At 42.6% G+C, this 144179-nt stretch overlaps 6 protein-coding genes across 7 annotated transcripts; 4 read left to right on the top strand and 2 right to left on the bottom strand.

Annotated features, from left to right (window-relative positions):
* Positions 1 to 68604: 68604 nt before the first annotated feature.
* LOC120724555 (paraneoplastic antigen Ma2 homolog) lies at positions 68605 to 72689 on the bottom strand. Its single transcript, XM_040016807.1, has 2 exons — positions 72210 to 72689; positions 68605 to 71976 (listed from the first exon to the last, which is right to left on the bottom strand). The coding sequence occupies exon 2, from the start codon at positions 71054 to 71056 to the stop codon at positions 69206 to 69208; it is 1851 nt and encodes a 616-aa protein (XP_039872741.1). The 5' UTR covers positions 71057 to 71976; positions 72210 to 72689; the 3' UTR covers positions 68605 to 69205.
* Positions 72690 to 93095: 20406 nt separating this feature from the next.
* LOC120724553 lies at positions 93096 to 100698 on the top strand. 2 transcript variants are annotated; one of them, XM_040016804.1, is made up of 5 exons: positions 93096 to 93197; positions 93390 to 93676; positions 97156 to 97422; positions 97504 to 97656; positions 97738 to 100698. In XM_040016804.1, the coding sequence occupies exons 2-5, from the start codon at positions 93403 to 93405 to the stop codon at positions 97914 to 97916; spliced, it is 873 nt and encodes a 290-aa protein (XP_039872738.1). In that variant the 5' UTR covers positions 93096 to 93197; positions 93390 to 93402; the 3' UTR covers positions 97917 to 100698. The 2 variants fall into 2 exon arrangements, with proteins under 2 accessions (XP_039872738.1, XP_039872739.1); XM_040016805.1 differs by lacking the exon at positions 93096 to 93197 and adding an exon at positions 95889 to 96123 and having other exon boundaries at positions 93570 to 93676.
* On the top strand, positions 100628 to 111835 carry gart (phosphoribosylglycinamide formyltransferase). The gene is made up of 23 exons (XM_040016802.1): positions 100628 to 100737; positions 100898 to 100991; positions 102470 to 102619; positions 103206 to 103301; positions 103380 to 103554; positions 104198 to 104309; positions 106314 to 106382; positions 106520 to 106645; positions 106747 to 106834; positions 106914 to 106999; positions 107087 to 107255; positions 107614 to 107845; positions 108155 to 108249; positions 108592 to 108701; positions 108804 to 109002; positions 109097 to 109348; positions 109430 to 109582; positions 109748 to 109951; positions 110036 to 110194; positions 110605 to 110735; positions 110985 to 111126; positions 111214 to 111329; positions 111436 to 111835. The coding sequence occupies exons 3-23, from the start codon at positions 102475 to 102477 to the stop codon at positions 111628 to 111630; spliced, it is 3054 nt and encodes a 1017-aa protein (XP_039872736.1). The 5' UTR covers positions 100628 to 100737; positions 100898 to 100991; positions 102470 to 102474; the 3' UTR covers positions 111631 to 111835.
* Positions 111748 to 113552, bottom strand: n6amt1 (N-6 adenine-specific DNA methyltransferase 1). Its single transcript, XM_040016806.1, has 6 exons — positions 113195 to 113552; positions 113026 to 113112; positions 112836 to 112926; positions 112682 to 112765; positions 112467 to 112608; positions 111748 to 112384 (listed from the first exon to the last, which is right to left on the bottom strand). The coding sequence occupies exons 1-6, from the start codon at positions 113329 to 113331 to the stop codon at positions 112275 to 112277; spliced, it is 651 nt and encodes a 216-aa protein (XP_039872740.1). The 5' UTR covers positions 113332 to 113552; the 3' UTR covers positions 111748 to 112274.
* A 15192-nt stretch (positions 113553 to 128744) lies between these two features.
* LOC120724559 (trace amine-associated receptor 13c-like) lies at positions 128745 to 130622 on the top strand. The gene has a single exon (XM_040016812.1). The coding sequence runs from the start codon at positions 128803 to 128805 to the stop codon at positions 129778 to 129780; it is 978 nt and encodes a 325-aa protein (XP_039872746.1). The 5' UTR covers positions 128745 to 128802; the 3' UTR covers positions 129781 to 130622.
* Positions 130623 to 140303: 9681 nt separating this feature from the next.
* On the top strand, positions 140304 to 141749 carry LOC120724558 (trace amine-associated receptor 13c-like). The gene has a single exon (XM_040016811.1). It carries the CDS (start codon positions 140646 to 140648, stop codon positions 141624 to 141626), a length of 981 nt encoding a protein of 326 aa, XP_039872745.1. The 5' UTR covers positions 140304 to 140645; the 3' UTR covers positions 141627 to 141749.
* Positions 141750 to 144179: the final 2430 nt, after the last annotated feature.

Genomic DNA, 144179 nt, shown 5'->3' with positions numbered 1-144179 from the left:
GTATTTAAAAATAACTTTAAAACTCTGCAAAATTCCAGTTTGGTCTTTTATATTTGGTAGTATGGTTTCGTCTTGGGAATGGAATCATACTACAGCTGGAAGTGGAGAACAGAACCATAGAGATCAGTGACATTAGATATTATGGTGATTAATTCAGCCACAGGAGACTTATGGGAGATGTGGGAAAGGGTTGCAAAGATGCGCAGCTACTGTAGGATTTATATACCAACTTGATGTGTCGCATGGTATTAGCTGAGCTGTGGTTGGTATTGAGATCAGCAGATCTGCTGGGATTGTGAGTTTACATTAGTGACCTTCCGTAATTTATCAGAGCATTCTTCTATCAGAAAAATCACAAGGACTTTAACATGTTAAGCATCTTGGCTGCACAGCAAAGATAAATATGCACATTAAAAGATGGCACACATTCAACAACAAAAACTTGCATTATGTGGTAATTAATTGATGAGAGTACTTCAGCTTGTAGTGGGTTTTTCATCCACTTATCCTTTCCACTGAATTGTATGCCTCTATGTCTTTATTCTATACTGTTATTGTTGGACATAGTAGGATCTAATGACAATACAAGGGTACAAAGATGGCCCTGAACAGCTAGAAACAAGACTGTTCGCACCAAGTAAAATACCGCCTCAATATACCACCATGCCCTCAAAGTAACCTACCAACCCCTCTGTGACCTGCTCCTCCCCACAGCTTTGACGGCCACTTTACTCGCACCATGAAACATGTCCAATGAAAGGTTAAAAGGAGAGGGCAGGAAGATTGACAGACTGTGTCTGTAAGAGAGGAAAGAGGAGGAACTGAAAATGTTTCGTCGTGTGTTTGTTTGTGCAGTGCGGTGGTTATCGTTTCAGAGGAAGCTCGCCGTGAGCCCAGTTTCCCACTGGTTCAGAGAGTCTGTGTCATGACCCTGTCTTTGTTGTCTCCTTCAGTGTGAGCTCATGCTCGACCCATCTGCTGTTCAGTCATGTTAGATCATTTTTATCTATCATCCACTTCTTTCTTTCTACCTGCTTTTCTGTGTTGTAGTCCTGCCTATTGCCTCTCATGCATCTGGAGCATAGTGGGTTTCAACATGCTGTGTTGTTTATTAAGACTGCTGAGTTATGTAATGAATAAGTCATTCACTACATATAATTTAATGCATTTGTTCTGTCTCTCATTTCTTGCAGGTTTTCTGAAAACTCAAATTCTTATTGTCTTTTCTTATTGACTTACTGATAATTTAATTAATTCCACACAATGATTACCTCCCCCCAAATAAACCAGAAATCTACTGTAAACAAAATCTGCTTATTACACTTTTAATGGCTACTTGTAACTCCTTTTTAAATTCCCCAGTTGAGTTTTCCGCGGCTCCCGGGACCAATATTTGGAAAAAAGAGAAACAGCTATGATTAATAAAAGTTATATCTGGTTGTCAGGAAAGCTTACACTAAGGCTTCAGTCAAAAAGGCCAGAGACCTGTTGGCAACCATTAGGCAACCACTGGTTGTAGGGGAAGAGTGTGTATTCTGTGAGAAATTAAGTGCTACAGCCTCAAGTCATTGGGTGAACATGTAAAGTATCTCACAAAAGTGAGTACACCCCTCACATTTTTGTAAATATTTTATTGTATCTTTTCATGGGACAACACTGAACCTATGACACTGTGATAGAATGTAAAGTAGTCAGTGTACAGCTTGTATAACAGTGTAAATTTGCTGTCACCTCAAAATAACTCAACATACAGCCATTAATGTCTAAACTGCTGGCAACAAAAGTGAGTACACCCGTAGGTGAAAATGTCCAAACTGTGCCCAAAGTGTCAATAATTTGTGTGGCAACCATTATTTTCCAACACAACCTTAACTCTGTTGGTTCACTAGAGTTTCACAGGGTGTCACTGCGATCCTCTTCCACTCCTTCAAGATGACATCATGCAGCTGGCAGATGTTAGAGACCTTGCGCTCCTCCGCCTTCCATTTGAGGATGCCCCACAGATGCTCAATAGGGTTCAAGTCTGGAGACATGCTTGGCCAGTCAAGTACCTTTATCCTCAGTTTATTTAGGAAGGCACAGGTCTTTTTGGAGGTGTACTTCAAAGTGTCATATCTTCAATGTTGTCTCGTGAAAAGATATAACAAAATATTTACAAAATTGTGAGGGGTGTACTCACTTTTGTGAGATACTGTATATTCTGAGAAGAGAAAGGCCTGTAAATCCTGTTCCTGGTGTGACTGCATGTGAATATATATTTATCTCTGTGAACCATCACTCTTTTTCAAGTTTTGTTACAGCTTAGAGAGTAAATGGTGGGAATTTGCAGACAGAGCAGTATTTTCCATGCTATCTCAGGGTGACCCCAGTGGCCAAAGCAGTCCAAAGGAGGTTTTTGGTGTAGCAACCTCTAAACAACGGATTTCACCATAAAATAACAAACAGCTTGTTCTTGACAGCTTATATCAGCCTAACAAGCCTCTTCTGTGTAAAACATAACAGTAGCAAATGTAAACATTGTTATACTAAATGTTTAACAGTGATTTTGTTGGCTGAGGTTTGTAGTTTGAATATACCCATATGGAACAGATATATATAAATCTTATAAAGTTTGTATCTGTCTTGTGTGAAACTTGTATGAAAAGCATATAAGAGTGAAAACAGATATAAGATCCCTTGAAAAATTATATAATGAAACTTGTATGTTTTGGATACTTACTAAAACAATGTATGAAAGTAATGAGAAAGTGGCCACTTTCATGAGTAAATCATGTAAGCCTTATATGATTTACTCATGAAAGTGGCCACTTTCATGAGTAATCACATATAAGTTCTTACTATTTCTTTTCCATATGGGTACACTTGCTAATAATATATCAGTTTGCAGCTTGCACACATCAGTTTTTTGTTGCCAGTATGAGTGAAGTGCTTGCACTCTCTAGCCCCGGAATCTTTTGCAATTAACTTGGCAGCAGCTCTGTGACGTTCTGTTTTTTCCTGTCTCGTTTCCCCTTATCTAATGATTGAGAATGAGTTTGAGTTGGGTGTCTGTCTGCTGTCCACTGATGAAGCTGCAGCCGCTGCTTGTCTAATTAGGAACATTCAAAGAAATCCTCAAAGACAGCGCTAAATGGGTCCAGAGTTAATAACGGCAGACTTATTTTGATAATGATAGCAAGTAACTTTGACGAGAGTTTGAGATAGTCACATTTTCAGTTATGCAAATCTCATCAGCATTGAAGTCATTAGGCTGCACTGGTAGAGGAGCAGCTTTTCAGAAACAGTCAGCTGCACAGCTTCCGGTTTAAAGAATTTTGTATTTATTAGCATATCCTTAGATAAGTGATGTTTGCAAGTAAAAAAAAAAAATTTATATTCACTATATCACACTTTATTCAGTTTTTATTAAGTAAAGCAAATCAACATTTCTCAACATTAAACTTTGTCAGCCATGATCTGAGGGCACACAATGTTCCCTCAGGTGTCATTTGTTAAAAGCCTATGGAGCCTATAGAGCCTCTCATAGGGTGAGAGGTGGAGTACACCCTGGACAGATCACCCCTCCGTCTGCTGAGAGAACCTTGATCAAGTGTAGCAGTACACGCATCTCTAAGAACTTCAGTTGATTTTATATACTTTTTTGAGCTTATTAGCTAGTCTCTGCTACTACTTTGATATTCACTGACCTGTTAGTTAAATATGCAACAACTGTACTTCCCACAAACAGATGTTTTTTTATGACTGTTTAATAACTGCATTTGAAATTCCCCAACTACTTATGTAGTAGAAGGTGAAGTACTGTGACCACAACTTTGTTTACATTTGCACCATGAACACATCGCAGGGATGGTGTGGGTGTAAGAGTGCGATGGGATGCCATTATTTTATTATTATTTTATTCCACTGTCACTGGAAGTAATACCAGGCTGCAGGACACAAAAAATAAATTAATTCGACAATAATATACATTTACCTCCCTATGAGATTTAATTGGTCATTGACTGAAAGTGCTGGAAAGCATTTCCAGGTAGTTCACTTTAACTCCAGGTCATAGTATAAAGCTTGGAAAGGCTGGGCGAGTTAATAAGGCAAGAAACCAAAGCACAGAAGTAAATCAATAGCTGAAAGGTAGAAGAACAACAAGAAAAAGATCAGATTGTAGAAGTCTGTGTGCCTAAGGAAGACTTTCAGACAATACATCCTAGTATTCATTTACTTTAATAGAATCCATCCACAGTAATGCTCACACTGCCTCATCTAAAAAATAAAAATCAGCATAAATTGCCTTTTTGTCTTTGGAAACATTAATGGTTGTTTCATTATTTTTCCAAAAGTACACTCGAATATAAAATCAAAGCAAGCAAAACAACAAAGGCTTTTGCAAAACTATATTACATAACTCTCTTCAAGATAATGACAAAATACTTTTCCGTTGTGCTGCGGGTGAAACGCAATTTTAAGAGAAAGCGGTTTATGTAAAAATCCTTTGATTTAATTTTCTCTGACTATTGTCTCACATGACGAATGGTGCTGTCTTTGCTTCTTGAACTCTCCTTTGTGACAAGTTTTCTTTTCTCCCCGAAGCCCTGAAACATCCGTAATTACATTTCCCCATCTGTCTCCTCACACAATCCCCCATACATCACCATCAAAACAATTCCATTAACTCCCACTGCGTTAACTAAAGTGAGGGGGGGGGGAGAGAGTAGGGCGCATTCATAAACAAATAAGAGATGATGCCATTGAGTTGTGTGGAGGAAATGTTAGATGAGGTTAATCCCTTGAATCCATTTGCTCAGAGATGTTTTGAAAGAGATGCTAGCGTAGAAAGGGAAGAACAATCCACAGGCTGTGTTTCAACCTCTGCTCCCTCCTCCTTATTTGTCTGTCTTTGTCTCTATGCCCCTGGCGCCAGTGAAATTCCCCCCACAAGATGGCGAGTTGTAAAGCAACAACCACAAGGGAAGTAATTACGGTGAGCTTAAAGCGCGGATGTGTTCAAATGAGGAGGAAAAAATAAGTTGATTGAACAACAGACCTAATAATGACCAAATTGTTCCAGACACTGATGGGAATCTCTTGACAAATTACTGTTAGGGTTTGTAAGCGGGCAGAGACACTCGCACACAAGTATACACATACAAAGTAAACAAGCTAAACCCATTGACGAGAAGAGCATCAATCCCTTGCAGATGCACTGAAATGTGAAAATTGGAATGAAAAAAATAACCTTTCTTTTAGATTTCCTCATTTTTTTGTTTTGCTTTCCACAATATTTGCATCTAGTTTTATTGCATCATTAGTTTGTCACCTACTTTAAAGAAATAGCTGCACATTTTTGAATAATGCGCATTGCAGTATTAGTCACTTTGTTAGGGGAACCTGTTCAATTGCTTGTTAATGAAAATATCTAATCAACCAATCACAAGGCAGTAGCACAATGCATTTAGGCATGTAAACACAGTAAAGGCAAACTACATTGTTGTTGAAACCAGATTAATAAATAGATAATATTTTAAATAAAGTACCAAATCACAATATCACTTATCAAGGTGTTTTTTTTTTTTTTGTAAGGTAAAGGCCCCACAATAATAGAGAGAATCACTTGGCCTCCACAGTCACCAGATCTTAATCAAATAGAGCTTTTGGTATGTGGTTTGCGGGAAACAGTTGAATAATTAAAGGGAGACACATATATCACCTAAACCATGTATGTATGTACCTAGTAACCACCTATCACAATGGGAAAATGTGTATTCTGCATTCCACATGTTTCCAGTTGGCATAAACCTCCATGTGATTGTTTGGCTAGCATACTGCAGCAGTTGTAGCTTAAATGTAAGTGGCAGACCTGACTAGTGAACTGTGAAAAGAGCAACACAAATCAGAAATGAAGAAGAATCTTTAAAGTAAAAATTGAGCATTTTGATAAAAGGACTGGATTTTATATATCAGTTTTTTTTCTCTCTACTTGAGCACTCAAAGTGCTTTATAAAACATGTCTCTTTCACCCATTAAAACATGCACTTATTTCCAGTGTTGGGAAGGTTACTTTTACTACCATTTCACTACAGATTACAGAATACGCGGCGCCATCCTTAACCAAGATGGCGCCGCGTATGGATGCCCTGGTGCTTCAGTGCATTACTTTTGTTTTGCTTTTGTGCATTTCTTCTGTGTTTGGGCACTCCTCTGGATACTCTTACACCAGAGAAGAGCTCCTTAACTACAGGACTACAACGCCTGTGGATTTATTTCCAATATTTGTCGCATCTGCGGCAGATTTACTGCTGACTCTGACCAGGAAAGTGAGACGCCGAAAGAGAGGGAAGCGAGCCGGCGCACTCGTGCGTTTGAGGAGACGCGGACTGCGTACTGCTCTTCCTGGGATCTTCCTTTCTAATGTACGCTCACTCGGGAATAAGATTGACGAACTGGCCCTGATGAGAAGCATGAACAGAGACTTTGCCTCCTCCTGTGTCTTATGTTTTACGGAGTCGTGGCTCAGTGAGAACATCCCAGACTGCGCGCTCAAGCTGGAGGGCTTCCATCTGCTGCGCGCGGACCGGCAGGCCGCTCTCTCCGGTAAGTCCAAAGGTGGAGGTGTCTGCTTCTACATCAATAGTGGCTGGTGCACAGATGTGACAGTGATTGCTCAGCACTGCTCTTCCTCTCTGGAATATCTTTTTATCCACTGCAAACCGTTTTATTCTCCGCGGGAGTTTGCTTCATTCATCCTGGCCGCTGTTTACATCCCGCCAGACGCAGATGCGCAGGCAGCTCAGAGCGCACTCGCGGAGCAGATTCTCCACATGGAGCGGACATTCCCGGACTCTCTCATCATTGCTCTTGGGGACTTTAACAAAGCCAATCTGAGCCATGAGCTTCCCAAATACAAGCAGTATATTAAATGCCCGACCAGAGAGGAGAGGACATTAGACCACTGTTACAGCACGATCAGCGGGGCCTATCGCGCGGTGCCCCGCGCTTCACTCGGACTTTCTGACCACGTCATGATCCACCTAATCCCCGCGTACAGACAGAGGCTGAAGCTCTCCAAACCTGTCGTGAGGACTAAAAAACTGTGGAGCAACGAGGCTGTGGAGGAGCTTCGCACGTGTTTGGAGACCACAGACTGGGACACAATGAAGGCTGCTTCTAACAGCTTGGACGAGTTTACGGACACTGTCACCTCCTATATCCACTTCTGTGAGGACAGCATTGTGCCATCACGCACCAGGGTGAGTTATAACAATGACAAACCCTGGTTTACTCCTAAACTCAAAAAGCTGTGGCTGGAAAAGAGAAAGGCGTTCAGAAGCGGAGACAGGGACTGCTACAGAGAGGCCAAGTACAAGTTCACTAAAGAAGTGGACATTGCTAAACATCAGCACTCTGAGAAGATGCAGCAGCAGATCTCAGAGAATGACTCGGCCTCTGTGTGGAAAGGTTTTAGGAATATCACCAACTACAAGCCTAAAACCCCCCACTCCACTGATGACTTGCTCTTGGCCAACACCCTTAACGACTTCTACTGCCGTTTTGACGAGCCATCAGGCAGCCTTCACACCTCCAACGGCCCCAACAATAGAGGCACTTTGGACACTAATTCCCCCACCTCTCCCCCCTCCATAGAGCCATCACCACCTTCAAACTGTTCACCTACAACACCTCCCTCCTCACCCCACACAAAAGAGGATTTCACACCACCTCCTCCCACCACAACTCTTCATATTCATGAAGCAGATGTGAGGAAGCAGTTTAAGAGTCTGAATGCTCGAAAAGCTCCCGGCCCAGATGGTGTGTCTCCTGCCACCCTCAGACACTGTGCAAACGAGCTGGCCCCAGTGTTTTCTGGCATTTTCAACTCCTCACTGCAGGCATGTCATGTGCCTGCCTGCTTCAAGTCCTCTACCATAATCCCTGTCCCCAAGAAACCTAGGATCACTGGACTAAATGACTACAGACCCGTGGCTCTGACATCTGTGGTCATGAAGTCATTTGAGCGCCTAGTTCTCTCCCATCTCAAGACCCTCACGGCCCCCCTCCTGGACCCCCTGCAGTTTGCATATAGAGCCAACAGGTCTGTAGACAACGCCATCAACATGGCCCTACACTTCATCCTGCAGCATCTGGACTCCCCAGGAACCTACGCCAGGATCCTGTTTGTGGACTTCAGCTCTGCCTTCAACACCATCCTTCCAGACCATCTCCGAGGCAAGCTTTCCAGATGAATGTGCCTGATCCCATCTGCCGGTGGATCACTGACTTCCTGACGGACAGGAAGCAGCATGTGAGGCTGGGAAAGAATGTCTCGGACTCCCGGACCATCAGCACCGGCTCCCCTCAGGGCTGTGTTCTTTCTCCTCTGCTCTTCTCCCTGTACACCAACTGCTGCACCTCCACCCACCAGTCTGTCAAGCTAATCAAGTTTGCAGATGACACCACCGTTATTGGGCTCATCTCGGACGGAGATGAGTCTGCCTATAGGAGGGAGGTTGAACGTCTGGTGTCCTGGTGCAGCCACAACAACCTGGTGCTGAATGCCCAGAAGACAGTGGAGATTATTGTGGACTTCAGGAAGCACACTCCCCCCCATCATCCTGACTGACACCCCCATCACCTCTGTGGACTCATTCCGCTTCCTGGGTACCACCATCACCCAGGACCTGAAGTGGGAGCCCACCATCACCTCCGTCATCAAGAAAGCCCAGCAGAGGATGTACTTCCTGAGGCAGCTGAAGAAATTCAACCTGCCAACACGGACGATGATGCAGTTCTACACTGCAATCATCGAGTCCATCCTCACCTCCTCCATCACCGTGTGGTACGCTGGAGCCACTATCAGGGACAAACAGAGACTGCAGCGTGTTGTGCGCTCTGCTGAGAAGGTGATTGGCTGCAGACTCCCATCTTTGCAGGACCTGTACACCTCCAGGACATTGCGGCGTGCAGCTCGGATCTCAGCTGACCCTTCTCACCCTGGACACAGTCTGTTTGACCTGCTACCCTCAGGCAGGAGGCTCCGGTCCATTCGCACCAGAACCTCTCGCCATAATAACAGTTTCTTCCCCTCTGCTGTTGGACACATGAACAATAACCATATGACTGTCCCCGCCACTAACACATGACCCTACGCTGTGTCACTGCATCATTCCATGTTTGGCACTGATCACCACCTGCACTCATGTATATATCTATCTACGTAGCACTCTTAATTCTTATTCTCATGTATATATCTCATGTATATCTCATGCACATATCTTTCTACGTAGCACTTTTAATTCTTATTCCTACTTTTATTTTTTCATGTCTATTTAAGTGCTATTTATGACACTATGTTTGCACTGAAGCACCGCAGCAATTTCCTAATGTTGTAAACCTGCTCAACATTTGGCAATAAACCCCTTTCTGATTCTGATTCAGAATACATGCCCCAAAATGTATTTTGTAATGTATTCTGTTACATTACTCAGTGAGAGTAACGTATTCTGAATACTTTGGATTACTTAACCCTTTAAGACCTACCATAAAACCAAGTCCGCCAGAGCTTATCTTTATATTTTTACATGCTGTAGTGCCATTTTTGGGAATTCATTTTTGGGATTTCAAGTTGCTATACATCAATACAACCATTATAGTCCAAATTTTAAAAATATGTATGCATTAAGTCAATAACTACATAAATTGCAAAAAAGTGCAATAAACAACAAAAAAATTGAAATTTGTTTGTTTTGGGTTTTTTTTTACATATATTTCTAGTTAGAGAAATTTAAGAGGTTTATCCCTCAAAACTGTAAATACAAAAAAGTTGCAGAAAATAGTTTCCAACAGCAGGAAATTTATTTTGAGTGTCTTCATAGTTTTATCTATCGATACACCAATTTTTATATACTGCAGGAAAAATGAAAATAAATATTATAATGCAAATTTGCAAAAAAAAAAAAAAAACCAGCATGTGCATCAAAATAAACTATTTCCAGCAGTGCAATCTGAGTTCTAAGCATCCCAGAAACAATACAGAAAAGCATGAAGTCAAACCTGACTTTTAAAAACACCGGTATAGGCTTATAAGGCCCCAAAGGTAAAAAACTACATTTTCCGAGAAAATGACGTCACTTACGATTTCGGGCAGGTAATGGCGGACATATGATAGTTCACGCTGATGTCTATTCCAATGTAGGAAGTGTTATGAACAGCTGATCAGATTGTCAAAGCGTGTTTCTGGAATATTATGCTTTTGTTGCTGCAACTGCTTTTTGTGCAGTTTTTGCAAAGCTATATGTGGAAGGAAACCGTGACTTAGGACAAGCTGATGGCATAACATGTAAGTACAACTCCACCGTTTTCATATGCAAAAAAAATTATTGCCCTAGCTTACCTGGTTCCGGTTCTACAGGGACTTAAAAGTAGTTACGCAAAACCAAGCGTCCCACTCCGACCGGTTTTAAAGGGTTAATATATTATCATGCTTTTTACAACTACATGAATGTACTATGGCTGTGTGATTTATTACTATTACTGAAGGTTACTCGCCATACCAATACCAACCAGATTCTTTTAAATCTTAATATAAAATGAGTAACAGTAGGTGGACATTAGGTAAGGCTGCACTTTTAGCAGCAATCTCATATAGAAAACTATTCCGCATGTATATAAAACAGGTCTGCTGCTCCAAACCGTAGTAAAGGGACCTCTGGCTAATACGTCGGGTTCCGTGTCGGGCTCGTAGCTGAAAACTAGCTTTACTTTGTTATCTGGGTCAACTTTGCTAGCGAGAGACAGAGAGAGGCGTTGAACGGCTGCTTCAACTGAACTTATTGTTTTGGAGGAAAACATGAGCACAGTGTACAGTCGAGTCTTAATAGCTTACTTACAACTGGACTACACTGCCCATGAGGCTACATTCTTTAGGGCAATGTCTTTAAAACTCTCCCTACTGCCTTCATATTAAATAATTTTTTGAACAATAATTTAAAAAAAATATTTCTTCACGTCATTATGTGGGCCGCAAATAGAGCTGACATGTGCCGCAAGATTGAGACACAGGCATTAGAGCCTCTTAATGCGTGTTTTGTTTGGGTTTCAACCGGCGTGGAATTACCAAAATTAGAGAGGGGACAGACTAACATATGAAACAGGAAAAGACCACCGTGTAATCCCTTTATTTCAACAAAGTAACTGTATTCTGAATACCACCTTTTTAAACTGTAATGGAATACAGTTACTCATATTTTGTATTTTAAATACGTAACGGCGGTACATGTATTCCGTTACTCCCCAACACTGCTTATTTCTACACCAAATGGCTATGTATGAAACGCACATTCATAAATATTCACATTCTGATGAACACAACAAAGAGCTTAGGGTTCAGTATACCGTCAGGATACCGTCAGGGGGCTGCCACCCAGCATTTTCTGTTTATTTTGTATTTTTGATTTCTCAGGTTATATTGAGTTCCTGTGTTGTTGTTATTAGTTAGGATTCAGTTGAGTTTTTGTCTAGTTTGTGTTTCACCTGTGTCTCCTTGTTTATGAGTCTTTTTCTGTTTGTCATGTGTTATCTCCTCGTCTATGTAGGTTCCCCTTGTGTCTCTTTCCTGTGTCCCTCTCCCTCTCTTGCTCCCTTTCTCTGACTTTTGTGTCAAGCTTCGAGTCCCAGTTCATGTCCACGATTCCGGTTTTATTTTGAAAGTCTTGTGTTTCCATGTTCAGTGTGTTTAGTTTTGCTTCCCCTGTGGCATCTTGTTTCTACTTCCCTCATTACCCTTCTGTGTATTTAAGTCTTCTGTCTTCCTCTGTTCAGTGTTGGTGTGTCTGTTTTTCTCCCTCCATGTCATGTTAGGTTTTTAGGTATTGTTTATGCTTAAAGGTTTTTTTTAAATGTTGTTTCTTGTATTCACCTGCTCAGAATCATGTTCATATGTCTTTGTCACAGTTTTCATAGTTTCCCAGTTTGCTGTGACTACCACACACCAAGGCCTGTGCTGCTAGAAAAAGCTCATCTGCATTACATCAGGTGCTGTGTTGTTTAAGCCCTTTACACCACAGTGGTGCATGTGCTAGCACAGAAGCCCTCTGCTAGCAAGCCACCATGACCTGAGCTTCTGGCTGGAGCATTACTTGCCATCCTAGGTCTGTGCAGCCTATTTAATTCAACATCAACAATCATTGTGTGTTTTGGATAATGACTTTTTAATAACTTTACTTTGCTTATTGGCTGTGGGGGACTTTGGGACACTAAATTTTTCTAAGATGAGCACATTTAACAGTGTCCTCATTCTGCGAGACATGGTCCCCAGATCTACATGCGTCACTGCTGCTGTACATCCTGTGCAATTTCCAATGTATTTGGAACAGGACATGAATTTATCATTTACACCTTTTCACTTTTATCATTTACACTTACACATTTACTTTGTACGATTACAAAATTAGTTATGAAAAATTCTGCTTTGTTTCAATATTTCACAAGTCAAAATCAGTAAGTAATGTTACAAAGCAGAGACTTCTGATTGTCTTACTACTGCTCTTATCGGGTAATGTGAAACTTAACCCAGCCCTGAGCTGCAATGTAGTCAGACACCATCTGAATTTAAATCCTCACCTGGGCTGAAGATAGTTCATCTTAATGTGCGCAGTTTGTTACCTAAGATGGATATGATCAAGATTTGGGTTCAGTCAACAGATGCAGATATTGTCCTCATTTCTGAAACTTGGTTGTCTAAATATATATCTGATGAACATATTAGCATGGCTGGATGCAATATCTATCGTACCGATAGGCTTAAGAAAGGTGGTGGTGTTGCTGCTTATGTTAAGTCAAAATTTGATACTACAATAGTTCTATCAGAATCCATTTGCAAACAATTGGAATTTTTGGCTCTGAATGTGAATATTACAAAGGATCTTTGCATAACAGTTGCCTGTTGCTATCGACCTCCTTCTGCCTCCACAGAAGCTCTGCGTTCTTTAAACCTTTTGTTGTCCAGACAAAATTATGGTGAGCTTGTTTTAGCTGGTGACTTTAACTGGGATTGGCTCAAACCTGTTTCAGATGATTTTAAATCTTTTTGTGACTCTATCAATCTTACCCAGCTGGTCAGTTTACCCACTCGGCCAAATCTCAAAAGCCCTGAAAAGTCTATTTTGATTGACTTGATTTTGACAAAGCCTCCTGCCTGAGGGGAGCAGGTCAAACAGACTGTATCCAGAGTGAGAAGGGTCAGCTGAGATCCGAGCTGCACGCCCCAGTGTCCTGGAGGTGTACAGGTCCTGCAGAGATGGGAGTCTGCAGCCAATCACCTTCTCAGCAGAGCGCACAACACGCTGCAGTCTCTGTTTGTCCCTGATAGTGGCTCCAGTGTACCACACAGTGATGGAGGAGGTGAGGATGGACTCGATGATTGCAGTGTAGAATTGCATCATCGTCCGTGTTGGCAGGTTGAATTTCTTCAGCTGCCTCAGGAAGTACATCCTCTGCTGGGCTTTCTTGATGACAGAGGTGATGGTGGGCTCCCACTTCAGGTCCTGGGTGATGGTGGTACCCAGGAAGCGGAATGAGTCCACAGAGGTGATGGGGGTGTCAGTCAGGATGATGGGGGGGAGTGGAGCTGTGTGCTTCCTGAAGTCCACAATAATCTCCACTGTCTTCTGGGCATTCAGCACCAGGTTGTTGTGGCTGCACCAGGACACCAGACGTTCAACCTCCCTCCTGTAGGCAGACTCATCCCCGTCCGAGATGAGTCCAATAACGGTGGTGTCATCTGCAAACTTGATTAGCTTGACAGACTGGTGGGTGGAGGTGCAGCAGTTAGTATACAGGGAGAAGAGCAGGGGAGAAAGAACACAGCCCTGAGGGGAGCCGGTGCTGATGGTCCGGGAGTCCGAGACATTCTTTCCCAGCCTCACATGCTGCTTCCTGTCCGTCAGGAAGTCAGTGATCCACCGGCAGATGGGATCAGGCACATTCATCTGGGAAAGCTTGCCTCGGAGAGGCAGAGCTGAAGTCCACAAACAGGATCCTGGCGTAGGTTCCTGGGGAGTCCAGATGCTGCAGGATGAAGTGTAGGGCCATGTTGATGGCGTCATCTACAGACCTGTTGGCTCTGTATGCAAACTGCAGGGGGTCCAGGAGGGGGGCCGTGAGGGTCTTGAGATAGGAGAGAACCAGGCGCTCAAAAGACTTCATGACCACAGATGTCAGAGCCACGGGTCTGTAGTCATTTAGTCCAGTGATCCTAGGTTTCTTGGGGACAGGGATTATGGTAGAGGACTTGAAGCAGGCAGGCACATGACATGCCTGCAGTGAGGAGTTGAAAATGCCAGAAAACACTGGGGCCAGCTCGTTTGCACAGTGTCTGAGGGTGGCAGGAGACACACCGTCTGGGCCGGGAGCTTTTCGAGCATTCAGACTCTTAAACTGCTTCCTCACACCTTCTTCATGAATATGAAGAGTTGTGGGGGGAGGAGGTGGTGTGAAATCCTCTTTTGTGTGGGGTGAGGAGGGAGGTGTTGTAGGTGAAGTGTTTGAAGGTGGTGATGGCTCTATGGAGGGGGGAGAGGTGGGGGAATGAGTGTCCAAAGTGTCTCTATTGTTGGGGCCGTTGGAGGTGTGAAGGCTGCCTGATGGCTCGTCAAAACGGCAGTAAAAGTCGTTAAGGGTGTTGGCCAAGAGCAAGTCATCAGTGGAGTGGGGGGTTTTAGGCTTGTAGTTGGTGATATTCCTAAAACCTTTCCACACAGAGGCCGAGTCATTCTCTGAGATCTGCTGCTGCATCTTCTCAGAGTGCTGATGTTTAGCAACGTCCACTTCTTTAGTGAACCTGTACTTGGCCTCTCTGTAGCAGTCCCTGTCTCCGCTTCTGAACGCCTTTCTCTTTTCCAGCCACAGCTTTTTGAGTTTAGGAGTAAACCAGGGTTTGTCATTGTTATAACTCACCCTGGTGCGTGATGGCACAATGCTGTCCTCACAGAAGTGGATATAGGAGGTGACAGTGTCCGTAAACTCGTCCAAGCTGTTAGAAGCAGCCTTCATTGTGTCCCAGTCTGTGGTCTCCAAACACGTGCGAAGCTCCTCCACAGCCTCGTTGCTCCACAGTTTTTTGGTCCTCACGACAGGTTTGGAGAGATTCATGAGCGTAACCTGGCTTGGGCCAAAACTAGGAAAACAGGCTATCCCACTGATTGGCTTCTTTTCAGACAACTAAGAAACAAATGTACTTCCTCTATTACTGTAAGAAAGCTAAATCAGAATATTATCTGTCTGTCACCACTGAGAACCTAAATAATCCACAGAAGTTCTGGAAAATCATTAAGTCTCTTTCAGCAAGTAAAAGCTCCCATGCTCTACCCACCTATGTTTTTAAGGATTCTGTTCCTGTTTATGATAGGAAGGAGATTATGAATTGCTTTAACAAGCACTTTATATCTTCTGGCTCTTTCTTTGACTCTCTGAACCCAGTCTCTGTAAAATCTGGCACAAACCTTCCGGTGTACACTGGTCAGCCATTTAACTTTCTTCCTTTCTCTGTGCAGGAGGTCTGTAAAGCTCTTAAAGTGTTAGATCCTAGAAAATCTCCAGGGCCAGACTTACTAGATCGTTACTTCATGAAACTGGCAGCTGATTTTGTGGCAGAGCCTCTCACAACACTTTTCAACCTCACACTGGATACTAGAGATGGCACGATACCACTTTTTTATGTCCGATACCGATACCAATATCATAAATTTGGATATCTGCCGATACCGATATGAATCCGATATAGTGTGTTTTAATCAACAAAACTGTTTTTTTAAATATCTTGCTGCATTTTGTATAAGTTCATACTCAAGTTTAAAACAACAACTACACTAAAGCTATTCTGTTATACCTGTATGTAAAAAAAAATATTTCATAGTTCAGCAATACTGATCAATCTAATAAACTCAAACCTACACCATCCTCCCTATTCTGGTATTTTAAAAAGTACTTAGCGTAAATATTAAGCAACCTAACTAATAGGGTTCCAACTCCCAGCAACAACAAAAATAAATAAATAAAAAATAGGGAACCACCCCTCACGCTCCACCTCATGATGCTTAATCGACGTAATCAACCTTAATTTGATGCAGTGTGAAAAAAAATGCACAGAAATCAATTATTTTTCAATATATTAAAATATTAAATAGATTCAACATCTTTCTTCAACAAAATTGCAGACTGCACAGATGGTACCTTCCCAAAGGAAAAAGTACTATAGCTTACTTATATATTAAACTTAATAGTTACTATATACAGTAATGGACTTCTATTCATTTTACATCAAATTAAAACTTTGGGTGTCAGATAATTATTTATTAAAAGCTAGACATTTTAAATGAGATTAAGAAAGAAAAGTATGTCTTTGTGCCCCCTTTTCCCTTATCATGCCCTATTGGTGTCAGCCGGTGATCAGCTGTGATCAGCTGATCACAGGGCCGGGGTTAAAAGAGAGACGCCACCCACCTGTTCGCCGCTCAGACATCATTCTCTTCGTGTCAGGAGCTCCGAAACCCTGCCGACGTCAGTCTCCGCCTGATTCAGCAACCGTGAGTGTTTTTCCCTTCAATCCTTTTTCTCTTCCCGGCTCCGCTCGCTCTCTGTCTGTAATGACAGTTCCGAAGCCACGCTTCGTGCACCGATCATTACTAGAATAACTGCGTGTCTGCTCCAAACCCACCGCTAGCCGTAGCCGCGCTTGGGTCTAGTCAGCACGCTACACAGGCACGCCGAGCTACTGTGCGTAGCTCGCCCCACCGTGACAGGATGTCTGAGCCCGCTATAGACCCAGCGGAATTCGAACGGCTGAAAGCCGAAGTTCTATATCTTCGCGGTGTGGTAGATCAGATGTGCACAAAAGTGGAGTCCCTCACCGAAACTGTCCTCCAACTTTCCACTTCCGTCACCTCACTGCAACGTCAGTCGGCGCCGGTGAGCGCGGAACCCCGGATCGGACTACCAGACAAGTGGAACGGAGTTGATGGCCGGCCTGATGGTTTGCTTGCCACTTTAGACATGCTGTTCAAGTGTCAGCCCACTAAATACACCACCGCCCGTGCAAAGGTCGCACTGCTAACCTCTCTCTTGTCTGGCCAGGCTCAGAAATGGGCCGCGGCTCTCTACTACAATAAATCGGCAGCTTGCAATGACTATGCCCTGTTTGTGGAGGAATTAAAAAAAACGTTTGTTCCCCCCAGCAGCGAAGTGGAAGTGGAGTCACAGCTGCTTCATCTACGCCAGGGCAGCCGACCCGTCTGTCACTTTGCCTCTCAATTCCGCACCCTGGCCGCTAAGCTACAGTGGGGAGACGCTTCTCTGCGCTCTATTTTTCTGGAGGGACTGGCTGACTACATCCGAGACGAGATGACCGGCCGTGAGGCCCCTAAAACCCTGGATGAGGCCGTGGACCTCGCGCTGAAGATTGACCAACGGGTGATGTCGCGGCCTCGCCATACCCCTCGGGCCTTCAAACCCTTCCAGCCTCAGAGGACCACGTCCTCGCGACCTCCTCCCCCCTCTGATGTAGCCACGGCTAGCCCGAGCGGCACATCCAGTGAGGAGCCCATGCAGCTGGGTGGGCTCCCCAAAGAGGAGAAAGAGAGACGCTGGCGTGAGGGCCTCTGCGCCTACTGTGGATCAGCTCGCCACCGTCATCCCCAGTGCCCGCTACGGCCGGGAAACGACGACGCCAGGTAGACTGCGGGGGTGTCCCACCTGGCCCTTCCCACTCCTCTGACCCCTCTCGTTTTCTGTTACCGGTAACGTTTCACCTGAAACACCAACGGCTCTCATCTGAAGCCCTCCTGGACACCGGAGCCGCTGAGAACTTCATCGATCAAACACTGGCCTCCCAGCTTCGCATTCCATTGACTTCCGTCGACTGATTCCTCCCGGTGACCTCAGTAGACGGGCGACCACTCCAACCCTACCCGATCCAGTTCCAGACCCAGCCAGTCCGCATGTCTGTCGGGGATCATCAGGAGGAGATCCGGTTTTTAGTAGTCTCGGCCACTTCCTCTCCTCTCATCCTCGGATACCCCTGGTTCCGTCAACATGACCCCCACGTCTCCTGGTCTTCCTGCCAGATCCTGGACTGGGGTCCCCAGTGTTCACGCTGCTGCCTTCTCTTCCGGACTGGAAAGGACTCAAAGTCAGAAGAGGCGTCACCCCCGGAGCCCATTGATCTGGATAAGATCCCTCCGGCTTACCATGACCTATCTGAGGTCTTCAGTAAGAGGCGAGCCTCTGCTCTCCCTCCTCGTCGCTCCTACGACATGGCCATCGAGCTCCTCCCGGGAGCGGTCCCCCCTCGTGGTCGCCTGTTCCCGCTGTCACCCGCAGAGAACAAAGCCATGGAGGAGTACGTCGCTGAGGCTCTCCAACAGGGCTTCATTCGCCCTTCTACCTCCCCTGCAGCTGCCACTTTGTTGTCAAGAAGAAAGACGGCGGGCTTCGCCCCTGTATAGACTACCGGGGCTTGAATAAAATCACTGTTAAGAACCGTCATCCTCTTCCTCTGCTATCCACCGCACTCGATTCCCTCTCCCAGGCCTGCATCTTCACCAAACTAGACCTACGCAGCGCCTACAATTTGGTGCGGGTTAGGGAAGGGGACGAATGGAAGACGGCCTTCATCACCCCTAACGGACACTGGGAGTATCTGGTGATGCCCTTCGGCCTCTGCAACAGCCCTGCTGTCTTCCAACATCTGATCAATGACGTCTTGCGGGACATGCTGGGCCGGTGGGTGTTTGCCTATCTGGATGACATCTTGATCTACTCCCGCACCGAAGTGGACCATATTCGCCATGTGCGGGCCGTGCTGAGCAGGCTGCTCGAGTACCAGCTGTTCTGCAAACTGGAGAAGTGTGCCTTCCATCAGCGGTCCACCACCTTCCTGGGCTTCACCATCTCCTCCAATGGCCTGACCATGGACCCGCAAAAGGTCCAAGCCGTGACCCAGTGGCCTCAGCCCTCCAGCCTTAAGCAGCTACAGAGCTTCCTGGGCTTTGCCAATTTCTATCGGCGCTTTATCCGCAATTTCAGCACCATTGTCGCCCCACTGACATCCCTCACCAAACCAGCTAACCTGCCCAAGCCCTTCTGCCTCCCCCCTGGTGCGAAACAGGCATTCCGAGACCTCATCCGCCGGTTTGCTACGGCTCCCGTCCTGCTCCACCCTGATCCTGCCGGAGATTTTGTGGTGGAGGTGGATGCCTCCAATGTTGGCGCTGGCGCCGTCCTCTCTCAACACGGCCCGGATGGGAAACTTCACCCATGCTGCTATTTCTCGAGGAAATTCTCTGACACGCAGCGACGGTACGGTGTCGGCGAACGGGAACTCCTGGCCATCAAGTGGGCCTTGGAAGAGTGGCGGCATTGGCTCCTGGGAGCGAAAGAACCGTTTCTGATCTGGACTGATCACCAGAACCTGATCCATATTCGTTCTGCCAAGCAGCTCAACCCAAGGCAGGCCCGTTGGGCCTTATTCTTCGAACCTTACAACTTCCACCTCGCCTACCGCCCAGGCTCCAAGAACACCAAGGCAGACGCTCTCTCCAGGCAGTTCGCCCAGGACGGCCTCACGTCAGACCCTGGACCTATCCTACCGTCTCATTGTTTCGCTGCCCCCCTTCGGTGGCCCTTGGAGTACTCTATCCGGGATGCCCTGACCGCCGAACCGCCTCCGCCTGACAACCCAGCTGGGAGGCTCTATGTACCATCCCGGTGCCGTCAGGAGGCCTTGCTCTGGGCTCACTCCTCCCCGCTCTCTGGTCACCCAGGGCCCGACAGGACCCTCCAGCTCCTCCGTCGTGCCTTCTGGTGGCCCTCCATGACTCAGGGACGTCCATGACTTCGTTTCCGCCTGTGACACCTGTGCTCGGGCCAAGTCCTCCACCCAGCCGCCCGCTGGCGACCTTCGCCCTCTCCCTGTGCCGAGACGTCCCTGGTCCCATGTCGGTCTTGACTTTGTTACCGGCCTCCCATCTGTGGACGGTCTTGACACCATCCTCACCTTTGTGGACCGGTTTTCTAACGCGGTGCACCTGGTCGCCCTGGCCGGCCTCCCCTCCGCCAAACGGACGGCCGAGCTCCTCCTGGACCATGTCGTCCGGCTTCACGGATTCCCCAAGGACATAGTCTCCGATCGGGGGCCCCAGTTCACAATCGGCCCCCCTGGCTAAACTTTGCTAGATCCGCCCCTGCACAGTTACCAGCGTCAGCTACGTAGAAAAAGATCCTCGAGTAGAAAGTAATATTAAATAAATTCTAACAACAGCTTATCAAGCTTAAACATGCTGCTGTTGTTTATCCGCTGGTTTCCTCTTTCTGGTGCAAAGTGGGCCAAAAACAAACAAGAGAGACGGACTCGCACAGAAAAGCCGATCAGCTGATCATTAAGCAGTTTCATGATTGAAGTAGCAGCAAGAAGAGGCAGTCGCTCCATATATCGTTTGTTAAGCTTAACGCAGGAATGCTTTACAAACATTCAGAGATGGACTTACACACTTGCTTTACTTCTCTCGGGGATAACTTTGGCGGAGATGAAATGCCGGGTTGCTAGCGAAGCTCCACATGCTATCCAGACCACCGACAGGTCCTGCATGCCACAGCCGCTCTATCACGTGATGCATACTGCTCCGACGTGCCAACGTTCTGAGGCGAGTTACGGCATGTTGCAAGTTTTGTGAGGTGCTTTCGTGATATTTAATGGATCGGATTACATTTTTTATTTTTCTCCGATATCCGATCCAGTAATTTAGGTCAGTATCGGACCGATACTGATACGTAATATCGGATCGGTCCATCTCTACTGGATACAAATGAAATTTCCTCAGTATGGAAATCAGCTTTTGCTGTTCCTCTATTAAAAGGGGCGACTCAGCAGTGTTAACTAAGCTAAAGGAGTTTTTACACACCAATGCCATTTTATCTGAATATCAATCAGGCTTTAGGAAGAATCACAGTACTATAACAGCTGCAATGAGAGTGGTAAATGATATTACTATTGCACTTGATTATTGTATTTTAATTATAAAACTTAGACTCTTCCAGTCAGGACTCTCTGAGAGAGCAGTGGCATGGTTCTCAAACTACCTCAGTAATAGGTCTCAGTGCATAAAATCTGATGGTCTATGTTCTGACTTTGTTACAGTGCACAACGGAGTGCCACAGGGTTCTGTATTAGGTCCCCTTCTATTTATCATTTACATAAACAGTTTTGGTCTAAATGTGCCAGATGCAAACTTGCACTTCTATGCTGATGATACAGTTATTTACAGCTGTGGTTCAACTCTTGTCCAAGCCATTGACTCCTTGCAGAAAGCCTTTTTTGCTGTCCAGCACTCATTACTTCAGCTTAAACGTGTTCTCAATGCAGACAAAACAAAGCTGATGTTGTTTTCTAAATCAAGGAAATGGGCCCAAAACAATCCCATCAGTAACCACTCTACAAGGTAATAAAATAGTTGGTTCACACCTATAAATATATGGGAATCTTAATTGATGACTCGCTCACCTTCAAACCACATGTAGAGAATCTTGTGAAAAATCTGAAGTTCAAACTGAGATTTTATTTTCAAAATAAGTTTTTTCTCTTTTAATACAAAGAAGCAGCTTGCTGTTGCTGGAACATTTTTACCTGTGCAGGATTATGGAGATATTCTATATACGAATGCTTCTGCTCACTGTCTTCGAATGGTTGATACTGTGTATCATGCTTCTCTGAGGTTCATCACTAACCGTAAATCTCAGACTCACCACTGTGAGTTATACTCTCAGGTAGGCAGTTTTATATATAAGGCAATACTTGGGTTGCTGCCTTCTTATATATGTTCCCTGCTCGCAATGAAACATGCTGGTCAGTATTCTCTTCGTCCGTATGGTTACTTGTTGCTTTCTGTTCCATTTGCCCGAACTGAATTTGGTAAAAGAGCTTTTGTCCATTTAGCACCCTTGGCTTGGAACAAACTGCAGAACGAATGGAAAATGACGGAATTCATTTCATGAAGTGCTTTTAAATCTGAACTACGAATCCTTGAGGCCAAGTCCATAACATGCAACTGTTTAGTGATGTGTCGGTCGCGAACGAAATGGCTCTTAGAGCCGACTCTTTGAAGTGAACGACTCGATCCGGCTCCTTATTGGGAGCAGTGTTGTTTTTGTTTTTTCTTTCTCTCACCCTCTCTCTCGCACTTTTTTCCACTTCACTCCGCACACGAGCCTTGTGCTTGCGCTGGGAAGAGGGGGGAGGGGCGGTAGTTACATTCGCAATAGCACAGGAACAGAGCAGGAGGGAAAGAGAGAGAGAAAGAGAGCCAGGGACAACAACGTAACATTAGAAAGGTATAGTAATGGTCCACAACTATTTTCAGTTGCGGATGATAAAGGATTCAGAAAGTTTATTCATGCAGGTCCATATGACAGAGAATGTGCATCTTCTTTTTGTTTTGCATATTTTAATTTATATTTAATTGTGTTGTGCTTTGCAGTGTTTTGTGTTGTTTCACTCTAAATTTGCTTAAAAGGAAAAAGCTGAATTTAAATAGTTAAACGTTGAAATGTAAATAGTTGGGGTTTTTTGTATTATATGATTTATTTATTACATTTTATGTGGAGTGAATAAATAAAAGTATACTTACGGTTGCCCCTAGAGACAAAAAGCATACAAACTCAGAAGCAGGTACAAACTCCAAAACACTGTCACGATGCTAGGGGCAATGTTGGCCTTTTGTTACCTAGTGGCTACACAAGCCAAGAAGTACCAACGATCGGATTTGGTGTGTGATAGTAACAGGTAAATGAAAAAAAAAAATTTCTTTTTAAATTATTTGAATATATAATTTAAAAGGGCACCACGGTGGCACGGTGGTTAGCACTGTTGCCGCACAGCAAGAAGGTCCTGAGTTCAATTCCAACATCAGGCCGGGGTCTTTCTGTGTGGAGTTTGCACGTTCTCCCCGTGTTTGCGTGGGTTCTCTCCGGGTACTCCGGCTTCCTCCCACCGTCCAAAGACATGCAGCGTGTGGGGATAGGTTAATTGGATAATCCAAATTGCCACTAGGTGTGAATGTGCGAGTGAATGTGAGTGTGAATGGTTGTCTGTCCCTATGTGTTAGCCCTGCGACAGACTGGCGACCTGTCCAGGGTGTACCCCGCCTTTCGCCCTATGACAGCTGGGATAGGCTCCAGCGCCCCCCCGCGACCCTGAAAAGGATAAGCGAAGCGAATGGATGGATGGATATATGAGTGCTTGTGTATAAATACACAAACAATACACCTATGCTTTCAATTGTGTAATTTAAGTGATCTAGGGTAGCTCTGTTTTGGAAGGTCAGATAACGCTAGAAATGTGTTTGTACGTGCTTTGTCTCTAGGGGCCACCGTATATATTTGTATGTAAACATATAAATAAAACCACTTGTTTGTTTGTTTTTTGGTTTTTCTTTTTGTTTTTTTTTAACATTAGTAATTTTTTTTGTGCATAATTTCATATTGTTTTGATAATTAATTAAAGCAACAAAACAACCTGAAGAGCCCTTTGGGAGCCGAAAGAGCCGGTTCTCCAAAAAGAACCGGAATTCCCATCACTACAACTGTTTTTCAATTAGATTGATTGTCATTTAAACTGATTTTTTAAATTTGAATTTTACTGAATTTTTTTTTCTTTATTTTGTCATTTATTTTTCCGTGTGTTGTTGCTGCCTGTGTTTAATTGAGTAATTTCTATAATGGTGAGACACTTGCTGCTGCCTATCTTGGCCAGGTCTCCCTTGAAAAAGCGGTTTTTAATCTCAATGGGATCTTCCTGGTTAATTAAAGGTTAAATAAAAAAATAAAAAAACCCAAAAACAACTTGATTTGTATTCCATGTTTTTCGGCCAAATAAACGGCTTGCTTTTTGTTACACCTTAGTTTTTGTCTCTTCCGTGTCTACTTTTGGGTCTCCACCACAAACACACTGGCTGTCACAGATACTTTGGGATGCAGACTGGAGCGACTAGGATTGAAACCACCAACTTTCTGACTAGTAGATGACCTGCTCGACCTCCAGACCTACAGCCTGGAAACATGTACGCTTTAGTACTAAGACACAACTGTTGTTTTGTTTTGGGGTTTTTTGCTGTTGTTGTTTGCTTGTTTTTTTGTTTGTGTTTTGTTTGTGGTGTTTGTTGTTTTTTAAGAAAACCCTTTTGGAAATGGAGAAGGTTTGCTTTTCTGAGCTTGAAAAAGCTATACTGCCACCGGGCTAGTAGTTAGCATGTATTTGTAGACGAACGTGAAAAATTGCAGTGACAAAGTGCTAACAACCAAAGTGAAAACGTTTCTGGTGCAGCACCTTTTTTGCAACAATTTCACCCAGGGACAGCTAATAACCACATAAGCTAATAGATGCAAACATGTTTTTATAGCACCTGTTAGTCCTATCACATCCAATATGGTGGACAAGCAATGGGTGCATGGTGGTAAATGAGAAACCTTATTAATTCTGATCTCTGTAAGTTACCGAGGTAGTTTGAGCATAGATGTTATAAAAGATGGATGCAGCTATCACAACAGAACACCTTGATTCTTGTAGTCTAGCTCTGAATTCTTGACATGAGCTAGTATCTTTGTGTTTTGAAACTGGATGTGACAATGAGGAACAGATATGACTGTGAAACCACACAATTGCTACCGACTTGCTATGTGCATTCTTCTGTGCTATATGATTAGTAGCTGAATAGCTTAGCTTAATAAAACTAAACACATCAGGAAATGGCTGTCTTAGCTTTGTCCAACTACAAATGTCTGTTTGAAAATGACTAATTCAGCTGATCTTTTTTCTCTCCATCCATTCAGCATAATTAGTGTATTCTTAGAGAGAGCAGAGCTGGCAAGAATTTGTGTTATGTGCACAAGCTAGCTGCATCTTTTGAATGTATTTTATATTTAAGCTCTTGCCAATGAGTTACCAATTCTGGTAAAATTCTTAAAGCACCAGTTTAATATCGCCATATCTTACTGTTTGTTGACATTTCCACAGTGGTCAGATTAGTTTGGCAGAGCTGAAGAGGAGAACGTTGCAAAAGAATCAGAAAACCTAAGTCACAGAATGTTTTGAATTATTTAGAGGAAAGACTGAAGCCTAAATCATCAACATTTAGGATTAACATGGATTGTCATTGTTGTACATCATACATCTCTTTAAGAAGGGAGAGAAAGAAATTCTGCACTGTATTAGAATAGAATAAATCTTCTCTGCTTATTCTTTTAATAGTTTCACTTAAATTTGACTTTAGATAAGACTCCCGATTGTGACACCTAATGTGCCATAAAAATATTAGCAAAGCAGAAAGGTCCTTGCATATCTGTCCAGGTGTCATTAATTCATGCAGATTATATTTCACCTCACCTGCAAGAATGATAAAGAAACAGTCATTTTCACAGGAGACATTTTGACTTGTCACCTTGGAAAAGCAAAGGTGTTATGAAGAACATTAACACTTCCTTTGTTCTATTCAAGGGTCTCTGCAGGTCCTGATTGTGTGACAATAAGCCAGTGTGAACTGTTAAACTAAATGGAGTTCAGCGAACATTAGTTTAATTCTGTCACACCTGTGATTTTCCATCTGTGGTATGTCAACATGTCTTCAGTGTAAAAGGCCTAAATGTCCCATGTTAATGAGAAAAAGGATGTTCTGGGTAAGTACATATACACCTATGCACTTATGAGAAGTGGTCTAATTAACCTTAGAGAATAAAATCACCTGTGTGGGTGGCTCCTAGGTAGTGTTGGTCAAGTTACTTGAAAAAAGTAATCCCGTTACTTTACTGATTACTTATTTTCAAAAGTAATTAATTACTTAGTTACTTAGTTACTTTTTAAAAACACGATTTACAACCTGAAGAGGTGATAAAGCGATAGATCTTTCAGCCCAATTCTACTTTTTCTACATAATCCATCATACAAAATGTAATCAAATGGAAAAGTCTCTTTTTTTAACTTGTTTTATCAGTTTTAATCTTTTAACTTTATGCATCAAGCAAAAATTTAATTATATGCAACATTCTCTGACTTGAATAAATTAGTTTAACATTTAAACCTATTTTCTACACATTCCAGCACATAAAATAAAATATTTTTTGTGTTTACACTCACTCTTTCAAATAGATGCAAGTAAAACACAGCAGAAAATAAATAAAGTCAAACACTCAGCGGTCCTGTTGCTCTATTTTCACCTGTAAAGCAGGACTGAGGTAGGCGGAGGTTTACCCTGGTGCAGGTGTGCCGCAGTCAGTTGACGAATCCGCGAGTTTCTCTGTGAATTTCCCATTACGTTGTTGCGCACTCGGTGCTTGCTTGGAAGTTTAGGGGGGTTTTTTCGCTGTAAAAAGTTTTCTTCCCACGCACGATGGACGCTAATGTTTTTGTCACTTTTTATGGAATCAAACTCAAAGTAAGGTCAGTACTTCCACGCTTTAAACGCTGCACGCTCATACTCTCTCCCACAATCGATATGTGATCCATTGTTGATCTGCACACAGCTGTTGTCACTAACGGCGCACTCGCTTACGTCACTGTCATGAGACATTCTCGCAAAAAATCACGGTTTTAGTAACGCAGCGTTCCTACGGGAAAGTAACGGTAATCTAATTACCGTTTTTGCAATAGTAATCCCTTACTGTACTCGTTACTTGAAAAAAGTAATCAGATTACAGTAACGCGTTACTGCCCATCTCTGCTCCTAGGTAACCACCAGTCAAATGATAAAATTATTAGTTACGGTGGTATTTTAGACATTTATTTTTGTTCTTTGGTCCTACAAAAAAAAAGCAGTGAGCTGTGATCAGGTTTTAAAGTAATATCCGTGATGCATTCAGGTTCCAGCAGTTTATTTTGCAAAGACTGCATTAAGGGTTCCAGAAGCCTCTTGGTGTTGTCATACTTCAAGAGCAGGCAGGACACTAACACAGAATGCAGTTTGGTGAGTTTACAGCAATGTGAAAAAACTATTAAAGTGGCTTTCAAAAAGAGGAAACAACCTCTGGATAGGCTCTCTGTACAGAATCCAAGCTGATAGTCCGATAAATTCCACTCCATCTTTAGACTCGGACTGGAAACAGTGGGCTTTAGTTGAGACGCTAGTAGTAGACACTAGCTGACTAGTATCTGGCTGAATGAGCACTGGTGCTGCAGCAAACAAGTCCTTAAGAGTGGTGAAGGTTTTCTCTGCCGATTCATTCCACTGGCTATCTTGGAAGATGTCAGTTTAGACTGAGGCAGGGCAATCTTTCCAAAATTATGAATAAAAGATGGCTAACCCAAGGAAGCTTGGAGCTGCTTCAGGTAGTTGGTATGCGCCAATCTATTACAGCCTGGATCTTGGCTGGATCTGCCCTGATTTGTCCATTCACCACAATGTAGCCTAGAAAAAGAGACGGTATCAATGTGGGATTCACATTTGTCTCCATTCACAAACAACTTATTTTCCACTCGGTCACTCTGGCACAGCTGGCTGCCGGCGGAGCTCACGGGCACGTCACTACAACCCCCCCCCCCTCCTGGCTTCTGCTCCGCGGCTGCTGAGTGACCCCTCATCTGGGGCTGTCCTCAGCTCTTTCTGGGATAGTGGCGCGGCTGCCCCTCTGTTGGTCTTCCTTGGTCTCTTGTGTTCTGAGGGCCTCTGGATGTCTGGAGTTTTGATCTCCTCCATACCTGCTTCATGCCCTGGAGGACGGGGCTGTGGCTCCCCACACCCTCTAGCAGATCATTACATGAAGGAACCTTTTAAATACAAGCACGCTCATGCTCACAGGTGTACACACGGGGGCTCACACACACAAACTACACCCTTTTTGGCTCCTACCTCAAAGCGCACCGTGCGCTGTCGATCTTACGTGCTGCACAATAATGTTTAGCATTTACTGTGATATTCCCATAGATCATCGTGATGTTGTTTATTATGTTGCTCTTTTTCTTTCTTCTGCTTGTTTTCTCTTTTTTCTTTCTCAACAGGTGATCCAGGTGATTGATATATGTATTTTTTGTCTGCTTATTTTGTTTGTTTTTTGCCCTTTATCCCTGTCCCTCTTCCCCGCTGTTTTTCTTTCCCTCTTTCTTTGTCCCCTTTCTTTTCCCCAGTCAAGTCTGTCCCGTATTTAGCAAGTGAAAATAAAATAAACAATAAAAGGTGAATCAAATAGACCAATACAGCAAGGCTGGGATGGTCCATTTGGTAAAGTAAATCCGTTGGGCATCTTTCTTCGCCTTTAGACAAGAATTCTGATGGCAAAAGAGCAAAACGGGACAGGCAAAAAAAAAGAAAAAAAAGGATGGCCCAGCTGCTCACACTGATGGTAGATTTGGCCACAACGGGAAGAGTAGATGGTAAACTCCCTTAAGGTCACGTTAACAATAAATAGTGTGAGAGGAGAGCGCATTTAAAGAAACCACCATGTCTCAACTGGCTGATGCTTTTATCTTTAGAGCAGAACATTATATTTTCATTTCAACAAAACATCCTCCAAAGAGGTTGGAAATTATACCTTTTCCATTTCTGACCTTCACTTGTGATGCTGCTGAGGGAATAAAACATTTTCTATTTACTTTTCAGACCTAGATTTTTATTTGTAGAGTTACCAGTGGCAGCCACTGCAGTCACACAGTGTTCTGAAAAAGGCATCGACCACTAAAGAGAAGTAATGGACAGGTAAAAAGAAACTTAGCAAAAGACAGAGTAGAAAGAAAGTGGAAGGAAATATATGCATATATATGAAATCTTAAATGTAGTACCAACCTCAGGTTATATCTGGGAAACCAGTTTTCATCAGTGTTTTTTACTTGTCAGAACATTAAGGCTTAAGAACCACGGGTAGGAAAAATAAAACACATCACTACGCCACCCACACACACTTATAAATTCACTCATGCTCAGACGGTGAGCAAAGACTGGAGATGGATAGTTGGCTTAATATAGACAGCATTAGACAAGGAGGGATGGGGTACAAATTGGAGACGGATGTACAGTCAGAGCCAAAATCAATAATAAAGACTTTCATTTCCAAACAAGATGAGGCGCCGGGAGTTGATGTATAGACGTGGAGCTGATGTACAGATATGGCCCCTACCCGTCCATCAGAGAAGCAGGAAACCAGACCTGCCACCTACGCGTGACAAATGACTGACAAAGCTAATGCTACATGAGTTCCATACTAGTAATCGGATCAGAGTCGAGAGAGACCAGCAGAAAACAAAGGATCGGTAGGAGACCACTTCAACTTGTTTCCTTTGCTGGAGTGTATTTGTAATTTGTTAGGCTAAAAACATGTCCGTAACTTTCCTGTGCAGTATTGTAAAAGCTTTTTATGGCTGCTTGCAGTTCAGTAGAATATCAAGCACAGACACATATTGTCCCCACTGAATTGTATTTATCAGGGCCTCAATATCAAAGTATTTCTAAAGAAAAAAAAAAGCATACGTCTTTGTGACTACAAACTTTACTAGAAAAAGTTCCATCTTTGGTTTGTAGTTCTTGGAGGATTTATACAATAAATTCAGGGAGTTTTAGAGCATTAGTGATGTGCGGATCGATCCTGAAATATCGATTCCTCCGATACCAATCATTTATGTTCTAGAATCGATTCTCACATTAAAATATCGATATTTTAGTACTTTAGGGTAAATTTGTAGTTTTTCATTAACAGAAACACAGTGGAAAGAAACTACATGTCTCGCAGCCGCTGGCGTGCACACTCACAACAATGGCTGAGCGCAGTTGATGTCATGTGCAGACGTATTTTACCTCCACAAACAGCTGAGACGTGGTTTGCGATACATGTGGCAAAAAAGTGAGGTGTTGTGGCCATACTTGCCAACCTTGAGACCTCAGAATTAGGGAGACATTCAAAATACATTTTACAGTGTTTATTTATCGGGTAAAATACGTTAAATGTCACCGTTATTATTGGCCGGCCTGGAAACAGCGGGGGTGTCCAAATTCAGAGGCTGCTTCCACCTGAGGACCCGGCCTTCGCGGTCTAAAGAAAGCCGGGTAGTACGTCACGAGCTCCCTTGGTGGAGTGAAACTCTGCCGTCTGCTCCTTGCTATCTAAAATATAACAGAGCACTGGCGTAAACTCTCGACCGTCTCACACTTCTGTTTAATCAGTTTTCTGTTTGACGTTTATTCAGCTGTGTGAAAACCCCAGAGGAACCCACTCGATGGATTAATAAAGTTAAATTTAAATTAATCTAATCTAATAACTTTAATCTCAGCCAAACCGATTTACTCACGAACAAATAAAACACTGAAAAAGCCAAACAATAACATTTTTAAGTTATCAAAGTGACTTATACATCATGTTTAACCCGAGTAGCGAAAGACCGCGGGGGTTTGAAGACGATGTGTCGGTCGGCTCAGATATTTGAAGTGTACACAGCTACATTCTCACCTGAAAATATGTTAAAAGTTTTTTTGCGACCCAGAAAGAGAAATAAGAGTAATATTAAAACTAAGTAGCTGCCGCCATTGTTGGAAACTGGAATTGGCTGGGCTGCGCTATGAATTCTGCGATATGGTTTTTCAATTTTGGTGTCTGGGTGGAAAAATTCGGGAGAATGGTGGCTTCGGGAGATTTTCGGGAGGGGCACTGAAATTCGGGATCGGATTCGGGAGGGTTGGCATATATGGTTGTGGCAACATCACTAACCTTGTCAAACACCTCAGAGTAAATCATATCACAGAATATGACGAGTGTATGTTGAGACGAACTGAAGAGGAGGACAGGGACAGGTGCTGCTAGGGCGACACAGACGTCTCTCACGGAGTTCTTTAGTGCTGCAGGCAGGCAAGGTGTTCAAATAGCGCACAACTTCATTTTTTTTTTATTTCTATGTGATGAACTCTGCATGATTAAGTGATAAGAACAAGTAATCTGATGTCCTGTAATCATTATGATGCTATAATTTGAGATACAATTAATAAAATACGTTTTTGTACAAAGTATCGGTATCGGATCAGTATCGTCGATACCACCCTGAATATTACTTGGTATCAGATCGGAAAGGAAATCAGTGGTATCGCACATCACTATAGAGCATTCTTTGGATTGTGTCATTTTGTTTTTTACTTTAAAGCTGAATGCATAACTGAATAAACTGCAGCAGAGTCATTCCGAATATAAAGCAAACAGGGACCTTAAGGGAATATATTCAGACTTCCTAAAGCCTTTCCAACCAATAAGACCAGAAAGTTGTAGAAAGAGATGCTTTTGCCGAAAGACTTTAATACTGTGTGTGTGTGTGTGTGCGTGTGTGTGTGTGTGTGTGCGCGCGCACGCGCTTTAATGCCAGCCAGTTCCTGCTAATCAAATGCATGTGATTAACAGCAATTGTGTCCAGTTCACTGGTGTTTTAATAATTAATTGAGTTTAATAATTTCTAATGATTAAATAGAAAGTGGTATATAAACACGCCATGTCAAAAGAGGTGGGTGAAGAAGGAATGCTCAGTGCATAATGGTAAGCCCTCCCAAGCAGTTTAATTGTTTTGCAGCATATCTAAGGGAGGATTGAGGGTCACCTGTTATAGCCCTCTCAGCTGTATCCAAAAGGAAGATTTTAAACCTAGTCTTAAAAGTACAGAGGATGTCCATCTCCAAAAGTTAAACTGGGAGCTGGTTCCACAGAAGAGAAGTATCCCATTTTACTTTTTAGGCTTGCTTGTAGTTTGTAATCTGAGAGCAAAGTGCTCTGTTGGGATAGTAGGATACTATGAGGTCTTTAAGTTATGACAGGGCCTGATTATTCAAGATTTAGTATGTGTGGAGAAGGAATTTAAAATACATTCTGGATTTAACAGGAAACCAATAAAAAGAAGCCAATATGGGAGATATATTTTTCCTAGCCCCAGGTATCATCGCAATGTTCTAGATATTTGAAGGCTTTTCAGAAAAACTGGAAAAAAGGGACTGAGGCCTGAGCATGTTTAATGCTGAAGTTCATGACAGTACAATTAGAAAAAGGCTGAAGAAAGTTATAATGTGCAACACCACATCTGACAAAACTCAAACACAGCATGTCAACACCTCATCCTAAGTGTCTGGTAAGGTGGTGTAGAGGTGATGATTTGTTTGTTTTACAGACACAGGATCTGGGCACCTTACAGTCACTGAGTAGACCATGAACTCCTGTGTATGCCATAATTTCTAGAGTTAAATGTTAGGCCATCTGTCTGACAGCTCAAGCTTTATTGAAATTGGGTCATGCAACAGGACAATGAGCCAAAGCACAGCAGCAGATCTACAACAGAATAGCTGAAAAAGAAAAGAATCAAGATGATGCAATCAGTGAGTCAGGGTGAGGTCAGTAAGGGTGGATGTTTTTATTGTATCTCAAATTCTTGTTGGATGTTGTCCACACAGACTTCATTGTGAGTTCATCTTGTAGCTCATTTTCTCTGAGTTGAAGCACAGCAGACAACAACTAAATAAAACTGCCTACAGTTGCTATACTTGACCTATCGATGTGGTTCAGGACTGCATGTCTCACCTCGAAAGCAGTGACTTATGTGGGAGAAAACCAATCTCCGAAAACTTCATCAAGAGTCCCTGTGGTGGAAACACAACTTAAATTCATTTCTTCAGTAGCCTATACTTGCCATTCTGCCTGGACGTATGCTGTGAAGGTCATCATATTTTGAGTCAAAGTTCAGTTTACTTGAACTTTGCCCACACAAGCAGGTAGAAAGTCGGCACAGGGCAGCTGACCAAGCTTCAAATGAAAAATAATGCAAGTATCCTGAAGAATGATGAACTTTAAACTCATGGTGCAACAACTCTGTTTGAAGGAATTCCATTAGATATTCTTTTCACGCTTGTAGAGCAGCATCTTCATTCAGTCTGTCTTTCTGTATTTTGTCTCTCAGTGCCAGAAGAACTGAAAAACTACATATTTTTTATATAATGCTTCTCAGAAATGTTTTACACACTAGCAGCATAGAGAATAGGCTTTTTGAGTGTGTTGATATAATTAGTTTTTACAGTGGTTTGCCATTCTAACCCGCAAAATAAAATAAAAGCAACTATACACTACAAAAGCAGAAATGTTCATAATTAATGTGTAAAAAAAAAAGAAAAAAGAAATTGGAGCTATAATGTGACCCCGGTGTTGATGCGACAGCAAGTACTTTATGTACTTAGACATGAAAACACGGCACAATTCTCCATCCTCATTTATGTCTTTATGAAGCCGCACAGCGGTGCCGATTCATACACGTGCTGTAGTCTGTCATTTTGCGTGCGTGGGGAAGTAATTACAGGACCGCGGTCGGTTTTGTACACGGTTAATAGAGATTAATAAGATCATTTCTGCACACGGGGAAAAAATTAATGAATGTACAATGTTCTGACCTCGATGACTGCAACCTCTAACATCCCACAACCACATCAGGCCCACAAATTATATTTTTAGAAGCCCTTTTAATTTTCTGTATTTACGGAGAGGAAATTGGAGTCCATATGCATGTATACACATTTAGACAATTTAATCTGCGACCTATGACTTCTATTATTTCTACATTTTCTTCTTTATTTTCTTATTTGTTTGTGTAATTGCCTCTTTCTTCTAATTTTTCCTCATTTCTGTTTCATTATATTGAGTTACTGTTTGACTCTGCTCTGTTCTCCCTAGCATTGGGAACATGTCATCATGCTAAATTATAAACCCAAAGCCTTGCTGAAGTAAGCACAATGCGCTTACAGGAACACACTCATTTATTATACAGAGCACCTTTATATTTGCATATGTATGTCATATTTCATTCATGCTTCACATCGCTCAGCTTCTTTGAATTTAGGGAAAATATTAAGACTAAAGGTTTACTTTTAAAAACACAAACTGTCCCATTAGTTTAAATGTAAAAAAAAATTAATACTTTGTCCTTATCACAATGACAAACTGTACCTACTATGCTCTTCATTATTTGTACATATGATGTTATAAGGATTTATGTTAATATAAAAAAAAAAATGAGGTCAGACTATGTGCATATAGCCCCTGTGAGCCAGACTTAGGGCTCTGTATGATGTCATCAAGAGCCAATTAATCTCTCTATGAAACCTCATTGTGGTACAGATTTGAAAATGTACTGTAGTCTGTCATTTTCTCTCAGGTGGTCTCTGGGTCGGCTGTTCAGATTTGTTTACTGTGCATCTCATTCACCTCTTTGTCATTTCTTCATCAGCGAGCAGTTTTTAAAGACCAGCTTGTGCTTCCAGTCTCTGCCAGATTGCTCTTCCCTCCATATGACTGCTCTGGTGAAGAGACAGCTTAACTATCATTGCAATGGTTTTTGTGGACTTAAGTGAGTCCAAACTTGGTGCCACACATACCTGTTTCTTTCAACAGCAATTTTCTGGCTACCCACTCTCCACCACTCGAACTTCATGCTTAAACAAAGATAGATCCCCAAATTCTTCTGGCTGAAACTAATTGAATCTCTATTTACAATAAGTTCACATTCTTAGTGTTGTTTATTGTCAAGCTAGCTAGCTAGCAATCACTCTCTGACAGACTGGTGAAGGTTTGCGAGTAAATGCCATCTACTCTATAAAAGAAGTGAGTCGATCTAAGTCAATCTGCACCAGGGAGCAAAAACTGTTCTGCAACATTTCTCTTTACAAGAGCATGACTCAAGTGCCGACTGGTTGTATTCTTGTTATATTCCAATTTAAAAGCAAAGTTGCTGAGCACCTATGTCATTTTGCTGTTAAATCAGTTCTGCAACAGCTCTGTCACTGTTTTTGAATGAGTTTTAGAATATCTATTTCAAATCTATGAGCCTCTGGCTGAATTCTCTGTGTAAGTAGTTAATGTGAATATATGTGTGCACAGAAGACAACAGATTTGCAATTTTCACAGATTTATTACAGTTACATGCCAACTTCACCCCATTCAATTGCACACTGATCTGGCTCATTGCCATTTTATCGCCATCTTGAGATGCACTAACGTCTCTGTGAATTGTGAAGTAGACGGTCAAACTCTGTGAAAAACAGGAAAAACAAACATGCTCCTGTTCGCACTCCTGCAGACTTCACATTGCAGACCCGTCCACTGACTGCTCGTTGGTCTCTGGGTTGTAGATGGGGACCAACTTCTTGTCTCTGGTACCGTTACATATCATGAAGATTGCTAAGTTTGACACAAAAGTTGTTCTTTGCTGTCTGAACAAGAAATTGCAGATATGCAAGTGCACATGCTCAAAATAAGGCTTCTGGGAAGCCATCTAAAAATAGAAGCCTGCCAATATTGTAAAAAAACTGAAATGTTTTTCATTTGTTTCATAGGCAGAGTCAGAGAACATTTTGATTATATACTTTAGATAAATCACCTAGAAGAGCATTGCGAACATTCAATTTTCAAATACTCCAGAGTCCCCACAGAGAAATACATGTTTTCCGTTTCTGTAACTGTAATCTTTAAAATCATATAATGTGTCTTTGAAGTACAACTCAGCCATTCAGAGTACAAGCACCCTGCAAGGAAGAAAAAAGAGGTACCTCTGTAACTGCAGGTACTGTGGTTACGTTAAATGCTGTCAGCAGCATATAATTACCTGTAATCATGGTAAAGAACATCTTGAGACTTTTACACAGTCAAAGATCATTTGCGCTGGGTCCACATTTTTCTTTAGTACAGCTTAAACATGTAAGTAAACATCAGAAAAAGATAAAGTTCCACGATGGATATTACCTATTGCTTACATATCATGAATCATTAAACCAGAACACATCCTGATAGCTTTTTTTCTATATTATTACTTAATATTACTTAATGAAGTAACTTCATAATTTATAGATACTGAATTATAAGCTTTACTCAATTATACGTCGGCATTTATGAAAGGCCCTTATCTTGTGCTAAATTTGGTTTTGAGTGGATCTGTTATGAAAATGGAAAACTCATTTGTTTGACAAGGATCATGTGATTAAAAAGCCAAATTTAGAAACTAAAGCTACCTGTAGGGGGGAAACAAAGACAAAGTGATTAAAGCATGGCAACTAAGTAGTTTTACTGTATTGTCTGTCACATGTGGGTCTTGTTCCTGCTCTGCAGAATGAATCGGGTGATTCTCTCTATGAGGTAAACTGAAGTATCTTTTTTTTTTTGCAGGCTGTGTCCATTTGGTAATCTGCTCTAGTGATGGGATTTCCGGCTCTTTTTAGAGAACCGGCTCTTTCGGTTCCGAACTGGCTCTTCGGGTTGTTTTGTTGCTTTAAGTAATTTATTATTAACAATAATATAAAATTATGCACAAAAGGAATTACTAATGCAAAAAAAGTGGTTTTATTTATATATGTTTATATATAAATATATGCGGTGGCCCCTAGAGACAAAACACGTACAAACTCCAAAAAGCATGTACAAATTCCAAAACACATTTCTAGCATGAACTGAACTTCCAAAACAGAGCTACCTAGATCACTTAAATTACACAATTGAAAGCATGTGTGTATTGTTTGTGTATTTATACACAAGCACTCATATATATTCAAATAATTAAAAAAAAATGTTCATTTACCTGTTACTACCACACACCAAATCCCGTCATTGGTACTTCCTGGCTTGTGTAGCCACTAGGTAACAAAAGCTCAACACTGCGCCTAGCATCCTGGAGCACTTCTGTTGTCTTTTGTACGTGTTTTGAGTTTTTATGTGCTTCTGAGTTTTTACGTGTTTTGGAGTTTATACGTGCTTTGTCTGTAGGGGCAACCGTAAATATACTTTTATTTATTCACTCCACATAAAATGTAATAAATAAATCACATAATACAAAAACCAACTATTTACATTTTAATTTTTAACAATCTAAATTTTCAGCTTTTTCCTTTTACAAATTTAAAGTGAAACAACACAAAACACTGCAAACCACAACACAATTAAATATAAATTAACATATGAAAACAAAAAGAAGATGCACATTCTCTGTCATATGGGCCTGCATGAATAAACTTTCTGAATCCTTTATCATCTGCAACTGAAAATAGTTGTGGCTGATTACTATACCTTTTCTAATGTGACATTGTTATCCCTGGCTCTTTCTCTGTCTCTCCCTCCCGCTCTGTTCCTGTGCTACTGCGAATGTAACTACCGCCCCTCCCCCCTCTTCCCAGCGTAAAGCACAAGGCTCGCCAGCGAAGAGAGAGGGTGAGAGAAAGAAGAAAAAAAAAACACGGATAAGGAACCGGCTCGCGTCGTTCACTTCAAAGAGCCGGCTTTAAGAGCCATTTCGTTCGCGACCGACACATCACTAATCTGCTCAAAGCTCAACACCACAAAGGCATCAATGCTACACAAACACTCACCAGTCACCTCATTCCATATAACTGCTCATCTGCTAATTAACGCAAATATTTAATCACCCAATTGTATGGCAGCAACTGTGACATGCTGAAAACCTGCAGAGATTCAAAGATGATTTAAGTGACTTTAATTGCTGAAAAAGTGTTGTTGCCTTACAGGGTGGTCTGAATATTTCAGAAACTGCTAATCAGCTGGGATTTTCACACATGAGAATCTCTTGGGTTTACAGAGGATGCTCTGAAAAAGAGAAAATATCCAATAAGGGTCAGAAAATGCATTGATGATGCTAGAGATCAGTGGATAATGGTCAGACTGCTTCAAGCTGATAGTAGAGCAACAGTAACTCAAATAACCACTCATTATAACCAAGTTATGAAGAGCATTTCAAGAGCAGCAGAAGACCATACCAGGTACCACTCCTGTCAGCTTAATGCGATCATAGAAGACTGGAACTACATAGCCTGGTATCAACATGGAAATATGGATCCACCATACCTTGTATCAACAATTCAGGCTTGCGGGGGATATTTTTTTGGCAAATTTTGGACCGTTGAGCACATTTTAAACACCACAGGCTACCAGCTTATTGCTGTTATCTCTGTCTATTTCTTTGTGACCACATTGCTCTTATCTTCCAGCAGGATAACGCACCATGTCTCAAAGCTCAAAAAACTGATTTCTTAAACCTAATAATGAGTTCACTGTACTCCACAGTCTCCAGATCCCAAACCAACAGAGCACCTCTGGAATGTGATGGAATACCAAATCTGCTTCATGAATGTGCAGCTGACAAATCTTCAATGACTGTGTGAAGCTGTCATATCAATATGAACCAAAATCTCTGAGGACTTTCCAGGACTTTGTTGAATCCATGCCAAGACGACTTAAGAAAGAAGTGTATATATATATGTGTGTGTGTGTGTTTGAACCACGCCACCCACTTCATACATGCCTGTTGACACCTCCATATTACCACATATCACCTCCATGAAGTTCTCTAACACATTAATCCTCTCATCCCCATTCATACCCGGTGCTCCTGCTCCTTTCACAGTTCAATCTGCACTCGCTGTAATAGAGTTCACTATCACCCTCTCCCAGTGGGGCAACTTCACCTCCCAGCCAATTTCTTTTGCTATATGTTTTTGTACTGTCCCTGGATGTGAGTCATAGGTCAACAATGAGGGTATGAGGACCTCCTCCCCTCCCTAGACACACACTTTCCCCCAGCACTGCTGCACCACGTCAGGGCTCTGAGACCCTTATGCCACTTGGAGCGTTGTCCGCCTCGTGTTGGATCGTTGGAGCGCCGCAGTGTCAACAACCTCTTCATGCTTTGTGCAGGGGTGAATAACTGGGGCATCCCAGCTGAGATGTGTATTACTTAGTGTCACGCTATGGTACTCCAGCCCCAGTGTATTCTGAAATGATAGAGCTGTTGTGCTTTAAACAAAAGACTTCCAATGCTGCTCCATTTATATGACAATATATGAAATCTCTTGTGTTAGAGAAACAGCACATACACTAAGCCTCCAAGTGCCAGCGCCATCTCCTGTAAAATGTTTAACATTTGCTTTTAGTGGATATCAAAAGGAATATAATAAATATAAATGTCCATAATAAACAAGTAATGCAACCTTTGTTACCCATCAGTGTGCACAAAGACTAAGTGCTTTTTTTAATATATTAAGCAAAAGCTTATGTGCACTTTCAACCTCTGTTTAGAAAAGACAACCCTCTTCTTAAAATGAATAACTTGTTTCCAGTTCAGTCTGCACTTCTTAACTCTTAATAACTTAATAAGAGTCCCTCCTCTTTAAAAACAAGTTCAGCGAATCCTGTAAAATGGTTAATGTTTTGTCTCATACAATTATTATTATGATCCCATCTATGTAGTTTAATTACTGAATAACCATTTAAGTTTTTTTTTTTTAAGAAAAATGCTAATTTTTCTTCTAGTTTAAAATTACAAGAGCTTTTAAAAAAAAAAAAAAAAAAAACTTTTTTCAACCAAATAACATGTAAGATTAAAAACAAGAGTTTCTGGGGTATGTTTTAACTCCTGTTTTATTTTATTTATTTATTTTAGCCATTTTTGTCTGTGTGTTTCTGATTGTTTTACTCCCTGCCTTTGTTTTTTCCCTGTGTTAAGTAATTAGCAATTCCATTGGTGTGAATGTTTCCACTTGGATATTTTTAATTTCTCTATTGACTCCTAATTTGTATTTATAGTCATGTGAAAAAGCAAATACGTAAAGGACATAAAAACTGGTCCTCAGCAGGTTCTAAAACTAGGTAAATGCAACCAACCATATTAAATAGTGCTATTATTTCTTTTACAAGAGCTAAGTCAAAATCCAGAACCAGTGTGTGAAAAATAAAGTACAACCTCGCTGTTTCCACAGGAATAAAGAGGTCTAATAGCTACCAGGTGCTGCTAATCAAATGCAGCTGATTTGATCATCAGCAAATGTGAGCACCTCTATAAAATCATAGGTTTTGTCATTTTACTGGTCTGCAGCATTCAGGTGTGTGTTGACACTAGGGGTGCAACGATATTCGTATCGATATTGAACCGTTCGATACAGTGCTTTCGGTTTGGTATGCATATGTATCGAACAATACAAAATTTGTAATTTATTTTATCAACTTTCCTTCTGACAATGCTGTCTGTGTTGAGCGCTCAGTGAATCTGCGTTTGACTACTCCGCCTAGGCTGCACTGTCGAGCGCAGATCCACTGAGCGTTCAACACAGACAGCATTGCCAGAAGGAAGAGCGCAGGGCAAGCTAGCGAGACAGAAGTTAAGCTCTCCTTGCAACATGGCAAATTGAACCTCCCCCACCCTCATTCAGATCTGGCGTTTGGAATTATTTTGGTTTTCATGTGACGTATGACCCTGAAAGTAAGCGCATCATGGACTAAAGTAAAACAGTATGTTGGATGTGCCACGCAATGCTCAATTACATGGGTGGGAGCTAGTGTGTTAGCGCAGTTAGCTCGTTAACGTGTTGGCCGTCTAGCCCCACGCACAGGGCAATCAGGGGTAGCTCGTTAACGGAGATTTGCCGTGTTGTGGCGTTAACGTCATTTCAACGAGATTAACACTGACAACACTAGTGGGAACACAACGAATATGACTGCACATTTACGCCGACATCATCCTAGTGCAAAGACAAGTGGAAGCAGACAAAAACAAGCATGCATGCTACAAACTTTACCCGAGTCATTTAGACAGCCGTTAGCACATGATTCTCCTTATGGGGACCTGATATGTTTAATATTGTGGCGAGCTCAGACAAGGAGGAGACGGAGGTGTCGTTTGGTCTTGCTTCCCGTGAGCTAGCCAGGGAGCACAGCCGTTTATTGACATCTGCAGAAGAACACTGCCGCTAGCTAACTGCTCAGCGCGGCAACCGCACAGCAACAACAACACACAGGGCGCCCTCTGACCCCGGAAGGACACACCGTCGGAGCGAGAGGGCGTCACTCGTCACTATGGCAACATAAACAAAACATAACTGTACAAACAGAACCCCGAACAGCCCTGACCCGCTACAATATGCTGCTGAGAATATAGCCCAGAAGAAGTGTATAGTATAGCTTTTATTTTGGAAAGAGCCATTTCTCTGTAATAAACTCTCTTTTCCAAAGATGAGTGATTCCTCAATCAGATACAGGGCTTGCAAAATCGCTAGCCCGACGTCCCGGGGCTAGCGATTTTTCCAGTCCAAAATCTCTCTGCCCTGCCTGTCGGGCTATTGTAGGAAGGAAAAATATATGTCAATGCTTTTGCATTCTTTCGGAAATGTAGCTGGGTAATTATGTCATTGGCATCGGTGAGCCACTGTCAATATGTGACATATTGAAATCGCGTTTGAATTTGCGCTTGTTTTTTGTTTTCACTTTGCAATCGTGCCAATTGTGTATAGAGAGCGACAGTACTGATTGGTGAGTGATGATAATTTGCGCACCAATTCCTCTGACATCGTCTTATCAATCCTTAGCTTACTATGCAAACATGACAAGTGAAATCTCCCGCAGCAAGCTTAAACATGTAAGAGGTTGATCGCGCAGAGAATCGCTGACCGTTATGTGTGTGTGTGTGTGTGTGTGTGTGTGTGTGTGTGTGTGTGTGTGTGTGTATAAGTAGCAGGATATTTATTTTAGTTCTGCTGAGCCAAATAAGACAGGTCAGGGTGAAGAAGTGACAGCCAAAGAAAAGCTTACCACAAAACGGAAAAGTTATGACAAATCAGCCTATAAGGCAAAAAGAAAGTGCAGCTTTATGGTTTCATGGACAAAATAATTTCTGTGGCTGCAATATGACGAGCTATATAACCGGGGCTGCACATAAGTGGTCCGCATTCGCTGTCAAAAAACCCCCCAAAAAAACCGCGCACAAGATATGAAGTTGCAACGCGTGTTTGCATACATAAGATTTTCTGGAGGAGGACAGACATTTGTTTAGAACTCTTAAAGATGTCGAAGAAGCTCCTTTAAGCAATTACTTTGGTTTTCCTCCACCTCCAAACAAATGTCAGAAGGAGTCCGAACTACAAAAGAAGCACGTATTCTCGGAAAAGTGGTTGCAGGAGGTGAGCTGGCTTCAAACAAATGATGAACGCACAGAGATGTGGTGCGGAATGTGCCGTGAAAATCCCACTCTAGCGGACAAAAACAGTGCTTTTTATATGGACGCAAACGCGCGTTGCAACTTCTTATCTGGTGTGCGTCTTTTATTTTGACAGCGAATGCGCACATGCGGACCACTTATGTGCACCCGTGTAAATAACATAATGTTCTGCCGGGTGTGTTGTTGGTTTTCTCTCGATTTCTGAGTCGACAAGCGCCTTTGTTACTGGGACCAGTCATTTTAAGAAAGGCCCCCATTAGAACCCATGAGAAATGCAAGAAATGCATTATTGCTCAGTCTGCAATATCTTTCCCAGAACAAACACTAATTGCAAATAACATACTAAAAATAAACCTGAAAAAATCTGTTTAGAATAGCGTACTATGTTGCAAAGAGTGAACTACCACTGGCAAAATTTAGCAGTCTTTGCAAACTTCAAAAAGCAAATGGCCTAGATCTTGGTTCCACTTGTCTCTTACCCGTGACTTCAGTGGAAATTTCAAATTCAGGATCTGACAGACTGATTCATGTCCTACACAGTTCTTACAAGTTCATAGAAATTTCTGTTCAATTAGAACCAAGTATTTGAGTTGATGATTGTAATTTTTATACAATGTTGTAATTTGTGTTTCAACAATTTTTTGATTAATGTTTTGTTTCCTTTACAATATTATACTTTAATGTATAATATTGTAAAGGAAACAAAACATCAATCAAAAAATTGCTCTCTTTTTTATTCGGGCTACTTACATTTATTTTGGGCTACCAAAAACTGAAGAGTCCCTGCCCGAAGGGCTACCAGGGATTTTGAAATTTTGAGAGCCCTGAGATATATTCATTTTTTTAATTACTTTTGTTTCAGCAACATTAAATTTAAAAACTGTACTTTTGAGTTAAAATATATATTTATAAATTTAATAAATGACAAATTAAAAAGGCATGAACATTTTTTTGTATCGAAAAAATATCGAACCGTGACACCAAAGTATCGAACCGAACCGAACCGTGAATTTTGTGTATCGTTGCACCCCTAGTTGACACAATGCCACCGGGAAAAGACAACAGGAGTGATCTTAGAGATCCAACTATTGCTGCCCAGCAATCTTGGAGGGATTTTAAGGTAATTTCCAAACAATCTGAAGTCCATCATTCTACACAAGTGGAAAACATTCAAGACATTCAAGACAGCTACCAATCTTCCCAGAAGTGGATGCCCCAGCAGATTCTTCCCAGGTCAGAACTGGAAATCAGAGAAACTGCAAAAAAAAAAAAAAAAAAAAAAAAACCCAAAGAGCTACATCTCAGACTCTACTGTCCTCAGCTAGCATGTTAAATGTTAAAGTTAATGACAGCACATTTATAAAAAAAAAAAATAAAAAAAAAGACTGCACACATAAGGGTTGCCTTGGCAACAGGGCTTAGGTTTGCAAGCTGCATCTGGACAAACCAAGACTTGGGACAGATGAAACCAAGGCAGAGATCTTTGGACAGAATGCACAGCAGCACATGTGGTGAAAACCGAACCCAGCATATCAGTACTAACACCTCATACCAACTGTCAGGCACGGTGGCAGAGGGGTGATGATTTGGGCTTGTTTTGCTGTCACTGAATTGACCATGAAGTCCTCTGTATACCAAAGATTAGGAGTGAAGCCATCTGACTGACAGTTAAAGCTTGGCACAAACTGAATCGTGTAAGAGGACAATGATGCCATACACAGTAGCAAATCTGAAACAGAATGGCTGAAAAATTAAGTGTTGCAATGCCCCAAAATCCAGAAGTTAACTTATTTCAAATGCTGTGAGAGCTGCACACAGATGAATGCCCGCAAACTTCAGTGAAATAAATCACCGTTTAAAGAAGAGTGGAACAAAATTCCTCCTGAGACTGATAAAGTTGCATTTTACTGTTTTCTCATGCCTCTGTGTTATTTGCCTCAGTTTAGCTTTATTTTATTTTTTCTTTGGTTTAATTCATGTTATATTTTCCAGAGCCTTGTATTCTCCCCTTTTTCCAACCTTCATTAAAGTTTCTTTGTCGTTTGCCTCACTTGCTAGTATTAACAACTATGATAAGGTCCTTATTTTGATCCCACATGAATCAAAAACAGTGGATTAAAGGAAACAATTGTTAGCTTTAGACCTAAAATTCTGTAAAGACTCCCCCTCGCCTCATTCAAATTCATGTGATGCAAGTGGCTTTAAGAAGGATTTACCTTAAATTTTGGGACCATTTGCAAAATTGGAACAGTATCCACAAAGTCCATCAGGACTTCTGACGATAGTAGCTCAGCCACACTATTCACAGTGGTATACAAAACCAGGCTTTGACATGATTTCCCATTTACTCTCTTTTGGGGATGAATTTAGATGCACTTACAGACTGAAATAACATCCCAATAACATTTTTATTTGCTTCATGTCTCTGTACTAAAAGCACACTTTTAGTGAAGTGCATTTGCTTTCTTTCATTCATAAGAAGAAGGCTACCGAGAGTCTTTCTTCACATTCAAGGAGGCTCACGTGTTGTCACCTTGGAGACTGCACAGCCGTGATTATTTATTCTCAATCATTCATTTTACTGTCGCGCTTTCACTGAAGCTCCCACAGCTCTATACTGCAATGTGTGTGTGTGTGTGTGTGTGTGTGTGTGTGTGTGTGTGTGTGTGTCTGTGTGTGTTGGCAGTATGAAAATGTCACAGGTTGATCTGTGGGGTTAAAAGCTGCTGCATGTCTGTTCGATGGTGAGCGTGAGGTATCCTAAAGGGGTATTTCCTGATTGCAACAATCCACATGAGGAAGTCAGGGCACTCTCTAATTCATGTGTGAATCTATTATTGGCGTCTCACAAATATTCCCGAGTTTCAAAATCAAGCAAAACTGATTTGAGTCTTTCCAGAGGGTGTGTCGGTGTGCGGAAAGGGAGCCGTGCTGATTGAAAAGATTTATTGTTGTTTTGCGAGGCGTGCTGATCAAAACCAAAGGCCATGCTGTGATGCATTAATCAAACCCAGAAGGTAGAAAGGCCTGCCGCTGATCAGAAACAAACTAATGGGTGATTCCAAGTTGTAAAAAAAACTAAACCCCAACATAAATATATATAATCGGCAGAATGGCATGCAGCCTCTTATTTGACCGTCTTCATTAAGGGTCGCCATCATGGCAGCAACATCTGTGGTGCTTGCTAATGGAACCTCTAAAGAGCAGCATTTCAGTGTGCAGTGCAGATTTAATCCCATTAGAGTCTACAGGGAGTGCAGAATTATTAGGCAAGTTGTATTTTTGAGGAATAATTTTATTATTGAACAACAACCATGTTCCCAATGAACCCAAAAAAGTCATTAATATCAAAGATGAATGTTTTTGGAAGTAGTTTTTAGTTTGTTTTTAGTTTTAGCTATTTTAGGGGGATATCTGTGTGTGCAGGTGACTATTACTGTGCATAATTATTAGGCAACTTAACAAAAAACAAATATATACCCATTTCAATTATTTATTTTTACCAGTGACACCAATATAACATCTCCACATTCACAAATATACATTTCTGACATTCAAAAACAAAACAAAAACAAATCAGCGACCAATATAGCCACCTTTCTTTGCAAGGACACTCAAAAGCCTGCCATCCATGGATTCTGTCAGTGTTTTGATCTGTTCACCATCAACATTGCGTGCAGCAGCAACCACAGCCTCCCAGACACTGTTCAGAGAGGTGTACTGTTTTCCCTCCTTGTAAATCTCACATTTGATGATGGACCACAGGTTCTCAATGGGGTTCAGATCAGGTGAACAAGGTGGCCATGTCATTAGTTTTTCTTCTTTTATAGCCTTTCTTGCCAGCCATGCTGTGGAGTACTCGGACGCGTGTGATGGAGCATTGTCCTGCATGAAAATCATGTTTTACTTGAAGGATGCAGACTTCTTCCTGTACCACTGCTTGAAGAAGGTGTCTTCCAGAAACTGGCAGTAGGACTGGGAGTTGAGCTTGACTCCATCCTCAGCCCGAAAAGGCCCCACAAGCTCATCTTTGATGATACCAGCCCAAACCAGTGCTCCACCTCCACCTTGCTGGCGTCTGAGTCGGACTGGAGCTCTCTGCCCATTACCAGTCCAGCCACGGGCCCATCCATCTGGCCCATCAAGACTCACTCTCATTTCATCAGTCCATAAAACCTTAGAAAAATCAGTCTCGAGATATTTCTTGGCCCAGTCTTGACGTTTCAGCTTGTGTGTCTTGTTCAGTGGTGGTCGTCTTTCAGCCTTTCTTACCTTGGCCATGTCTCTGAGTATTGCACACCTTGTGCTTTTGGGTACTCCAGTGATGTTGTAGCTCTGAAATATGGCCAAACTGGTGGCAAGTGGCATCTTGGCAGCTGCACGCTTGACTTTTCTCAGTTCATGGGCAGTTATTTTGCGCCTTGGTTTTTCCACACGCTTCTTGCAACCCTGTTGACTATTTTGAATGAAACACTTGATTGGTCGATGATCACGCTTCAGAAGCTTTGCAATTTTGAGACTGCTGCATCCCTCTGCAAGATATCTCACTATTTTTGACTTTTCTGAGCCTGTCAAGTCCTTCTTTTGACCCATTTTGCCAAAGGAAAGGACGTTGCCTAATAATTATGCACACCTGATATAGGGTGTTGATGTCATTAGACCACACCCCTTCTCATTACAGAGATGCACATCACCTAATATGCTTAATCGGTAGTAGGCTTTTGAGCCTATACAGCTTGGAGTAAGACAACATGCTCATGCAGAGGATGATGTGGACAAAATACTCATTTGCCTAATAATTCTGCACTCCCTGTATATAACAACTAATGCCCCATCAGACAAACACCCAAAAAGTCCCTCTGCTATTTTCTGAATCACATTACAGCAACTTTTTAGTTAACACGTGAACCCTCGCATCCCTGGAAAATGTGCCAAATACAAATGGGTCGGTTGTTTTCTCGGTAATGCGCATGATTAATTTTGATGTCAGTTTGATTTATTTCACACCGTGACCGGGCACCCACAAAGTACTCAGAGTTCTTCATTTTTTTTTCTGACAATTTACTTAGAAATCAATTTGGCTCCAATATGGAGCACAGAAATGTGACTGAACCCATTTCTTTTGCATTTGAAACAAAACACAACAAACAAATGTGTCAGTTTTACATAAAGATGAATGTAGTGTTGAATTTTAGGGTTTTTGTTTTTTGTGAAATGGGAACTTCCACCCATCTATCCATCTGAATGCAGTTAAGGCTTAAAGTTAGAGGGCATGGCCGCATATACTGGCAGGTGAATGCTGAAGTAGGTGGCTATAGTCGAGTCAGTCAAGTCAAAGTTTATTTCTACAGCACATCTTAAACAATATCAGTTGACCACAGTGCTATACAAGTTATACAAATTATGCACCAACAGTCTCAAAAGCAACAATAAATATACAGTAAAAATCAAATAAAACAAAATAAAAGTAATTAAGATACCATACTCAACTAGATCCAAAAATAAACAAGCATAAATAGGTTTTTAAAAGACTGAGAGATCGACAACTCTAATGTAAAAAGCTAAGTAGTTTCAAAGTTAAGGAGCCACTACTGAAAAGGCTCTATCGGCTCTGCTCTAGGAATATCCAAGAGCAGCTGGTTCATAGACCTCTGTGCTTGGGAAGGATTGTAGGATTTCAAACGTTTTAAGGGGGCGCCAAACCTTTTTAAATTGGATCCTGAAGTGGGTTGGAAGCCAGTATAAGAAGGCCAATAGAGGTATAGTGGGGCAAAAAAGTATTTAGTCAGCCACCGATTGTGCAAGTTCCCCCACTTAAAATGATGACAGAGGTCAGTAATTTGCACCAGAGGTACACTTCAACTGTGAGAGACAGAATGTGAAAAAAAAATCCATGAATTCACATGGTAGGATTTGTAAAGAATTTATTCGTAAATTAGGGTGGAAAATAAGTATTTGGTCACCTCAAACAAGGAAAATCTCTGGCTCTCACAGACCTGTAACATCTTCTGTAAGAAGCTTTTCTGTCCCCCACTCGTTACCTGTATGAATGGCACCTGTTTGAACTCATCATCTGTATAAAAGACACGTGTCCACAGCCTCAAACAGTCAGATTCCAAACGCCGCCATGGCCAAGACCAAAGAGCTTTCGAAGGACAGCAGGAAAAGTATTGTAGACCTGCACCAGACTGGGAAGAATGAATCTACAATAGGCAAGCAGCTTGGTGTGAAAAAATCAACTGTGGGAGCAATCATCAGAAAATGGAAGACATACAAGACCACTGATAATCTCCCTCGATCTGGGGCTCCACGCAAGATCTCATCCCGTGGGGTCAAAATGATCATGAGAACGGTGAGCAAAGATCCCAGAACCACACGAGGGGACCTGGTGAATGACCTGCAGAGAGCTGGGACCAAAGTAACAAAGGTCACCATCAGTAACACTACAACGGCAGGGAATCAAATCCCGCAGTGCCAGACGTGTTCCGCTGCTGAAGCCAGTGCATGTCCAGGCCCGTCTGAAGTTTGCCAGAGAGCACATGGATGATACAGCAGAGGATTGGGAGAATGTCATGTGGTCAGATGAAACCAAAGTAGAACTTTTTGGTATAAACTCAACTCGTCGTGTTTGGAGGAAGAAGAATACTGAGTTGCATCCCAAGAACACCATACCTACTGTGAAGCATGGGGGTGGAAACATCATGCTATGGGGCTGTTTTTCTGCCAAGGGGACAGGACGACTGATCCGTGTTAAGGACAGAATGAATGGGGCCATGTATCGTGAGATTTTGAGCCAAAACCTCCTTCCATCAGTGAGAACTTTGAAGATGAAACGAGGCTGGGTCTTCCAACATGACAATAATCCAAAACACACCGCCCGGGCAACAAAGGAGTGGCTCCGTAAGAAGCATTTGAAAGTCCTGGAGTGGCCTAGCCAGTCTCCAGACCTCAACCCCATAGAAAATCTGTGGCGGGAGTTGAAAGTCCGTGTTGCTCGGCGACAGCCCCAAAACATCATTGCTCTCGAGAAGATCTGCATGGAGGAATGGGCCAAAATACCAGCTACTGTGTGTGCAAACCTGGTAAAGACCTATAGTAAATGTTTGACCTCTGTTATTGCCAACAAAGGTTATGTTACAAAGTATTGAGTTGTATTTTTGTTATTGACCAAATACTTATTTTCCACCCTGATTTACGAATAAATTCTTTACAAATCCTACCATGTGGATTCATGGATTTCTTTTTTCACATTCTGTCTCTCACAGTTGAAGTGTACCTCTGGTGCAAATTACTGACCTCTGTCATCATTTTAGGTGGGGGAACTTGCACAATCGGTGGCTGACTAAATACTTTTTTGCCCCACTGTATGATGTGATCATAACATTTCTGCCGGCAACACCTAGCAACAGTCTAGACTAGAGGTAATAAAAGCATGAATTAAGCTCTCCAAGTCATGTGGCAAGTGGGTAAGTTTTCACCTTGGTTGAAAGAAGTTGGTCTTGACAGCGGAGCTAATATTAAAGCTCAGACGAAAATCACACCAAGGTTCTTTGCAATTTCTGCTTTGCTTTTTCTTCAGATTGAGGTAGTGATTTGAGTCACTAAATCTGGTGAAGGTTTTGGCAAATACTGGTGCTATCTCTTTGACTGAGCCTTTTTTTGCCGCTTGTCCAAATACAGCCATTGTGGCTCCAAAACAACACCATGGTGTTGGCCAAAGCAGTAATGTTGCCTCTAGTGCAGAGATGGAGCGCAGAAGCCATATTGATCATGATCATTGTCTCTGACTCACATAGGTAGACATGTCCATCTTTTATGTACAGTTTTTGTCTCTACAGAGAAATTTCACCCTGTCCTCTGGAAAGACTGGATAAATCTTTTAACAAACATGAACTACCTCAAACTTTTGCACAGTACAGCATATACACAATGATATAAAAAAGGAAACAGAATGAAACTGGTACGGCTTAACAAGATACACAAATTCAATTGAAATCTGTAAGGAAATAATATATAGCTGCTATGTCTTATAATAATAGATTTATTATAAAGTTACAGAAAAGGTTAATCTTCAAAGTGCTGCTCTTCATACATACAAACAAATCACCAACATGGACTGAAACTTGTTACAGACACATGACAGCATGTATAATTATTTCAGAATAATTAAAAATATAATGATTATATTAAATATACACTTTGGGGAAGTCTTTAGCTAGCACTAATACTTTTAAAAGAAAACTTGGTACATCACGCTAGCTGTTTCCCTCTCCCTCAAACTTTTTTGATGACTGTTATGGCGATAACAGTTTTTCTGTGTTCTGCTGTGGTAAAATGTGGGTTTTCCTTAATTTGCAAACCACTGCCACTGTCTTTATTTACATTTATCACAGCATACAAACTTTTTTAGAATTGGGGTTGTGGCTAAATGGTAGCCTGTTGCTCAAATCACAGAAAAACAGAAAGTTTACCAAATGTTTGATAGTCATTTGCAGATATCTTGCAGGACCAAGGAACAAGACAGGATTGCAACTGTTATACACAGTTTTATTGATCAGCGCAGATGTGATTTTGTGTCTTTGAGTCCTTAGTCTTTTTAGTAATTGGGAATCTAAACAGAATATCTATTACCAAGTTGAAAAAGCAAGGGAAAGGAAGAGCCAGAGTGGCAGCATCCAGGTGGTTAAGGATGGCCTCTAGTGAAAGTAATCACCAAGAGTCCTTTGAAGCAGGAGTGGATCAGGGGCAGGGTCAGACAAGCCAAAGACTAGAAGATGTAGCTACGTGAAAAAGCCTGTAACTAGACTTCCTGTGTAGCACACGGGCTGATTGTGTTTGTGACACCATATTGCTGTTTCACAACTTCTTTCACTGGATGTTGTAGACAGCGGGAACAAATGACGGATAGGATTGCATAGTTGGAGGACTAACTCTCAGCATTTTCTAAAATAATCATCCATTCTCTAAAATAAAGCTCTTTTACAGTAAAAGTAAAATTTTATTAACTTTTTTCCCAGAAGTGAGCATTTTATGTTTGGAACAAAAACCTCTCATAAGCCCTTTCCTGTATTTCCTCACCTCGGTGCTCACGGCGAATAAGCTCTATTCTTGTCTGTCTCAGGAAGCCTCTCCACGTAGAAAGCGCGGAGCGGTCTCTTGGCAACTGGCACATTATTCTATTCTATTAGAGGCTGCAGAATTAATAATTATGGCGTTTAATCTGAAGCATGGCCAGTGTCCAGCCTGGCTCCCTCCACGCTGGCTGCGCTGCAAAGCCTTTACGTCTTCTCAGCGGGGTCAGCTCGCGTCTCCGGTGCAGCTCCCTTTATGGAATATCAGCAGCTGGAGGGGGAAAAAGAAAACAATGAGGAAAGAGCAGGTTCTTGCTGAGAATCCAAATAAAACAATTTGCACATAACCAGGGACCTTGACTGAAATTCTCGTGAGCTGGGAGCTAATTAAAACTGGGACCTTGCACAAAAGGGATCATAAACAATGTTTATCCCCTTTTGCTCTACCTGGCGTTCCTTCTTCTTTCTCTATCTCGCCTCTTTGTCTTTGTCTGCATTCACACCAGTTTATACTGTATGACTCTCGGGGGAGTCCAGCACAGAAAAAGAGAAAGATTTACTGATTTTTACTCTGACAAATTGGCTTAGTGGCTTACAGCAGCAACAACTGCACTCTTTGTGCTGTTGCCGCAGGGCTTTCAATCAGATGTAAATGCTCAGCACATTGACATGTCATAATTAGTGTCACAAGTTGGAGCTTCAGTATTTCGGGTTGTCTGCATGGCGCTTTGACTTACCGGATATGCATAAATTGCTGTGTTTACCACACTCTGGACCCCCACCCCACCTACCCACCCCTCCCCAAAAAATGCTGTGACACATTAAAACTTGTAAGGACTTTATTTTTGGAGTTGAGGGGGACTTCTGAAGTTATTTCCGCTATGGGTTTTCAAACACTTTGAAGAAAATTAATCACTACAGTAGCAGCAGAAGCATAAAAATGGGTCGGCTGATACAACATCGACCAACGGCTTTGGGAGAAATATTGGAGCTTTTTTTTTCTCCTTCTACATAATTCAGGCCGAGACTGGTTGCACTTTGCCAAAAGAGTCTGACGTTTGATGAATGCCTCGATCGAGCCAGTCGATCAAGCTGAATCCAGGTACATGGGAGAGGTGCGGAGGCTTTGCTTTAGGAAATCCTTAAGATGAATAAACGACATAATAGACATGGCATGGGCAGACATTAATATTCATTAGTGTTGTTTAGATAATGTATACCCTGCTAGGTCACAGGTGATGTTGAAATGTGTTTACCTTTAAGATATGGAGCTGTCAGCCAGAGTGGCAGTGGGTGAGCAGGAAGCAGTTCGCCGTGTTGCTGAAGGACATTTGCAGAGGATAAACAGCTTTTGATGGATACAGAGTTGCTGTCGGCTGGGATAGAACCTGCGACCTTTCTGATAAAGGAAGGTCTCTATGCCCACTAGGCCACCCAACTGCTTTATTACTTTTTCACACAACCAAGGTCAAAAACACGAGTGTTACATTTTCAGTCTGTGTGCATGTCAAAAACAGGTAATTTTCTTTCTTTTTTTAATAAACGTAACTTCTGCTTATTTTTTTTCTCCAAACTCTACTAGAAACTATAATTTCCCCCCACTAGGGAAAATGAATAAGTCCAGGTACCTCTCCTCACTATAATTAAGTGCTTGTTTCATGTGCTTGCATCTTTTTTTTTTGTTGTTTGGAGTGCACCACCAGTTCCTCATTGGCACACCCAGTGCTCAGCTACTTCTGAAAAGGGTAAAAAATAAAGAGAAGCCTTTGCAGAAACATTGTGGAACTAGATATGGATTTACTTTTCATGTTTGGATTTTCAGGCTGGGGAAAAAAATACAATTCCCTCATTCGTTCCAGGGAAATCGGTACGCCAACACAGCAGGAGTCTCAGCACGGCGAGGGTCTGGCAAAACAGGTCCACTGAAAAAACAAAAAAAAGTTGGGCCAAACCGAGCAAAGTTATTGGCGTCTGATAAGGTTTTTAAACTCACCACTTGTTACTTTCTGGACTGCTCTCACAGCACACCCTCTGTTTTGTCAGATGAAAACATATTGGCTACTACACTTCACTGTTCTTTCTTCAAGTTTGAGCAGTTTTAAATAAAACCAATCCTCGTCGCTCTACTCTCTCTTCTAATTTCAGGAAAAATGCCATAATAATTACAACATGATTTTATATTCAGTCTAACTTTATTCAAGTCTCATTTAAATGTGGACAATAGTAGATAAACTTGAATAAGCTAACACTGGGGTTACAGTTTAAAAATACTGACTGCCACTGGTTAGCCTCAGCTTCCTTGTTGCTGCACTGGTGAAAATCCTACGTTGCGTAATTCTTGGGTGTCCACGCCGTGCACCCTCTTGGCAAAGTGATGACAAAAAAGGCAAACAAGTTGAAACTGTAACAGGACAGCAATTAGTCTCTTACTTGACACTTTTCTCACTGTAATCCCTGGCTTTTGCTGCCAAGAGAGAAGCGCAGCATACATGACCCCAGTCGCTCTCCCCAACTTGCCCCATATAGATTCTTGTTTAGGAGATCTTGCCATCACATTTAAACACAGTACCCTTTGGAATATTTTAACCTGTGAAGAAATGTTCTGAAGAGGCCACAATCTGTAATCACCTGGCTGAGAAATTTGGGATTATACTTTCCATGTCCATGAGGATCTGCTAGGGCAGGGGTCAGCAACCTTTAAGACCCAAAGAGCCATTTGGACCTGGTTTCCACACAAAAGAAAACACTGGGAGCCGCAAATACTTTTTGACATCTAAAATGAAGATAGCACTGTATATATTGTTTTTTACCTTTATACTTTGTGTGAACAACTAAGGTATGTTGCTTATGAAATCCATGAAGTGCTATAGAGAAAATCACATTTTATTTGTGTAATTAACACATTTTGAACTCTTAAAGAAATATAACAAAAGGAAAGCTGAACTAAAATGATCCATGTAGCAAGCAAAAACTGTTGTGAGCCGCCACCCTTATATAGCCTTTGGGCTTTTGGAGCCTTGACCTGACTTTTAAAAACTAATTGTAAAAAAGCACTATGCTACTGAAAAATGAAAAATAGATATTTGCAAAATTCTGCCTAAATATGTATTTTACCAGGTTAATGTGTGTGGCGGGGCGTGGTCTGCAGCGCCGCTGCAGGGGAGGCGGACACACCTGAGCGGCACCCGCAATCATGCCTCGCCGCCTTAACGTCTGTGCTATCTATGCTGTTGTGTTGTTGTCAGTGTTGGTCAAGTTACTTGAAGGGCAGAAGGGTTTCAGTAGTGTAGTCTAATGTGTTCTTTTCATTTAATAATAATCCATATTATGTATAACAGCTACATTCACCCTGGAGAGAAACTAGTGAGGGAGACCATCAGGACCAAGCTGGGTTTCCTGGGTCCAGAGGTTTGGAGAAACTTCTTCCCTTTCTTTCATCACAGCTGTCCTGTGCCATAAGTGTCACGGTTCTGGGTCCGTTGGACCCAGTATTTTGAGTTTGTTGTGTTTTGATTTAAGTTTGCATCAGGGATTGTGTTCTTGTTCTCTTGTTGTGTTCATGATGATGATGATGATGATGATGATGATGATGATGATTATTTGAGTTTCATGTTTAAGGAATTGTTCTCGGTTGTATCTCACGTTTAGTTTAGTTCAGGTTCCATGTGTCATTCTGTCTGTCTCTCAGTGTCAGGTCTGCGTCTTGGTGTGGTGTTCTGAGTTTACTGTTTTATTGTGAAGGTCTGTGTCATATGTGAGTGTGCTCAGTTTACGTTTCCCCTGTTCCGTCAGCTCAGATTCCTCCCAGCTGTGTTGCCCTCCTGTTTCTCATCCCCTGATTACTGGCGTGTGTATTTAAGCCCTGTGTGTTCTCCTGCCTGTTGCCGGTTCGTCTGTATAACGCTGTGTCAGTCTGTTACCCTGTTCCTCACTCTGCTCTGCTCTGCTCTGCTCTGCTCTGCTCTGCTCTGCTCTGCTCTGCTCTGCTAATCGTTCTCTTGAGTTTCTCCGCTTTTTTATTTCATTTTATTATCTGATCAGTTGCCTGAGCCACGCTTCCGATGTAAATAAAACACACTCGTATCATCATTGCTGATTCTGGGCTCCACGCCATTTTCCATCCACAGGACTTCCCCTGGTCATCCGCGGCCGTGACAATAAGTTCTGTTGACCCGCTGTAAGAGGCTTCATGTAAGAAACACCAGGAACACTGAAGCTCATCGCATTGATCAAGCAGGACTTCACCAGCAGCTCCCTCACAGGGAAATCTTCAGAGCTCCTCTGTAGGCCCGCCCCAGGAGATGGATAAACCCAGCATTTCATGAACACTGTGATGAGACCTTTGGTTTGTGTAATATTATAAATACTTGGATACTCCCCAGAGGCTCCGGACTTTTACATAAAGATATTATATTCAGTCCTGTAGAAAGTTATATATTTAAAAATATGTGATCCTCTCTGGTTACTCTGGTATGAATAACTCTGCATCACTTTATGGTAAATAACACACTATGTGTAAAAAAAAAAAAAAAAAAAAACTGTGAAAAAATTCCAGATAACAAGTTTGTAGTTCAAAGGTCGTCACTTGTATGTTGACCTTCATCAGGTTTTATTTAATTGTGTTAGAGAAAATCTCATATGCTCTTCATGCAGCTGAGTACATCAAGTGTTTAAAACAGAAGCTGTGCAGGTCTGAGATAAACTGAGGTCCCGTTAATGCTGATATATAGTGACACAGTTACATGAGTGATTAATCCTTTTGTTTTTTTGTCTTTAACTTTATCAATAAAACAGCTGCAGCTTTCACTACAGCACGTGTGGTACTTTAACCTTTGCACTGTTTTCATCAGTTCATTTTGCAGTTAACATATGAACATGTTGGTTGATCTGTCTGCTGTCACTCAATGGAGCTGAGGTCTGAATCTGAGGGCAGCTCCTGTAATCACAAAGACAACAGAACCATCAAACTCAGATATACATTTTATCCCTCAATATTGAAATAAAGCTGATTCTTCTGTCCTCACACACTCAGGATCTGAAGTTCTTCTCTTACATTTTTTTCAGTATTACAGTACACTACAGTACTTTAAACCATAGTTCCGGATTAATGAGGAGTTACTGAAGTACAAGCTTTTAAAAAAATGTTACTGTCTTTACAGATGTGGCAAGAGACTGAAAACATGCTGTTGTTTGCACATATTTAATATTCAGCTCTGCACAGGAGCTGAAGCAGGATGCAGCCTGTTGCTTTTACAGTATAATACTTGTAATAAAAGTACAGTAACAGTAATTAGTGACTGAGCAGCCCGGAGCGTTTCTCTTGATTTCTTTAGTCAGGGTAAATTCATTCACCTGCACGGATTAGCTAAACGAACCCTGACAGCCGAGTGCTCATTTTAGCTAGCTAGGTCTCAGGACCGAGCTAAGGACGGTAGTTACGGAGTAGCTTACAAACACGTTTAACTTACCGAAAAAGTGCAGCGGGGCCTCGGGTCCTTCTGTCGGGTAGTCCAGTTTACTGAAGAACACCTCAGGCTAAAACACTCGGTTGTGTTTTCGTAACGTAAACGCTGGCCCTCCTCTCAGAGCCTATGCTCTATCTGCTATTCCCGGACAGAGATACGCAAGTTTCTCCATGACTGCAGCTGCCAGTCAAAGCTGTTATGATGACGTTTCACCCCAATTTAACATCACCGCGGTAGGAATTAGAATCAAACTTATGGGAAAGGAGACCTCTTGGACATCAATCAGCATGATGAGAACTATTGATAACAAAAGAAAGAATCTTTGGAAAAAAATTATCTAAGGAGAATTAATTCCATCCGCCAACATGGAGGAGGCGGGGTTTATGACCTATACTGCAGCCAGACACCAGGGGGCGATAGAGACGTTTTGGCTTCATTTTTGGGGAGCTGTCGCGTCGTCCATGTTTTCTACAGTCAATGGTTTTCACGAACGTCGCACTTGCTTACGTCACTGTTATGAGACATTCTCGCAAAAACATCACGGTTTTAGTAACACAGTAACGCAGCGTTCCTACGGGAAAGTAACGGTAATCTAATTACCGTTTTTGCAATAGTAATCCTTTACTTTACTCGTTACTTGAAAAAAGTAATCGGATTGCCCATCTCTGGTTGTTGTTGGTATATGTCGGGCTGTGAGCTGAAAACCTACAGCCGGCTGTGTGCGTAAAGCAGCTGTGTGTGAAAAGTGGTCAATCCGGTTGTTCAGTGATGACACGACGAATCCTGCGTTTAATATGACTTTTGTGTTGTTAACATGTTTAATGTTATGTATTTTCTTCTATTTGATCTCAAAAAGCTCCTAAAACAGTCAGTGATCACTGTTGACCTCCCTCGGCTTTTATTACCGCTAATCATTTATTTAAGCTCAGTTTTTAAAACCTTAGGATGTAACTACAGCCCAGCCCATGCAGCAGTATACAGGGAGTGCAGAATTATTAGGCAAATGAGTATTTTGTCCACATCATCCTCTTCATGCATGTTGTCTTACTCCAAGCTGTATAGGCTCGAAAGCCTACTACCGATTAAGCATATTAGGTGATGTGCATCTCTGTAATGAGAAGGGGTGTGGTCTAATGACATCAACACCCTATATCAGGTGTGCATAATTATTAGGCAACGTCCTTTCCTTTGGCAAAATGGGTCAAAAGAAGGACTTGACAGGCTCAGAAAAGTCAAAAAATAGTGAGATATCTTGCAGAGGGATGCAGCAGTCTCAAAATTGCAAAGCTTCTGAAGCGTGATCATCAACCAATCAAGCGTTTCATTCAAAATAGTCAACAGGGTCGCAAGAAGCGTGTGGAAAAACCAAGGCGCAAAATAACTGCCCATGAACTGAGAAAAGTCAAGCGTGCAGCTGCCAAGATGCCACTTGCCACCAGTTTGGCCATGTTTCAGAGCTGCAACATGAACAAGGTAAGAAAGGCTGAAAGACGACCACCACTGAACAAGACACACAAGCTGAAACGTCAAGACTGGGCCAAGAAATATCTCGAGACTGATTTTTCTAAGGTTTTATGGACTGATGAAATGAGAGTGAGTCTTGATGGGCCAGATGGATGGGCCTGTGGCTGGATTGGTAAAGGGCAGAGAGCTCCAGTCCGACTCAGACAAGGTGGAGGTGGAGTACTGGTTTGGGCTGGTATCATCAAAGATGAGCTTGTGGGGCCTTTTCGGGTTGAGGATGGAGTCAAGCTCAACTCCCAGTCCTACTGCCAGTTTCTGGAAGACACCTTCTTCAAGCAGTGGTACAGGAAGAAGTCTGCATCCTTCAAGAAAAACATGATTTTCATGCAGGACAATGCTCCATCACACGCGTCCAAGTACTCCACAGCCTGGCTGGCAAGAAAGGGTATAAAAGAAGAAAAACTAATAACATGGCCTCCTTGTTCACCTGATCTGAACCCCATTGAGAACCTGTGGTCCATCATCAAATGTGAGATTTACAAGGAGGGAAAACAGTACACCTCTCTGAACAGTGTCTGGGAGGCTGTGGTTGCTGCTGCACGCAATGTTGATGGTGAACAGATCAAAACACTGACAGAATCCATGGATGGCAGGCTTTTGAGTGTCCTTGCAAAGAAAGGTGGCTATATTGGTCGCTGATTTGTTTTTGTTTTGTTTTTGAATGTCAGAAATGTATATTTGTGAATGTGGAGATGTTATATTGGTGTCACTGGTAAAAATAAATAATTGAAATGGGTATATATTTGTTTTTTGTTAAGTTGCCTAATAATTATGCACAGTAATAGTCACCTGCACACACAGATATCCCCCTAAAATAGCTAAAACTAAAAAACTACTTCCAAAAACATTCAGCTTTGATATTAATGAGTTTTTTTGGGTTCATTGAGAACATGGTTGTTGTTCAATAATAAAATTATTCCTCAAAAATACAACTTGCCTAATAATTCTGCACTCCCTGTATATACCAGCTAGCCAAACTTCAGTAACCCTACAAACGTCACTGCTGTTTAGTTTTTTGTCTTCATTTATGCTGGAAGTGATAACAGAGCTGTACGTTTTAATTTGTTTCCAAAACCCCGCAATCAGGACATGCTATATTGTATTTAGATAGAAGCTAGCGAGCTAACTTCCTGCTAACTTCTAACTCCGTTAAATGTCATAAATTCCGTTTTCATGGATGCCTGGATGTTAAACTCAATTGTTACACCTGGTAGAGCAGAACGCTGATCATTTTATTAAAGATGAAAGACTTTAGACAGTTTTTCAACTCTCAGTAATGCCATAGTGATCGTTTGATATATGGACCTTATTAGATTATTCTGTTATTATATGTTACCTTATATATGTAATCAAAGTAGTTGAAGTATGATACTGCTGTAGATCATATTATACCCTTTAATATAGAGTGTGTGATCTGTATGTAGTTTAGTTCTCGTTATACTTTTGAGTTAAAAGAACATATTCACTTATTAGTTTATTAGATAAGTGTGCATCACTCTGTATCCTTGATCTGCTGTGAATGTATTACATGCTTAATTGTTGAATCATGAAGAGAAGGTTGTAAGCAGGAGACTCTGTGTCTAAGACAGGGGAGATAGACAGACCACATTCCACACCCCCACCTTACAGAAAGCAGAGAAACAACTGCCGAGGTCATAACTTAGGCGCCGTAAAAGAGAAAGAATGTGAATATTTAGGCTTTTACGACTAGGTGGGGGCCACTAGAGACTATAAAAAGCTGAGCAACCCGTCACCATTTTGAGACTTGCTGTGACCCTCTGCAGGCAGGTCTCCCCATCATGATGGTCTTTATGCTCTTAAGTGTTGAATTGTATGGAAATAAATGATTGTTGATTGAGCATAAATACACCGAGTATTGTCCTTCCTTCAGCCCAAGGATTCAAAGAATTGGGAGATTTCAACAACTTGGTGCCGTGTGACCCGGATCTTTGGTGTGCTGAGAAGGGGCAGATTTGGCCTTTGGTGAGATCGTGGGGCGAGGTGAACAGAAGGCCGGCCTAAAACAGAAAGGTAAGCACAGCCTGTTGTATTATAAATACCAAATGTGCATATTGGGCTTTCCAAATTAATCTGTTCACTGAGTCACATGTATTTTCACATTAAATTTGTCGGTGTCTGGTTTTTGGCGCGAGATACTAACAACATAAGTTGAGGCTGAATTCCAGTGTGTTAAATAAACTGCTTCTACCGAGATACTAATAAGACACTACGTTGAGCTAGTTGCAGCCCACTTTACCTTCCACATTTCATTTAGTCTAAGACTGGCTTCTGTAGCAATAATACATTAGAATTTCTTCTGGAGACGCGGCCATTAGTTCAGTACATTGAAGTCGAGGTTTTGAAGTTTGTTTATGGTGTCGGTGAGTCATCGTTGATGCGGCCATGAAATAGAAGTTGATTTAAGGAAAAGCAGATGCTGGCTCACGGTGCGGTTGAACGCTGGCAACGCGAAAGTGCAACACGTCCGTAGGTTTGGTTTATGATACGGCCGTGTTCCGGTGGTGCGGCCGTGAGTGCAGCACTGAGGGGTTGCTGGTTTCAGCACATTGAATAGAGGTTTGAAGTGGTTTGTGGTGTCGGTTTTTGCCTCGAGGGCTGCGGTCATAAATAATAAGTAAAATTTTACTTGCCATGAAATAAAGGTAAAGCAGAACCTGGCTTATGGTGTCGGTTTTGAGCCTCGGGGACGAGTGTCACTTTTATGATGCGATTTTGCCCCGTGGTGGCGGTCATAAGCGCAGAGAAAGGGGTATTTTGGTCTATGGTGCAGTGTGCTTTAAAGATTTCTAACAGTTGAGCTCAGAAGTTTCTGTGTAAAGTTCCGCTGATGAAAAGTGCTGTGTGTGTAAGGCGCGCTCTGGGTGCTGTTTTGAGTGTGAGTGAGGCGCGCTCTGAGTGTGTTTTCTGTGAGTGTGAAGCGTGAAGCACAGTGACAGTGACGGTTGATGTGTTTGAATAGGAGGACACTAGAGCAAAGACACATTTTAGGATCAAAGGTTGATGTCTAGTGTACCTGTGGAAACTAATTTTGTTCAAGGTGTGGCGACCCTCCTGGTCGTGGACGCGCGGCCAGGCCCAGCGGCGTCTGGATGCCAAGGTGGCAACTTGGGAACTGAGGACTCCCGCATAGCTACAGAATAACACTGGAACAACCATGTAACCACGGGTTCACATTTATTCTGGACTAGAACAAGACACATTTTGCGAACAAAGGTTGAGTCTAGATTAGTAAAAAGAAAAAGGTTGAATTCCTCGTTTCAGTGGTTGAAATTGTTGTGTGCCTGTCCCCTGACGAGTGTGAAATTAAATAAAGAGGGAATTTGGAGCCACATAGAGAGAGACGGGCTTAATTGGGTGTATTACTCTGTGGTGTAATAAAAAAAAAATAAAAAATAAAAAAGAGAGATAGTAAGAGGTGTGTAGTGGAGAATTATGGAGGAGTAGAGAGAGGAATGTGTTGGGAGACTGGCGTGCAGTTTACGCTGTCAAGGTAGGCGTGTTGCCTGCTTATCTGTTTAACAGTGATGAAAATGAAATTAAATAAATCTCTTAGTGTGTTAATACAGGAAGCTGTGGACCTGGACCAACTGCCCCCACAAGCACAGCGGCCGAAGCAAAATTATAAGTAATGGGAGCCACACCCAGTAAGAATCAGCAGCTGTGAAAAAGACAGCAGCGAGGAGAGAATTAGAGGAGAAATTAAGAGAAGTTTTAACACATAAAATTGGGGCCAACGGACTTGTGGAGGTTGGGAAGGCGTCCGGAGCATCACAACAAAAAGGTGAAACAAAAACACACACAAGCAGAGAAATCTGAGAGAAAGGCTCCTTTTAAGGTAACGCCTAGTTTGAGAAAAAGATCAAATTAACCTGCCTGCCTACAAATGCACACACACGCAATGAAGAAACAGCTTACACTCATGAACACGTGAAGATTTTCCAGCAAGGCTAAAGCAGCGAAACTTAACATACATCTGTTGTTAAAGGATAAATACATTACTGACAAACTCTCTGGGTTGCAGGACAACAATTTAACTTCAAAGAAAAAGACACTGGTCTGACCAACCAGTGAAGACATGACAAATTTAGGGGTTAAAAGATTCAAATTGTGACATGTTTTCTGCTGATTGATTGATACAAGTGATTACTGAATGAAAGAAAATTTCTTTTTGGGCTTTTAAACATGATCTTAAGAATTTTAGCAAGGTGCATATTGTCCTGTCAACTTGGTGGGTTAGGAGTTGATTATATCGGGAGAGAAAAAACAAAAAAAGGGGGAGAGAAGGCTGACACAGGGCCTGGTCCCGGTGTTTCTCCCCTCTCGTTGTAATACAGCCAACACAACATCATTTTCCTGTTCGTTTGCTTTTGTTTTTTGTCTGTTTTTGTTTTTTGTTTTTCTCTATATATATTTAATTACAGGCTGCTTTGTCGGCCCTGAAAGCCGAGGCTGACTGGACTCCTGCTCTCCCCTATACGTGACACTGACCAAATGCTGCAACAGCTGGACCCACAACAACGACCTGAAAATGTCAACAGTGCTGCAGGAATGTGATCTCATGCAGCAGAGACGGAGAGCACTAAACCTAAGGCCCGTTTCACTACACGGGGGAAAATTCCCAGACTGCGTCAGCTGACAGAGCTGTGACGAGACGCCCGCCAAGCCCGAATGAAAAGTAAGGCCGAGCAAAAGAATGCTGACCTTGATAACTCTGCATTTACACTGTGCAGGACAGTGATGGACCAATACGGAGGATCGGGCAGCAAAAAGGGCGTGACCGAGACCGGAGGAGTAACTGAGGTCGGAAGGCACCTCAGAAGGGACAAAAAACACAGAAGAAGATGCAGGTTTCACCTGCGGTGAGCATGGACACTGGAGAAAGGACTGCCCCAATTGGGGTCAGAACCAGGACGGACTGAACTTTGAGCAGCAGCAGCAGCAATGGTCGCAAACAAACTGAAAAGGAGGAGGGCAGGACCCCAGGGCATGCTTCAGGCCGTGGTTTACCCAGAACACCAGAACAGGAAAGTGATGAACATAAACACCCACACAAATACACACACACACACACACACGTCTACACACACACAGATTCAGAATGAAGTGAAAATACACACATGAATACATGTGCACTCGTTGATTGAGTGAGAAATGACACACACACACACACACACACACACACACATTGGAATGCTGATTCACTGAGAAGTGATGCACACACATACACATGCACACGCTGATGCAATGAAGAATGCTTTGCTTATGCTGATATGCAAAATGCTGCACACAAACATCCCAATGCATAATTTTTATGAGGAGCCATTGATTACCATTGATTACTTAGAATGTGTTATATGTCACCCAGAGGGCATTTATGTAGATTTTAGGAATAAGGTCTAAAACGGTTTGGTTATGAAAATAATATCTGTGTGTGATGTCTGTTTATGGCTCAAGGCCTTGACTGAATTCTTTGCTGTGCTTCACACAGCCCTGATGAGGAACAGTGGCACAGAGTGAAAATGATGAATTAATAGTGTAAGGTTAGGTTGGAGTACGGCATTTTCTGTGATTGAGTTTTAATTCAAGGAGGAACAAAAGGTGTTACGGCACCTGAGGTTCTCATTCCCACACAATATTGTCCCGGCAGGAAGCAAAACGTTCCTGTGAATTTCTGGTTGATTGTTTGGTTTTGCTTAGCGCTAGCTTGATTTTATCAGTGAGCTTTGGCTTGTGTTCTTTCTCGTAAGCGAGAGAGGGATAGTTTTATGCTTGGACATGTCTGCAACGGGCCCTAGTTTGTGTTATTTTAGTAGTATTTTGTTGGTTATGTCTGTTTTCGTTTTTGTTACAGTGCACTGAGATAAGAAAATCTGAGAGGTGTGATCCACCGGTGGTGATATGTTGATATTTTGTGAGTTCATGATTTAACAATCAGCTCTTTAAACCAGGCCTGAAAGATTGAAATTTAAAGCGCTATGAAATATTCTTACAAAAACAGTGGCAAAGTGTGTTTCTCCATGATTGTAATTGGCTTGGGAGAAATTCACTTATATGGGACACTGATCATATGAGAAGTCCTTAGTCTAAAAGGATTGCAGCGGGTCAATCCAGAACAAAAGAACAAAGAATTGTTTCCTTTTAAAATGATGACGTCATCTTGCTGGTGATGGAGGCTCGAATAGGTTGCGCGGGAGACTCCATTATCAGCAACATCTGGTATGAATGTGTGTGGAGGTATGCATGTGACTGGACTGTGATGGACTGAAGACTAAAAGTTTTGACTGACTTGATACTGAGACAATGACTGCACCCACTTTAGGATTAGTAAATGCCAATAAACAATTCACCCAGCCGGCAAGGGAAGGGTGGATGCTTCGTTTTGTTTGTTTTGTTTTTGCAGGAGCAGGAGGATAAGAGAGACTGGAGGAGGAGACTGTAGCTTCACATAAGTATGAACTGCAGACTTCACACTTTGGTTGCTGAGTCTGAGTTACTGATGTTTGCATTAAGAAAACTGTGCTATATTAGCTGTGTTTTGATTAAGGTATCATGTTATATTATTGGGAATGCCAAATGCTACAGTGGAGAAAACTTTTGATATCACTCATGACTGGAATATGTTACTATTAACCTTAGCAGGCCACTGTAAAAAGTCAAGTAAATTTTATAGAGGAAAATCGCCAAAACCTTAACAATACCTATGAATGGCTTGCCACATTCAGAATAGAGATATGCAATAATAAACATTGGTCCACGTGATTTAGGTTCTCACTTGAAATAGTAAGTATTAAAAGTAGAATATAATCGACAGGAACATTTGATAGGATGTGGTACTGAAAAAGAACAAGAGCAAAGTAAAGAAAGAAAAACCTATTGTGTTTAGTTTGGATAAATTCAAATTAAAATGTACCATTACACTCAGAGGATCAATATGAAATAAAACATATGCAAAATTTGTATGAAGTACATTACTGATAACTGTTCTGTTCTGAGCTTTTGTTTCTATAGCACCCACTTGACCACACCAACAGTTTCTCGCCACCAACAGGGGGTATTTGCAAAGAATAGGGAGGAATATCATCATGATGGTAACAGGCTCACAAGATGGGTAACCTGGCTTTTCATAGGTCAATCTCAAGGGTGGTTTTGGTTTCCTCAGGGATTTTCGGGATGTGGAGAACTGTTCACTCTCATTTCTTGTACTTCTATGAGAACTGTCACTTCGGGTTCTCTTTGAAAAGGGTGAACTTGTTTCTCGTTCCTCCTCTTGCTCTCCCATAGACTCATTTGTCTCTTGAGCATCATATTCCAGCATAGTAGGTGTATCATCTCCAGATGAGTTTTCACTTTCTCGTACTGGTTGACCTTCTGCTGCTTCAAAATGTTCCTCCTCAGAAGTGTCATCCTCTTCCGAAGTCTGATGTGGCGTTTCCAGTTGTCTCCTGACCTCTTGCACATCAAAACTTCGAGGATTATGGACAGCTTCAAACATTTCATCTGATGATGCTATGTCACTTTCTTCAAATGGATCAGGCGGTTTAACTGCTTGACTTTTCTGGGCACGATGTGCTCTGGTTACGGGTCTCCTAATGTGTCTTGTGTCATCCGATGGATTAGGCATCCTGACCATATAACCAATGGGCAACAGGTGGTCTCGATGGAGAGTTTTGAGTACACCTGGTCCATGTTCTGGTTTTACCTTATAAACAGGCAGGTTAGACAACTTCTCCACTACAACATATGGTGTAGATTTCCAACGATCCTGCAGTTTATGCTTGCCTTTTATTCCAACATTCTGAATGAGAACCCTGTCTCCCTTCTCCAAAGGCAGATCTCTCACGCGTTGGTCATAGTGTGCTTTGTTCTTCAGTTGATTTTTTGTAGCTGCATCTGATGCAAGTTTGTATGCATCCTGCAACTCTTTTCTCATCCGTGAAACATACTGTTGGTAGGAGGACTCACTTTCACCATTTGGCGAGATTCCAAAGCAGATATCGATGGGCAGTCTAGCTTCTCTCCCAAACATGAGATAATAAGGTGAGTACCCCGTGGCATCACTCCTTGTACAATTGTACGCGTGTACCAGGTGGGTGATATGCTGGCTCCAACACTGTTTCTTTGCAGTGTCCATGGTACCGAGCATTGCTAGAAGGGTTCTGTTGAATCTTTCCGGTTGTGCATCACCTTGCGGGTGGTAGGGAGACGTTCGTGACTTCCGAATCCCCAACATGGACAACAGCTCCTTGATCAGTCGACTCTCAAAGTCTCTGCCCTGATCAGAGTGTATTCGTGCAGGTAGACCGTAGTGTACGAAGTACTTCTCCCACAAGACTTTTGCAACGGTAATGGCTCTTTGATCTTTGGTAGGAAACGCCTGTGCATAACGTGTATAGTGATCTGTCACAACTAACACATTTGCAACACCTTTAGAATCAGGCTCTATCTGTAAGAAATCAATGCAGACCAAGTCTAGAGGGCCATTGCTTGTTATCTGATTCAAGGGCGAGGCACGCTGAGGGAGCGTCTTCCTGGAGATGCACCTTCCACAAGTGCGAATATACTGCTCAATCTCAGCTGCCATACGAGGCCAGTAAAACCTCTCTTTAATCAGTTCTGTTGTTCGCTCTGCTCCCATGTGCCCACACTCATCATGCAGAGACCTTAACACCATAGACCTGTATCTTCCTGGCAAGACCAGCTGCCGGCTTTGTTTTCCACACATTTTTTCTTTTACTCTGTAGAGTAATCCATCACTCAACTCCAATTTGCGACTTTCACGGAGGAGCATCACAGTCTCTGGCGAGTCAGTTTTAGAGGGAGCGAAACCTTGATTGCTCTTGATGGCTTTTTTCAATGGCCCAATGGTAGGGTCCATATCTTGTGATGTTTGAATGTCTTTTGGACTCAGCTGATCGAGGATGCTTATGCAGAGATTGACAGGAAATGCATAGGCTTCTGGTACTGCAGAGGCAGGAGCACCAAGTTGATCCACCAATCTGTCAGGTACAACTGCTCCTTCCCTGATGCAGGCTCGTTTACAGAGAGCTTTAATGCCAGCAGGCGGGATGGAAGTCCATTCTCCAACTTCCTCTTGGGCATACTGTCGGGACAGCAAGTCAGCATCAATGTTGTGGCGCCCAGGGCGGTACTGTATGGTGAAATCATACGTGGCGAGGGTAGCGAGCCAGCGATGCCCTACAGCACTGAGCTTAGCTGAGGTCAATACATACGTTAAGGGGTTATTGTCAGTCCTGACAATGAATTTGGCACCATACAGGTAGTCGTGAAATTTATCCACGACGGCCCACTTTAATGCCAAGAATTCCAGTTGATGAACTGGATAGTTACGTTCTGAGTCTTTGAGCTTTCGACTTGCGAAAGCTACCGGCCTTAGGCCCTCAGGGTGTTCTTGGTTCAAGACAGCACCTAAACCATTCATGCTGGCATCCACATGCAAGATGTATGTCTTGGTGGGGTCAGCGAATGCCAATACTGGAGCATTGATCAGACATTCACGGATCTGTTCAAAAGCAGCCTGGCAGGCTGGAGTCCATCGTTCCCCAAACGGCTCGGATGCTTTAAAATAGGTTTGGTTTGGGTCTACACGCTTCTTGGCTTTGGGGTCTTTCCAAGTGGGTGCATAACCCTTGGTGAGTTCTGACAAAGGACGGACAATGGCGGAGTAGTTAGCTATGAACCTCCGATAGTAACTACAAAATCCGAGGAAAGACTTGAGGGGTTTCAAGTGAGTGGGCACTTTCCAGTGTTTCACCACCTCAACCTTCTCTGGATCAGTGGCTATTCCATTGGTGGATACAATGTGACCCACATACTTAACTTGAGGACGACAGAATTGGCATTTGTCAATGGAGACTTTCAAACCAATCTCCTCTAGTCTGTCCCAACACCTTGAAGAGGCGTTGCTCATGCTCTTCAAGCGTTCTGCCAAAGACAATGATGTTGTCCAAGTACACAAGGGCTTCCAGAAGATGCATGTCCCCAACAGCCTTTTCCATTAAGCGTTGGAACGTTGCAGGAGCTCCAGTGATCCCTTGTGGCATGCGCTCAAATTGATAGAAGCCCAGGGGGCAAATAAATGCCGTCTTTTCCTTGTCCTCCTCAGCCATTTCTATCTGATAGTAGCCACTACGCAGATCTAGGACTGAGAACCATCGGCTGCCTGACAAGGAGTCCAAGGCATCATCAATGCGTGGCATTGTATACTGATCAGGTGTAGTGCGGTTGTTCAGTGTTCTGTAATCAATACAGATTCTTATAGCCCCATTCTTTTTCCGCACAACAACAATTGGGGAGGCATATGGGCTACGGGACTCTGTTATAATGCCAGCAGCCAACAGCTGCTGTATATGTCGCCTCACATCATCAATGTCGGCTGGGGCTAGTCTCCTTGATCTCTCCCTGAAAGGTCGAGGGTCATGTAGACGAATGTGGTGTTCAACCCCTTTAGCCAAGCCAACGTCCCACTCATGTACTGAGAAGACATTTCTCCTCTCAGCTAACTTCTGCTGAAGTCTACTTTTCCACTCCTCAGAGATAGGGGAGTCCCCAAAATCGAAGAGGTTTGGATCTATTTTCTCAGTGGCAAGGTCAGAGGGTTGGACTGGGGTGACTGTATCCACGGCAAACATTTCAGCAATGACAGATCCCACTGGTATGGAGACTGTCTTGGTGGACTCATTTTGGAGGAGTACATTCAAGCTATTGCTGTCTATACCAGCATCTGAGAGCACACCTGGCTGTACCAGCACGCCGGCAGGGAGTAACTGGGTAGAGGGTGCATCAATCAAGATAAGGTCTTTGGAGGGGGCACTGTGCCTGTCTACTTTGCAGGTGGCATAGCAATTTGCTCCTGGGGCGATAGAAAGAGGGCAGGGCCCTTTCCATTTTATCTGTCCCAGCACATCATTTTTTGGCAGTTGCTCCTGTGCCCTAATGGGGGCATACACAGACTGAATTCTCATGGAATGAGCTGTGTTCTGGTCACCTTTCATTTGCACCAAGTCCCATAGGCGGCGGAACAGAGACGTATTGGTGCCCACCAACACGGGGGTTTGTTGCTGGTTTTTCGGGTCAGGACAAATCAATGCGAGCACTTCTACTCACCCGGAGACACCAGTGATCTCCTTGGTAAACTCCATCTCTACAACAACATAGCCTTTGTAGGGATACTCTGTGTCAGCAAGTCCCCAGAGTCCCAAGCAAGAGAGAGGTTTTATGGGGACATCTGCCAAGTGTTGGTTATACCAGCTTTCAAAGATAATAGTCACGTTAGACCCACTATCAATAAGAGCATCACAGGCCACATCATTGACTTTGACTGTGTGAATAAATGACGGGCCTACAAGACCCTCAGGCAGGCCTGTGTCAGTTTCTGGGACTTCAACCTTGTTGGTCCGAGCAACGCATTGCTCTTCTCCTGTAGGATTTGGGTCCTCCTTGTTAGGACTAGATACTCCTCGTACTAATCGTATAAGTTTTCTTATGACTTTCTGGGGGTTCTCAGGTGCTGTGCACCTTGTAGCTATGTGACCATTTTCTCCACACTTATAGCAGAAATATTCATCACTCTCTCTAGCAGATGATGCTTTAAAAGAAGCAGGCTTGGGGCAAGAAGCTGCTTTGTGTCTGCGAGACTGAATTGAGTGTTCTTGTGGGGGGTCACTTGTAGACTTCACCGCCATCACACTCATTTTATGTTCTAGTACTTTCACTTGCTTTCTGAGTGACCGTATTTCACTCTGCGAATCACTTTTCTGTTTTTGCTTCTCTGTTGGAGGTTTGAAAGTGCAATCAGACAGTGGTTGACTTCCTGAGTGGGTTCTTTCCTCTAACTGTGCTCTCAATTCTTGAATCTGAGCTTGCAGTTCACTCTGAGTGACCGCTTCAGACTCTTTCTCCTTTTCCACCCAAACTGTGCGAACCCTTTGGTGACACTTAGATGTGGTCTGGCTTTGTTTGGCTGCTTGACGGCCTTCCTCTTCCATCACCTCTCTTAACAAGTTCAGGAATGAGGGAGGATTTTCCATTCGCTCCCTTATTTTCAACTGAAGCAACATAAGCTCAGAAGTGGATCCTTTAACTAACTGCTCTAACCGAGCTTTGTTAGCAGCGCTAACTGGTAAGCCACCTCCCTGGACTACTTTAACAAGAGACCTCTCTAATCTTCGCAGAAACTCAGACAGGTGCTCACCAGGCTGTTGGTGAAGGGCTCTGAATGACAGATAGAGCTCCTCTGCGGACTCTACTCTGCCGAAAATGGTCTCTATGGCCTCTATGTAGTCCTGGGAACTAGTATCAGGTTGAGTCAGACGCATGGCCTGAATGATCTCCAAGGCAGGCCCTTTGAGACTTTCCAGTATGCGTCTACGTTTTTCTTTATCGGAGCACTCGCCTTCATCTACTAGAAGTGTCGCTTGCTCCAACCAGGTATCTAAGGCTTCTTCCCCAGCTGGGGTGGGACTGACCCCGGAAAATGTCCTTAGACGTCTATATGGATGGCTTTCAGGCTGTTTGTTTGTTCTGACCATTAACTCACTTACTGCACAGATGATGGCTTCAGAATTACCATCCACTTCCCCTCCGTGGGTGCGTAACCCTTGGATATCCTCTAAGGTTTTCCCTTCATTCTGCAGAAAAGTGAGTAACTTTCCCGCAAAGTCATCTGGCTGAGGTTCAATGTAGTACACTGCTTTCCAGCCACTTCCACCACTTATTGGCATTATCTCAGGGGGGATTGTCATGGGGTTTATCTCCTCACGACACTCACACAACACCATTAACGATTGTAGTTGGGAGTTAAACATTTTTCCCTTAACTACTACTTTTCCCAAAGCTTTGATAGTCCCTGCTGTTTCTTCTATTTCATCTCTCGAAACACCTTCTATTGATTCCCCTTTGCACCAGTTGACCAACTCAAGTTGTGATGGTCTGCTCATTTGTTGTGTCGTCATTGCTATCTGGTCTGTTTTTTTTTTTTTTTTGTTGTTGCACGGTTGACTACTTTAACACTTTAACAGTTGTGGGGTCGACCTGTTTTCCTCTTGGTCCAAAATTAAATTTAGTTTACTTTAGTTAACAATCCCAGCGGTGCCTCCATTTATGTAACCCAGGTCCCACGTAGCTATGGTAAAGCTAGAGTATATAGTACAATGAGACTGGGCCTGGGTTCGTAGTGCTACTAATAATGATACCTGATACACTCTAATTTAACTAATAAGGACCACCACAACTGTATTTTACACAAATTTATCCCTCACCGGGTATTTATTTAGACAAAAAGAAATAAAATAAACAGTTACTTTTATAAAATGAATTGAATTCAAATAAACAAACAAAAATACTGTAAATGTGACTACATGGATTATAAATAAAAGATTATCCACACCAAATACCTTTTTCTTAGGTGCCAACTGTTATTTCAGTTACAACAGCTCACACCTTTAAAATGGATGAATTTCAACCTTTGATAATAACTTTGATTAAAACTACACACTTACTCAAATTAAACCGAATTTGTAACAGTGGGCCCACACACACACACACTTTAACCTGTCCACACTACACCGGTAGCACGGTGCTTGTTGCAGGCCTGATTCGAAGTTCGGGTGCGGTGAGGCCTAAAACTGATGGCCGCTTCACTCAAACTGAGCAATAAACAAAATACGTGCACTTTAGTTCCAGTTAGTACTCACGAGTCCAATGAGTTTGTTAGTGGGGCAATCAGAAACGGGCAGTTAGTTCACCAGTAGTGAAGACAGTCAGGGGTAAGAAAACAGCCAGGGGCGAGGAAACAGCCAGGGGTGAGAAAACAGCAGGGTCCATCCGGGCAGAAACCTCTCTCTCCCTCTCCTTTCAGAGCGTCCCTCGGCTTCTAAACATATTAAAACACTTGAGCTACAATACCAAATGCTATCACATAACGATTTAGCATTAGCATGCTTTGACTGAAAATCACAGAGCTAAACATACAGCATGGCATCACAGCACATAACGCGGTAAGCTGCGCTAATTAGCAAGCCGCTAGTTAGCATCACATATCACGCTATTTTTATCACTATAACGACTAGTTACAGTACAAATGTCAAGGCACACAGTCTCATTTACCTCTTGCAGATCACAAATAAGTAATATCAGGACCACAGGTAGTCGACCTCAACGATACACTTAGATGCAAAATCCACACCACGTTTGCCTTACGACATCTCTCTCTTCGGACTTAGCTTCTGTGTCCGCTCCCACAGATTCACACAAACTTTACCACTCGTCCCGCCCCCATAACAGAGAAGAGTGACATTGACTGGCTCGTCAGCACAACAACCAATGACAATACAATATTGAGATAACTGACATTAGATGGGTAAATAAACTTAGGTTACACCCCAACATATTTATTGTGCACAGAAAATGAACTCTAAATCATGAAACCCTTATATTTATTGGACTCTTAACTGTAAATGAAATACATTTGTACCCAAGCATATGATTTTTAAACCTTTTATCAACTATTTATATTTTAACCATTTTTTTATAACAGTAGACCTTTTTTCTTTATACTGCAAGCCCGAATAATTGCAGACAGGGCTACATATAACTGAAACTAATCAAAACTAAACTAAACTAGCAAACAATTGGTAAAAACTGATTAAAACTGATATAAAATTGAAAATCTGAAGTTGAAGCTAAATAAAAATAAAAACTAATGAAAATTGCAAAACTATTACAACCCTGGTCCAGACTAAGATGGCGTTGGACATCTTCAGGGCAGAAAAGGGTTGGTGTGACCAAGGTGTGGTTTGGCTTGTTGTATGTACATTTCAAAATGTTACAGCTCTGGATGGACCAGTTACCAGGGCATGGAAGGATGACAGACTTTATTACATGAGGAGAAGGGAAATTTCCGGGATTGAAGATCCTCAGGGATGACAAGGCTGGAGCAACGGTACTCGAGAGAAGAATTTCTGATACTTTCTGAGATATGATGTCACTAACCTTCTCTTTTAATTGTCTAGCTCCAATGAATTGACACATGGGAGTGTGTCAAAAAGGGGGGAGTTGAGTCCGAACAAGCTTATAATGTGGTAGACTTAGAAATGGTTCACTAATTTTTGATTTCTTTTACACACACATAGATTATGATTAGAATAAGTCCCTGGGTCAGAGAGTCCTGAACATAATATTTTAAACCAAATTTGAATCATTAGAACAACAATGGATAACAATATTAGATTATCAAGGCTAGGGAGAGAGGTGTTTTGGTTTTCTGTCTCTTGCAGAGAAAGGAACAGACACCAGACGGGGACACGGAGATGTGAGGACCCTTCACAGCAGAGACAGATGTAGGGACTGTCGAGACAGCAACTGGGGTCAAGTGTCATGGCGTTTGGGCTCCTTGAGAAGATGGATCTCATAAATACAGCAATGACCATGAAGGGGTTGGCGAAAACCAGGAACACCAGACCAACGAGGTTCAAGAGGCTCTTGGCAAAAAGGGGGACACGGCGGTGATCCCAAAACACACAGATCCTTGTTTGAAATCGGGGCAGAATAATCCCCAGAACTGTGCAATGACTAAAGGGTGGTCTAACCCCGGAGGTCGAAGAAAGAAGCTGAGAATCACCCAACTGGAAGACACTGGTAGCTGCAGCAATAAAAATAAAGGTTAAAAGCTCCTTAGACAGAGGTTCTAGTCTAAGTACATTTGAAAGGTAGAAGGTGGCATTAAAAAGGGGGTGGAAAACTGGAGCACCAAAATAAAGTTGTGGGAGAATTGGGGAGTGATGGGAGAGTCATCTGTAACTGCTGTTATGGTTGTAAATCTAACTTTGCTTGCATCTGAACTGCGTGAACACAGAGGTCATCCCACATATGGTCCACCCGTTAAAGGGGGACAGAGGGCCTCAGGACCAAGAAGAACTGGACCTTGCAATGCTGGAGTGTATGTTATAAGTGATCTCTTTTAAGAGATCAAAAGGGGGAATTATTAGATTATTCTGTTATTATATGTTACCTTATATATGTAATCAAAGTAGTTGAAGTATGATACTGCTGTAGATCATATTATACCCTTTAATATAGAGTGTGTGATCTGTATGTAGTTTAGTTCTCGTTATACTTTTGAGTTAAAAGAACATATTCACTTATTAGTTTATTAGATAAGTGTGCATCACTCTGTATCCTTGATCTGCTGTGAATGTATTACATGCTTAATTGTTGAATCATGAAGAGAAGGTTGTAAGCAGGAGACTCTGTGTCTAAGACAGGGGAGATAGACAGACCACATTCCACACCCCCACCTTACAGAAAGCAGAGAAACAACTGCCGAGGTCATAACTTAGGCGCCGTAAAAGAGAAAGAATGTGAATATTTAGGCTTTTACGACTAGGTGGGGGCCACTAGAGACTATAAAAAGCTGAGCAACCCGTCACCATTTTGAGACTTGCTGTGACCCTCTGCAGGCAGGTCTCCCCATCATGATGGTCTTTGTGCTCTTAAGTGTTGAATTGTATGGAAATAAATGATTGTTGATTGAGCATAAATACACCGAGTATTGTCCTTCCTTCAGCCCAAGGATTCAAAGAATTGGGAGATTTCAACAACCTGCAGCAGAGTTTAGGTCCAGACACGGCTAGTGACGTCAGACTGAACAACCGGATAAAGAGATGCTGAAAAGCATGTTCATGGAAACATCGTCGGGTCTGCCGTGGTATGTTTACAACGGGACTGCTGCTCCTGAACCTCTGCGCACAGCGTCTGCAAATCGGGGCTGTACGAAGTCACTTTCATCTTTACGCAGGACTGTAAGCTGTCATCTGTGAGACGTGAGCGGTGTTTGTTTTTAACATAGTTCATGGTGGAGAACAGCTGCTGACATAATGTGGATCCGAAGATCCATAATTGGCCTACCTGAGGTTGAAAGTCTCGATAAATGCACGGCATTTAGGAGGATATACCGGCTTCCGCAAGTGTGATGCTTATTTTGAGCAATGAAAAAATAATAGAATATAATTTTATTTTTATATTTCAATATTACAATAATCTTCCAATTTAGAACTACAAGTTAAAAAAGAACTAACATAAATAAAATACACTTCAGCTAAATACTTCTAATTTATTTTCCCAAACCACGCGGAGCCGCACTATAAGGACTAAAGAGCCGCAGGTTGCCGACCCCTGTGCTAGGGTCTTGACTCCACTGCAATTTGACCTCAACTTTGTTACATGGTGCCATTTGTGAGACATAATGGGGTGCTAATGGTTTGCTAAGGACAGTTAGCTCTAGTCTGTTAGCCCTAACCCTAACTACACACGTACCCCAGACAGTGGATGCTATATCAGTATAACAGGATCGATTACTGGGCCATTGAGTCTCCACTCTCCAGGTATCCATATTCACAACGGAGTACAACTGAAGCCTAGGGATCCCAGTATAACCACCACATTTGTCCCTTCACACACCACCAGTGACATCATTATACACCCATTTCTGCTCCAGGTATCTGCTGCAGTATTTTCTTGAATGATAGGTGTCACCACTCCTGGTATCTCCTGGTACAGGAGGAGAAGAAGTCAAAATCTGGAGTAAAGAAAGAGTTTTTTCTTTTTAAACTGTTGCAAAAGCTTCCTCGGTTTAATCTGTGATAATCTGTGTTTAATTTCTGAGCATCTGTATTGATGTATCATTAAAATGGTGAAGTGTCCAGCAGAAACAGTAGCTTGCGACTGCAGAGTTTATGTTAATTTAACGTCAGCTTTGCAATTTGCAAGTCATAATGGGGTCCTAAGTTGCTACCATCACTCTTGACTCCAGTACTCTACAGAAAAAGGATGGTTAGCTCTAGGTATTATCATCAGCATAAAAGGACACCTTGTATTTATCTCAAATTGAGAGAATCTGATGTCCTGATATGTCTTGTACATCTGGCTTTTACGTGCTCATATCCAGCACTGGCTTAAAGGAAGACCACACAACAAGCGAATTGCAGTAATGTTGGCAGTCCAGAGAAAGTCGACACTCACTGAACCCAACGATGGGCAAAATAACTGGTGGCTTGTGAAGTGAGCGGGTACCAAGATAAGCTTTTTTTACCTTGAAGGCAAGCAACTTTAGAAACTACCAGTGAGAGTGAAGGATGGTGTTGATCGGTGATACGTGATTGGTCAGTAGGTTAGAGAATTGCCCAGACAACAGCAGGAAACGACTGCTAGCGCAAAACAATGTGAGATAAGCTAATCACCTCCTGTGTGAAAACTCCTTAAATGTTGGAATTGGATAGGAATTCAGAGCAGCATTTTTTGGGGGAAACAACCAGAGGAGTCCCCTCCTGCTGGCCATCAAAAAGCACTTTTCAGGACACGGACAGACAGTTGGATATGTTAGGCTTAGCAAACTTTGCTAAAGATATCCCACTGTAGCAAAACTATCAGAGTTGCACATACAAAAACATGTTTTTTCATATTTTGTCATTAACAGTAATTATAATTAGAGTGGGATAGTTCAGTCTGCAAAGAATGACTCTACTTCAAATTTGCACCTGTCAGTATAGACACATGGTGAAATGTCCTGAACTATAGCGTGTCATTAAAAATAGCGGGCTTTTTTAGCCGTACCACACAACGTTCGCCCTACTCGCCAGACAGAGCTCCCTGCAATTTCATCCTCTTACACAAAATAAAATTCAGAATGAAAGGATGGTGTTCTGACGTAGTAAAGGAGGATCCAGTCCACACCGTAGAGGCACAAATGGTCATAACAGAACTCCCAGTGAGGAATCTAAAAGTAGCAGCAGTGCTGAAATTGGTGCCCCGTGGGAGGGCTTTGAAGTTTCTGATTTTTACGAGCAAACTTGTGAAACTTAATGATCGTATCACCTTGCCTTGGATTCCTGTCATCGTCGAGCACAAAATGAAGCCTGCAAATATTAAAAAAGAAGCTCACATCTCCTGTACCCCATGTATTTTTAAAGACATTTTAACCAAAGATGTGAGCTGCACATACATGCTATGCATGGTGATTAATCATATCTTTTATCCTAGCTACCTTAGGTGCAGGTGTTAATTATTTAGAAGCTCCCTGATGCAATATCTATATCTAGATAGAGGCCAATAAAAGTCAGTCTATTAATTAGATTTTTATTTAAATGTCTTCCCTGTGTGGTATGATGACAGATCTAGAAGTAGAGAGAGAGGTTTAAAAATGACCGTCGGTGGCTATTCCAACAGATTCTACCCTACCTGGTGCTGCACCACTGTAATGAGACACCCAGCGAGAAAGGGAGGCAGCTGGGAGAAAGCGAGCGTAGAGCAATCTTCCACTGAGCCAAAGATCTCAGCAGCACCCTGAGAGGCTTTGCTTCTTCTGATGCTTATTAATCCCAAGAATGAAACAAGGTTAACAGCTCTGAGTGGTTCAGAAACAGCCATCAGCGGTGCGGCGTGATTTTGATTCGCCAATACTGGAGACTCTTGAGTTTTTACAGTTTCTGAGAGACTTGAGAGGCAAGATGGCAATGATTTTAGAGGAAAATGTGCAATTTCTTTTAAAATGACTGACAGAAGCAGATTGCATTAAAAAAAAATACAAGTTCTTGGTGGGCAAAATCGCAGCAGTGCAAAAAGTCTCATTGAAAAGAAACAAAACGATCAAGAGAGGGTTTTCTTTCTTCTTCCGCAGGTGTGTTTGGAACCTGATTGTGCTAATTTAGTTCTTTTTTTGTCCTTTGCATGTCTTCTTTGGTGTATTTTCAGCTGTTAAAATGTCATTTTTCTTTCTTTTTAAATTGAGCTTTAAAGTTCATGTACCACCTTGGATAAAACAAAGCACTCCCAGTTTTGAAGTGTATTTCTACATCTGCACAATCATTAGAGAAAAGCTGGATTTTTTTTTAAAGCCACATCAAAGAGAAGTCTTCCAAAATAATAAAAGATTTTGCTCATCATCTGCTCTAATCGTCTTGGCAATGAGAGAGGTTTTGTGGTATGCTCTGTTTGGCAATGATGAAGACTGATGATGTTTTGTTTTCTCAGTAGAGTAAACATCAAACTGTACGAAAAACAAGGGCACAGATAATTAAACTTAAAATGAATCCCAATTTCTGTTTTAGGAAGTGAAGTAATTAGTGCAAAGGTTCAAAATGCATGTCTGCATTAAAATAAAGTTGATGTATTTAGAATATTGAATCAGTATTATGTGCGGTTTGCTGAATGTGTCATCACTTCTTATCCTCCTCTCTTTAATTGTGCCCGTTAATCCAATCTACTTGTCATGGTCAACTCTGGGTTTATGTGTAAAAAAAATTATATTCAGGGTGTCAGAGTATGTTTCATGCTTTATTTTTATGCTCCAGTACGTCTTTGGTTATTTGTTTTGTTTCTTAATGCATGACATTAAGGGGAATTTCGCTCATCCAGGCGTGTCACTAACACGGCACGCATTTACTGCTTCGGTAATTTGCATTTCATCCCTCTTAGATTTCTATCTGCATGACGGAAATGAAGGCCCATAATTTTATGGCTCATACATATCACTTTCTGGCCTAATCAGATTGTACAGTATGAAACATATTGAGATGTATTTTTCTGTTTTGGTTTGGTGGAGGCAGAGCTGTAGTGATTCTGCAATCAAAGCATTGTTCACTCGAGCATGTGTTCTTGGGGTCCTTCCAAACTGGCTGTTTAGTTTCAGTCATACAAGCCACAAGACCGGTATTCCCTGCTGGCGAGAGGATTGCTGAACCAATAAACCCACTTGACGGACAATGCAAATATAAAATGAAGATGGGTTTCCTTCAGAGTAAAAGAGTAAAACTTTGAGGGTAAAAACGATCTGATTTGTAATGTAGTTGCAAACTGCAAGCAATTTTGGCAATCTGCTAGTTTTCAGGTTTTCAGGTAGAAGGTTTTCAGTGCAGTTCTGTATACCTCCTTGCAACCGCCCACCAACTAGTCAAATAACTTACTGACTAGTCTGTAAGTTTGTTGACAGAGACTTTAGCAATCAGTTTAATGCAGCATAATGCAAAGACTGATCAGCCCGTCAGATAATGAACCTTTTTCCTAAGCAGGGTTGCCAACCAGTCTGAAAGTGAGCTGAGGCCTGTTTGAGGCCTTAAATCTGTTTTATTCAGGATATTTGGCTTTATTTATGACATGGACTTGAAATGAAAAAAAGAGATATAAACACCGAGTCTGAAAAGTGCTTTATAATAACCAGGAATAATTCTAAGAGGTGACTCCAGTGGCTGTTAAATAACCCAATAAACACTTTCCTAATTAACTTGGAGACTCAATTCACTATTTTGTAGTCTTAGTTTATTGGATGTGTAACTTACAGTTGTGTAAAATATTCTTCAGTGTGGCCTACCTTGACATTGACAAGTCACTATAGTATGAGTACTATAGGCACCCAGCAAACATGCCCACTTGGGGCTCCATGTGGGGCCACAGTCAGCAAGCCCACCCACTGGGCACGAGTACTGAAGTCAAATGTAAGTTGCACAGTGCATGGCCCAGTGCCACCAACTGGCGGGTGATTTGACGGGTCTTTACACCAGAAGCCCCAAGCTTAAACCAGGGTCTTTAAATTGCTAGGCAAATGTATACATGGCACTTTGAAACAATTAGCTAAAAAAATCAAGTTATTCTGTTGTAGTAACTTGAATATCATCTGATAAATTTGCCCTCTGTAGTTCTTTTGACGTATTACAAGATCCAGTAAGACTTTGATTTTACTCTGGGATGGAATCAATCGCCTGCTCTCATCTTCATACTTCTTATATACTTCATTTATAATATTATGTATAACAAGGTGTTTCCTTATTGTACATATTGTGCCAGGAAGAATGCCATTAGACTGTGGGGGGGTGTCAGCAGGCCAAACCCACATTTCTCCCACAGGGACTCCAAGTGGGTGCACCCACACAGGCAGTTGTGCCCTTTGGGGCCCCTGTATGAGTTTTCTATGGGGAAGCCCACAGAAAACCCTGCCCGATCACTTACCCATTCTTCTCATTTTTAAATTGCTGCCATTTCTTTCTGTAAACATTCAGCTCATCACTTTCCCAGGAAATCTTTCCAAGTAATGACTTGAGAGCACTTAGAAGAGCTAATTGAATTAGCTTCATCGTGCAATCAGCAGTGAAGTGTCAAAAAACAGAAATTTGTTAAAATAATGATGCAACGGATTATTACTTGAAGACTGACCCTCTTTAGGGAGAACTGCTTCCAGAAGGGTAATGAAATCACTGGAACTGCAGATGAAGTTATCAGACATTAATTATAGATCCCGCCGTCTTCATGGGCGTAGGAGGTGGTTCAGCAGCCCAAGATGGGCTTGTTTCATCCTGGAAAATGTTCAAGGACCTCTTAGAAGTCTTTTATAGGCTGCAAGTGGCCCCCAAGCGGGACTTTGAGTACCACTGATCTACAGTACCATGTGTCAGCGAGACCATCTGAGCACATAATTAACTCGAGGAGTTGGCCCTGCTCGCTTGCCCGTGATAGCAAGACTACAAAACTTTTCGTCAGTGCATGTTTGCATAGCGATAAGGAAGATTTTATTGAAGGTGTGACGCAGCCTTGCCCACAGAATACACAGGTAGTTTCTGCTCACACCAGAATCACACATAACAAATGCAGAGCAGCGGATTACTGGAGCTGAAGGCAATATTGCATACGCTCTCCTCCCACCCACCCTGCGTCCGAATCCAGGAACACGTAAGTGAAATGGGGGTCACTGCACTTCTCTCTACTCACACAAAGTTCCCTTCTGTAAGTGTGCATAAGTGGGCGTGTGTGTGTGGGATGGAGAGTGAATGAAAATGCGAGGCGGGAAAATCTCTTTGCTGTCTATTTATATTTTCTTTTCAAAATCTTGGAGCAGCTTTCTCTTCCACTTTCAAGGTTGGTACAGCCTGGAAACACGGCGCCTGTTGCATTTGTGCTCATTCAGCTGCTCTATACTATTTTTTATGGACAACAACAACAGCTAACCATCATGGCAAACAACCACTAACTGCAGTGTGCACACTGTCCCCTTGTAGCATTTGATGGAAGGCGCAGGGCCCAGGCTGCTTTTTTGAGAAACACCGCAACAGGCAGATGGTGATATTTGTTACGTGAATGATGCTTGGGGGCGGGGGGTGATATAGTGGCCAAGAAATATGAGCGCTCAGGTTTCTGCCCCATTGGCTGAGAGGAACATTTCCCCACAGTCTCACAATTAGTTTGCTGGCCTCTTCCACCAGTTAGGTGTGATTCTCCCCCTGCAGCTGTTTGTCACCACCGCGTAAAGTATCGCCCTCCAGTCGCTAGCTGCTGCACTGAAATGCATCACACGCCAAGTTTGTCAGTTGGGGAAAATATGAGCACACTCGCTGCCCGTGCACACACGGCTCCTGAGCGTTGCGACACCTTAAGCCGGCCTCGCCTGCCCATGCAAGACAAAGGCAGCTTCTTCCACAACGAGTTGTCAAATTTGCATAGAAATTGAATCTAGATCGGTAGATGGGGCCCTCACAAATGCTCCTCCTCCCTCATCCACCCTGCTTTCTGTGTCAAACACAAATAAACTCATATACAGAGTCTGCTCCTTTAAGGTCTAATCACTTCAGAACAATGAGCCCTCCTCGAGGAAGTCAGAGGCGAGGACATGATGAGAAAAATGAGGACATGAGGACAACTCGTCGTGTTTACCAAAAAAAAGGTGAGTGGCAACAAGAGAGGATTTGCAATGCAGAAGTCTTCTGTATGGCATTTTAATATTCCCTTTAATATATCTGTCATTTACATGCCTTTGGAGCTCCAGCAATCTCCAGTTGTTTTATATTCATTTATTGATTATATAACTGGTTGTTTACAGTTTACGAGCCCTTAACAACACATATTCTTTCTGCTTTGTGGAGACCGAACAGAGGAGCACATCAGCAAGTCAATATTGTTTGTCATTGCTGTTCAAAACGGCTACTAGTGACATGGAAATTCATATTGACTGCTTTCAACCAAGCTTAAAGTTTGTTTAAGCCACGCTGTAAAAATCAGTTGTTTAATGTTGTATAGGAGCGTGCGGTTTTCTATGGAACATTAGATAAAGGGCTGTGTGCTCAGCCTGGCCATATTCACTCTGACACAGTCATGAAGTTTGCGGATGATACCACTGTGGTGTCTCTCGTATCGGATAATGATGAGAGAGGACATACCAACACTTGACAAAGTGGTGCTTAGGGAACAAGCTCGTTCTGAACACCTGCAATCCACAATGACTCATTTGGTCATGCTGGAGGTCCAGAAAGACAGAACATGCTCCTCTCCTCATACACGGGGAGGCAATAGAGGGTGTGGACCGAGCTAAGATCCTGTCGTACTTCCAGATACATACAGAGAAAGAGTTAATGCCTAAAATAATTTAATATAAAAAAAGAAGTGGAATTTATTCAATACATCTCTTTTTTTAATATATGATAACAAATGCTGCTGTACTAAATGAAATCTGTCTTTGGGCTGTGAAACCACTTTAAGAAGCATACATTTTAAAGCAGATAGTGAAAAAAATGGATTTTTCTGTCATTTAATTGTTTGTTTATTTATTAATTGTTGCATTACTTTTTTACTTTGGTGACATGTAAATGGCTGTGGGGGGAGCTCTTTATGGTAAAAATGGCCTGTATTTGTATAGCGCTTTATCAGTAGAAGAAGCTGCAAAACCTGTAAAAATACACTTGCAAGCACAAAATGTATGCTCTGCTTCACATTTGCACAGATTGGAGCCTTTGGCAGCCCAATTCTGGCCCCTGGGCTTTATGTTTGACACTGCTGCTCTACTGCATTTTGCTGTCATTTATGGTCACGCTAGTTCCTTTGTCTTTTCTCCCCACTGCTGCCTCCATCTTTGTGTAAGTAGGCGTGGAGCACAGTAGGGATAACAGAAGAGAGCATTGTGTGACAACTTAGCTTGTAATTCATCTAAAAAAAGGTGGACCAAACCCAAAACATCTGTGTAGCAGAAGACCCCATTACCCCTGTGGTGGAGACTGAGCCGGACAGCAAGCAAACAAACACAAAACTGTGTGCTCCAGTGGTGCTTGACCAGTGTTACCAGAGTGCACTCAACTTGGATAACAACTCAAGTGTTTTCAACTGAGCATACAGTAGATGAGGCGGCATTAATAGCGACGTTTCTTTAGGTGTGTGTGTGTGTGTGTGTGTGTGTGTGTGTGTGTGTGTGTGTGTGTGTGTGTGTGTGTGTGTGTGTGTGTGTTCTCAGGCCCCAGCGCACCAAGTTGATTAGAAAACACACAGTTGGTGCACCAATTAATCCACCTGGCACGGCTCTCTGAACTACTCTGCCCCACCTGACTTCCTGCAGCTGAGCTAAAACCACACCTGCTACCTAATCTAGAAGTCTGATGGCAGGGAAGCTAGTCCTGGGCCCTGTATTATGAAATGTATTCAAATACGCAGTGTATCCTTCTGTTATCTGGCTTAACACTGGCAATCAGGATAAGTGGTCACACAAAGCTGGTTATTAGCACACTAAGCTAACCCGGGGTTTCCGCTGCACGTTTGCAAGGGGTGATTGGGGTGGTGCTGGCAGCATCGGACCGATCACAGTTATGAATAAGTGTACTGTCAGCAGAGCAGATGATTTCACAAAAGAAGATAAATGGGGAAAAAATGAAGAGGTTAACCACATTATAGACTGAATGTAACACAGATGCTGCAGACGAAGCAGTGGTGTGAGTGTGTCTGAGAAGAAAAGGCAGTGTACTGCATGAACGTGTGAGCACTGTACATGCGTTGGTCAGTAAGATTAAATATTAATAAAATATTAATAAAGTCTGAGCTATTTGAAGCCAGGAAGGAAAGACAGCAAAACAAAAACAAACAAAAAATGCAGACTGTAAGTTAATGGACTTATGAATATCACAACTCTATGATTAAGACACGGGAGAATCTGATAGTGTTTCTATTCTTTCAGCCCCAGCCCTGGTGGTGTTTAAGGGTCTGAGTAATGAAGGCTGAGTCTATGTGCAAATTTGGTTACAAAGTACAAACGGGTACTCTATTTTACGAATGTATATTAATACTTTACAACTATTTTATTGCTGGTTAAGTTATATTGAAGTATCTATATTTCTCAGTGATGCTAATCAGGGGGAAAAGGTTTTAAATGACACACTCCTGCAAAAAATAAAGGAATTTAGAACACATATCAGATCTCAATGGGGGAAAAAGTCATGCTGGAGAGCTATACTCATATGGGCTGTATAATGTGTAAGGAACAAATGGATCACCTACACAGGACTGAATGTAAGGATACCGCAAAAATCTAAGTGGAAAATCATCACTGACCCACCATGAAACCAGTCATGCTGAATGATACAGGCAGAATAACATTTTCCACAGCTTCTCACAGGACACCAGTGGCAGACCTGCTTATTCTGTTATTCTATGGCAAATGCCAATTGGGCTCCACGGTGCCAGCCAGTGAGCAGTGGGCCCACTAGAGGACATCGGGCCCTCTGGCCACCCTCATGAAGTTTGTTTCTGGTTGCTTGGTCAGAGACATTCAGACCAGTGTCCTGCTGGAGATAATTTTTTAGCTCTCCTGTGGCTCTCCTCATCCTTTTGCCCAAAAGAAGCTGATATTGGTCCTACTGATGGAGTAAGGACTTTCTATGGCCTTGTTCCGTGGCAGCGCCATAGAAGCGCCATCCTACAGCATTCCCATTGTGTCAATATACAGTTTGGGTCAATGAAAGGAAAAACATACTATGGGCTAGATCGGTCAGTAAGCTAACCAGCTCAGTATGCAGCCTTTCATTTCCCTCACATCAATATTCCTGTCCTTGTTTTGTATTCCAGTACTTTCAGATAAAGTTCATGGAGGACTGAGTAGTTGCTCAGTGTGTGTGTGTGTGTGGGGGGGGGGTGTTCAACTTTTGAAAAATGTCCTTCATCTACTACATTCGTCACACAGAACTGACAAGATTCTCCCAGCTAATGCAGGAAAAAAAGCACGACACAAAGTGTTTCATCCTCCTGTAAACCTGTCTGAAGCCACCCTGAACATTTAATACTTCTTCCTCTGTAGTGAAAAGGGTGTTTTGGAGGGAAGCTGACAAATGTCAGAAGTTGATAGCTAAACGGTGGGCCGAGTAGCGGGGGGTCTGGAGAAACAAAGCAAGAGAAAATGGCATTCTGTTGTGGAGACACTCAGCTATAGTGACAGCTACCACAACGCGCATCATACGCTAATGGCAGGCTGCCTTGATGCAGGTGTCTGAACCTAAAGAGCACCTTTCAGTCACATCGGCGTGTGAGAATTCGGTCCGTTAAGAGTTAGGGGGGGGAGTAGCAGATGGAAAGTTTTCCTCTCACCTCGTGAATGTCGTGTGTGTGATTAGGAATGTCAGCACGGCTATTTTAGGCTGACATCTTCAGAAAAGAACTCATCAGCCTTTTGCGCTGTGATGTACGAGCGAGGAGCAGAAATTGTCCCGGTGTCAGGGAAACCTGACAAATGTCTCGCAGAGAGGAAAATTAGCCGGCTCGAGAAACTTTATGGAACATTATCTGCCAAGGACAGTTTGTTTTTGCAGTAAGGTGATGATGTACAGCTTTTGCACATCAAGCTTAGGCGTGCGTTCCTCTGGTTGTCAGGCTAAGCTGAATCTGATCCTGGTTAGATGTGATAATGGGCTGTAAAGCCCTTTCTTTCTTTTTTCTCTCTTTTTTTTGCAACACTATGCACAAATGCCCAAACAACAACTTTTAGGCGCATCAGACAGTCATAAATAATGACTCCACGTTGTTTTCCTGCATGTAGCGCATGTGAAACATGACGCAGTGATGAAACATGTCACATCTTCTCCTTTGTGAATTGTTTCCCACAAGTACCCCTCAAAGGCCTAATTGAAAGTGGCACACGGTTTGATTTGTATTCATGAACGAGCGGTGCAGCTGTTGCCGCTCTCTTGTCAAGCTGTTGCCGTTGCTGTTCATGCAAACTTCACATCGGCTGTTTGGACGGACAACAGGAAGTGCCTTCCGTTTCCTCGGGAAACGCTTTACATTGCTGTTTAATTGCTAAACTGTGTCGACATCATTCAGGAAGTATCGAGAGTATTCTCTACAACCGGTTGAGTTAATTGTGCATGGATGTATGTAATTTAACTGTTCTAAATATGTGAAAGTATGACTTAGCCTGAGCGATTAAATTTCACTAAGGAGGGGCTGACACGCAGCATGGCCACTCCAGTTGCTCCGAGTGGCTGAACACGCTGTAATAGGCTCCTAAATAAAAGAACAGTAATAAAAGAAAGGAAACCTTTTATTTGCCACTGAAAGAACAACCTGTGCTATACAGTATCCACTCCAGAGCACAGGCTTTTGAATAAACCATTAAAAAAAATCACAGGTTTGTGACAGTTGAGCTTGGCAGTTATAGGACCGTGTGTGTCTCCGATTCAGCTCTGTTTCCCTCTATCGTTTTAATTAGTGGTAGACTGTGATTTTGCTCTTATGTGACTTGGACTCTGAATACAATCCCGTAGAGCTGCCACTTAAGTGTTTCCTGGAGTGCAAAATCCACATTATGCGTTTGACAAAAGACAAGGAATGCTGTCTTTGTGGAGACTAAATGCCCTGTCTCATTATTTATGCACTTGCCTTATTGAAATCCAGAGAACTTTTACTGCAGGAGACGAGGGGGACATGCCGGAGAGGGCAGGCACTCGCCTGCCATAATGGCCTATATAAAGGTAAGTTAACAGCGGGAGATGTTTTACAGCCAGTTGAAGTGAAGAATATAAGGAGCAAATCTCATAGACCCCATGGCTTTGTGCGAACCCTTAAAATTTTACAGCCTATGAGTAGAAGTGCCACGGATGTAGCCCGTAGTACGAAGCAGGGTTGATGTGAATTCTCTCCAAAAAATGGATGGCTTCCAGCGCTTTGAGCAAATTCATCCCGTGCTCCTCTGCAAACGAGCCGCCATGTTAACACTATTGACATTAGCGATGTAGGCATACTGGGCTGTGGAGAGGACAGCTGAGTGTGTGCCGTCGTCCCCGCGGCAGTATTCAGCGTTTGTCTCCGTGACCCAGAACTACCTACTGACAAAAGTGCCACCTCATTTCAATGCTAATGTGCCGTTATGGGTATTTTCAAAGCGTTGCTGCTGTTTATTATGATTCAGCTTACCTCAGAGGCGCTGGTTAATCCTGTAGATCCCTGCAGAGCTGCTCTGTACCAAGGGGTCATAGAGATAGTGTTTAAATAGACTCTGTTTAACGTATTATTCCAAGGGGACGACCACAGGTCTGTAAACAGCTGACAGTTTTGCAGTTTCTTCCATTTTTCCTGCACATTTAGTGTTCACAAAAGAGGCAAAGATTACAGAACTGAATGTTTCTTTATTTCTGGTGTAGCACAAAGCATCTCTGTGAGCTCTGCACCTCGTTTGCAGTCATAACCTGGAGGCTCACACTGAGCTGTCGCCGACATTGGCTCTTTGTGGATTTGAATCAGCAAAATCAAATGTGGTCACTGTGTAATAGAGGAGAAAACAATTTCAAGTCCTCTCCAGCTGTTCACTTTAATAGACAGCTACTAGAAAATGTATGTAGCTGTTTACATACCAACAACTGTCTTGAGAATCAGAAAGAGATGCAACATTGAAATGGTAGCAACTGATTCTCAGCAGTGACTTTTACAGTGTCAGCCACCAGGAGGAGAGTTATAGACCCTGTGACATCTAAGCACGCTAGTCAAGTACCCCAACCCAATTCTATGTCCCATTTAATTCAGTTTTATTTTGTTTACATAGCAACAATTAACAACAACAATCGACTCAAGGTGCTTTATGCCCGACAATATTGGAGCAAAGGATATATTTCTACTATGCAAGGACTTGGTGAATGTGGGAAAAATGGACTACTACATAGAGAGAGAAGGTAAAATTCAATGATATGCAGTAGTGGCAAGACTAGGAGGAAGTGTTCAGTGCATCATGAAAAGTTCCCCACACCCTAAGGGAGGGTTCAGGGTCACCTGATCCACCTTTAAACTTTATCAACAAGGAAAGTTTTGTATCTAATCCTAAAGGTAGAGAGGGTGTCTTTCTTCTGAATCCAAACTGGGAGAGGTTTCCACAGAAAAGAGGCCTGAAAGCCAAACCCTCTGCCTCCCATTCTACTTTTAAAAACTCGAGGAACCACGCAAGCCTGCGATTAGAGAGCAAAGTGGTCTATTACGATGATATGAAATCTTCGAGCTGTGATGCAGTCTGATTAATTAAGACTTTGTATGTGAGGAGAAGGGTTTTAAATTCAGCTTTAGTTTTAACAGGATGAACTGTAGAATTCAACACAGTTGTACCATCCAAACTCAGACAGCTGGGCATCAGCACTTTGCAACTGGACTACACCCAACACACTCCAGCCTGTTAGAGTAGACAGCCACATCGTCTCTACTCTGACGCTAACCACGGTGTCCCACAAGGCTGCATGTTCAATCCACTCGTCTACTCACTGCTCATCTATCACTGCTCATCTATCACTGCATTCCTGTGAGTGTATAAAACACCACTGTGAAGTTTGCAAATGACATTGCAATGGTGGGGTTGATCAGTGTGAACAACAAGGAGGCTTACAGGAAGGAGGTGGAACATCTGGCTCACTGGTGTGGAGTTAACAATCTTACCCTTAACACCATGAAGAACAAGGAGCTTATTGTGGACTTACGATGATACAGTGACACATCACACGTGCCACTTAACATCTAAGGGAGTGAGGTGGCAGTGTGTCTCTTTGAGCTTCTGGGAGTCCACATCAGCGATGACCTCACTTGGCACACCAATACAATTAGCCTGATAAAGAAAACCCTCAAATGTCTCCTGAACTTTTACAGATGCACCTCTGAGAGCATCCTGATTAGCTGCATTGTACTGTGGTTTAACAGCAGCTCTACAGTGAGTTGAGAAAACTGCCCAAAACATCATTGGGACTCAGCTCCCCTCCTTTGCCAACATAGTCTGGAATCACAGTCTGAAGACTGCTCACAACATCATAAAGACTCCTCACATCCAAACCACAAACTGTTCACTCTGCGTCACTCTGGAAGGAGTGCAGGATCCTCTGCTCCCAAACCAGCAGACTGAAGAGCACTTTCTTCCACACTGCTGTCAGCCTGCTAAACTCTGGTCACTGATAGCAACGCATGTATATATTGTTTGCACTTTGAACTGGATGCCAAACTTCCTTTCATTGTTTGAGTAATATACTTTTAAAATGACAGCAAATAAAATACAGCAGAATCAAATCTAATCCAGTCATTAAGTCATTGAAGACATATGTTGTACAATCATTCAACCCTGCAAAAAGAATTCAAAGAAATTATTAAAAGGCCCGAATTACTGTTACATTCATGCTCTTGATGAGTGGATGTAATTGTCTGACCACAATTATCTGCTCAGCAGTGAAAATGAAGGCTGTGTGTTTCTTCATATAGTTAGGAAATCATCAACAATGCCATATAAATAAAGTTGAATTGAATTGAATTTAGACAAGCTTTCTCTTTGTCGTTTTCTGTAATTTTACAATCTTATTTCTTATAATTTAAGTCATACTGATACGTTTCTTTTCTATTAATTAAAGCAGCGATTCGTGATCCTACAGAATAACTAAGAACTGCCTTTAAAATTACATCTTCTTTTATATTAAGATGTCTCAGCTAAAAGTGCCCTTAAACTTCTTTGTTTGGACAGAAAAGTGAGTTTTAAGATTAAATTGAGCTGTGTGTGTCCTTGCCTTAAAGCATTTGTTGTTGGGCACTGTGGTCTGACATTTTGGGGAAAACTTTTGCATTATAACAAGCAATTAACAAGGTTCCGTCCTGATTTCTTATTTTCCCACCATCATTTGTAATGGTTCACTCTTAACAAATGTGAAGCCAAAGATGTGGCATTTTTACTTTTTTAACCTGCACCTCTATTTCAGTAGATGCATGAATCTGCATTAGCCTGCCTCACAGCAGTCACTGTTAATTTGTGATCAGTGCATTCGTTTATTTTATTTACTATTTATTTATGAGACGGGCACACAGCTGCATCTTCAGCTTGTATGTGTCTCTTTATTAATGGTCTGTATTCACAGAGGAAAAAACTCTACCTATTCATCCTCCAGCCTCAGTGATTTGCAGTTTACTCATGAAAGGCAAAGTCAACAACAACAGAAATGCATCATTAAATATGAATGACGTGTCAGTAGGTACAGGCTTTGGTGCTGTTTATATTCACAAATGTATTTCATACTTCAAAAATCTGGAAAATAAAATAAAAAAATCAAAAATAAGTGAGTGGATGGTGGAGCACCCAAAAGGTCATCCAGAGGACATCACTGGCAGGAAAGTTCAGGGAAACGGCAGACCTCTAAAAGAAAGCGTTTCCATCCAGCTGTTTGCTAAATCAAACCGCTTCGGTGTTTCAATAAAAAACTGGGCCCGTGAAGCACGGTTTCTAAATCCTTCTCATTTAATCTCTTTAATGGTTTCAACTGAAAGTGCATGAAGGATCTACTTTTGATGGTCTCTGCATTGGGAGCGGTTATGTAACAAGTAAAGCAGGATTCAGATAAAGAGTGCATGAGCCACTTGAGAACTAGTGTAAACAGCCGCATTAGTCCCAATACTGGAGTTCGGCTGAATGTGCCTGTGATGGCACTTGGTCACCCGTTTGGATTCACGGCTGCACAACATTACAGTCTGCTGGCAGCACAGCATTATCATATTACAGCTGCTGCATATCCACACTGTTTAATGCTTTCACAGGAAAAAGCTATTGATTCTGTACAGTCGCCGCAGCTTCCGAATTATCTGCTAAAATGACTAGCACATCCCACATTTTACCCCCACAGTATTCATATTATTCATAGCCCACTTCAGGAAAATATTGATCTGCATATCTGTTGGCAAGCTTGATAACGAAGAGCTAAAGCTTAGACGGCTTAGAAGGAAACTCCCTTTAAGCTTCTACTACATCTGCAAGTGAAAAAAAATGGTGACGCCAAGGTTGCTTCTGTCTTTCATCCCATCCCATCTACCTCATCTCCTGGCTGGCTTATTGGCAGCCGGATCACGTTCGTCGAGCCCGTCAGTTTTAATCACACTTTGCTTGTAGTGTTTCCAGCAGCCAGTTGCTGCAACTGAGAGAAAACCTGGCGAAAGTAAGGGTGAGGCGAATACCAACAAGGATTTTGGTGTTCGTGATTACACATGCTGACGGGTGATCCTGGATCGGTACAGATAAAGTTACTGTAGGAGAGATCAAAGCAAGGTGTGCAAGGGGAATAAAAATGAGGCTTTCTTAATCAAATACAAATCTTAAAGTCTGGGGTTTTTTTTCTTTTTTTTCCAGCGCAGGTCACTTTCGGTTGCAAACTCTGATTCTCTTTTCCAGCCACCAGATGGCATTGAGCAGAGAGCTGGCTTACTTTATTTCCATGTGCTTCTCATGTGTTTTTGAGGCAGAGCCAGCGTTGGCTGTTTGTAGAATTTAATTGGGAGAACAGTGACGTCCCGTGGGACTTCCTGTTTGGATGATTCTGAGCTGACTATCCTGAACTGTTCTGTTATGCTTTTCATTTGTGCGGCGTGCAACCAGGTTGGCTCAAAATTTAGCTCAACGAGAAAAATTATTTAGCACATTAAAAGAGAAAAAGACCACCTTGATTACAGTGGCCTTGTTACACTATTTCCTTTAATGCCTCAGATTGTCTGCTCTCTGTACATTTCACCCCGATGCCCCCCCCCCTTCCTCCTGTGATAACCGTGCATGGCAAAAAGAAGGACTCGGCCATCGGCGACGTGCTGCACGCCTCAGGCTCTTTCACAAAGCATCAAACATTGTGACACCACGTACATATCTGCTGTTACCACACATGCTGCGCTTCTGCATGCTGCAGTTGCATGTAGCCACACTGACATCTTTTGGCTTGATGGAAAACTGTCCAGGGCTTTGTGGTCATGCAGTCAGCTCCATAACTTGTTAGACAAAGGCTTCAATTTTTTGTAGTTTTGCATCTGTACGCCATCGCAGTGGATTTCAAATCAAACAATCAAGATGTGACTGAAGTGCAGGCTTTCAGCTTTAATTCAAGGGGTTTAACAAAAGTATTTTGCTGAGTGTTTAGGAATTACTGCCATTTTTATGCACAAACCCCCAGAAATAATTGGACAATTGACTGACAAGTAGTTTCATGGCCAGGTGAGGCCTGCTCTCCTGTTGTTTCATGCTCTACACTGTAAAGTACAAAGAGATGTTGGTGCAAGTGAGGGAGGCCATCATTCGGCAGTGAAACCAAAGATCAACCAAAGAAACCAAAGAAAAACCTGTCAGAGAGACAGCAACAACTTTATGAGTGGCTAGATCAATAATATTGTGCATTATTAAAAGAATGATGGCCAGCTACAAACAAAGGCCTGAAAGAGCACAGAAGACAAATAAAGTGGATGATGACAAAATTATTATTCAGTGGTTAAACAGAACAACTTCACAGCATCAAACCAAGTCAAATACACTTTCAGAAAGGTAGGAGAATCATTATTAAAATCTATAAGCGATGCCTTCATGGATGTAAATACAGAGACTTTACTCCGAGCTACAAACATCTGGTTACACTCAAGTACAATAAGACCAGATTAGACTTTACCAATAAATAAATGAATAAAAAAAATCCAAAGAGCATGCACAGTTGAAAAACAAAAAACAATTGTTTGGATACGCCAAAATGATTTAATACAAGTCTGTTGCAGATCTCCAAATACATTAAAATGCAGCACTACTACTTTATAAACACGGTTTGTAGACAGATATGCAAACTGAATTGTTTTCGGTGTAAAAATGCCTTCAGCCTGCAGAGACGCACTTGTAGTGGTCGTGGGTCATACCTGAAAGTGGCCAGTGGGGGCGCCAGTCACCTCATTCCTCCTCTCCCCTGCTGGTAAAGAAAGCGGTGAGGAGCAGAACACGCGCAGTACGGGCATGCGCACACTGTTGTTGTGGCTGCAGCTGTCGGTTTGTGTCTGACAGCGTGAGAAATGGTGAGGACACGTAAAATAAACGTAAATAAATCCGTTGTTATGACTGGCAAACACCCGAGTGGACTATGAGGAGTAATTTCGGTGCACATATGTGTTGGATCTCGTTAAGCTCTCCCCTCCGTATTCATGGGCTACATGGTTAATGGCTGCAGGTGCTTTACTTTGACTTTGTGCCTTTACTTATAATTCCAGGCGAGGCTCTCAGATGGAGGCGGCTGTGTGTGAGGAGGTGCGGGGAGGTCGTGAGGATGATGAGGAGGCAGGGGCCGATGAAGCCATGCTGTGGTCCGTCCAGGAGGCTCTGGAGATGCAGACCCTGCAGATCGGAGCGTCCGCCTGCGGGGCCACGGCTGTGGTGGACGTGCTGAAGGCGCTCGGAGTAGACGTGACCCCGGAGGAAGCTGACCGCTGCGTCCAAACCCGTCTGCGGAGGAACGAGTCACCGTTGCCGGACTACCTGCTGTCCCGCAGTGAAGCTGGTGAGAACACTAAACGTGGCTAAAGAGACGGAGAGCGGTGTGCTTGTTTTACGTTTTACGCAAAAAGTGCACATAAATGTGCAGAAAATGCCGTGTGCACTATCATATCCTGATCATTGAGCTACTTTTAAGTATTAAGTCTAAATCGGGGGGGTCATACATAAGGCCTGGGGGCCAGAATCGACCCGCAGAGACTCCAGTCTGACCCATTGGATGGCTTTGGAAAATATGAAATGTATTATAAGCTTTTCTTTGTGATAAAGACCGACCCCACGCCCATTCCGACTACACCAAAATAATTTAGTAATAGATGCAGTGAAATAACAGAAAAACAACAGTTTTTCCACTGTTGACTATAGAAATCTTTTATTTTATTTTTTTGCAATGCGTCCACATGAAATAACAGAAACTACAGGAGAGTCTGGGCAATGAGCTATCAAATTTTTTTCTGTAATTTTACACATTCATTTTTTCAAAGTTTAAACCCAAACCATGGTGCTGACAGGTTTCTTTCATTTCCTCCATTACTGTTTCTTTATCACGTGGAAAAACTGAGACGTACTGTTGAAATTGTATTTCTCTTTCTTATATCCAACTTTCCACTATTTTTTTTTTCAGACAGAGAACAATTGGATTAGTCCATTCTCTCTGTCTGTGCATAATATATATTTTTATTGCCAGGTAACTTTCATTCTCATGAATTTTTGACTACTGCAACAGTTATAGGGTGTAGGTCCTGTTTCACTGTGGATTCCCTAAGGGGAGGGAGAATTCTATAAGCACACCATAACTGCTTTTTTATCTATACATGTAAAAAGCTTACATTTGAAGGTCTGCAAATGCTCCTTTGCCGTGAGGATTTGGACAGATTTTAGATGCTTCAACTTTCCATAAAAATGAAACCAAGCTCAGCAGACTGTCATTAACTTGATTAAGCATATACAAGCTGATGAAACAGAAAGCCAAATGACAAGTAAATGAATTATTTCAGCACAAGCAGGCGACGGTGGCTTTAGATCGATTCTCTTGGAGTTCCTGTTTAACCTTCAAGGGCCGGGGCTCTCCAAGTGAAAGCTGCAGGCCAGTGACAGCCCTCTGGAACACTTTATGCACCCTGTAAGTGCAAAAGTGTGTGGAGAAAAAAAGGCATTTGTATGCACTTAATCCAGCCGTAGATATTGCTATGCTCTAACACTGCAAAAAAAGTTTGAAAGTGAGTGTCTTTTCCAGCCAGTGTAACAGACTAAACCTTCCCGGCGACAAGTTAGCATGGCTTCCAGACCCCTAAATAATGATTAAAATTACTAAGTTACAAGTTCAGCAAAACTAAGTTCAGCACTTAGTGCTAAAGAGGATACAAATAATATATACAAAATAAATGAAAACTATGCTTAAATAGTTATGGGGAAGTAACATTGTCCTTGATTTTATTGTACTGCATTGTCTGGGTGTGATGAGTCAGACAAAATGTTTTTGGGATTTCTTGAGACAGCGAGTGTTGTTGAGTTTCTCTAAAGACGCCTTTTTGCCACTGTGCAGCTGCACCACACACAAAAGAAGCAAGTTGTTGTCTCTGCATCTCACCGTCATCTGCACCACCTCGTCCCTGCAGGCCGATTCATCTCACACAGACATGAACCCCATCACCGTGGTGTCGTCTGTGGATTTACTGATGGTGTTGCTGTGGTGGATGGGGTGCAATCATGGAATAGAGCAAGGGACATGGCATACAACCTGTTAGGAGCCCATACTGAGGCTTAGGGTGGTGGAGATGTGGGGAGCACTCTAACTGTCTGAGTGCCATCTTACAGGAAGTCTTTAGCGTTAGCTGAATGTGTCTGATGTGTGCGCACTTAAACTGGTCAGAATCCCTCTTTCCATACTGGAATATGTTTTTGTGTAAACCCTAATGAGTCTTGATTCCTCTTTAATAAGAATGTAGCAACGAGTAGTTGATGCAAAACATGAGGGTCTATTTTCTTATTGTGCTTTATTGTGCTTGCTTCTTCCAAGATAAGAGGAATTTTTTTTCTTTGCTACGCCTTACTAAACAAATCTCAGTCCTGACTGCTGACAAGTTGATGTAATAACAATGCACGTGGTCCTCTGAGTTCTTGCAGAAGCGACATAGACAATTAAGAAATTTGAACAAAAGCTGTCAGGTGGACAGCTTGGAGAGATGGAATTAAACTGTGATTTGTCTTGATTGCAGATCGGCTGAGCTCAGTGTTGGCCTACGTTATACATCTCACATCCCATTGAAAAATCTCTTGTAGTGCCCCTCTCAGTATAGTGGTGAAAACATTTGCCAAAAGGAGAAACAAACCCAGCCTGAAGAGGTCACATGCTACTGAATTCTGAGTTCCAGTCGGGGATGGTTGCATCAGGATGGGCATCTGATGTCAAATCTGTGGATCCATCCGCTGTGGTGACCCCTTGCCAAATAAGTGAGCAGCTTAAAGGCACCTATTTAAGCTGCCCCTGCAAGCCTCTTTGCAACCCAGCTCTTTCTTTCATGTTGTTTTTTTTAACTATACTATTTAATATCTGTTTTTAGTGATGCCTGCTCTATTCTGCATGGCATTGGTGCTGGCAGTAGGGGGTCTTGCAGCTCTATATCCATCTCACATTCAAATGAAAGCGGTGATGAGGTACCAACACAGAGCAATGTTGCTAAATAAAAATTACCGCAGATGTTAAAAAAATGTCTTTTGGCTATACCTGTGCATACAGTACTGCTTTCTTTCCTTTTTCTGCTCCACGGGCTGCATAAAATGATCCCAAGGGCTGCTTTTGGCCATTTGCTTCAAGAACCCAGGGGACCGAGAAGGTTACACAGCTCAAACAGAATCGATCTAGACTATAAACCTCTGCCTGAACGGGCGAGCGTGGCTTCTGGTGTTAAAGCGCTTTGAGTGGCCATTAAGACTAGAAAAGCCACATAAATGCAGTCTCTTTAGCGTTTACAATTCCCTAAAAATGTGTGGTTTTGTGCAATTTAAAAGCTTCCCCCTAAATTGGCAGGTATTACACTGTAAGCCGTTGGCTCAAGCTCAAAATTTCTCACTCTCGGCAAGCTGTTCCATGACATTTCAGGTAATGAAATGTTAATACATAAAGTGTGGTATAGGTGCATATCTTAATTTAGCTCCACAGACAGTTATATCTGGGGTGTCACAGATGCTAACAGGGACTATAACTGCCCCGTTCTGTAATGTCTTGTACCCATAAGTGCTGCTTCCCACAAGTGTGACAGCTGGCTGCATTGCCAACCAGGCGAATTCAAAAGTACCCTATTGAATTAGACAAAGAGTTTGATGTCTCTCGCAGGAGAGGCTGTAATTGACTTTCTCGGCTCTGCTACACAGTTTTTACACCCACATTTCAGCTTCTGAGCGGACGTGACACGTACTTTTTGTTTAACTGTTATGATTCAGATGCGATAAATGTCGGCGTCCCGTTTCATCCCGCTATTTCAGGTGCGACTCACATCCAGCTCATCCAGGGAGCGCAGGAGGCCAGCGGAGGCCAGGTGACAGGCCGATTCTTCCACCTCCACCCTCGCAGGCGAGTCAGACTGGTCCCCTGGCTCGCCCGCTGGATCCGAAAAGGCGCTGTTCCCGTGGCGACCATGAACATGCAGCTGGCTGTACCCGAGGGTGAGGAGGTGCCCGACGCCTGGCACCACCAGCTAATATTCGGGGTCACATCCAACGCTGTCTTTATGACCAATCCTTTAGATGTAGGTGAGTAAGGGAAAGGAAATAGCTGCTTATAGGGAAGAGGAATCAGCTCCTCATGCTGGTGTTGGTTATTGTGCGTTGTAGTAAGCGAGGGAGAGGTGCACCAGCGACTCTGCAGTGAATCCATGTTGCTGATTCGTCGAGAAGACGTGCTGCAGCGACTGACGCCCGACTGCTCCCTGTCGGGCCTCTCGGAGAGCCAGTCCGACCCACGGTGGAAGGCCCTGGATGTCGAGGGTAAAGCAGCTGCTTGTGAAGATTTCCTTTACATTTTGTGCCCGATGTGATATTTGACACTGTTTTTCCTGTTTTCCTCAGGTCAGGTGAGGCAGATGGCCACGGAGGAGGAAGGAGAAGAAGAAGAAGAAAATAATCAGCCCAAGATGACTCACATCAGGATCCCTGCAGCGTACAGCTCAGGCGTCACATTGTTTGCCATAAGAGAGTCAGAATTGGGACAAGAACTCCTCGATGCTCCTGAACTCCCTCTGTTGTGACCGCACTGCCACATGTGGATGGACTTAAAGCTTGAAGATCTATTTATACTATCAATAACACTTTGTATTGATCCAAATGTTTAAGATCAGCAGATTTAAATCAAAGCTCAAAGTGAACTCTGACTTTCTGTCCATTTTTCTGTGGCAATATTGATTAGAAATCACATTTTAAGAGATGTACGTGTTTGTATCTTTGTTTTAAAGACAACATTATTAAAAGCCCCCACCCTGCTCTCAGCCCTTATTTGCTAACTTTACACATCTCCATGTTAACTTCAAGATTGACTTTCAGAATTTATTGATCGCTTGCAAAAAGCAATAAATGGCACAGCTCCAGCATGTATTTCAGAGCTGTTATGTGCTTTTGTGAAGAAGCTTCTATCAGCAGGTTAATCTCCTGTGATTGCTTCCAAAGCCACATTAAAAGTGATGGAGTCGCTGCAGTCAGGGCGCTACAAATCGCTACAGTTGAGAAGGAAAAAACTGTCACACTTGCATGAAAAGTGGATTCTTTTTGTATAACTTATTATGTTGTGTTTGTTATCCCAGCTTGATATGGCTGTGATCGTTCCTAAAGTTTGTCAGTGTTTCCTGAATCGTTTTTTAGAAGCTATGATCAAAATTAAAGAATTTGTGGATAAAAAGATATTTTTTAAAAAGCCTGCATTAGGTTAACATTATAGGGATGCCAATAGCATTATGTGATGGTTTGAATGTAAAGTTCAGAAGTTTGCATAAACTATCCATGAGGATGAATATCATGGTAATTTGGGGCTTTTAAGTAAACTGTTCTTTTTCCAGGGTGGAATGATTGTACAGTATACATCTTTAGTAACTTGTACAAGTTTCTCTAATCTGCACGGGCTAACAACATGCATATACATCCGCTAATATTTGGTTAAATGTCCCTAAGCAAGTTGCACCTCAGCCAGATGCTTCTGGTAGACATCGACAATCTTCTGACATAATTCTGGGCAAATATTTCACCACTCTGGCAGAATTGGTATTGAATTGAGTTCAGTTAAAGTGGTTTGCTTCTTGGCAAAACACAGGTTTTAACCCTTGTCCACAAATTTTAAGCAGGGCTTTGGGAAGATTTTCAGAAGCTTAATGGTAGTCTGCGTTCTCTATTCAAAATGCACGTTTCATGTATTTGACATCATTTACTTGTTGGAACGCCCAGATTTCAGCCTTCTAGCAGGTCTAGAAGGAATTGAGCATAATTAATAGATGTACAGAATTCAATTTCAGGTATTTGGCGATTAGACTCCAATGGCCCAGCACAGCAGAACGTAACCCCATCTGTGAAAGAGACTAGAGCAGGACACCCCTGAAGTCTAGACGCTGGTGGTAGAAATAGATGGAGGCTTGAATGATGAGTGAGAGGCGGTGATGGGGAGGAGGTGGGTTGCAAATAGGTGTCTGCAAAGAAGAATGACAGATGTGCAGTGAGATTTGAAGTACACGGAGTGAAGGTTGATTGGCCTAAAGAAGGCCGGCAGAAAGATGATTGGACTAGACCGGTGATCTCACAAAAGTGGAAAAGTGGAAGTGATGTAAAACTCAAGCTTTAGTCACCAAAAACACCTGGGAAGCAGACCGGCATGTGAAGTTAAAGAATTTGGAAGTAGCCTTTTATCATTCCATCCACTTTGTGCAATGTACAACTGGCAGCAAAACAGCCCCACAGCACGATGCTACCATCGCTATGCTCGACAGTTGGTACAGTGTTTTTAGGTTTGAAAGCTTCACCTTTACTACTCTAAACATACCACTTGTCATTGTGGCTGAAAAGCTCAATCTTTGTCTCATCTGACCATAAAACTTTTCTTGAGAAAGCATATAACTAGTCCATGTGGGCAGCTGCAAATTTCAGTCAAGCTAGAAGGTGTCAATTTTGGAGCAGATGTAAAGCTCTGGCAGCATCATTCTACACTGTGTGGAGTGACGCTGTTGCACCAGAAACCAATTTCCTCTCGTGAGGGTAATAGTTTAGGTTTTCTTCCAGATCTTGGCAAAGTAGTGACACATGTAAATAATGTACATTTACATACAAGTGATGATACTGTTGTCTTGCAGTTGTCGTTCTCTTTAATCTTCACTGAGTTCCAGGACTTGCACATTGTTCTGAGTATTGGTTAATTGTGTTTGTTGGTTCTTGTTTCTTTTGCATCTCGTTTACTGAGTTGTTTTATGTTTTATATATATTGATTTATGGGTTTATTTTGCTTTAGTGGAGGGTTGCTCCACTACGCTTGTGAGGGCTAGGCACGTGTGGTGGAATTCCCTCTGATGCATGTGAGCATACACACCGGGAAATGGGTATTACGCACCATTTAAATTGCACTGAGGATTGTAGACAGACTACACAGGATCATTTTACTGAACCTTGTTATTTTAAGTAATGTTTGTAAATAACGTGTCTTAATTAACGGTTCGGTATTCCCAGCCCTGCTACTTAAGAAGTTCTTTTTTTCAGCTCTACACTTTTAGTGGTTTTGTCCAATAAACTTTGTTTGATGAACTTGACCTGCCTCGTCTCTGCTCGATAATAACGAGCCTGTGTGCCTTTTATAACTGTTACAACGTTTGCGCCGACAATCTCTCCTGGGGTGTTACACCAGGTGTTGCTGTCATCACCATCTAGTTAGTTGCCTTTACCGGTTTTCCTAATTCGAGTCGCCACCATTGACTGTTTCCCACACTAGCACGAGATGGCGAACAAACTACAATTCCCATGATGCACTTGCCAGTTACACCCCGAGGAAGTTGTAGAATTCCCTAACAAAGTGTCCCAGATTAGTTTGTACAACACATAAAGGTAAGCAGCGAACACAAACGCCGATACACTTTGTTATGCTTCGTGGCACTTTAAGCTAACTTTTCGTAGCGTTTGCTAACGTATAGTGAATATGTATTTGTTACATTGGATCCACGTGGTGTGTTGTGTGTGATGACATACTTTGCATCCCCTCGGTCAGTCAGCAGGCTGGGAGCAGAGGCTACACATCTGACTGCTGTCCTGGTCTGGGCTCCGGCTAATTCCTGCTTCACACATACACTTAACACGCGCAGGTAAGTGTTAAAATGGCACGCGACATGCTCACTTTACCCAGTTTAACGCGGTAATGTCGCTGAATGTACTCTTAGTGGAAGAGAATGGGATTGAATGCATTGCACAGACGATCCAAGAAAGTTTATTAGAAATGCTCTGGATGTTTTTTTTTTTTTTTGTTATTCTAGAATTAAATGCATGGATTTCTGTGTACATGCTGCCACCTTTTCACTGTTTTCCCAGAGTATAGCAGTGAAATTCATTCATATACATTCTGGCACATGCCAGTGCAGTAATACCAGTTTCAAATGCATCATTTTGCGCAGCATGTTGTGTAACAGCGTATAAACAGCTTTGTCAGTGAAGGTTCTCAAGAAAAAGAAAAAAAAGCTTTCTTAAACCCTTATTGGACTCGTGCATCTTAAAAGCGAGTCACATGAGCGGAGTGATTTCAATCAAACCCGATGATTTGGTTAATTGTTGAGCATGCGCAACCACTGTGCAACACACACGTCTTTGTGTTGTCTTATCCCTGAAGTCACTGCACTGATTCAGTGTATCTGCAAAAACTGGCCTTTACTATAGCAAACCATGCAGTTGCGCAACCTCCTAGGGTTCAAGGAATGGGTTTCAGGTCAGCGCACATGGGGATGGTTTAAACTCTGACCCCAGTTTGTTTGATTTCAAGGGCCAACAAACAACTTTGTAGTCCCTTTCAGCTGTTTTATATCCGTATCCTGCTTTCTAATAGATTCCCAATAGTTTGAAGTAAAAGGGATATGTTAGAATTTTTTTACGTATTGGTCACATATTGTCTTAGTAACAGTACTTTGACTTTATCACCTCAGACTGCTCTTGTAAAGGATTGTAAACTCTTTCCTTGGGGAAGAACAAATGTGTAAGCAGCAGCTGTTTAAGGCCTTTGTTTGTTCTGTTGACTGTATTAAAAAGAGGCCAGTACTGTTCATTTTCAGAGACGGCTCTCAGTGCCCCCTGACTGATGTCTGTCCTCATGCATGCGATAGAAGAATTAAAGGTGTTTTTACTGCTACTACAGTGTCTGCGAGCTTTGTTAATTAAATTTCCACGACAGGGATTTTAAAAAAAAAAAAAAAAAAAAAAAAAAAAGCGTTGGATGAATACTCCAAAAATGGAGGGACTGCTGAATAACTGCCCAGCCACACTGTGGCTGTTATGGTTTTATTTTTCTATGCAAATTGAGCCTGTGTTTCCACTTGTTGGTGATTTAGCCTTGCCTGGTGACCATTCTGTGTAATTGTTGACTTGTGTTTATGTTCTGCTTGATTGGATCCTTGTTACTGCGGCGATACAAGATAATATGAGAGCAGCAGGCTGACTGAAAAGGTCACCGCTTCCTCGCAGCTGTGCAGTTATAGGTCACCGTTTGCATGCAATTAAATTGGCAAGAGTGCTGTCAATTAAAGGTGGATGAGAAGATGAGTTTTGGTGGTGGTGTTGTTCTTCTTTTGCCGCTCAGGTGTCATGGCAGGGCGGGTGCTGGTGGTTGGTGGCGGCGGGCGGGAGCACGCGCTGGCGTGGAAGCTGGCCCAGTCGCCACAGGTTCAGCAGGTCCTGGTAGCGCCGGGTAACGCGGGCACGGCCGGCTGTGGAAAAATCAGCAATTCGGGTAAGTGGGAAGTGTTTTATATATTAATACTTGAGTGACGGGCAGCTTTGTGAAGATCAGGTGTCCCTCTGAGACACAAGCGTTCAGACAATTTTCGAAGGTCTTGCTGTGGCGTAAATCACTGCACCTTTTACCCATTTTCCTAACGAAATGAAGGATGACTCAAGACTTATGCACATCACATTAAACCAGAAGCTGCAAAGCATCAAACCTGTAAATCGGAGGAATTGGCTTGCCTGCTTTATGCAAGGGTAGCTGCACAGATTTCACACTAAAGCTGCGATATGACACGTTTTTGCACTTTGCCAACATTCTAAGTTTCTTATCTTACAGATGAACTTCTTTGCGTTTCATATCCTTCTTCATTAGCGTTACTCATTAAGAGCTTTAATAAATATAGCACAAACTTTTACAGCACCTCTGTTTAAGGTGACGATGAGGACGCTCGCACAGATATGTATTAATTAATGCACTGATTGAGTTAATTACATAATTAGCCTAATGGGATATGCTCGGTATGCCATGCTGATTACACCGTCAAGCAGCTGAAGACTGAATGATGTCTAAGTGCTCACACTCTGTGCAGAGGTATCAGTGAGCAACCACACCATCCTGGCTCAGTTCTGCAAGGATCACCATGTGGGGCTGGTTGTGGTCGGACCTGAAGTTCCGTTGGCAGCAGGTAAGTGCCGGCCGTCTGTTTAAACTTGTATGATGGGTATGATTTTTATATTAAACGCACCTGTTGCTTCTCTTTCAGGTATTGTGGATGACCTGACGGCCGCAGGAGTTCCATGTTTTGGTCCTTCAGCCAAAGCAGCTCAGCTGGAGGCCAGTAAGAGCTTTTCCAAGGCCTTCATGGAACGTCACGGCATCCCCACAGCTCGCTACGGGTCCTTCACCGACCCTCAGCAGGCCTGTCACTACATCCGCACGTCAGTACTATAGAAGGATATGTGAGGCATACACTTCATTAAAGTTACAGTTCTGGTTTTGGACTGTTGAAAACTTGTCTTGGTCCAGCTTAATTGAAGAAGTAGTTGGGATTGGAGATGGGGTTTTCTGTTTACGGTAAAAGACTGTTTATGGCTGCGAAGTTTTGTTTTTAGAGCCGTGAAACTCATAAAAAGCGACACCGTGAAAGAAGATGGAAGTTTCCTTCCTCAGATGGTTTCATGAGTTAATGATCTAAGATGTAATGACCGCCTTTCTGATGAGCGAAGCCGCACGGAGCGATCCGGCATAAACAGATTTGTTACTTTTATCGACAAAGGGGAGGGTAAAAGGGGAAAAAAATGTCTTGCGCTCAATGAGAGCAGTTTCTCTGGTCGTGTAAAGCATCTTGGGCAGAACAACAGCTGCCATGTTCTGACAGCCTTCATCCATACGGATCGCAAACCCATTCCCCAACAGCAGCGCGCACTGCAAATGTTAAATGGTGCACAAAGAAAAACATTTTATGCTCAGTATCAGCATCTGTTCAGTGTATATCTGTGCGTCTGTGGCGGCAGCGGGGAGGCAGAGAAAAGATTCCTGTTGCACATTACCCAGGTTTATTTCATCTCTTTGATTCTCCAGGGCCGACTTTCCAGCTCTGGTGGTGAAGGCAAGCGGTCTGGCTGCAGGGAAGGGAGTGATCGTGGCGCGAGATCAGGACGAGGCCTGTCAGGCCGTGATGGACATTATGAAGGTGTGAGGCTATTAAGCAATATTGCAGCTCTTCATTAATCCCTGGCCTTATGTTATAGCAAGGAAGGGAAAGAGGGGGAAATGGGCAGCAGTATTTGGCTAAAATTTTTAATTGAAAATAGATAAATGAGTGTTGTAAAAGCTTCCTTTTTGAATATTCAGTCACAGCTGCCCAATGAGCAGTCCTCCTAGATCAGTGATGTATGTAATGTTCTCAATGCTAATTTCCCAGCACATTTCTGGGCTACTTAGAGCTGCTGTAATCATTATTTTTAATATGAATTTTGGACCAAACTGCTTTGTGTATATGAAAAGGGTGGGAATTAGCGCCAACTCTGCTCTTCCTCTTAATTTCACCTTTATGTTGTGGCTCTGCTGTTATGGCGCACTCCTCAGTCTTTTTAATGTCTTCAGATGCAGATTTTACACTGTGCTGTCTGATTGTATAGACACTAGAATCAATAACGCATAAAGATTTCACAACACCCGAATTAATACAAGGAGAATTGACCAATTCTCGATACCCAGTGACAGCCTGTATTTAAATACGATGTTAACATTGTATTTTGTTAATGAGACACAGATTGAAATGTTAGCATGGTTGCCGATTATCTTACGTGATGTTAGCAAAACTGTTTAACGTTAGGCCAAAAGTTTTGAAACGGCTAAGGAACAAAACTGACTTGGCACCAACAGTGTTTCTGTCTCAAACAGAAAGCTAACGTGTATTTCCTGATGAAGTATAACGTTAAACGTTGCTACTGTGAGCTGAAACTTTCTGCCACTTAAGGAAAAAAAGAAAATAATTTGCCACCCGTAATTCAAAATTTCATGTTAATTCATTTAAATTTTAATGTAATAATTCAAAATCACAGTTTGAGTTTACCAACTTGACAAAAAAAAACATGTTTTTGTCCGTTTTGAGCTATGTTGAAGTTTCAGTTGCCAAAAAACAGGGGGAGGAGAAATGTGGCAGAAACAAGTTTCCATGTTTTCAGGTGTTTTTTCTTTTTTGGAAGTATTGGGAAGTAATTTTTAAACAGGAATGCAAAACGGAGTATGTTACTATATTATTGAGAGTTATTTACTATTAGCATGAGGAATGTTGGAGGAATTTTTCAAACTATTCCTGCAATAAAACACAGAAAATACCTCAGTAAACATTAAAATGGGATTTCACAAACTAACAGTTTTAAGTCTGGAGTTTGGCATTGGGGTGGTGACCAGGTTTGGACGAGAGGGTGAAGTGCTATTCTAGTTAGTATTGAGCATCAGTAGAGTGTAGCAGTGCAGGCACAGATGACTGCTCATTAATGTTAACATAATTTAGAATATTTACTCATCAAAAAAAAAAACCCCTGCAATTCCAGCTGGAAACGCTGGAATTCCGACCTACTCAGGAAAGCACCGTTAAGGTCGGCTTCACTGAGTATTCAAACACGTTTCTTCCAGGTCAAAGTCATCTGCTTTGATCTGCTGCATTGTGTTTCCTGTTGTGAGCATCCAAAAGTGCTGCAGTGAAGTGAATTATAACGTGCTACTTTTTTCTTTTTCTTTCTTCAAAGTGATGGCAGAAACATGCTACACAGCTGTCGTAATCTGTTGCCATTATTTTGTGTGCTAAACAAATTCTGCAGTGGATTATATTTCTGTAGGCAGTTCCTCATTTTTCTAGACTTTGGTGTGCCTTGTTTATGCAAAGCTGCTTCTCTGCCCTGTATCCTCCCAAAAGAAATTGAACTGCAGAAGCCTTTAAACGCCTTTCTTCTTCTCTCTCAGACTGTTTCCCTTTAAAGCTGCACAGCAGCCTCAAGTGCCGAGTCGCCTGGTTAGTCAGTAGAATAATCGCTGGAGGAGTCTCAGAAGTTTGTTGGGGTTTTTTGTTTTGGTTTTTTTTGTTTTTTTTTTTGTTTTTTACCTGATATATTGAGCTGTTGAAGAATTTTGGGGGAGGTAATTGGATCTTCCAGTGTCAACAGTTTGCTGTGTTTACTGTGCGCTCAAGGACGGAGCCTTTGGATCTGCAGGGGAGACGGTGGTGGTGGAGGAGCTTCTGGAGGGAGAGGAAGTATCTGTGAGTGCAATAGTTTAAGTTAAAGTCTGAGAAAACGTAAACAAACTTAAGAATTTTTTTATATACATGTGCGTGTATATTTTTTTTCTTCCATCAAAATTGGCAAACTGCTTATCCCGCATGCTCTGGTTTTGTAGTGCCTGTGTTTCAGCGACGGCCACTCTGTGTCACAGATGCCCCCTGCACAGGATCACAAGCGGCTGCAGGACGGTGACCTGGGCCCAAACACAGGCGGCATGGGAGCCTACTGCCCCACCCCTCAGGTAACGTTAACTGTAGTCGTGCTGCACCACCCTGTTTGTGCTCTACTTTAGTTTTTGCTGGCTCTTTAATGGTTAAGCTGCTTTCTGTCACTGTGGCACAGGTGAGTCAGGAGCTGCTGCAGCAAATCACAGAGACTGTTCTGCAGAAGACTGTGGATGGGATGCGTGAGGAGGGAACATCCTATGTGGGTGAGTACCATCTGTAGTCACTGTTTGCTGCAGCAGCCTTCATTTATTTTCACTTATCGTTTATGCCCTTGTCTTTCAGGCGTGCTGTACGCAGGCCTGATGCTGACAGAGCGGGGCCCGAAGGTGCTAGAGTTTAACTGCCGCTTCGGAGACCCCGAGTGTCAGGTGTGTGTTTCACAGGCAGACGTCCACCTTTGCATCTCCTCTCTTTAAAACTAAGCGTTTCTCTCCGCTCTTGCCATTTTCCTCCAGGTGCTGCTGCCGCTGTTGCAGAGCGACCTATATGAAGTGATCATGAACACCATGAATGGCAAACTGGCCTCCAACGCCCCCGTGTGGCACCAGGACAGCTCTGCAGTCACTGTGGTCATGGCCAGTGGCGGTTACCCCGGCTCCTACAAGAAAGGAGTCGAAATCACAGGTACAGGAAATCCGCGATTTCAGCAGGAGTCTTGTTTAAACTCGTCTGTGTTGAGTGAAGATGGTGGAGTGTGGCTTCACTTTTTCTGTGAGCCTCTCAGTCTGTACATGTGCAAAACTCTAGTTCCTTTTTCTTTCACGTTAATGTTTCAGTCTGTGGTTCTGTGGATGTAATAATTCTGCAATCCAAAACAAAAACATGCACATTTTATTGCAAAAAATGATCAAGTTAATGTAATGCATTAATTTCTGCAAGTGCTTTACTGAAAACACTACATCTAGATTTTTGGGACATATACTGTGTTTGCGCACGTTATAGTGCTTGGAACTATTAGTGTAACACCTCGGCTCCTCCTCAGGGTTGTCCCTGATTCAGGACATGGGGCTGCAGATTTTCCATGCCGGTACAGCCTTGAAAGAAGGAGGCGTGGTCTCCAGCGGCGGGCGGGTCTTGTCTGTCACTGCAGTAAGGTCGTCTCTGGAGCTGGCCCTGCAGGCGGCCAATCAGGGCATGGCGGCAGTTGGCTTCCCGGGCGCGGTGTACAGGCGCGACATCGGTCACCGAGCCATCGCTCACCTGAAACAGCACAGGTGTGTGTGTGTGTGTGTGTGTGTGTGTGTGTGTGTGTGTGGGGCTAAAAATCCTGTTGTGCTTTTGTTCATTCCTTTGCTGGATATCATGTATTTGAATAATAAACTGCGTCCTTGTTGTTCTTTCCGCGGGTATTAATTTTCATCTTCAGCTAATTAAGTTGTCATGTAGCTGATCTAATTCACAGTGAGGAATTCCCGACTGATTTTTAGCCTCTTTCATTAGCTTCACTGTGATAGCAGCTGCAGACCAACACGATATTACCGACTGTCACAGTTCAGTGAGTGCTGATCAGTTGTCTCTGACAGAGGTCTGACCTATAAGGACAGCGGTGTGGACATTGCTGCCGGAAACAGGCTGGTGGACATGATCAAACCCCTGGCCAAGGCAACTTCCCGTTCTGGTAATTTTGTTCTTATCTGCAGAAATTGAACACAAAAGGAAGAAAGGGTTTGTATTGTGTTTACACACAGCTTATGCGCTTGTATCTGTGATCGAATGTCAAACCCACAACATTGGGGGGGGAAATTGCTTAAATGCCACTCTGTAAACCTCATTTTATTTTCTTCGTCTTCTGCTGATGGAAACCTTTTTTCTAATTAGAAAACGCGTTTTCCTGCCTTTTCAGTAATTGTAGTCATTAAATGCTGTGATTTTCATTACATCTGTTTTATTCAGATAAAGCAGCCGTAGTCTAAACAACAAACTAGAACGAATGAGTCACTTGTTTTTCTGTCTTTGCCAGGATGTAATGCAGAGCTCGGGGGCTTCGCTGGGCTCTTTGACCTGAAGGCGGCTGGATTTATGGACCCGATCCTTGTATCTGGAACAGACGGAGTTGGGACTAAGCTCAAGGTGGGATTTCAGTCCTTTAAGGAGAATAGAGCCTGTAAACCTAGCAGTGTTTGGATTTTCTTTTAATTTTTTTTTTTTTTTTTTTTTTTTTTAAATCATCAGATCACCCAGGCATGCGGGCAGCACGGCATTCTGGGTCAGGACCTGGTGGCCATGTGTGTAAACGATGTGCTGGCACAGGGTGCTGAGCCGCTCTTCTTCCTCGACTACTTCTCCTGTGGTAGCCTGGATGTGGACGTGGCCGCCTCGGTGGTCAGGGGCATCGCAAAGGCCTGCGAAACGGCCGGCTGCGCGCTGCTGGGTGAGAAACAAGACGTACCATTTGAGGCTTATGAGGTAAGGTAGATCCGGTCTTGACGTTATGTTGAGTTCATGCCATCTGCTTCTGCTTGCAGGTGGTGAGACGGCTGAAATGCCGAGCGTCTATCCTCCGGGAGAGTACGACCTGGCCGGGTTCTGCGTCGGCGCAGTGGAACGAGGAGCTCTGCTGCCCAGACTGGGGGATATCTCTGAGGGGCACATGCTGATTGGAGTGGCCTCCTCTGGGGTTCATAGCAACGGCTTCAGTCTTGTCCGTAAAATCCTGGAGAAGGCAAAGCTCAGCTACAGCTCCCCTGCTCCCTTTGGCAAGTCAGGACAGACTGTTGGTGAGTCAAAGAGATGAAGTGTGCCTTTGCTCCAGGTTACCCTTAACAGTTGAACTCAATTGTTTGTAATTCTGATTCCAGGGGAGGTTCTGCTGACTCCAACGAAGATCTACAGCCGCCTGCTCCTGCCGATCCTGCGCTGCGGTGCTGTCAAAGCCTACGCTCACATCACAGGTGGGGGACTCCTGGAGAACATCCCACGGGTGCTGCCACAGGAGCTGGCTGTGGATTTAGGTGAGACGAAAGCACAAACGCAAACTATAGCATAGAGACAACGACCTGAACAATGTGGAGAGGAAGAATAAGAATGTATAAAAACACTTAACAGAAGTGTTTTTATATTCAGCACAGTTGCAGCACCTCCTGATTGATTATTTACACGGTTTATGCACGGTACAGATGCCTCTCAGTGGAGCATCCCCCCAGTGTTCTCCTGGCTCCACAAGGAAGGAGGTCTGAGTGAAGAGGAGATGGCCCGCACCTTCAACTGCGGCCTGGGAGCGGTGCTGGTGGTCGCCCCCGTGGACGCTCAGAGGGTCCTGAGCCAGCTTCAAGCCCACGAGGAGGCCTGGATTGTCGGTTCGCTGGCCCACAAGGAACCTGGTGAGACTGTGAAATGCTGATGCTTAAAAACAGGCTGGCGGGACAGAAACAAAGAGACTAAAAATGAACTTTGTGTTCACGCAGGGGCCGAACCTGTGGTGGTCCGCAACCTGAAAAACAGCCTGCTCAATGCGGGACAGGCCTCCAGCAAAGAGGTGGCAGTCGAGGCGAATGGGGGTTGTCACGACAACAGCATGGTACCACGCAAGAGGACAAAAGTAGGCGTTCTCATCTCTGGCACAGGTGTGTTTCTAATAATGGTGAAATGAGTTCATGCACGTACCATTTGAAAAGTGGTTTAGGAAATCTGTGTGTGTCACATAAAAGCAACAGAAGAGTTTTTAAGTCTAACATTGCCACTATCAGGCGCAATGTTTCAGTGACAAAATATCATCTAGACAAGGTATTTGCAATTTGTGAAAGTCATTTTATTTTCCAAAATATTTAAGTACAGTGTCAGGTGAGGACGTCTTCCTTCTGACTAATTGTTTTAAATGTATGCGGCTGGAGAGAGGTCACACATGTAGTGTGCAAAAAAGCGAAGGAGAAGAGAAGTTGTATCCTTGTATGTCTGCACCTTCAGAGTCAAGATATGAAGGATCATATTTTTTTAAACTGGTGTCTAAAAATAAATGACTATTCTGTTCTCCTAGGCACAAACCTGCAGGCCCTCATAGAGCAGGCCAAGCGTCCGTGCAGCTCAGCTGAGATTGTGGTGGTGATTTCCAACAAACCAGGAGTTCAAGGCCTGAAAAGAGCATCACTGGCTGGCATCCAGACCCGGGTAACAACCAGAAGTAGCTTTTCACATAACTTGGGGGGGGAAAAAATGCATTTATGATAACACCCACTTCTTTCAGAATACTTTATTAATCCTGAAGGAAATTAGTGGGTTTTGGAGATTTAAAAAGTCTGGATGAGCTCACTGATGTGAGTTTGGAATTAAATGAATAAATAAATACACCTTAAGCAGTGGTCTGATCCATGTGTGCACACTTTCTGGGGAAAAACCTGTCTGTCTGGCTCTGAATAGGTGGTAGACCACAAACTATATGGCAGCCGCGCAGAGTTCGATGGCACCATTGATCGCGTGCTGGAAGAATTTGGGGTGGAGTTGGTGTGTCTGGCTGGGTTCATGAGGATCCTCACTGGAACCTTTGTCAAGAAATGGAATGGTAGGCTCCCTGAAGCGCATCTTTTCTTCTGTGAAATATCAGAGAGATTTAAGTTTTCTTAGAGTTTCAGTGCGTTTGTTGTCACAGGTAAGCTGTTGAACATCCATCCGTCTCTGCTACCCTCGTTCAAGGGTGTGAACGCTCAGAAACAGGCTCTGCAGGCTGGTGTGAGGGTCACCGGCTGCACGGTCCACTTTGTAGCAGTAAGTAGGAGCTTGTGTTTAGTTCAGATGTGAAAACCAAGAAGCAGAGTCGTGGGAGGCAGGAAAGTTTGTTTAACATTTTGCTGTGGCTTCTGTACTCAATCAGGAGGAGGTGGACGCAGGAGCCATCATCGTACAGGAGGCGGTGCCCGTGCTGGGTAGCGACACAGAGGAGAGTCTCTCCGACAGAATCAGAGAGGCCGAGCACCGAGCCTTCCCTGCAACTCTGGAGCTGGTGGCGAGCGGCGCTGTGAGCCTTGGAGAGGATGGACGCATCAGCTGGAAATCTCACTCAAGTTAAAAATAATAAATAAATAAATAAATAATAATAATAATAATTATGTGCTGTTTACAGCAATTCCAGTTTAATTCCGTTACACAAAACTGGTTTTAGAGAAATGGAGACACTAACACAGAGTGATGAGTAGAAAAAGTTTACTTCTTAAAGTCTTCAGCTGACTTTTGTACACATCATCATGTGCTGTAGGGTCACTTAAAGCTTTTGGGGAAAAAAAACATAAATGACTGCATTAACTACATTCCACTTATACCTTGTAGATTTGCACTGGACTCAATAAATAACAGATTTAGCATGATGAGCCTTCTTGTTACAGTATCTGAATGCTTGATTATGAGGTTTTGAATGTTATCATTGGTGACTTGATAATAAAAACTGTGGTTGAATGCAAACAGTCAATTATAAGGATTTCAATCATTTATTTTTGATAGTGGCTGTTTTTTGTCCAGAGTCCTAAATGTCCTTCCATGTAGCCAGCTTGGATTACAAATATCCTTTGACTGATCCAATTCCTTGCAGTTTTCCCATGCTGTTCGTCCTGTCGAGATTCAACAGCTGTCCAGTTGTCCATGATTTGCTCTTGTTGAATTCTACCTCAGGGGCTAAAAGAAATTAATCCTGGACAAACATGTCCAAGGAGGTCATGTTTATTGGTTCCTGTGGAAACGCAGGACGGACAGCCTCTCATTTCTCGCTCTTGTAGACAAACACGACTCTCCCTTCAAGCCACTTTGGCTCAGTAGGTGGATGATCTCCTCTGGTTAAGAAAGGGGGGGAAACAACTATTCAAGCTTCAATTCCTTACAATGAATAATTTGCGATGAATAAAGTCAACCAACCTGGATCATTCTCAGCAATTGTGATGAGGTAAAACAGCCCTTTATCGGACAGCAGCTGCACCACAGCTGGCAGAAATCTGTCGGTCACCTCTCGCCCTCTCTCCCCTCCAGCCCAGGCGGCTTCAATGCCTGTGCTGCCCACCTGAAAAAGAAAACCCACTGAGTAACTGTGGAGGTTAATGCACCATGCCTGAACTTCATTAACCCTGATGCACCTCTTCTGAAGGCGTAACCACGTAGGGAGGGTTAAAGAGGAGTATGTCCACTTTCCCACACAGCTGGGGGAGAAGAGAGTCAGCCTGCAGGAGGAACAACATTCAGATATGCAGGTTGTGAAAACCGAAAACCATAAGAGCAGCTGAAGATTACCAGGTCTGTGATCACCGGCTGCAGGGACACCCTGTTACAGGAAGCAGTCTCTGCTGTGCATTGTGCTGCTGCAGGATTCACATCAGTGCAACTGAAACATAAATGCATGCGTACATGAAACTGGATGCTATGTTCTACATCAGTAAGTCCCATTGGCTGGACATTGCTGCTAGGTACCAGAATGGCTCACATATATAAAGCCGAAGGTCCCACCACCGACGCCAGGAATGCAGACACCACTCCTGAGCCACTGCCCACCTCCAAACATACACACGGGCTGAAAACGTTGAAGAGGCAGTTAAGACTCTGATAAAAATGTGTGTGTGTCTACTGGAAATAATACTCGATCTATGGCTAACCTCATCCGCTGTAGCCGATCTGCGTCTTTCTCCAGAGCATCAATCAGGAGGAAGGAGTCCTCCGCCGGCTCGTAAACCTCTCGGAAGTCTCCTCGTCCAGCGTGGGAATAAAGCGGCGTGGGGTAGTCCGTACTCATGCTCACTCTACAGCTCACTAAATATCCACTCCTCCATCTGCTGGCCCACACTAAGGAATCAAGCTCGGCAGAGCCACTGTTTAATGTTTGATGACAATATGCCTAAACTCATGCTAAAAATAAAGGTAGCTCAGCCCCGGAGACGTTCTCGCTGTACTTCCTTATAGGGCTTTGGAGTTGACGTCACGCCGCAGTGTATTGTGGGATCGCGGCGCCATGTCAGAAGGCAACAAATCAAAACAAACACACTGGCCCTTTCTCAATGCGCGAATGTGATGCATTTGTTAAATGATAGAGGTAAAATTTTATTAGAAGATTTCACCACCAATTATAATCTGCAAATAAATAACAAAGAATTTCAAAAAATTACTAAGGCTATCCCTCAAAACATTCTAAGTACGGCATATAATCTTTTTCAAAACCCTGACTATAGTTCCCCTGACCTCCCTGAACTCTTGGTAAATGGGCATAACATTACAGCTAACAGTCTAAAAAACTCCCAAATTAGGGAATTATTTACTAATGTTTTTTTCCCTTATAGATCCAATCCAAATTCCATCTCACATCTGTTCTCTAGTGATCAAAAGTAAGAGATCAGAAAAAATTACCTAAAACTTCCCATTCCTCCCAAAGCTAAGGAGGTCCACTACAAAATCCTTTCTGGTATGTACCCTTCCAAAGAATTTCTCAGACGTCGCTTTGCTATTGATAATAATTCTTGCTTTTTTTGTGATGGGGATATTGAATCAACAGAACATTTATTTCATAATTGTATATTCTGTAAAGCCCTGTGGAACGATGTGCACTACTGGCTCTTTCCAAAGATTCCAAACTTACTTGAATTTTCTAAAAATGATATTATCTTGGGTTCTCTAAGAAAAGAAAAGAAGCTTGAAAATGTTCTAAATGTAATAATTATTATGGGCGAATTCTTCATTCACAAATGTCGTTTTCTGAAAACAAAGCCGTCCTTTTTTACTTTTCACAAAGAACTCTGCCTCTTCCTCTCATCTGTTAAATTTATGGACAAAAAAAACAAGCTCTGGTTCTAAATCATATGATTATTGAACTAGATCTGCTAGAAAACCCCTAAGGTATAACGTTTTTTTTGTTGTTGTTGTTTGTTTGTTTGTTTGTTTGCTTTGATTCTGTTTGGGGTTTGTTTTTATTTATTTGTTGTTGTTTGTACTTCTTGTTCATTATCTATCTTCTATATGTTGGAATTCAGCCTGTTCTGATACTATTTCATGTTGGGAAAATAGAATGTTTGTAGAGATTGCCATAATTGTTGTACATTTCTGTGCAAATTAAAAAAAAAAAAAAAAAGTACGCGAGTACGTACTCACGTTCTCGGCGAGACCGGACTTGGCGAGACCGCACGGGAGCACGGACTTGCCGAGAACGCGAGCACGGACATGTACAATTGGAACACCGGCGTACTTGATGATGTCACAGGTCCGGAGTTTTTACTGCCGTCCCCTCTTAATTTAACTGTGAGTAATATGTTATGAAGCTTAACTTTAATCACAGCCAAGCCGGTTTACTCAGGAACAAATAAAACACTGAAATAAACCAAACATTAACATTTAGAAGTGATCTAAGTGACTTATATATCATGTTTAACCTCAGTAGTGAAATCTCTATTAATAAAAATAGTGTACATGTACATACGTGTACATACCTTAATAAAAACAAGCAGGTGAGATGTTAGAACGCTTTTATTTTTATTTTAGTGGACACTCAATACAATAGACAGCTACTGGGGTTTGGGGTTTGTTTAACCTGAGTAGCGAAAAGACCGCGGGGGGAGGGGTTGAAAACGATGTGCCGGGAGAGCCGGCGATGTGTTCTCGCCGGCTCTAATGATCCTCGACCTCGTTGTCTGCTATGGAGCTGGTGGGTCACAGACGTCTCCGAAAACGTCGGAGCGCGTTTGGAAACATATGATATCTTGATAAATCGAGCCAATATTTGAAGTTTACACAGCTACATTCTCGCTTGAAAATAACTTAAAAGTTTATTTTGTGTCCCAGAAAGAGTAATATTTAAACGTTTTTAGCCCCGCTCGTCCGCCATTGCCGCGTTTGAGTTTTGGACGAAATGCATTCTGGGATGTTTAGCTGTACCAAGTCCACACAAGTCACTGGCTGTATCCCAATTCAGGGTCTGCAGCCTTAAAGGCCGCATTTTAAGGCCGATTACGTCACAGCGACGCGATGAAGGCTGTCCCAATTCGAAGGCTGCTCGAAATGCGGCCCTCAAATGTGTCCTTCATTTCCCTGAATTTTAAGGACGTGGCGGTGTAGACTTCGTGGCCCAACATATCCCAGAATGCATAGCGCGGCGGTGGGTGTGGATAATTTTACCGAAAAAAAACGGCGGATGAGGGGCTCCCGAAGAGTAAACTTTAAGTAAGTACTGAATATTATGTCACTTATTTATGTGCAAATGCTTAATAACGAAGAACATTAAAACATTACTGTTGGCCACATGTCGGCAAAGTTATGTGACATTAGTGACGTTTGTACTAACTTGGTTTTAAAGCCTTTACTTTAAAATATACGCCGTTCAATAGCTGACCTTCATCTTACAGAGAATGATCAAAGCTCATGTAGAAACAAACAAACAAATGAACAAAAGATTTTCTCCTTCATTTCTTTCAAACAAAGCTGTATGAAACGTTTCCAGCTGTTAGTATCATGGTTGCTAGGCAACCTGGGCAGCACAACGGAGGCTAGACCGTCCCATTTCACAAGCCTCGCACTTCCGGCCTTAGTGGTCTTTGAGTCAGCGGCCCTTGAGGACTGTTGAGGCTGCGTACTTTAAGGCTGCAGACCCTGAATTGGGATACAGCCACTGTCACTACCCGATCCGTACCGGAAACCCGATCGGTACCCCGCATGCGCAAATCTTACGTCACTTCCTCTCTTTGCCAACATTGCGACATTCAATATATTTGAATGACACGGTTAGCACCCATTTAGCTCCTAGCATTTCTCAACAGCTCTGCCTCCTTTTTGACTACCGGGACATTTAAACAATGGATAATCCATATCCGCAACAAATTTTTGCTTTTCTCCTCAACAGAGAGCGTTCCCCGATTGAACAACAGCACCGTCAAATAAGAAGAATGGTGCCTAATGACAGAGTTAATAATACTGACTTTGTAATATGTCACGTGAAGATTCATCAGCCAGATGAAGTGTTTACTGACAATTGACAGTGATAGCGGACATCATCATCACTATTCCAACAATCCTCTCCACACAGACAAGCATAAACACACTCGATTATCACTAAATCAAATTTAACACACGTTTGTGATGACGCTAATTCAGTTTACAATAGGGTTCACTAGCTCAGTCAGCAGGTGGCGGTATCCTCGTACACTGGGGAGTAAACTGCCATTAAACGAACAGAAGAAGAAGAAAACCCCTGCACATGCGCGGTACGGATCGGGTAGACCCGATTTGTACGGTCCGACTTTGCACATGCGCAGTAAGGATCGGGAGTCCTGATCTGTCACTATCTTTTTACTTTTTTGTTTTTGTCTACATTATATTAAATGTTTCATTATCGGAAACATTTTAAGAGATACTTGTTATTCTTAACATCTTAACAGATACTCTGACCCGTAACTATCGTAAAACGGTTCGACCGGAAGTAGACACCTTTCGCGCATGCAGGGTACCGATCGGGTTTCCGGTACGGATCGGGTAGTGACACCCACGGTTAGCGCCCAGTTAGCTCCTAGCATTTCTCAGCAATTCTGCCTCCTTTTCGACTACCGGGACATTTAAACAATGGATAATCCGTATCCGCAACAAATTTTTGCTTTTCTCCTCAACAGAGAGCGTTCCCCGATTGAACAACAGCGCCGTAAAATAAGAAGAATGGTGCCTAATGACAGAGTTAATAATACAGACTTTATAATATGTCAAGTGAAGATTCAGCAGCCAGATGAAGTGTTTACTGGCAATTGACAGTGATAGCGGACATTATCATCACTTTTCCAACAATCCTCTCCACACAGACAAGCATAAACACACTCGATTATAACTAAATCAAATTTAACACACGTTTGTAATGACGCTAATTCAGAATGAATGGGTTCATTCGCTCAGTCAGCAGGTGGCGGTGTCCTCGTACACTGGGGCGTACACTGCCATTAAACGAACAGAAGAAGAAGAAAACCCCTGCACATGCGCGGTACGGATCGGGTAGACCCGATTTGTACGGTCCGACTTTGTACATGCGCAGTAAGGATCGGGAGTCCCGATCTGTCACTATCTTTTAATTTTTTTGTTTTTGTCTACATTATATTAAATGTTTCATTATCGGAAACATTTTAAGAGATACTTGTTATTCTTAAAATCTTAACAGATACTCTGACCTGTAACTATCGTAAAATGCTTCGACCGGAAGTAGACACCTTTCGCGCATGCGGGGTACCGATCGGGTTTCCGGTACGGATCGGGTAGTGACAGTCACCACCGATGCATGCTCGATAAAATGGGCGGAGCGAGAACACATCCGGGACTTTTTCGCGTTCTCGGCTTGATGCGTACTTTGAATTGGAACAGTACTTGGTCTCCGACTGATGACGTATCACGAGTACACGAGAACGCAAGTACGCACAAGTACGCATATTGAGAAAGGGCCACGGTGTTGGAAGCGGGACTGCCAGAACCATGCTTAAAATCAGCGCAAAAGGGCTGTATCGCGACTGATTGCGCCCAGAAGCCAAGAGACGGTACTTGGAAAAAATAGCGTGCATCGGTAATGTGGACCTGTATGAAATAAGGCAGTGGAGTGGAAACCCAGACAGCCTACCGCCGTTGTCCTATCCCGATATCTTCGCGTACCTTGCCTGTGGAGTCAGCGCATAGGGGAAATCATTTTCGTAATTATAAATCCCTGGAGGCGCACATCTGATTCACAAACGGTTGGGTGCAAGATTTGGCCGTTTTTAAGCCTCCACGTTGTGAGTACGTTGACCATATGACCAAGATACAGCCAGAGGTTGCACATAACATTGACTTCTCCTCAACACCTGCCCCAAAATTTGCTCTAGATGAACGGTTCACGATTGATGCCAGCTGTGCGTTGCCATGTAAATAGTTTGCATTTCATGTGTATGTACTTGCTAAGTACATGTGAACAGATCTTGAATAAAAAAATAAACATACTTTTTTCTGTTTTATTGAAACCACTTTACAGAAAGTACAATTATTTACAATGAACTGTACATGCAACACGAGCAAAGAGCAAATTTCATTTGGCCCTGGTTTGACAACCACACTGGGGCACATATTCACCAAAACACAGCACACCTTAGCAATCTTATCAAGCAGTGTTGTGTCTTCACCCTCACATGATGTGAGTAAACGGATTGGCATTGTAGTGTGTAGCATTTTGAACTTGTTACGCAAACTACCTATTACTCGCTCAACATGAATTCTCAGGTGGGCAATTGCTCTCGTTTGGGGCTGGCAGAGAACTTGATATCCACTCGTCTGACCGCTGCAATCCAAGCCTGACGTCTTTGTTTAGTATTATCGGATACATGAGATCCCTCCCGTTGCCTCCAGGAGGGGAAACAATGAAAAGAGATCCCATTTTCCAGCTTCTTTCCTTTCCCTATCGTGTGATCTACCGTTGCAACCGACAACACAGTACATACGAACCATAGCTGACGCTTCCATGTGCTTTGTCTGGCCTACTGTCATGGCGGGAGGGGGCGTGCCCCCCTCCCTCCATGACATCACGCGCCAAAGCCCTATATACAACAACGTCACGGTGACGTCACTCCTAACCAAAATAAACATAAAACAAAAGGTGGTTTTAATAATTTATACAACAAACAACATGAAAACAATGTATTGGGTTTTTTTTTTTACTTATTTGAAACATTTTTAGTCCCAAAACAGGATCATTTGCATTTTGGAATTATTTACAGGCATGTTACATTTTTTTTTAATCTACTAAAATTCATCTATTTATTGACAAGCCAGTGTAATATTTTGCCAGCAATACATCATTGTTTTCTTTTAGTCTGAAAAAGTTAAACAAATAAATAAATCCATAAAATGAATTAATAAAATGAAAATTTCATTTTGTTAAAATGGCCACCCTTCCCTTTATACAAAAAACTAATTTTGTACAGAGTTATAGTTTTGGTTTGTTCTTATTAGCATTTTTTTGTATTTATTATTTTATTTTGGTTTTTGGTTTCAATTCAGTTTAGTTCCAGTTAGTTTCCAGAGCTGATTTTTTATTTCAGTTTATTCTTTTATTATGTTTAGTTCAGTTTTTATTAGTTTTAGTGTTAGTTTTAGTCTTTATAATTATGTTACGGAGGGCATATGTCAGAGACAAGGAAGCAGGAAAATTAGTACAGGTATTAAAATAAAATTTTGAAAGCAGCTGACTCAATCAGCTCAGTAAATGGCCTGTATTTGTATAGCACTTTACACTTCATTCAGTCATCCACCCACTGGTGATGGCAAGCCACATTGTAGCCACAGCTGCCCACCACCACTAGACAACAGGTGAAGTGTCTTGCCCAAGGACACAACGACCGAGACCGTCGGAGCTGGGGCTCAAACTGGCAACCTTCTTTTTTTTTTTTTTTTTTTTTTTTTTTTTAAATGACATCAGAAACAGCAGTATGCGACATTACGTGATGGCAGAGCTTCAGTTCATCCTTTGTCTTTTTTTTTTTTTTTTTTTTATAATTTTTTTTTTTTTAATTTTTTATTTATTTATTTTTTTAATAAATAGGACAGGGGGAATGAATGAGAGAAAGAGGGGGAGAGAAAGAAAGAAAACAAACAAACAAAAAAAAAAAACAAAAAAAAAAACTCCTGGGTCACCTGTATGGAGAAAAAAACAAACAAACAAAAAAACAAACAAACAGAGGCGACAGCAAACAACAAAGAGCAACATAATAATAGAGAAAACAAAGCACCATCACAATAAACTAGCTAGTCATAGATATCAATAGTTACTAAATAATAAACGATATTGTGCCGCACGCAAGATAGACAGCGCACAGTGTGCTTTGAGGCAGCAGCCAAGAAAGCTTTAGTCCGCGTCTGTGAATACCCATGTGTACACCTGTGTGCATACCTGTGTGGATCAGCATGCTTGCATTCCAAAGGTTTCTCCATGTAATGATCTGCTAGGGAGTGTGGGGGGGCCACAGCCCCGTTCTCCAGGGTGTGAAGCGGGTATGGAGGAGATCAAAACTCCAGACATCCAGAGGCCCCCAGAACACAAGAGACCATGGAAGACCAACAGAGGGGCAGCCGCGCCACTGTTCCAGTAAGAGCTGAGGAGAGTCCCAGATGAGGGCTCGCCCAGCAGCCGCGGAGCAGAAGCCAGGGGGAGTTGCAGTGACGTGCCCGTGAGCTCCGCCGGCCCCCAGCTGTGCCTCAGTGACCGAGCCCCAGGCCGAGAGGCCGGGGGCACCCCATCTCCAAAGGGGCCCGAGCGAGCCCCAGGCCCCAGGCCCCGACAAGCGGCCGCCAAGGAGTGAGCCGGTGTGTACCCGGACGCCCACCCCCAGACACAAAGAACCACCAACACACCGACACCTGAGGGAGTCCGCCACCGGCAGGGGAAGTGGTGGTGGGTGGAGATAGGCCTCCATACCTTGGAGGGCCTGAGGTGTCCCCAGAGAGGTGGCGTCTGATACCCAACCTGACATATAGACACAGACATACAGGCACACACAGACACAAACATCCATTCCCACCCTCATGCTCTCATAGGCACTCACTCCACACTCAACCAACGTGGAGACAGACATAAAGAGACGCTGTACACACAATCACACTCCCCAAGCGTACTCTACAAACCGGGTCTAGGTACCCTTGCCCCTGGAGGGGGGAATTGCACCCAGACCCAGGTGGTGTTACCCTTTTCCCTGCGGTGGGGAGAGGCAGACCACCCCGACTCCGCAGCAGCAGGGAGGCCCCACACCCCAGACCGCAGTCGGACGGCCAACTCCTCCTACTAGCCCTCCCGCTCCAGCAGGCCGCAGAGAATGGGGGTGGGAGAAGACTCCAAACCTCCCTCCACCCGCTCAGAGACCGTCGGAGCTGGGGCTCAAACTGGCAACCTTCTGATTAGAAGACGAACTGCCAACTCTTGAGCCACGATCGCCCCAGAGATAGATATCAGTCTCAATAAACACTCATCCCAAATCAGGCAAATTGTTTTTTAGCTTTGTTTTTACCAAACTAACAAATACTAAAACTAAAGATATTTACTCAATATTTTTGTTTTATTTTAGTTAGTTTTTCCAGGTTCACAAAATCATTTAGTTTGTTGCCTGAAGGCCAAAAGATCACAAGCATACAGTACTGATCTTTGGCTTCATCCCTTGCGCACAGAGATTTCTCCAAATTTTCTCAATCTTTTGATTAAATTATGGTCTGTAGGAAATAAATTATTCAAAGTCCTCACAATTTCACATATTAGAAACATTTACTGCAGCTTGACGAACCCCAACGTCTGAGAAATTCTGCCTCTCTAAGATGCTCCTTTTATACCCAATCATGTCACTGATCAGTTGCCTGTGAATCAATCTGGTTAGAAAATGTTCATCCATCTGTTTGCTCTTAGTAATATTTACTTTCCCAACCTTTTGTTGCCCCACGCCCCTAATCTCAATGTTTTGCAGTATGTTGCTGCCACAGAATTCAAAATTTTATGTTTTCTATGTTCTATTAGGGAAATATGAGTGTTTTTCAGAATTGGGTTTGTAATTTGTAACAGACTACAACAGTACCTTCACTTGGCCCCCAGACCTCTCCATCACCTAATCCCCCAAAATATTCAGCAAACTCATTAAACTAATACACACAAATAATAATACCTTTGAGATCAAATTATAGCTTCTCACCCATCAGCAAAACAACTGCCTTCCGTGGTTAATACCAGTGAGGTGCCTCTCATTAGCAAGCTTCCTTGTTTCATCATGACTCTGTTAGGTAGCACTTCTTTGCCACTGAGGCACTGGGCCAATCTGAGGTGTTAAAACAAATATACTGTAATGATGCAACACAACACATAAGGACAGGTAAACATTTTTTTATGATTGCCTGTTTAAACAGTCAGAAAGTTTGGATGGTCTGTGCAGACTTTACATGTAATACCCGCTTCTAATCATACTGTGGAGAAAAACGTGCTTAGAATGCCTCACCAACCATAATCCTGCACAGTTGGTGTTTTTTTTTTCAGCACTGCAATAAATGTCATTGTTAGATTACAGTAAAACCTTAGCAGCTAGACTTGCCATCTGTTTACAGTGTGCCTACTGACATTTACAACAGTTTATTTTACTGCTCTGAATCGAATACAAGCTTTCCAGTATAATGACCTGTTTGGTTGCCATAATTTGTTGTTTTAGTGTTCCTGTTACACATCTTCACTGTGCCTCGCCTCCAGCTTCATGTCTTCCTTGAAACATGAAAAGGTAAAATCACTTTCAATGTTCCCCTTCCCTATGCACCACGTGGATATGGGATAATTCCTGTATGAAACCATTTCAAAATCATCCTGGAGGTTCATTCTAATTTGTGTTGTACAGTTATTTCATTTTTAACCTTAATTTATATTTTATTCCTTCCTAGTTAAATTTACCCTTTTTAATTTTTCATATTTATTTCCTATCTTATTCATAGCCTTTTCCTTTTTTGTTTTCTTTAGGTCACGAGCAGTTGTCCAAGCATTTCACTACATATCGTACTGTGTATGACTGTGTACGTGACAAATAAAATTTGAATTTGAATTTGAATTTGAAATGGATTTGAATTTAAATCCAATGTCATCCATTTCTACAGAAGTGGCAGTCATGGTGCTAACTACTGTGATAAATCTGTTGAAATTCAGTCTCTCAACATTTATTAGCCAGTATTAGATCATCAAACTTATTTTAATTATACACAAAGATAATCCAAGTAAATAAAAAATGCAGTTTTTAAATGACAGTTTCATTTATTAAGGGAAGACAGTTATCCAAATCTCCATGGCCGTGTGTGAAAAGTAATTGTCCTCTAAACCTAAAAATAGTTTGGGCCAACCTGGGCAGCAATAACTGTAATCAAGCATTTGTGATAACTGGCAATGAGTCTTTCACATAGCTGTGGAGGAATTTTGGTCCACTCTTCTTTGCAGAATTGTTGTAACTCAAACACATTGCAGGGTTTTCCAGCATGAACTGTCTATTTAAAGTCATGCCTCAGCATCTCAATCTGATTTTAGTTTTATGTCACATGCAACGGGACTCAAACACTCCAAAAAGTGATGAGACTAAGTGTCATCAGTCTACAGAATATTTTCCCAAAAGTCCTGGGGATCATCAAAAAATTTTTGTTTGTTTTTTGTCAGCAGTGTTTTTTTTCCTTGAACTCCTTAATGGATGTCATTTTTGTCCAGTCTCTTTCTAAACTCTGAGAGGCAACTGAGGCCTGTGGTTCTGTAGATTTTGTTCTGGGTTTTTTTTGTGGCCTCAGGGATGAGTTGTTTATGCACTATTGGAGTAATTTTCATGGGCCAGTCACTCCTGGGAAGCTTCACCACTGTTCCAAGTTTTCTACATTTCTGTTTAATTACTCTCACTGTAGTTCACCAGAGTCCCAAAGCTTTAGAAATGGCTTTGTAAACATTTCCAGAATTATAGATGTCAATGACTTAGTTTCTCAGCAGTATATTTAGATTGTGCCATGTTGCTTTTTGAGATCTGTTAGCCTAATTCACTTTGTCAGACAGGCTCTATTTAAGTGATTTCTTGATTAAGCAAGTTTGGCAGTTACCAGGCCTGAGTGGGACTAGTGAAATTGAAAAAAAGTGATCAGTAATAATTAGGGCTGTCAACGTTAACGTGTCATCACGATTAACATGATTAAAATTTTTAATGCATTCTGTGCTCCAGGCCAAAACCTGGAGCGCAGAATGGACAAACTTTGGACAAACTGCCCAAAATGCGTTGAAAGAAACATTTCAAGGATTTTGAGTTCCAGATACATTAATTGCATTAAAAAATGTAATTGCATTAATCGAGATGACTGATTAATCCGCGTTAATGCATTAACGTTGACAGCCCTAGTTATAATCATTTGTGTGTATTTAGTAGCTGCCAAAATTGCTGAACTTAATTCTGGATTATCTTTGTTTAATATAAAAAATTTTTTTAATATAAAATAATATAAATTTGTATGATGATCTGAAACTTCTAAGTCTGACAAATACACAAAACAACTAAAAAATCAAAAGAGGGCCAATCACAGATGTTATTTTTTTTATGCATAAATAGAAGATAAATATGGGGTTGTATTAAAGTCCCTGGCAATACTTGTTCTGCTGTACTTTATACAGTTTAGGCCAAAATTATTAGCCCTTGTGAAATTAGACAACACTCTTGATTTCAATATAAAAATGACCACTAACAACAAGTATTTGTTTTTATAGTGTATCTGTTTCCAAGATAACAATGTCCACTAAGTTTAATTAGGATATTTTATTGATACACCGAATTGAAACAAGAAAGGGCAAAAATGAGACATCCAAAATTATTATCCCTATGGCCAATAGTAGACAATACTGTACCCTTTCTGAACCACAACCAACAACAATCTCTGAGAGTAGGTCTTTACTAGGTTGGCACAGGTCTACTGAGGGATTTTGGTCCATTCCTCCATTGCAAATCTTTCTAGCTGGTCTAAATTGCATGGTTTCCGATCATGGACATTCACTTTGAGCACTTGCCACAAATTCTCAATAGGAGTGAGGTCTGGGCTCTGTGCGGGCCACTCCAGGATCTTGGTTTTGGTATCCTTGAGGAACTGTTGGACTAATTTCAATGTATGCTTTGGGTCATTGTCTTGTTCGAAGACCCAGCAATGACCTAAGCCTAGACTACGAGAAGATTTTTACATATCCCCCCTCAAAATGTCAACATAATTTTCTTTTTTCATGATGGCATCCACCTGAACAAGTCTCCCTGTGCCTGAGGCTTCAAAATAGCCCCAAACCATGTTTAACTGTGGGAACTGTGTTCCTAGGGTTGAAGGCCTGTCCCTTTATTCGCCAAACATAAGCAACATCCATGTGCCCAAACAGTTCCAGTTTAGTCTTATCAGACCAAAACACAGACTTCCAAAACTCATCTTTACCTTTCAAATGTTCACGAGCAAACCTCAGTCGGGCTGTGATGTGCTGCTATTTGAGTAAAGGGGTTCTTCTGGGACGATGGACCTGAAGCCCACCATGATGAAGAGCCCTCACAACTGGGTTCCTTGAAACATCAACTCCAGAAGAGGCCAGGTCAGCAACAATTGTCTTGACAGATGTCCAGGGTTCCTTGCTGGCATGTCTGACTATTTTCCTCTCCAGAGCTCTTGAAATCTTGCACTTATGGCCACGGTCAGGTATGTTTCTTACAGAATTTGTCTCCTTGTACTTTGCAATGATGCAACGTTTTTTGAAAGCAAACATTCACATGGGGCTAAACCACACCATTTTGTACTGTATTTAATATAAGGCAAACCGAAAAATGTATTTTCCACTGCAAAATGTACAAAAAGCTACTAAATAGCACTGGTGAATGTTTGATTATATCAAGTTTCATCAATGCTGCAAACATTGAGAAGAAGTTTAGGAAAATGTTCCATAATTCCTGGAGAGCTAATAATTTTGGCCTCAACTGTAAATGTTGCTTTAGTCTGTTGTTAAGTAGGTAACGTGATGACATCATACTACATGTACAAGCATATAGACATAGAAGTACAAAGGTGTTATAAGTGCATAAGAGTGACAAATGGATCATTTTGGCCAGTAGGTGGTTGCTTGGCAATATGTGATATAGATAAGAACCAACAGAGGCCTAAGATGTAACTGTGTGCCAGTTTTGGCTGCTGCGCTCTTGATTGTGTAGGAGGAGGTCTCAGACGGAAATTGTTTTCAGTCATTGCATGATTGTTGGAATAATATAGGATCTAAGCGTGCAGTCTCACACTGTTCTTCAGTGAGTAGTAACTTCAAATTACTAAAAACACCATCTGACATATAGCTGGATGAAAAGCCTGAGCCCACTCAGCCATCTTTACAGTAAATGAGAAGCTAGCCACTGGTCGGGTAATAAAATTCTGTCGAAGTCACCAATTACCACTCATTAGTTCAATCTGCTCAAAAAGACGTAGTAATAGTGGCTTCAGAAGCAATGATATCAATATTTGCTTTTATGTCCTGGCAAGCATGATAACAAGGGTACTTTGAAGTGCTTCTTATATCCTGTTCATAACTATGTGTTTTCAGATGGTTATGTGAAACACTAAAGGGCTTTAATGACCCATTGGTGTTTAAAACTAAACTTCTAAGACAATGATGAAGGTCCCTGTTAAACTTTTAGAGCATTTTTGCCTGGGGTACTTATAATGGCCTGTTAACCTACAGCTCATAACCAATTTAACTTTTAAAGCCTTTGTAAAGTACAGTTTATTTGAAAGTGTACTCAAAAGCTGAAAACTGTAACGACAAGAGCGAAAACGGTGGGGAAGAAAAATGAGGTTGAAGATGATGATGCTCAGTCAGGGGAGTTACATCACTCTTGTTGGGTCCCAGTAAAAAATTACAGGGTGGTGTTAGAAGAGGATAAAGGGGCAAGCTGGCAAATAGTTGAACCTCTTCCCTTTGACTGGATGCACATGCATGCACCGCTCCTCCCCGATGTGCGGCTCTGGAGGTCCTCCCCTCTGCTTCCCTAACCTCAACTCCTCCTGGCACCCACCTCAGAGAGCGCTCATCCCTACACCCTGCTGGCCTCCATCTTACTGCTCACTGTGGTGCTCAACCTGCTCGTTGTCATCCTCATCTCCCACTTCCAGCAGCTCCACACCTCGACCAACGACCTGCTCCTGTCCCTGGCCGTGTCCGACCTGCTGGTGGGGCTGCTGGTGATGCCCATCAAGGCCTGCACAAGATCAAGACTTGTTAGCTGCTGGGGAGGCTGATGTGTGCTCTCAGTCCTTATTTGTCTTACTACCTTATCTCTGTCTCGTTGGGCAGCATGGCTCTCATAGCTGTAGATCACTATATAGCCATCTGTGACCTGTGACTCATTTTTTATCCGTAGGCACAAAAATGCTCAAGGTGCTGCTTATTTCTACAAGAGCAAAGAAAAAATGACTTCTCTACATGACAAATAATACAAATACAATACCAAAATAATAAACAAAAGCCCCAATTTGTGTTTTACTGTAACAGACCTATGTGCCGTTGCATATGAATGCATTTCACGGTGTTCATATTATTCTGTTCCTATAGCCAGTGCATCATCAATGATGATGAATACGCCCAAACAACCTGCTGGACTCCTTTTCCTTTGTGCATAATGCAGCTAAAATGAATTAAACTAAAATCTAAGTTCAAAATTCCTGCTGTAAAACAGAATAAGTCACTATATTAGTACAAGTTTGCCTGCTGGTATATGGCAAACTTTTCACCACAGTCCAGGGAAAAAGCTACTGCTTTCTCTCGGGACATGAAATGGTCCTTACTCTGTTAACACCCTGGTGAAGAAAGCCCATCAAGACTACTGCATCAGTGGATTGAAAGACTTTAAACTTCCGCTTTTGTTTGAGGGAATTCAGGAACTTCTACACTTGCTCTATAGAGAGGATTCTTAGTGGGAGTACCGAACTGCACCTGATCTGACCTCTTGGCTCCTAGGAGGGTGGCCCACTCAGCCGAGAGGAACATCAAGTCCAACGTTCCGGATCTGCAGCACATTCAGTGCCATGAAAAAGTTTTTGCCCCCTTCCTGAGTTCTTATTTTTTTTACATATTTGTCTCACTTACATGTTTCAGATAATCAAAGATCTATATCAAGTCTGTTAGAGCAGATATGTCCATCTCTAGCTTTGAGCACAGCAGACCCATCTGCAGTTAAAACATTGCAAGAGGCAGCCAATCAGAAGAAGACCAGTCGCTTTAAAGACATAGTGACCCTAAAGAGAGGGGAGCTAAAACATCTTGGGCTGAAGAGCAGCACCAAGCCCCAGCATGATACAATGAGGTATTTTTTAACCATGAACTATGCAAAGCTACTCTAGAATTATCATGCAAAGGTACTGTAAAATCAACATCAGAGCTCCAATTACAGTTTTGGAGCATTCCAATGTTTTTCATTTTTTCATATATATCAGTATGAACCCAATGGGTCAAATTCCAAGTTGTGAAAGGTTTATACAATACAGTGCAGTTCTGAAACTTTTTTCAAAGATCAACTAAAATAAATCCCTGCTGAATTCATACAAAGGAAGGAGGAGAGGTAATGAAGTTTAAGACAAGGAGTTTCATCATTTAGGGATTTTTTTAAAAACAGAGAGAAAAATGGTGGGGGTGTGTTTGAAGAAGATAAATGAAGACTCTCAAGCACAGTTGTAGGTCTTCCCTTTCTCCCCGATGGACGGCACTGGGGGTCCTCCCCTCTGCTTCCCTAACCTCAACTCCTCCAGCAGGCTGCTGCTGCGACCCACCTCCCAGACCATTCTTCTCTACACTCTGCTGGCCTCAGTCTCACTGCTCACTGTGGTGCTCAACCTGCTCGTGGTTGTCTCCATCTCCCACTTCCAGCAGCTCCACACCCCGACCAACGACCTGCTCCTGTCCCTGGCCGTGTCCGACCTGCTGGTGGGGTTGCTGGTGATGCCCATCGAGGGCCTGCGCTACATCAAGATGTGTTGGCTGCTGGGGAGGCTGATGTGTGCTCTCAGTCCTCATTTGTCTTACTGTCTCCTCTCTGTCTCTCTGGGCAGCATGGTGCTCATATCTGTAGATTGTTATATAGCCATCTGTGACCCTCTGCTCTATTCCTCAAAGATCACAGTGAACAGAGTGAAGCTTTCAGTCTGTGTCTGCTGGGCCTGTTCTCTTCTCTACAATGGCTGCATTCTCATGGAGCACATAGGGTGGCCAGACAGGTTCAGCTCCTGTCATGGGGAGTGTGTGGTGTTCATCAGCCGAACTTCAGGAACAGTAAATCTCTTTTTCTCATTTCTCGGCCCCTGTGGCGTAATGTTTATTCTGTACATGAGGGTGTTTGTGGTTGCTGTTTCTCAGGTGCGTGCCATTCAGTCACAGGTGGCTGTGAGAGCAGCTCCAGCTGCTAAAAAATCAGAGTTGAAGGCAGCCAGGACACTCGGGATTGTGATAGTTGTTTTTCTAATGTGCTCCTGCCCTTATTATTATCCTTCCTTTGCAGGTGACGACACCTCTACGAGCTTGCCTTATTACACCTTGCTGTTTTGGATTGTGCTGACAAACTCAGGTGTCAACCCTGTGATTTATGTACTGTTCTACTTCTGGTTTAGGAGAGCTATAAGACTCATTGTCACCCTCAGAATACTGCAGCCTCACTCCAGAGAGGTCAAGATCCTGTAGGCAGCACTGAAACAAACCAGTCATTAGTCTTTTCTTAAAAAAAAAACCCTTTCTGCTGCTCCACAGAGATCCTTCACAGTGACCTCACGATCAAACACAGACTGTTGGGGAAATAATACACATGCAAATACTAAGCTACAAAACATTCAAATGACTATAAGCTATAGAAGTCCATCTTGATGAAGATGACTTTTTCTGCATTTTGTCACTACCAGAATACTCACATTTACACAAAATATAACCACAAGTTGTACAAAAATATCACATAAATGAAGTCACATGCTGTATATGCAATAATACTAAATGCTAGATTACTGTGATGCAATATGATAAATGCATGCATGATTAAACAGGCTTATCAGCGGACCTTTACTATGTGTGTTTTACCCTCTGCCTTTGCTAATGCTGATTAATTATTGTCACTGTTATTCAGCATTTCACTGGAGCTTTTATGTACTTGTCCTTCCAGCTGTGTTTTTAAACAATAACTGATCTGCAGTGGTCTTTGTCTCTGCCACTTTTCATTTAAATAACCGTGAAAACAAACTGTGAAATACACCGTCCCCTCAAGAAATGGAAAAAAAAAGCGACACTATAGTTCGTTTATACAACATCACACATTCAAATTGCTACCTGCAGATTTGCAACAAAGGAAACCACTCCCTGGTGTCTGTGTGAAGCAGGTCTGTGAAACTCAGCAGCTCGACAGTGGCTCAAAAATACAGACAACTCTAAACTGAAGTAATAGAGAATTCCCGTCTGTGTGCCTAACTAATACGAGGCACTCTATCCCCCGTGAAAGAGAAGATAAGAATTTAATACAACAATGTTTGGTGTATGAATCAGGGGAGAGAAAAAAATTCAAATGTTGGATTTAATGGATAAATCAAGGCAAATACCATTTCAGCAAATATCAGTCCAGACCTGTGACTGAGTTATTTTTTTCATATGTAGGCACAAAAATCCTCAAGGTGCTGCTTATTTTTACAAGAGCAAAGAAATTTGACTTCTCTACATAACAGATAATACAGATACAATTCCTAAATAATAAACAAAAGCCCCAGTTTGTGTTTTACTGTATGTAGTATGTGCTGTTGCATATGAATTAGTGCTGTCAAAATTAACGCAAATTAATCTGCCATCACGGTCAACACGATTCAAATTTTTAACGCAATTAACGCATCTCGAGTGCAAAATGACTCAAAATCGCTGCAATGTTTTTTCAACGCATTTCGGGCAGTTTGTCCAAGTACAGTTACATGCGCAAATGGGCAGTTGATCTGGTAGTGATGGGCAGCTGATCCACTCAACTCAATATGGAAAATGATAAATGGGGCGACCGTGGCTCAGGGGGTTGGGAAGCGCATCTGTAACCGGAAGGTTGCCGGTTCGATCCCCGGCCTCTCTGTCCTGGTCGTTGTGTGCTTGGGCAAGACACTTTACCCTACCGCCTACTGGTGTTGGCCAGAGGGGCCGATGGCGCGATATGGCACCCTCGCTTCTGTCAGTCTGCCCCAGGGTGCCCCAGCTGTGGCTACAACTATAGCTTGCCTCCACCAGTGTGTGAGAGTGAATGAATAGTGGCATTGTAAAGCGCTATATAAATCCAATCCATTATTATTATTAAATGCACATTGGCCCTCTCGATGGGAAATTTGAGTATTAAAAAAATAACAAGATGGAACAGTCGACCGACATAAAGTATTATGCACAATGTGCAAGAATGAATTTTCTTTTCACCGAGGTACTTCCAGCTTAAAATATCACATTGAGGTAAAGCATACGTTAGTCTGGGATGCTGCTAGGACCTTGGCTAACATGTCACCCAGCTTGCGACAAACCACTCACGGAGCATCGGGGACTCAGTAAGTCTACCTCGGAAACACTGACTTACACAATTGCCAAGTGGATTGTAACAAACTGCAGACTTATTAATATTGTTAAGAACACTTGCTTTACACTGTCGTGGTGGTAATCCTCAAACCAAATGGTGGACACCAGAGGTGTCACTGAGGCAGTTAAACAGCTCCTTGGTGGCAGAGCCCCTGGGTTGGATGAGGTCCACCCTGAGTTCCTGAAGGCTCCAGATGTTGTAGGGCTGTCTTGGTTGACACACCTCTACAATGTTGCATGGAGATCAGGGGTAGTACCCCTGGATTGGCAGACCGGGGTGGTGGTTCCCATCTTTTAGAAAGGGGACAGGAGGTTGTGTTCCAATTACAGGGGAATCACACTCCTCAGCCTCCCTGGGAAAGCCTATGCCAGGGTGCTGGAGAGGAGAGTCCATCCGTTAGTCGAACCTTGGATACAGGAGGAATGATGCGTTTTTTGTCCTGGTCGTGGAACACTGGATCAGCTCTTCATCCTCTCAAGGATACTTGAAGGTGCATGAGAGTTTGCCCAACCAGTCTACATGTGTGTCGTGGACTTGAAGAAGGCATTCGACCGTGTCCCTCGGGGATCCTGTGGGGGGTGCTCCAGGAGTATGGGGTGTCTGGCCCATTGCTACGGGCCATCCAGTCCTTATACAACCGTTGCAAGAGCATCGTCCAGATAGCCAGCAATAAGTCGGACTCGTTCCTGGTGGGTGATGGGCTTCACCAGGGCTGCCCTTTGTCACCGATTCTGTTCAGAATTTTTATGGACAGGATTTCTGGGCATAGCCAAGTGGCGGAAGGCTTCCACTTGGGTGGTTTCAGGATCTCATCTCTGTTTTTTGCGTATGATGTGGTTCTGTTGGCTTCATCGGGTAATGGCCTCCAGCTCGCCTTGGAACTGTTCACAGCTGAGTGTGAAACGGTGGGAATGAGAATGAGCTTCTCTGAGGACCTGGTTCTGGGTGACCCAGATCCATGTTTGTGTATGTGGGTGATCTATGTGGGTATGTGTGGGTGTGTCTGCCTGGAGCCTGGCCACACCTGCAGAGCAGAATCACACACGCCAATCCTTACGTTGGGTGAGTGCTGAGTGTTTGTATAAGTGTGCATGAGGGTGGGAATGCATGTTTGTGTCTGTGTGTGCCTGTTTGTCTGTGTCTATATGTCAGGTCGGGTCTTAGACTCCACCTCTCTGGGAACTCCCAGGCCCTCCAAGGCCTATCTCCCTTCACCACACTCCCTGCCGGTGACTGATGCCCTCAGGGGTCGGTGCATTGGTGGTTCTTGGTGTCCGGGGCTGGGCGCTCAGGTATGTACCAGCTCACTCCCGGTGGCTACTTGGCGGGGCCTGGCGCCTGTTGCTCGGTCAGGCCTCCTCCGGGGTGCGGGGGGCCCTCAGGCCTCCGGCCTCTGGGCCTGCAGCTCGGTTCACTCTGGCACAGCTGGCTGCCGGCAGAGCCAGCGGGCACGCCGGTGCAGCCCGCTCTAGCTTCTGCTCGGTGGCTACTGGGTGACGCCTCGTCTGGGGATCCTCAGCCCTTCCCATGAGGGTGGCACGGATGCCCCTCCGGTGGTCCTCCTTGGGCTCTCGCACTCTGGGGCCTCTGGATGTCTGGGGCCTGGATCTCCTCCATACCTGCTTCATGCCCTGGGGGACAGGGCTATGGCTCTCTACATCCTCTTGCAGACCATTACATGTGGAAACCATTTGAATACAAGCGCGCTGATCCACACAGGTGTGCACACGGGTGTTCACTGTTCGTAGACTTAAATTACACCTTTCTTGGCTGCTACTTCAAAGCACATTGTGCGCTGTCTGTCCTGCGTGCTGCACAACAACATTGAATATTTAGTATTTACTGCTGTTTACACTTAGCTAGATTAATGCGATGGTGTTGTGTTTAGAGATGGACCGATCCGATATTATGTATCGGTATCAGTCCGATACTGACCTAAATTACTGGATCGGATATCGGAGAAAAATAAAAAATGTAATCTGATCCATTAAATATCACGAAAGCACCTCACAAAACTTGCAACACGTCGTAACTCACCTCAGAACGTTAGCACGTCGGAGCAGTATGCATCACGTGATAGAGCGGCTGTGGCATGCGGGACCTGTCGGTGGTCTGGATAGCATTTGGAGCTTCACTAGCAACCCGGCATTTCATCTCCGACAAAGTTATCCCGAGAGAAGTAAAGCAAGTGTGTAAGTCCATCTCTGAATGTTTGTAAAGCATTCCTGCGTTAAGCTTAACAAGCGATATATGGAGCGACTGCCTCTTCTTGCTGCTACTTCAATCATGAAACTGCTTAACGATCAGCTGATCGGCTTTTCTGTCGCGAGTCCGTGTCTCTAGTTTGCTTTTGGCCCACTTTGCACCAGAAAGAGGAAACCAGCGGTTGAACAACAGCAGCACGTTTAAGCTTGATAAGCTGTTGTTAGAATTAATATTACTTTCTACTCGAGGATCTTTTTCTACGTAGCTGACGCTGGTAACTGTGCAGGGGCGGATCTAGCAAAGTTTAGCCAGGGGGGCCGATAGGGCATTAACAGGGAAAAGGGGGCACAAAGACATACTTTTCTTTCTTATTCTCATTTAAAATGTCTAGCTTTTAATAAATAATTATCTGACACCCAAAGTTTTAATTTGATGCAAAATGAATAGAAGTCCATTACTGTATATAGTAACTATTAAGTCTAATATATATATACCCTAGTAAGCTATAGTACTTTTTCCTTTGGGAAGGTACCATCTGTGCAGTCTGCAATTTTGTTGAAGAAAGATGTTGAATCTATTTAATATTTCTTGAAAAATAATTGATTTCTGTGCATTTTTTTTCACACTGCATCAAATTAAGGTTGATTACGTCGATTAAGCATCATGAGGTGGAGCGTGAGGGGTGGTTCCCTATTTTTTATTTATTTATTTTTGTTGTTGCTGGGAGTTGGAACCCTATTAGTTAGGTTGCTTAATATTTATGCTAAGTACTCTTTAAAATACCAGAATAGGGAGGATGGTGTAGGTTTAAGTTTATTAGATTGATCAGTATTGCTGAAGTATGAAATATTTTTTTTTGCATACAGGTATAACAGAATAGCTTTAGTGTAGTTGTTGTTTTAAACTTGAGTATGAACTTATACAAAATGCAGCAAGATATTTAAAAAACAGTTTTGTTGATTAAAAAACACTATATCGGATTCATATCGGTATCGGCAGATATCCAAATTTATGATATCGGTATCGGTATCGGACATAAAAAAGTGGTATCGTGCCATCTCTAGTTGTGTTTAGTATGTTGCTTTGGGGGGTTTTTTTTGCTTGTTTTCTATTCTTTCTCTCTCAACAGGTGATCCAGGAGATTTTATTTTATTTTTTTTATTTTTATTTTTTCCCCTTTCTCACTGTCCCTCTCCCCTTCTGTTTTTCCTTTTCCTTCCTCTTTCTTTCTCCCTTTCCTATCCCTCACTCATGTCTGTCCCGTCTGTAACAACTGAAAATAAAATAAAATAAATAATAAAAACAAAGGTCGATCAAATGGACCAATACGGCAATGCCACGATGATCCATTTGGCAAAATAGATCCATTGGGTATCCTTGTTGGTCTTCAGACAACGATTCTGACGGCTAAAGAACCAAATGGGACAGGCAAAAAGAAAAAAAAAGAAAAAAAAAGAATTACACACGCCTGACGATCAGGCTCGTCAGGGGAGCTACATAGGAGTGTAGCTGAGAGCTTCTCAAAGCTGGATGGTACATGTGACTACTCGTCAGTTTCCCAGCTACAGTTAGTTTGAGTTTACTGCGACCGTGGGATTGTACTACGGTCTACTACTACTGCCTCTGTTGTTTTCCCCAGGAGGAAAGTGGAGCACAGGAGGGCAGCAGACTCAAGTATAAGGGAGCAGGGACGTTGAGCACAGGGGAATGGACACTGCACGGGAGTCGGGAGCGCACAGGCAATTATTGTTGGATTATTGTCACTCATTGTGAATAAAATGCACTGCATTCACCTCTAGAGTCCAGCGTTTGGGCCCTCCATCCCCACATTCCTCACGGGTTGCCTTGGCAAACCGTGACAGAACGATCCAGCCAGATGGACCCAGCAGACTCATCGGAGAGGTTCAGGAGGGAGGTGATGGATAAAATTAACGGACTCTGCGACCTGTAGCTGGCGGGGGAAAGTGCGTCGCACAGTGGAAAAGCAGCTGCGGGAAACACTGGCTTGTTTCCCTTGGGTAATGGACCGTCTCTTTCCAATCGTCGCTGACTTCTTAATTAACACCCTCCACTCTCCAACTCAGACTGCTCTCCAGCCCGGCCAGCTGGCAGACCCTCAGCCTGACACGCCGGCCCTGGCATCGTCAAGGAAGCGTCGCTCGCACCGCTGGCGCTCCTCACTGCAGCCGGATTCCCGGACTTTCCAACTGCCGGCTGTGGTGAGTAATAAGGACAATTTTTCTCCACCCACTCCGTCTTTTTGTTTGTTAACAGAAGACTGTGAGACTGCAAACGCTAAAGTAGCCTGTCCATCGGCTAAGCCATTTGAAGTTCAGCCATCTGCTCCACCTATGGCAGCCTCCACCCTGCTAACCACTCCAGCAGCCCAGGACGCTGTGGTGAGTAAAATTGGCTCTGCTAATTTTGCAAATTCCCTCCCTGTGACTGTTAAAATTCAGGAGGAAGAAAGGAAGAAAAGAGATGAGGAGGAAAGGATAAGAGTACAGGCAAAGAAGAAGAGGCTTGCAGAGGTGGAGAGGGCTAAGATGGAAAAGAGAAGGCAGGTAAGTACTGGCTGAGGAGAAGAGCCTGGAGGAAAAAGCTCCTGACTTTACTAATGTTAAAGAACTTGAGAACTTGAGAGTTCGTGGCTGCTGATGTGTTGAAGGGCCTGGTATTGGAGAGCCCGATGCCTGAGCTTTGTTTAGCTAAGCCTGACAGCCACAAGACATTTCCTCACTCCAGGGCTTCCACAGTGACTGAACTGGAGGCCTCAGCTAGCTCTGGGTTCCTGGAAATTGTTGCAGTTGCTGTGTCATTATTAGTTTCTCCATCAGCACAGCCTGTAGCTGTAACTCGGTCATCTGCCCAGCTTGAAGCTCAGTCAGCTGCCGAGCCTGTAGCTATAGCACAGTAAGCTGCCCAGCCTGTAGCACAGTTAGCTGCACAGCCTGTAGCTCAGCCCATAGCTGTCCAGACTGTAGCTCAGCCCATGGCAGCATGGCCTGTAACTCAGCCGGCAACACTGCCACTTCCATCCTCTGCTGAATGCTCAGAGAAGCTCAGTCTGCCAGCAGAGGACTGCGGGGCACTACCGGTGCTGGAACAGAATGTCTGCTCTGCACAGCCCGAGCTGCAGCATCATGAGCCGGCTGTGTGCCCTGTACAGTCACAGTCAGCATTCCCTTGGCCAGAGGTCTCCATACCGGTCACGTGTCTGTCTCCGCTGGAGGGTCCGAGGGGCCACTTCAGCCGTCACCGGCTTCACCGCCTGGCCACACCTGCGGAGGAGAATACACACACCTGCAGCTGATCAGGCTCGTCAGGGGAGCTACATAGGAGTGTAGCTGAGAGCTCCTTGAAGCTGGATAATACGCGTGACTACTCGCCAGTTTTCCAGCTATAGTTAGTGTGACTTTGCCGCGACCGTGGGATTGTACTAATGGCTGCCTCTGTTGTTTTCCCCAGGAGGAAAGTGGAGCACAGGAGGGCAGCAGACTCAAGTATAAGGGAGCAGAGACGTGGAGCACGGGGGAATGGACACTACACGGGAGTCGGGAGCGCAAAGGGGATTATTGTTGGATTGTTGTCACTCACTCTGAATAAAACGCACTGCATTCATCTCTAGAATTCAGCGTTATAAAGCCTATGTTATATCTTTAGATGCCGAAAAGGCATTTGACAGAATCGAGTGGACATATTTATTTAATGTGTTAGAAAGATTTGGCTTAGGTGAGGGTTTTATTGCATGGATTAAAACTATCTACAAACTTCCAGAAGCTTGTGTCATAACTAATGATGTACAATCATCAGCGTTTCCACTGCAAAGAGGTACGAGGCAAGGCTGTCCCCTGTCCCCTCTCCTCTTTGCATTAGCACTTGAACCTCTAGCTGAGGCCATTCGCCAGCACCAAGATGTGCATGGTATAACAGTGGGTGGAACAAATCATAAGATAGCATTGTATGCTGATGATATTTTGCTGTTCTTATCAAAACCAGAACAATCAACACCATTCTGGTTACAGAATTAATTATGTCTACTATACATGAGTTCAGCTCATTCTCTGGTTACAGAATTAATTTTGGGAAATCAGAAGTCATGCCGCTGGGTGATCAGATTAACTCTTTGCCAGATATTTCTAATCCCTTTCAATGGTCCCCCAGCAGCTTTACATACCTTGGGCTAAACATTCCACCAGTTCTTAAAGATTTATGGAAACTGAACTTATCACCAGTTATAATAAAAATCAAAAAAGATTTCGATACATGGCAAAAATTGCCGCTTTCTCTTATGTGTGTGAACTTAATCAAAATGAGTGTTCTCCCGCGTTTATTATATCCCCTACAAATGCTACCTTTACTGATCACCCAGAAAGTTTCTTGTGATATAGAAAAAACCTTTTCAAAATTTATCTGGCGTGGCAAGAAACCTAGATTAAGGATTGGAACTTTACTACTGCCTATAGATAGGGGAGGCTTAGGCTTACCAAATTAAATTTTTTATAATTGGGCATGTCATAGCCATGTCTTATGGGAGTGGCTACATGCTTATCTAAATTCTCACTCTCACCTAGACTCTTGGTCCACTTTACCTTATTCCCTTTGGAGCTTAGCTGTCTGTGACAAAAAAACAATATTACAAATGGGGATTAAGAATAACCCAATCAATAAGGGTCTGGGGGGAAATGCGTAAAAGGTTGGGTAGAGAAGATTACACTTCATTCTTGACTCCTTTACTGAGAAACAAAGACTTTGTTCCAGGAATGTCTCACAGTATGTTCGATAAGTGGCACAAAAAGGGATTAAGGGTAATATGCGATTTGTATCAAAACAACACACTGATGAACTTTGAGCAATTACAGTCAAATTTTAATATTCCTAGAGACCACCTTTTTTGGCTTTCTCCAGGTTTGTAACTTTGTTCATTCTAAAATTCCACAGTCTTCAGAAATATTTATATATGATGATATTGAGACATTTCTTATTAAGCGAAAAGACAGAACTCATTTTATTTCAGCCTTTTATTCTCTCCTATATACTCTCAGTAGCAACACATTGAGCGCTATTCATAAATGGGAGAGAGATCTGAATAATCAATATACCAAAGAGAAGTGGAAAGGAGCCATTAACATGGGTAGTTCCACTTTTACTTGCAACCGCTTGCGAGAAACCCAATACAAAATCATACATCGCCTTTATATAGCTCCTAATGTCTTGCATAAGATTGCACCTCATATTTCCCATTTTTGTAGTAAATGTCAAAAGAAACTGGCACTTTTTTCATTACTTTTGGGAATGTAAATTAATCAAAAGATTTTGGAGCTTCATATTTCAAGAACTAAGTAATATTCTTAACAATCTGATTCAAAGAGACCCCGGGTATTTTCTTCTTGGCCTACCCTCAAAAGAAGTAACATTGAATCACTTGCAGCGCAAATTATGTGACAAACTATTGCTGGTAGCTAGGAAATGTATTCTCATTAATTGGGTTAAGGATAAACCCTCCTCTGTGACTTTGTGGTACAGAGAATTATTTAAAGTTATTCCTCACGAAAGAACTGCTGCTATTTTAGGAGGAAATGAGAGTCTCTTTCTCAATGTTTGGTCCCCTTTGCTTTCTTATTTGCCAAATGATTTGTCCCAACTGTTGAGGGGGGGGGGGGGGGTTGCGATTAAGATGTTCTCAGTTAAATAGGAAGTAAGCGTAAAGGACAACAATTCACTCTTGGTGAAGAAAGCCCATCAAGACTCTACTGCATCAGTGGATTGAAAGACTTCAGGAACTTCTACACTTGCTCTATAGAGAGGATTCTTAGTGGGAGTACCGAACTGCACCTGATCTGACCTCTTAGCTCTTAGGAGGGTGTTCCACTCAGTCAAGAGGTCCAACCTTCCTGATCTGCAGCACATTCAGTGCTGTGAAGAAGTTTTTGCCCCCTTGCTGGGTCCCTTTTTTTTTGCATATTTGTCACATTTACATGTTTCAGATAATCAAAGATCTATATAAAGTCCATTAGAGCAGACATTTCATTCTCTAGCTTTAAGCCCAGCAGGCCCATCTGCATGGCCCAGCATGATAAAAATTAGGTATTTTTTAACCGTCAGCTATGCAGAGCTACTCTGCAATAATCATGCAAAGCTAGTGTAAAATCAACATCACAGCTCCAATTACAGTTTTGGAGCATTCTAGTGTTTTTCATTATTATGGGGTGGCTGTAGCTCAGGTGGCAGAGCAGGTCAGCCACTAATCAGAAGGTCGGTGGTTCGATCCCAGGCTGCCTCCTGGCTGCATGCCAAATATCCTTGGGCAAGATACTAACCCCATGTTTGCCTACTGGCGGTGGTCAGAGGGCCCGGTGGCGCCTGTGTCTGTCAGTGCGCCCCAGGGCAGCTGTGGCTACAATGTAGCTTGCTATCGCAAGTGTGTGAATGACTGAATGTAGTGTAAAGTGCTTTGGGGTCCTTAAGGACTAGAAAAGTGCTATACAAATGCAGGCCATTTACCATTATTATATCAGTATAAACCCAATGGGTCAAAGTCCAAGTTGTGAAAGGCTTCGGGAGTACAACACACTACAGTTGTGAAACTTTTTCCAAGGCTCAACTAAAATAAATCCCAGCTGAATTTATACAGAGGAAGAAGGAGAGGTGATGAAGTTTAAGACAATAAGTTTCATCATTCATAGGATGTTTAAAAAAAGGTGGGGGGTGTTTGAAGAAGATAAATGAAGACTCTCGAGCACAGTTGCAGGTCTTCCCTTTTTCTATGATGGACGGCACTGGGGGTCCTCCCCTCTGCTTCCCTAACCTCAACTCCTCCTGCAGGTGGCTGCTGCGACCCACCTCCCAGGCCACTCTTCTCTACACTCTGCTGGCTTCAGTCTCACTGCTCACTGTGGTGCTCAACCTGCTTGTGGTCGTCTCCATCTCCCACTTCAAGCAGCTCCACACCCCGACCAATGCCCTGCTCCTGTCCCTGGCCGTGTCTGACCTGCTTTTGGGGTTGCTGGTGATGCCCATCGAGGGCCTGCGCTACATCGAGACGTGTTGGCTGCTGGGGAGGCTGATGTGTGCTCTCAGTCCTTATTTGTCTTACTGCCTCCTCTCTTTTTCTCTGGACAGCATGGTGCTCATATCTGTAGATCGCTATATAGCCATCTGTGACCCTCTGCTCTATTCCTCAAAGATCACAGTGAACAGAGTGAAGCTTTCAGTCTGTTTCTGCTGGGCCTGCTCTCTTCTCTACAATGGCTGCATTCTCATGGAGCACATAGGGTGGCCAGACAGGTTCAGCTCCTGTCACGGGGAGTGTGTTGTGTTCATCAGCTACACTACGGGCACAGTAGATCTCCTTTTGTCATGTGTTGCCCCCTTTGCTGTAATGTTTGTTATGTACATGAGGGTGTTTGTGGTTGCTGTTTCTCAGGTGCGTGCCATTCAGTCGCAGGTGGCTGTGAGAGCAGCTCCAGCTGCTAAAAAATCAGAGTTGAAGGCAGCCAGGACACTCGGGATTTTGATAGCTGTGTTTGTAATGTGCTTCTGCCCTTATTATTATCCTTCCTTTACAGGTGTGGACACCTCTACACGCTTGCCTTATTATGCTGTGCTGTTTTGGATCATGCTAATAAATGCTTGTGTAAACCCTGTGATTTATGTTCTGTTTTACCCCTGGTTTAGAAGAGCTATCAAATTCATCTTCACCCTCAGAATACTGCAGCCTCACTCCAGAGATCTCAAAATCATGTAGACAGTACAATACAACTTAAAGGTGAAAATTTATCATGAAAATTGAAAAATTATTAAATGTGGGTGTTCATCTGCCCAGCATCACCTTTTGTTCAGTACATAATGAGCAGCAGCGCAGACCCGTGCAGGTAGTGGCCCTGCATGCAGATCTCCTGTGCACCTGAAAATTGCAGGAATTAAATGCATGCACCAATCTTTAATATAACTCCTCATAAATATGTGCTAAGTTGCAATAAAAGAGGTTAGTCATTTTGATTCCTGTTAATGGCTTTTTTTTTTTAATTCATAATCTCTGTGAAGGTATTAAAGTCTGCTTATGTTGTTGTCATTTATTGTCACACAGTCTGACTGTAAAGGGCTCTTTCAGACTTTACTTTGCTGAATCAAAAACATTGTCATTGTATGAGAAATACCTGCAGCTGTCTTACTCTTTCAATCTGAAAATCTTCTCAACATGTTCAATATTATGTCTAACAAACCACATTTACAATCCTTAAAATAAAAATACCTAAACTCGTATCACCCTGTGCTTTCTCAAGGATCCATACAACCTGCACACAGCAACAAACTAACTCATACCACAATACTTCCAGCACATGTCTGAGTGCTAACTATCAACATAAGTGAGTATTTAGAGGTTAAAGGTGGACGGCAGCATAGTAAACACATGGAACAGATTTTCTTATCAATGTAATGATTTGGCTTTTTAGTGGAGTTTCTTTGCACTTCTTATTTAGACAATATTATTATTATTATTATTATTATTATTATTATTATTATTAGTAGTAGTAGTAGTAGTAGTAGTAGTAGTAATAATAATAATAATAATAATAATAATAATAATAATAATACTATGTGGATCAATGTTAATATGTGAAATCTATTCTACTAAGGTTTCTGGATTTTTTGATATAGCTTCTTGAACAAATGAAAAAAGTGATTAATTATAATCATTTGTGTGTATCTATATATAGGTAGGTAGAAACACACACATTAGGCACTTGTGAAAGAGCCCTCACGGAATAAATGTTATTATAATTAATCACCCTAGCAAGCTTGGTAACTGTCAAACTTGCTGAATTTGCTGAACTTGTATTAATTCAAGATTATCTTTGTTTAATATAAAAAATATTAAAATTTATATGATGACCTGAAACTTCTAAGTCTGACAAATATACATAACAACTAAGAATTCAAAAGAGGGAAAATCACAGATTTTATTTCCTAAATGCATAAATAGAAAACAAATATGGGGTTGATTGTATTACAATCCTATTATTGTGGGTCCCTGGTATTACTTGTCCTGCTGTATTATATAAATCTTGCTTTAGTCTGTTGTTAGGTAGGTAAAGTGATGACATCATACTACATATATAGGTGTAGTATGACTGCATTTGTGTATATAGACACAAATGCAGAAAAGTGTTTTATAAGGTGTTATAAATGCATGAGTGCTACAAATGGATCATTTTGGCCAGTAGGTGGTTGCTTGGCAATATGTGATATAGATAAGAACCAACAGAGGCCTAAGATGTAACTGTGTGCCAGTTTTGGCTGCTGCGCTCTTGATTGTGTAGGAGGAGGTCTCAGATGGAAATTGTTTTCAGTCAGTGAATGATTGTTGGAATAATATAGGATCTAAGCGTGCAGTCTCACACTGTTCTTCAGTGAGTAGTAACTTCACATTACTAAAAACACCATCTGACATATAGCTGGGAGAATAGCCTGCGCCCACTCTGCCATCTTTGCAGTAAATGAGAAGCTAGCCACTGGTCTGGTTAGATTAGGCTCCCCAAAATGTAATAAAATTCTGTTGAAGTCACCAATTAACACTCATTAGTTCAATCTGCTCAAAAAGATGTAGTAATAGACTACTTGCACTAGGGCATGTGACGTATTTCCGTTTCCAAATAGTACCGCTTGTGCGTTTCCGGTACGTTTGCTTATCTATCGGTAGCTATGCTAATGTCGCTTCAGAATGAGTATAAAAAGGAAAGTATTTAAAACAGAACATTTTCAAAAACAGGAGAAGAAATACTCCGAGCATTGCTGTGTCCCACTTTGTTCAGCTTCAGCCAAATTTAACGGCATACTAAGTTTTCATGCTTTTCCGACCCATTCCGACTTGAGAAGACAATGGCTGGTAAACATACGCCGGGATCATTTCACGATCACCTCTCACACCAGGGTCTGCTGCAGACACTTTGCCAGTGATCAACTCATAGAGCCAACAACCTCGATGGTCGAAGGAGGCTTATTAAAGGTGCTGTACCAACACTTTTTGAGTGGAATGGCTATAAAGTTGAACCACCGCGGCGTAGTGTTTGGGAGAGAACGGAGCGACGCCTTGAACTAGTTCCTCCTGACGATCAAGAAGAGCAAAAGTCTTACAAGAGATCATGACTACTGCTCAGTCCCTGAGCCGTCTGCATTGGACATATCTGCATCAGCTGCAGAAGACCTGTCCAAAGACGTGGAGACTCTGAGGAAGGAAATACAGGAGTTACGGTGTCCAGCGAGAATTTGGGTTACAGCGTTTTGCTGGCTCCGACAC

The sequence above is a fragment of the Simochromis diagramma genome, unplaced genomic scaffold (assembly GCF_900408965.1).
Source record: "Simochromis diagramma unplaced genomic scaffold, fSimDia1.1 OVJJ01000695.1, whole genome shotgun sequence".
NCBI classification, from domain to species: Eukaryota; Metazoa; Chordata; class Actinopteri; order Cichliformes; family Cichlidae; genus Simochromis; species Simochromis diagramma.
Note: the sequence above shows the minus strand (reverse complement) of the source record. Positions and strands in the feature narration are given on the sequence as shown.

Bases quoted from the DNA above. Each gene is read 5' to 3' on its own strand.
- LOC120724555 (XM_040016807.1), bottom strand. From the start codon at position 71,056: ATGACGACACAACAAATGAGCAGACCATCACAACTTGAGTTGGTCAAC.
- LOC120724553 (XM_040016804.1), top strand. From the start codon at position 93,403: ATGGAGGCGGCTGTGTGTGAGGAGGTGCGGGGAGGTCGTGAGGATGAT. The intron at 93,677-97,155 runs GTGAGAACACTA...CCGCTATTTCAG, and splicing joins GCTGTCCCGCAGTGAAGCTG to GTGCGACTCACATCCAGCTC. The intron at 97,657-97,737 runs GTAAAGCAGCTG...TGTTTTCCTCAG, and splicing joins GAAGGCCCTGGATGTCGAGG to GTCAGGTGAGGCAGATGGCC.
- gart (XM_040016802.1), top strand. From the start codon at position 102,475: ATGGCAGGGCGGGTGCTGGTGGTTGGTGGCGGCGGGCGGGAGCACGCG. The intron at 103,302-103,379 runs GTAAGTGCCGGC...CTTCTCTTTCAG, and splicing joins TGAAGTTCCGTTGGCAGCAG to GTATTGTGGATGACCTGACG. The intron at 106,835-106,913 runs GTGAGTACCATC...CTTGTCTTTCAG, and splicing joins GGAGGGAACATCCTATGTGG to GCGTGCTGTACGCAGGCCTG.
- n6amt1 (XM_040016806.1), bottom strand. From the start codon at position 113,331: ATGAGTACGGACTACCCCACGCCGCTTTATTCCCACGCTGGACGAGGA. The intron at 113,113-113,194 runs GTTAGCCATAGA...CAACGTTTTCAG, and splicing joins GATCGGCTACAGCGGATGAG to CCCGTGTGTATGTTTGGAGG. The intron at 112,609-112,681 runs GTGCATCAGGGT...TTTCTTTTTCAG, and splicing joins TGGTTACGCCTTCAGAAGAG to GTGGGCAGCACAGGCATTGA.
- LOC120724559 (XM_040016812.1), top strand. From the start codon at position 128,803: ATGGACGGCACTGGGGGTCCTCCCCTCTGCTTCCCTAACCTCAACTCC.
- LOC120724558 (XM_040016811.1), top strand. From the start codon at position 140,646: ATGATGGACGGCACTGGGGGTCCTCCCCTCTGCTTCCCTAACCTCAAC.